The 144179-nt window shown below is 36.4% G+C and overlaps 1 protein-coding gene across 1 annotated transcript; it reads right to left on the bottom strand.

Annotated features, from left to right (window-relative positions):
* Window positions 1–34533: 34533 nt before the first annotated feature.
* On the bottom strand, window positions 34534–117932 carry LOC128653307 (uncharacterized). Its single transcript, XM_053706515.1, has 6 exons — window positions 117837–117932; window positions 92512–92826; window positions 67908–68711; window positions 49615–49931; window positions 42132–42260; window positions 34534–34963 (listed from the first exon to the last, which is right to left on the bottom strand). The coding sequence occupies exons 2-4, from the start codon at window positions 92819–92821 to the stop codon at window positions 49798–49800; spliced, it is 1248 nt and encodes a 415-aa protein (XP_053562490.1). The 5' UTR covers window positions 92822–92826; window positions 117837–117932; the 3' UTR covers window positions 34534–34963; window positions 42132–42260; window positions 49615–49797.
* Between the last annotated feature and the right edge of the window lie 26247 nt (window positions 117933–144179).

The following is a 144179-nucleotide window of genomic DNA, read 5'->3' as shown; positions in this document are numbered from 1 at the left end:
TAAGCCCCCTAACCTAACACCCCCTAAGTTAACCCCCATTACATAAAATAAAAAGACTATTAAACTATTAAATTTATTGAACTACCAAAAATTAAAAATCCTAATCTAAAATTTAAATAAAAAATAAAACCTAAGATTTAATTTAAATACAAAAGCTAAGATTACATAAAAAAAATAAACAAAATAATCCAAATTAAAATTTAAACCTAATCTAATACCCCTATAAAAACAATAAAGCCACCCAAAATAAAAAATTAAAAACCTAACACTAACCCCAAAAAATGTACTCACCATTCATGAAGTCCGGACATCCATCTTTATCCAGCCGGCGACAAGTCTTCATCCAGGTGGCGACATCTTCATTCTGAGCGGCTTCCCGGAGGTGCAGAGCGGTCTTCCAAAGCGCACAGCGGTCTTAGGCGGTAGCACGGTCATCTGGCATGAAGCCTCCTCTTCATACGATCGTCCGCCAAACACTGAAGCTTGAATGCAAGTTATCAGTTTTATATTGGGGTACCTTGCATTCCTATTGACTGAAATTTTCAAATCAGCCAATAGGATGAGAGCTGCTTAAATCCTATTAGCTGATTTGAACAGCCAATAGGATTTAAGCAGCTCTCACCCTGTTGGCTGATTTTAACATTTCAGCCAATAGGAATGCAAGGTACCCCAATATAAAACGGGTACCTTACATTCAACTTTCAGTATGCGGTGGATGATCGCATGAAGAGGAGGCTCCACATTAGATTGCCAGGAATCGGAAGACCTCTCCGTACCTCCAGGAAGAAGGTAGATGTCGTCCCCGCACTGGATGAAGATGTCGCTGCCTGGATGAAGACTTGTCGCCGCCTGGATAAAGATCGATGTCTGGACTTCAGGAACAGTGAGTACATTTTTTTATTTGGGGTGGGTTTTTTATTTTATTATTTGGGGTGAGGTTTTTTAGATTAGGGATTTAAATTTTTGAAAAGTCATAGAAATACAACATATTTTCCATTATTAGATAAGCATACACAAATGCAACATTCTGGGCACCAAGTGCATTATCTCGTTGGTCACTTTCCCTCTTTCAAGTCCAACAGCCATTTGTATGTATTGTGTCGTGAAACACTCTTTGAGGTATTCAGAGTCCAAATGCATAAGGGAAAAGAAACATAACAAAACAATACAACAACAATTACAATTGCGTTAGTGCCCAATCTTTCTGTCGGCTTTCAAATGTCGCCTCTTACCACTAGCCTTCCTCAGTTATAGTCGATGTGAACTAGTGTGTCTCTCCCCTTTCTCCTGTGGTTAAGTGTAATTAATACCTTACAGTAACTTGTTGGGGATATTTTCCCGATCCCTTCCTCAACTTACTAGGTCATGCTATCTCTCCACTTCATCAGCATATGTTTGTGTGTGTCTAGGGTGTCTTTCTGCATGTGGGGGACTGTTGGGGGGTTGTTTGTATTTTTTTTACAGGTAAAAGAGCTGATTTCTTAGGGGTAATACCCCACAAAAGGTTTAGTTTAGGCTAGGGTTTTTTTTATTGGGGGGGGGGCTTTTTTATTTTGATAGAGCTATTAGATTAGGTGTAATTAGTTTAAATATCTGATCATTTCTTTTTTTATTTTGTGTAATTTTGTGTTTTTTTTATAATTTAGGTAATTGTATTTAATTTAGGTAATTAATTAATTTAATTGTAGTGTAAGGTTAGGTGTTAGTGTAACTCAGGTTAGGTTTTATTTTACAGGTAAATTTGTATTTATTTTAGCTAGGTAGTTAGTAAATAGTTAATAACTATTTAGTAACTATTCTACCTAGTTAAAATAAATACAAACTTGCCTGTAAAATAAAAATAAACCCTTAGCTAGATACAATGTAACTATTAGTTACTGACTTTCAGTTTACGGTATTGATCTTGGCGGTATAGGGTGTACCGCTCACTTTATGGCCTCCCAGGCAGACTCGTAATACTGGCGCTATGGAAGTCCCATTGAAAAAGGACTTTACGCAAATTGCGTAAGTTAATTTGCGTTATGGCCAAAATAGTGTGCTTTGGCCCTAAACCTGCAAGACTAAACCAGCGGTAGTTATGAGCCTTAATGCTGCTTTTTCACCCATACCGCAAAACTCGTAATCTAGCCGTTAGTTAATTTACATTTAAATTTTGTGTTGATTTTTTTTTTAGTAATTTTCTTTTCTGTGACAGATAAAATAAATAATGTCACAGAGAATTTATACTGCTAAGGTATGCCATCCTTATGGATGTTGCAGGATTTAGCCCCCAACAGTTTATGGAGGTGTTTCTGGGCGATGATGTATTGGGGAACATTGTCGCTCAAACTAATTTTTATGCCCATCAGTTCCGTACTGCAATGCCTGACTCGTATTTGGCAAAGCAGTAAAGGGCCCCCATCGATGTGCCAGAATTTAAAAAATTCTGGGCATTGACTATACTGACGGGCATCATAAAGAAACCATCCATTCGCTCCTACTGGAGCAGTAGCCCCATCTGCTCTACCCCCATTTTCTCCCAGTGTATGTTAAGGAAGAGGTATGACATGATTTTACATTTCATGCACTTCAGTGACAACAGCCTGTGCCCCCCTAGGGAGCATCCCCAATTTGAAAGGCTGTAAAAAATCCGCCCCCTGATTACCCACTTTGCTGCCAGATTTGCAGAGGCTTATACACCTGAAAGGAATATATGCGTAAGATGAATCCCTGATGAAGTATTAGGGAAGGCTGGGATTCAAGCAGTATATTCCTTCCAAGCGCTCTGGGTATGGGGTAAAGGTGTATAAGCTCTGTGAGAGCGAGACTGGGTATACTCAGGCCTTCCGGGTGTATGAGGGAAAGGATATTCACCTTTACCCTCCAGGTTGCCCAGAACATATGGGAACCAGTGGCAAGATTGTCTGGGACCTGATATTACCCCTGATGAACAAAGGGTACCATTTGTATTTAGATAATTTCTATACAAGTGTCCTTTTGTTCAAGCTACTGTATTGCTTTGATACAGTAGCTTGAGGTACAATTAGAAAGAACCGCCCAGGTTTCCCAGGACAACTTGAAAGCAACTGGCTACGAAGGGGGGGGGGTGACCTTAGCTCTGCGCCAAGAGGAGCTGTTTTCAGTTAAGTACACAGACAAGAAGGATGTATACCTTCTTACCACCATCCACACAGAGAGGACTGTGGAGTGCTTATAACTGGCATACGGGTGGGGTTGACCTGGCATCCCTACCTAATTATGCAGAAGACAAGGGCCTGGTACAAAAAGGTTGCAATTTACTTAATGCAGATTGCAACCCACAACGCCTTTTAAGATAATTTTGGGGATTTTATACCAAGATGCACCTGCTCCCCGGGCAGTAATGGGAGAGAGCAGCATTGAGTCTGCACCAAGAGGGGGCAGAGAAAGGACACCCTATATTACTGTCCTGATTGCCCTGGACAGCCTGGACTCTGCATTGGGGACTGCTTCAAAAAAAATAAAAACATTTTTGGTTATGTTCACTGTTAGTTTTTTTTTTTTTTTTTACTTTTACTGTGCCAGATTTTTACATTTCACTATTTGCATTTCACTACTATTTTACATTTCACTATTTTTTTATAAGTTCTAAAATTGGTGCTGTATTTTACCAAAACCCCTGTCAAGCCTATGCATGGGGGGCATGGGTGTACTCAGGGGCCTTGCAGAAAACAACCTGGAGTGTTTTTTTGCAATAACTTACAACAGTCTCTCCTAAATCATAGTCAAAAATGAATGTGTGTGTAAAAATGAAAATTAAAAAATTACCACCATACATTTTCTCCAATTATTTTGGCTAAAACGGTTACATCAAAGGCATCAAAGCACACCATATACAATACCTTGTGGTGTCAACCTTTCAAATATATACACTTTCATGACAATAAATAAAACTGGGGTATGCGATTGGCCCCAAACTAAAGATAGGCCTATCAGAAGAAATACTCTCACTTTTAACTAAAATTACAAGTCATAAAATTGTAAGAGAACCTTCCCCAAATCCTGGCAAACCTATGCATGGGGGGCATAGGTGTACTCAGGAGGTCTTGCATAAAACATTATTTTTGCAATAACTTACAACAGGCTCTCCTAATTCATAGCCAAAAAGCAATGTGTGTGTAAAAATAAAAAAATACCACCACACACTTTCTCCATTTTTTTTGGCTAAAAAAGTTGCATCAAAACACCCCATATACAATACCTTGGGGTCTCAAGTTCTGAAATATATGCACGTTAATGAAAATAAATTAGCGTATGTAAAAAAAAAACCAAAAGAAGATATATTAAATTTGACAAAATCACAAACACATGTCAGAAATTTGGCATTGCAAACCCCAAACAACCCAACAAACCTATGCATAGGTGGTACCACTGTACTCATGAGATCTTGCTGAACATATATTGGGGTGTTCTTTGGCAGTAACACATAACAGGAACTGAGAATCCATGCCTAAAGTACAATGTGTGTGAAAAATAACACAAAAAAATGACTACCCAAACGTTTGACAAAGACTGGTGGTTGCATTAGTGTTAAAATACCAGCATTTCAAATACACTAGGGTGTCTACCTTTCAAAAATATATGGCTTGATGGGGTTAAATTACATTGGCCAGCTTCAGAAATGTCCCAAATAGGACATGGGTGCTTGATGACAGATGTGAAAATTCCATGTTGGAAAACTGGAATGCGCCCCCTAAAAATAAGGCCTTTTAGCCCCCTGAGAACCCAACAAACCTATTCGTGGGTGGTATCACTGAACTGCGACATAGACTATAACAGCTATAGGCCACGCCCCCATCTGGTGATGTCACACTCCCACTCTCATCACACTAAGATTACGGAAAATAAAATAAAAATCTAAAATCACAAAAAATAAAAAAATCTAAGATTACATAAAAAAATAAACGAAATTATCCAAAATAATAAAATTTAAACCTAATTTAATACCACTATAAAAACAAAAAAGCCACCCCCCCAAAAAAATACCCCCTAATCTAATACTAAACTACCAATAGCCCTTAAAAGAGCCTTTTTTTTATGCAAAAGAGCGATCAGCTCTTTTGCATAAAAAAATACAAAGTACCCCTAACAGTAAAAACCCCCACCCAACCAACTGCACAACATAAAAAAAACTAAGTCTAAAAAAACCTAAACTACCCATTTCCTCTGAATAAGCTCTTTTGGTGCCCATTAAAAAAATCCAGAGGCGGAGCCTAGCTGCCCTGGAAGATGGTAGCGTAGTCACACAGCTCCCAGGCCCAAGTTCCCCAAACCTAGCCAAAATACAGGCATAACGATCATAAAACCTACCAACCAGACCCCAACATTACCCTGAGGGTGCAGTGGACCTGAGGAAATACCCAAAGAGCAAGCTTAATAACTGAAACTCTGAGAACACTTGCGCTATATCAACAGCCGCCATCACAGTGCGGCGGGAGACCCGGGAGCCGACTGAGCTAAGGAAGTGAGCTGCGACACATCCCTCGTAACAGCAGGAACTGCTGGATCAAGTGACCCGATACTGGAGATCAGCAGAGGAGAAAACGACACTCATGGAACAGAGAACTGCGCACCACGCCGGAGGAAGCCAAAAGCTAAACAGGCCTGCTTTACCGGAGCTCAATATCCTCCTGCGCCATACTGTCAGCCATAGTTATAGCACACTGAGGGACCCAGGAGATAGCGGTTCAAGGAGGGAGGGCCGGAACACACCCTCCACAACCCACAGGCACAAAAGACCCGGCACCAGAGGTCAGTGGGGGAGGAGGCCTTATCCATGGCCCAGAGAGCAGCTTTGCACACTCAGTAAATTGAAAGGCTGAGACCGGCATCTTTAAACTTACATGGTAAGTCCCCATTGCATGTGGACGTGAAAGTTCTAGCTGAAAGCCCCTTAAACACAGTACCCCAATACACTGAACCACAGGGGCAACCCAAATGAAATCAAATAAAAACACACAGTAATCTAACTTAAGATCAGCGCATATAACAAGAATAAAAGTGTGACCGTGACAAACAGGATAGAGCCCCCTGAACATAACTCAGATTAGGCCGCAATAAAGTTGAATAGTCACACATAGAGGTGCAGCGGTCAGACTATCTGCAGACGCCCTCCAGGACTGTCGCAGACAGTAATCAGGCATAAAGGAAAGTAAAGCCCATCAGGAAATAATAAATATAAGCCCTTGGCAGGCAAGAAAGAAACATTACAAACCCCACACAAATCAGGGCTTATACAATTAAAGGCAGAGACAGTAACCATCACTCTGCTGCTGACTACCAGAAGTATTTATTTACTACACACCGCAGGACAAATTAAAACTGCGCATTAAGGGAACAAACAAGCATCTAACTGCAGACAGGCACCTAGCTTTTGAGCCTCACCTCTACCTGAGATGGACACTAACATGCCTGGCAGAAAATTAAACAAGCCAGAAAATACACCACGCATCAAGCCGCTGCAATATCTAAAACCCTTAGAACCACAGCAGAACACCACCCCTGAGATGTCCACCACAGACCCCCCGAGTGACAGCCAGGAAGAACAATCTTCACTAATACAAAGCACCATAGACCTCACTAAAAGAAGACCTCCTGCCATTATGCACCAAAAATGACTTGAAAGAAATGGTAAACAAAGTCAAAAACTGGTATGGAGACCTAAAGAGGGACCTAACCCGTGTCACGCAAAAAGTCACTAATCTAGAATAAAGCCATAACATAATGGACACAGACATCCAGCATATTTCACGATTGGCATACGATCAGGAGGAAACTATACACCACCTCCTAGAAAAAGTTGAAGACCTGGACAACAGGGGTAGGAGAAACAACCTACGGATACGGGGAATACCGGAATCCATACTACCAGCGGCTCTGGAGGGGTGCTTGCAGGCATTATTTAGGACTGTCAAAGGGAATAATAGTGCACCGAAAATAATTCTGGAAAGGGCACATCATGCTTTAAGAGCAAAGCCGCCCCCTAAAGCCCCTCCAAGAGATGTGATCATCAAAAAAATACTACACTTTAAGGACAAGGAGGAGATCTTGAGATGTGCAAAGCAAAAACAAGACATCACTCACGCAGGGAACCGCATACAAATATTCCAAGATCTTAGTCCAACCACACTGCAAAAGCGGAGGGACCTCCATTACATTACAGAAATACTGAGAGAACAAAAGATAGTCTACAGATGGGGCTTTCCGGTCAGCATTATTGCCACAAAAGGAAACATAACTGCAGTATTCAAATGTGAAGAAGATCTACCACAATTCTGTGAAGCGCTTCAGCTCACCATCCTGCCACCCGAAGGAGCCCCACCGACAACGCACGCATCTAAGGGGAACAGCAAAAGCAGCATCAGGAACACCACCACTAAGAGATGAATCAGCGCAACATGGTGAAGATCTTGAGCCTAGAAGGGACTGCTAACTCATGGCTTGGACAATAAGGGACTCTGGAAACACAAGGTTGCCTACAGGTCGTATGTTTATAATGTTGAACTCTTTCTTTACAGGTTAGGTTTGGGGACAGGGATACTGCCTCCATTGTATTGTATTACATTCTATTGTTTTGTAAAACCTTTGTTATTGTGTATTACTCTTGCTTGTACTGCTCATTTAAAATCACAAATTGCCTTTACCTGAAATAGCCTTATTTTACAACCTGGACATAGGCTTTAGACCTCGGTAGTTGCCCAGGATAATTATCGATCTCTAACAGTAGCATAACCTCCCTATACTACACCGTGCCCCTCTCTCCCACTAACAACCACACCTTAAGATACTGGTAGGGTAACACACAATACGGTACCCAGCTGATTATTTAAATTCTAGACTAGAAAAGAAGAAGAGACAGAGAACCCAGACTCTAGAGACTGTACATCAGTAAGACAGTAGACTCCCCCACACAAGGAACTAACACCATACCGCTGACATCATGCCCCCAAGATCACTGAAGATTATAACCATTAATGCAAGGGGACTAAACAGCCCAGAAAAATGGTCAATAGCCTTCAATCAACTCTTTAGAGAGTTGGGGGACATAATATATATACAGGAAACCCACTTCAAAAAAGGCAGGGAACCTAAATATATGAGTATTAGATATAGGAATGCGTTCTTGGCCTAGGGCAGCTCGAAAAGAGGAGGAGTGGGTATATTTATTCAAAACACTATACATTTAAGCCCCATGAACGTCATCAAAGACCCAAATGGCTCTTACCTAGTAGTCACTGGCTTATTATATAACTCATACATTACACTAGTAAATGTCTACCTCCCAAACCAGGGCCAGCAGGTGGTGTTTAAACAGGTGACACAACACTTATTAGAACACTCAAAAGGTATCATTCTGCTTGGAGGGGACTTGAACCTGCCCTTGGACTCAGCCCAAGACACATCTCTAGGTAGAACGAGTACCCCACAGAAAGTTATTAGGGAAGTCAATTCCCAAATACAACAACTCAGACTCCACGATATATGGAGGACAAAGTACCCAAATGTAAGAGACTATACATTTTACTCTCACCCACACCAAGTGTATACCAGAATATATTACCTAATAGCAGATCAGATAGGGCTAGCACTGATAGAAGATTCCAACATACTGCTGACTACCTGGTCGGACCATGCACCAGTTGCATGTAAAATCAATTGGCCGAGTAGACCCGTCAAACCATTCATATGGATGTTGGACGAACACATGCTAGATAACCCACTGACCAAATTAAAAGGTTGACGCCACACTAGGCCATTATTTACAGGAAAACGCAGTGGGAACAATACCAGCGCACATAATATGGGAAGCACATAAATGTGTGTTAAGGGGGGAGTTTATCAGGCAAAAAGCCAAAGAAGCTAAGAATAATAGACAATTTATCAACTCAACCACTTCTCAGATCAAGTACTGGGAATCAGAGCCTAAAGGGTACCCTAAATCCATGGATATTCTAGAAAAACTAACCCAGGCTAGGAGGGAACTCCACAACCACTTAGTTAAGGAATACCAGAGAAAGGCGGTATCGCTGCAACAGAAGTACTTTGATATAAATTATAAAATTGGCCCCTCCCTGGCTAGAACCCTTAAGAGAAAGCAATTAGATACCCATTTACACTCATTGACAGATGAGGAGGGACAGACACATAGAGATAGCTTTCACATAGCTGAGACACTCAGATGATACTATGGGAAATTATACAACATACAGAGTGACCACACACAAGAAGACACTGACAGCTTTCTAGATGACCTACACTTAAGCTCCCTATCCCGAGTGGACTTGGAACAGCTCGATGTGCAAATAACAACTAATGAGGTCAAACTAGCCATCAAACAAATGCCCAATGGAAAGAGCCCATGCCTAGATGGCCAAATACTTCAAAACCTACCTACAACACTTGTTAGCTCCATTGACCACCCTATACAACTCCCTGTTAAAAGTAAAGGGTTTCTCTGACCAGATGTTGGAGGCACATATAACGGTGATGCCCAAGCAAGGGAAGGACCCAGAGCAGCCTGGAAACTATAGACCTATATTCCTTCTAAACCTAGATATTAAGATATTCGCAAAAATCCTAGCCACAAGGGTATATAAGATCTTACCTAGACTGATACACCCTGACCAAGTGGGATTTGTGCCGGGCTGTGAGGCTCGGGACAATACCCTAAGGACATTCCAACTGATTTCATACACCCAAACACAAAAGATACCAATGGCTCTCCCTCCACAGACGCTGAGAAGGCGTTTGATAGGGTACACTGGCATTTTCTCAGATCTGTATTAGTTAAGATGAACTTCAGTAACACTTTCATAAATTTAGTCTTCACCCTCTACCAGAAACCCACCGCCCGAGTTAAAGTGAATGGGATCCTTTCAGATAGTTTAGCTATAAGAAACGGCACAAGACAGGGCTGCCCACTTTCCCCCATCCTATTTGCTATAGTTATAGAGGCTCTTGCACAAAAAAATTAGAAACGACACCCAAGTAACAGGCATCATCACCACAATTGGAAATTACAAACTGGCCCTTTACGCTGATGATATCCTGCTCACCCTGACGAATATTGACACATCACTACCCCAAGCCCTAGAGATTTTCGAACATTTTGGAAAAGTATCAAACTTCAAACTGAACTTATTCAAATCAGAACTACTGAACATCACATACGACGTTACACAATTAGACCACATACTTCGAGACTGCCCCCTTAAAAGACAAGAAACGAAAATGAAATACTTAGGAATTTATCCCCACATCTACAAAGTTCTTGCACAAATTACAAGACACCATAGAACAGTACATATGGAGGGGAGTCAGACCTAGAATTAACAGGAAAACTCTATACCTTTCCAGAGACAGGGGCGGCCTTGGGATACCAAACCTCCTGATATACAAGCAAGCTATTACACTACACAGGCTATTAGACTGGTGTCACAATGACCAAAACAAACTGTGGGTACAACTGGATAGCACTATCCTGAACACTGGGAATGCAGAAGGCACTGCCTGGCTACCAAGGAAAAACAGACCCCCAGAAACCTTCAACTACCCGCTATTAAGAGATCGCTATGAACAATGGGACAGACTTATCAATACCTCAACAAACATATCTTCACACCCGCCCCCACTGATACCCATATATCAGAACCCGGCACTCCGATGGAACCATAAAGAGACACACTTTAAATATAGTATGCCCTATAATATGAGACCACTCTTAAGTATAACAGAAGGGAACAAACTGAAAACCCTCAAGAATATTAAAGATCAGATCCCTGACACTAATATGAATTGGCTAGCACACACACAGCTGAACCACTTCATGATGACCCATAAATATAAACACAACCTCACTCGACAGCCAACCCCATTTGAAGCCTTGTGCTAGCGCGAGACACCAGTGACCCATGTGATTTCCCTCTTATACCGCCTACTTCTAATAGAGGAAACTCAAACATTACCTTCCTACACTAAAGCATGGGAGAGAGAACTACACACAGACATTGAAATACAGGACTGGCTGACTGCTTTCCTGACCACAAAACGAGCCTCAGTATCTGTCAGGGTACAAGAATCTAGTTATAAATACTTATCCAGATGGTACCTAACACCAATTAGATTAAAACACATTTACAAATCAACATCAGGGAAGTGATGGAGAGAATGTGGAGGGGAGGGTTCACTTATACATATTTGGGGGCCTATCTATCAAGCTCCGGATAGAGCTTGAGGCCCCGTGTTTCTGGCGAGCCTGCCGGCTCGCCAGAAACACCAGTTATGAAGCAGCGGTCTAAAGACCACTGCTCCATAACCTGTCCGCCTGCTCTGAGCAGGCGGACAGACATCGCCGCAATTCAACCCAATTGAGTACGATCAGGTTGATTGACACCCCCCTGCTGACGGCCGATTGTCCCGCGATTCTGCAGGGGGTGGCTTTGCGCCAGCAGCTCTTGTGAGCTGCTGGTGCAATACTGAATACGGAGAGCGTATTGCTCTCCGTATTCAGCGAGGTCTGGCGAACCTGATCCGCGCTGTCGGATCAGGTCCGCCAGACTATGTTAAATAGGGGCCTTGGTGGGAATGCCCTGGACTCGACAGGTACTGGACAGAAATTATGAACTACATCAGAATCGCCACAGTAAAATCCTTGCAGCTTAGTCCAGAGACACTTCTGTTCCTCCAGCTTCCTAAACTTGAAAGCAAAGCGAGTGAAGCTTTAAGACTAGTAATGTTAAATGGAGCGAAAATGCTATTCCAGAAATACTGGGGAGAGATACTATTAAGCAAATAAGCACTAAATCACAAGATGGCTGCAAGATGGCTGCTCATTTTAACATATATTTATTAAGCTGCCAGAGAAGTTGGGAAGTGGACTGTGGAACATACCATAGCATAGCCAGCAACTTGCAAGTTTTGCTTAATAAATGTATTTTGTGTATGACCTGGTCAGTGTTGTAAGTACTTACAACACTGACCGGGTCATACACAAAATACATTTACTAAGCAAATAAACAGAGAAGAGGATCAGACTGAGCCACAACTTCCTTCCACCACGGTCACACAAACACTTCAAATTTAAGCAGAGGTGGGGGGGCACCCACTACCCGGTCCCGTATTAACTCACAACCCCAAGCCTCACAATAAAAAAAAATATATCATATAACAACAGCAGCAGTGCACGATCATTACACTATAACACGGCATGGCTTGTCATTCTGATGACTTACTTGTGTGACAGTGTGACGGACTGTGTGCTGACTTGGACGGCTCCTTCCTTCAGGTCACAGGTGAGTGACAGCAGGTCACGGTCAGGCAGGACCAGGGGGCAGCAGCTGCGATATGCGGTGCAATGTGCGAGTCCACTCTCTAGAATAGGCAGCCTCCTCCACTCCACTCTCGCTACTTGACTCAGGCTGACGTGACAGGCAGGAATGAGTGGCACTAGCTGTTGTTCCCGCAGCCGCGCTGCTCCTTCCTTGCGCATGTGCAGACAGTCAGTAGTCGTGCACTGTAAGCAGAGCCAGGGAGTCAACACCGCTGTTGATTGGATGAGCCGGTCTCCCAGGGAACAGTCGAGGCCTCATTAGAGATGCCTCATATAATAATTTTCTCAGCCGCGCTGCTCCTGCAAATCATCACCGGGTGATGCTGCAGAGCAGCTAGATATAAAAATACAGTTAAAATATTGCGCAATAGAGAAACAACAGAACCCAGTGCCTCTCTATTGCGCAATATTATAGTTTGACATGTAAAAAAAATTTAACTTTTTTTTTTTTTTAATAAAATTCTCTATTTGTTTTTCTTTTGCCCCAAATGGCAGGTGCGGCACTGCCTCACCTGCCTCCTATGAGTGCACGTCACTGCTTAATACATGTATTTTGTGTTTGACAAGGTCAGTATTGTAACTTACTAAATATATTTAAATAAGAAATATATTTTAATGAGCAGCCATTTTGTGATTTTGTGCTTATTTGCTTAATAAATGTAACTTACAACACTGACCAGGTCATACACAAAATACATTTATTAAGCAAAACTTGCAAGTTGCTATGCTATGGTATGTTTGTTGAAAATCAGATCTAAATATGCTCATTAGCTACTGAGCATATTTAGATATTTTTTCCATCAAAGGATATCTGATTTTCTTCATTCTTTTGATATCCTTTGTTGAAAAGCATAACTAAATACGCTCAGTAGCTACTAAGCATATTTAGATATGCTTTTCAACAAAGGATGTCAAAAGAATGAAGAAAATCAGATATCCTTTGTTGAAAATCATATCTAAATATGCTTAGTAGCTAATGAGCATATTTAGATCCGAGTTTCTTCATTCTTTTGATATCCTTTGTTGAAAAGCATATCTAAATATGCTCATAGCTACTGAGCATATTTATATATGATTTTCAACAATGGATATCTGATTTTCTTCATTTTTTATATCCTTTGTTGAAAAGCATATCTAAATATGCTCAGTAGCTACTAAGCATATTTAGATATGCTTTTCAACAAAGGATATCAAAAGAATGAAGAAAATCTGATATCCTTTGTTGAAAATCATATCTAAATATGCTCAGTAGATACTGATTGGTGGCTGCATATAGATACCTCATGCGATTGGCTCACCCATGTGCATTGCTATTTCTTCAACAAAGGATAGCTAAAGAATGAAGGCGTATCCGATTGCTAGCCACTGCCTCACCAGCCTCTGAAGTCACCGCACATCACTGAGTAAAACCCACCACCCACACAACCAACCCCCCAAATAAAATCCTAATCTAAAAAACCTAAGCTCCCCATTGCCCTGAAAAGGGCATTTGGATGGGCATTGCATGAGCCAATAGGATTTTTTTACCTTTAATTCCGATTGGCTGATAGAATTCTATCAACCAATCGGAATTCAAGGGACGCCATCTTGGATGACATCCCTTAAAGGAACCTTTATTCTTCAGTCGCCGTTGTAAGAAGAGGATGCTCCGTGCTGGATGTCTTGAAGATGGAGCTGCTCCGCGTCGGAAGGATGAAGATAGAAGATGCCGTCTGGATGAAGACTTCTGCCCGTCTGGAGGACCACTTCTGCCGGCTTGGATGAAGACTTCTCCCGGCTTCGTTGAGGACTTCTTGCCGCATGGATGAAGACTTCTCCCGGCTTCGTTGAGGATGGATGTCCGGTCTTCAAAACTGTAAGTGGATCTTCGGGGGTTAGTGTTAGGTTTTTTTAAGGGTTTATTGGGTGGGTTTTATTTTTAGATTAGGGGTTTGGGCTGAAAAAGAGCTAAATGCCCTTTTAAGGACAATGCCCATCCAAATGCCCTTTTCAGGGCAATGGGGAGCTTAGGTTTTTTAGATTAGGATTTTATTTGGGGGGTTGGTTGTGTGGGTGGTGGGTTTTACTGTTGGGGGGTTGTTTGTATTTTTTTTTTACAGGTAAAAGAGCTGATTTCTTTGGGGCAATACCCCGCAAAAGGCCCTTTTAAGGGCTATTGGTAGTTTAGTTTAGGCTAGGGTTTTTTTTTTTTATTTGGGGGGGCTTTTTTTTATAGGGCTATTAGATTAGGTGTAATTAGTTTAAATATCTGAGCATTTCTTTTTTTTATTTTGTGTAATTTAGTGTTTTGTTTGTTTTTGTAATTTAGGTAATTGTATTTAATTTAGGTTATTTATTTAATTGTAGTGTAAGGTTAGGTGTTAGTGTAAGACAGGTTAGGTTTTATTTTACAAGTAAATTTGTATTTATTTTAGCTAGGTAGCTAGTAAATAGTTAATAACTATTTAGTAACTATTCTACCTAGTTAAAATAAATACAAACTTGCCAGTAAAATAAAAATAAACCCTAAGCTAGCTACAATAACTATTAGTTATATTGTAGCTAGCTTAGGCTTTATTTTACAGGTAAGCATTTAGTTATAAATAGGAATTATTTAGGTAATGATAGTAAGTTTTATTTAGATTTATTTAAATTATATTTAAGTTAGGGGGTGTTAGGCTTAGGGTTAGACTTAGGTTTAGGGGTTAATAAATTTAGTATAGTGGCGGCAACGTTGGGGGCGGCAGATTAGGGGTTAATAAATGTAGGTAGGTGACGGCGATGTTAGGGGCGGCAGATTAGGGGTTAATAATATTTAACTAGTGTTTGTGATGCAGAAGTGCAGCGGTTTAGGGGTTAATATGTTTATTATAGTGGTGGCGATGTCCGGAGCGGCAGATTAGGGGTTAATAAGTATAATGTAGGTGTCGGCGATGTCGGGGCGGCAGATTAGGGGTTAATAAGTGTAAGATTAGGGGTGTTTAGACTCGGGGTACATGTTAGGGTGTTAGGTGCAAACATAAATTTAGTTACACCATAGGAATTAATGGGGCTGCGTTACGGAGCTTTACGCTTTTTTTTTGCAGGTGTTAGACTTTTCAGCCGTCTCTCCCCATTGATGTCTATGGGGAAATCGTGCACGAGCACGTAAAACCAGCTCACCGCAGCTTTCAGCAGCGCTGGTATTGGAGTGCGGTAAGGAGCTCAATTTTGCTCTACGCTCACTTCTTGCCTGATAACACCAGGTTTTTGTAAACCTGTAATACCAGCGCTGTAGGGAAGTGAGCGGTGACAATAACTTGCAAGTTAGCACCGCACCCCTCATAACGCAAAACTCGTAATCTAGCTGTAAATTAACTAAATAGCTCTGAAAAGAGCCTTTGGGTCTCACAAAAAAATTACTAAAAAAAAATGAACCCCTAAAAAAATGCACAGACAGCAAAAAGCAAAATTCACAGACAGCAAAATAGTGATCACTGGCAATGGCAAGCTAGGGGTTAATGGCTCTGAAAAGAACCTTTGGGTCTCACAATTTTTAACAAATATATTAGATAAATCTCTCTCTCCTAAACACAGATCTCGCTCTCTCTCTGCCACAAAAACGCAAGTAAGAAGAGGGAGGGAGATCCACACTGATCAGAGTCAATATTTACAAATATTGACATGATCAGACAAATGGGATATTTTATTACTAAAAAAAAACAATTATAGAGTAAGCTCAGATTGGATGACCCTAGCCTGCCCCTATGATGAGGCAGGCTAGGGACACCACCAGAAGCCCCCATGATGCACTGGGCATTGCCATCTTTGAAGCCTCATGGGGGTGGGGAATGGGGGGCTATATGGGGCTTATAATATTAAAAAAAAAAAAAAAAAAAAATTATATTATTTTAATACATACTGAGTGCCTCGACCCACCAAGGCACTCAGCACACAAGCAGAGCATCGGAAGCCAGTCCAATCGCTTCCAATGCTGTGCTAGACTGTCGGGCTCCACGTTGAGCGAAACCGGAAGTGATCACTCGTGGCGAGTGATCAATCCGGGGCCCGGTAGTCGGGAACAGTATTGCAGGATGCCTCGAGGCATCACTGCAATACTGTTAGAGCGGTTGGAAGCGATCTACGTTCTTGGTTGTTAAAGACCGTTTTTTGTAGGACGTACCCTGTACGTCCTCGGTTGTTAAGGGGTTAAGGAGATGCAGGTGGATAGTGACCAGGAGGCTCAAGAAGTGTCCTTTCTAGGGTCTGTTATCGAACAGTCTGGTTCAGACGAAGATTGGCGAATTACCCTTACTGGGATGGGAGCCAAGGTCGCCTTTAAAATTGACACAGGAGCAGACATCACTGTTATGTCCCTTGCAGCATTCATAAAACTGCCTTGACAGCCGCAGCTGGCGAAAGTTACAACAAAAGTTCATAATCCTAGAGGCCGCATTGATTGTGCAGGGAAATTTCTTGCTAGCTGTGAGTACAAAGAGAGGAAATTTACCATGTGGGTACATGTAATTAGAGGACAGTGTGTTAAAAACCTATTGAGCAGGAAAGCAGCCTGTGGTTTGGGCCTTGTCGCCAGAGTAAATGAGATTACGAAAGACATGTTTAGTGAATTGGGCCCATACAGTATTACTACTCCTCGTAGAATTCCATTCCCGCTCATGCCTCAAGTGGAGAAGGAACTTCTGCGCATGAAGAATATGGGAGTTATTGAAGAGGTTGTCGAAGCAACTGACTGGTGTGCCCCCATTGTGCCCATTGCGAAGAAAAACGGGAAGGTACGCATCTGTGTAGACTTGAAACAGCTGAATAAGGTGGTGGAAAGAGAGAGATACATGCTGCCGATGCTTAACAACATAGCTTCGAAATTGGCTGGGGCGCAGTTCTTCTCTACACTGGATGCTTCCAGCGGCTTCTGGCAGATACCTCTAGACCCTAAGTGCCGCAAACTGACTACCTTCATTACACCGGTAGGTCGTTTTTGCTTTAGCAGATTCCCCTTCAGGATATCCTCTGCTCCTGAAATCTTTCAAAGAGAGATAGGTTCCCTCCTAAGGGACCACAAGGGCACGGCAGTCATTATGGATGACAGCGACTGGGCTTTGTGCTACAGACCATTAGATTGTCCGTATTGAAATTAAATAAAGAAAAATGCCATTTTAGAAAATCTGAGTTATGTTATTTTGGACGTATCATCAATGGAGAGGGCATCAAGCCGGACCCTGATAATTGCATTCAACTTCAGTGGACGGCGGTGACTGTATGAAGAGGATGCTCCCCGCAGGATGTCATCGCCCTCCAGGATAGCTCTGCTCCGCACCGCCGGGATGAAGATAGAAGATGTCCCTGAGATTGATGAAGGTGTCGCCACCTGGATGAAGACTTCTTGCCGCCTGGATGAAAATGGATGTCCAGACTTCAGGAACCATGAGTAGATTTTCTGGGGTTAGTGTTAGTTTTTTTTTGGGTGGGGTTTTTTTTTAGATTAGGGCTTTGGGCACTTGTAAAAGAGCTGAATGCCCTTTTAAGGGCAGTAAAAGAGCTGAATGCCGTTTTAAGGGCAATGCCATTACAGATGCTCCTTTAGGGTGCAATGGGTAGTTTAGGATTTTTTAGAGTTAGGTTTTATTATTTTGGGGGGTTAGTTGGGTGGGGGGTTTACTTTTAGGGGAGACTTAGTAATTTTTTAAGGTAAAAGAGCTGTTTAACTTAGAGCAATGCCCTACAAAAGGCCCCTTTTAAGGGCTATTGGTAGTTTATTGTAGGTTAGGGGGTGTTTTTATTTTGGGGGGCTTTTTTATTTTTATAGGTTTATTAGATTAAGTGTAACTATTTTTGTTTTTGATCATTTTGTTTATTATTTTTTGTAATCTTAGAGTTTTTTATTTTTCGTAATTTAATGTTTATTATTTCTTGTAAGTTTAGATTTTTTTAATTTTTTTCGTAGTGTTAGGTTTTTTTAAATTTGTAATTTAGATTTTTTTTAATTGGTAGTTTTTTTATTTTATTAGAATAGTTATGTTAGGTTAATTTATAGTTTAAACTTATTTTTTATTTTATTTTACAGGTAAGTTATTATTTATTTTAAGATAATTATATTGTAATTTTAATTTAAAGTTAGGGGGGTGTTAGGTTTAGGGGTTAATAGTTTAATTTAGTGTTTTGCAATGTGGGGGTGGCGGTTTAGGGGTTAATAGGTTAAGTTTAGTAGTTACAATGTGGGGGGCTGGAGGTTTAGGGATTAATAGATTTAGTTTAGTAGTTACAATGTGGGGGGCTGGAGGTTTAGGGGTTAATAGGTTTAGTTTATTAGTTGCAATGTCTATGGGAAAAAGCGTGCACGAGCACGTCAAGTTAGCCCTTGGCTTTTGTGCAGTATAGAGCTTAACGCACCATAACGCACAGCACAAGGAGGCTTTTCAGTAACTCGTAATGGCAGCGCTATGGAGAGTTCCATAACGCAAATTATTTTTTTATTTCACAGGTAAGTTTTTATTTATTTTAAAATAGTTATATTGTAATTTTAATTTAAAGTTAGGGGGTGTTAGGTTTAGGGGTTAATAGTTTAATTTAGTGTTTTGCAATTTGGGGGGCCGGCGGTTTAGGGGTTAATAGGTTTAGTTTAGTAGTTACAATGTGTGGGGGCTGGAGGTTTAGGGGTTAATAGATTTAGTTTAGTAGTTACAATGTGGGGGCAGGAGGTTTAGGGGTTAATAAGTTTAGTTTATTAGTTGCAATGTGGGGAGCTGGAGGTTTAGGGGTTAATACTTTACTATAGTGTTTTGCGATGTGGGGGCGGTGGTTTAGGGGTTAATAGATTTATTTAGGTGTTGGCGATGTTGGGGACGGCGGGTTAGGGGTTAATAACTTTTATTAGTGTCGGGGAGCCGCGGAATAGGGGTTAATAATTATATTTAGTGTCAGCGATGTCGGGGAGCAGCAGATTAGGGGTTAATCCCTTTTATTATTGTCAGCGATGTCGGGGAGCAGCGGAATAGGGGTTAATAACTTTTATTAGTGTCGGCAATGTCGGGGAGCAGCGGAATAGGGGTTAATAATTATTTTTAGTGTCGGCCATGTCGGGGTGGCAAATTAGGGGTGTTTAGACTAGGGGTTTAGTTTAGGGTGTTAGGTTTAAACGTAACTTTCTTTTCCCCATAGACATCAATGGGGTTGCGTTACGGCTATCTCCATTCCGCGATTGCAGGTGTTATTTTTTTTTCTAACACTCTCTCCCCATTGATGTCTAGGGGGGAAAGCATTCACGAGCATGTCAAGTCAGCCCTTGTCCTTTGTGCGATATGGAGCTTAACGCACCATAACACACAGCACAAGGAGGCATTTCAGTAACTCGTAATGGCAGCGCTATGGAGAGTGTAATAACGCAATTTATTGGCGTTATTTTCGCACCCTGTTTAGCGCAAAACTCGTAATCTAGGTGATTGTTAGTTGCAATGTGGGGGGTTGGCAGTTTAGTGGTTAATACATTTATTATAAATTGCAATGTGGGGGGATAGCGGTTTATAGATCAATAACTTTTATTATAAGGTGCGATGTGGGGGGCATGGCGGATAGTGGGGTTTTGACGTGTCGGGTTTATTTTTGGGAGGCGGGTTATATTTCAATGGGAAATAGGTCTCAAAAAGCTCCTTTTTCCTATTTTACATCTTGTTGACCTGGGTGTAATGTTTATTAATGTATCGGCAGCCTCTGACAGTGTATAAACAGTTTGCGCGGTCATTGGACACCTGGTATTATTTATAGATTAGTGGCTTCTGATACTTTGTATTTGACACGAAAATGTCCAGTTGACGAAATTTAGTTATAACGGGCCGTTGTAAGCAGTCGGTGAACGATATTGCTTCCGACAGCATATTTATTGCGAGTGCATGCAAACCTGTAGTACTGTGTGTTGGTTTCATCTAATTGATCTAACCGCGTCTTTATTTAAAAGCTGGTCTATTTCATCATTTTTAGTTTAGTTGTTTTATTATTGCCCATTTTGGATTGTGTAGTGACTGGGTTCGCAAAAACTTCTGCTTTTAATTTTGTCAGTTTAGCTTCATTTAGTTTGTGCAATTTACTAAATTCTGCTATCAAGAGGCCCCGTGTGTATGCTTTTAACGCTCCCCATACATGAATAAGGTTAGATGTTGTGTCTTTGTTGATAGAGATGAACTCTATGATTTTATTACAAGGACAGAGACTTCATATTTTGCTTATAAATTTTCTTTACTGCTCAACAGCTTTTAAAAGTATAACATATAAACTGCCATAAATTAAAGAAAAAACAGAAATATAACATCCAATGAGAATAGGACAACATAGGTCAGTATTTGAATATCCAGTAAGACGGTTAATAGGTATAAATAGTCCAAATAAACAGTTAAACATCCTCTTTTCTTTTGCTGCTCTGCAGATAAGTATTGGTTTTATTGCTCTTATCATTATTTTATTGTTAATAAAATATTTTTCATATTTTTTCTTTGATATTATTTTACTTCTAGTATTCTAATGATTATTTTAACCCCTTAAGGACCAACGACGTACGTCCTACAAAAAAAGGTCCTTAACGACCAAGGACGTACCCTGTACGTCGTTGGTGTTTGAAAGCGGTGGAAGCGATCCTTATCACTTCCAGCCGCTTTCATGTTATTGCAGTGATGGCTCGATATTGAGGCATCCTGCAATAACATTTTCTAGCAGTCCGATGCAGAGAGAGCCACTCTGTGGCCCTCTCTGCATCGGCCATCGATGGCCATGATCTTTGGTGGGTGGGAGCTGATGCATGGAGGCACGTGGGCGGCCATCGGTGGAGGAGGGGGGGGCGGGATCGCTTGCGGGGGCGTGCACGGGGGCAGGCGCGGGTGGGAACCCTATACTATGGCACAATAAAGGTTACTAACAAGGTGGGAGAGAGGACTTTGGAGGGTGGGCATTTTCAGTTAAGGGATCTGGGAGAGGGTGGGGGGTTGGAAGTTGAGGTGGGGGCAGCTACACTACAGAAAATATAGAGTAATTTGTTAATATAATATAAAAAATATATATATATGCATATTTTATTTCAAACTGGGTACTGGCAGACAGCTCCCTACAAGCTCCCTAATTAACCCCTTCACTGCTGGGCATAATACATGTGTGATGCACAGCAGCATTTAGCGGCCTTCTAATTACCAAAAAGCAACACCAAAGTCATATATGTCTGCTATTTCTGAACAAAGGGGATCCCAGAGAAGCTTTTACAACCATTCGTGCCATAATTGCACAAGTTGTTTGTAAATAATTTCAGTGAGAAATCTAAAATTCTGAAAAATGTAACTTTTTTTTTTTTTTAATTTGATTGCATTTGGCGGTGAAATGGTGGCATGAAATATACCAAAATGGGCCTAGATCAATACTTTGGGTTGTCTACTACCTTACACTAAAGCTAAAATTAACCCTACAAGCTCTTTGTAAATAACCCTACAAATAATTTCAGTGAGAAACTTAAAGTTTGTGAAAACATTTGTGAAAAAGTGAAAACATTTTTTTAGTTGATCACATTTGGCGGTGAAATGGTGGTATGAAGTATACCAAAATGGGCCTAGATCAATACTTTGGGTTGTTTTCTAAAAAAAATATATATATACATGTCAAGGGATATTCAGGGATTCCTGATAGATATCAGTGTTCCAATGTAACTATCGCTAATCTTGTTCAGACAAAAGAGATTCTGCGCTACAAAAACAAGATGATAACTTGAATTCAGACTCTGATTCTGAAAATGTTTTTCCATTTCAAAATATTGTTGATCGAAGAAAACATGTAGACTTAGTTTCTACAACTGAGTCGGATGACTCATATGAATTTTCTAATGAGGAGTTTAATAATGAGGATAATGATGATGATAATTTTTCCACTATTCTTTCTGATTCCTCTTCATCTGAGGAAATTTCCAAAAAGAGAAAGAGGAAAATTTCTAGCTCTCCTAAAACTAAACTTTTTGATAACAAAGGAGATTTATTTACAGATCCTGATAAACTCCAACACCCTAGATCCTCCCAATGGAGACCATCTAAATGGGTTGCAAAGATTTTAGATTATTATATCAGGAAACCATTATCTAAGAAAACCAGATCTACCCTGAAAGCGGAATGTCCCAGGCCAGATCTTTCGCATAATACCAATTTAACTCCTGAAATAAATGTAAATTTACTCAAATTCATTGGGGCCTATTTATCAAGCCGTCAACTTACTTGCATTCGACGGCACCAATACGCTTGCCTAAGATTGCCTAACATCGCAGCCGCGGACCTGAATACGCTCTCCTTATTTAACAAAAAAGCTGTCAAAAAGCCGCGCACCAAGTACGAGGCGATGAACAGCGGACTGTTGTTAACTAACAGTCATCGATCTCGCTGCTCTTCGTCTTTTTCCCAGCTTTATTTGTATACTGTCACTAAACACCGCCACTATACTAGTTTAACCCCTATCCCGCCGCTCCCAGACTAAATAAACTTATTAACCCCTAAACCGCCACTCCCGGAGCCCACCGCCACTCTAATAAACTTATTAACCCCTATTCCTCTGCTCCCAGAGCCCCCGCCCCTACATTATACTTATTAACCCCTAATCTGCTGCCCCCTACACCGCTGCCACCTACATAAAGTTATTAACCCCTATCCTGCTGCTTCCAGAGCCCACTGCAACTAAATAAATGTATTAACCCCTAAACCGCCATCCACCCACATCGCCATAAACTAAATTAACCTATTAATCCCTAAACCTAACAACCCATTAACTTTATATTAAATATTAACTCATTCCTATCTTATAACAAATTTAAACTTTCCTTTAAAATTAAATTAAACTATATTAAACTATTAATTAACCTACCCTAACTATTATATTAAAATTACATTAAACTATATTAAATTACTAATTAATCTAACCTAACTATTATAATAAAATTACATTAAACTATATTAAACTATTAATTAACCTACCCTAACTGTTATAATAAAATTACATTAAACTATATTAAATTAATAATTAATCTACCCTAAATGTTATAATAAAATTACATTAAACTATATTAAATTAATAATTAATCTAACCTAACTACAAATTAAAATAACTATTTTATATACATTTAAACACCTAACCCTACTCAAATAATTTAATTCTACACTAAAAAATTACAAAGTTACAAAAAACTAACTAAGTTACAAAAAATAACATACACTAAGTTACACACAAAAATAAACACTAAGTTACAAAAAATAAAAAAATAAATTATCAAAGCTTTAAACTAATTGCACCTAATCTAAGGGCCCTATGAAAATAAAAAAGCCCCCAAAATAAAAAAAAAACATACCTTCCGTAAACTACAAATAGCCCTTAAAAGGGCTTTTTGCGGGGTCTTCATCCAAGCGGCCGAAGTCTTCATCCAAACCTGCAGAAGTCTTCACCCAGACGGCATCTTCTATCTTCATCCATCCGGAGCGGAGCAGCTCCATCTTCAAGACATTCGACGCAGAGCATCCTCTTCCTTCCGACGACTACCGACGAATGAAGGTTCCTTTAAATGATGTCATCCAAGATGGCGTCCCTTAGATTCCGATTGGCTGATAGAATTCTATCAGCCAATCAGAATTAAGGTTGAAAAAATCCTGTTGGCTGTTGCAATCAGCCAATAGGATTGAGCTTTCATCCTATTGGCTGATCCAATCAACCAATAGGATTGAGCTCACATTCTATTGGCTATTCCAATCACACATGTAACCCTCACACATTTACATTTTAAAGCACATATTTTCCTTTTTAAAGAGACAGTGTCCAATTTTTCTGATTCCCTTTTAGGGACTTCAGTTTTACATTTTGCAAATTATACTATATTTCTGTGCTGCTATTTACTTGTGGACATTTGTCTTTCCTTGCTATATTCTGTATATTATGGATCAAAATGGTGCAGTTGATGTCTCCAGACATTATGCTGACCCCTTGGAAGGGTGATCTACTGATAATTTACCCCTTCACAACAATGCTTGATATGTAATGTGTCTATGTCTAAATGCTAGACAGCATAGTGCTCAGAGTTATTCCCAGGGCAGCTCTACTGACCTGCCCCCTAATTTAAAACAATATATATTCACTCTGCAATTTCATACCTGATAACTGTCATACCTCCACCATTTAAGTGCAAATGCTTGCAAAGGGCATAAGAGAACCATTTGCAGGCCCTAGGCTCATCAGGAATATCCCTAAGAAACAACACGTTTAGGTATTCTGCACAATCCAGATTTCAGGTTGGAACACATAATTGCAAGAAGTTTTAATAGCCTTGGAGGTTGTGGATCCTCCAACCATGGACAAACAATTTTGTAAGATTAATAAATTCTTCATGGCAGCTCCTAAAAAGCCATTCACCTTCCCTGTACCTGATTGGGTTTCTGGCATAATCACAAAGGAATGGAACACACCAGGTGTTCCTTTTGTTCACTCTGTCAAACTCAAGAATATGTTTCCTTTTCAAACTGAACAATTGGAGGCATGGGAAAATTATTCTAAAGGTGGATGGTGCTATCTCCACACTGGCTAGGAGGACTATCATTCATTTAGAGGAAAGTACCTCTTTCAAGGATCCAATCAACAGAAATCTTAAAATCCTTCACAGATTAACCTTCTAGCTTGCAGTCTATATGTTTTGACCAGCTATCAGAGTAGCATGTGTTTCTGCAGTTACTTTAGTCTGGTGTGACAACATTTCTGACCTTATTTACAAAGAGGCTTCCCTTGAAGGAATTCAGGGTCATTCAAAGTTGCTCAAGACTGTAAACAGCTTAATTAGTGATGCTCAAGTCATGATACGGTATCAAAAAGCAGACTTCTTTCCATTCCTTTCCAGGGAAATATTTTGTTTGGACTGGATACTATTAATGCAACAGTTAATGGAGCTTTCATGTTGCAGGATAAAAAAATCTAAGGACAGTGTTAAGTCCGCTGGACATTTTCTTACCTTTTGTCATTCCAAGATGCAAGGATCCTCCTTCTAAGTGTCTTAAAAGTCAGACACCTCTAAGTCTATGTATTGCACCCAACCTAGATGTAGTTCTGGTGGGAGAAATATTGAGCCTTTTTCAAAAGGCTTGGGAAAATCCTTGGGTACTGAACATAAATTCCCAGGGGTGCCATACAGACTTTTGTTCTCATCCTCCTTGAGGGAGATTCCTCTTGTCTCATATTCCCAAGGATCCTTTTAAGGAAAGTCCTTTCTTGGCATGTGTTGGCAGAGTGATTACTCTGGTCCCATTAGAGCAACAAAATTAAAGGTTTTATTCCAACCTTTTCATTGTTTCAAAGAAAGAAGGGACTTTCAGGTCCATTTTGGGTCTAAAAACTCTAAACAAATTTCTGAAAGTTCTGACATACAAAATGGAGACAATTCACACTATACGACCTTTAGGGGGGTAGTTATCAAGCCGTCAACCTCAAATACGCTGGAATTCCGCAGTGTATTTGTGGCGAGGCTGATTCGCCTTAGTTATCAAAGGCTACAGACCGGCAAAAGTAGAATTTTGTGACGTAAACTTCGATCCGCCGGACTCAGTCCGACACAGATCGATTCTTACGTCACTCCAGATGTTCCGCACTCAAGTGCGGCACAATCTGACTACTTTTGCTAGTTATCAAAAAACTAGCAGGTACGCTCGGCACTTTTACGGCCCAGCGTACATGGTTTTCAATCCGCCACCCTGGAGGCGGCGGATCCCATAGGAATCAATGGGAGTCTGACCATAGCGAAAGTACAAGTTCGCTGCTGCCAGACATCCCATTGATTCCTATGGGAATTGTCTGCACCTAACACCCTAACATGTACCCCGAGTCTAAACACCACTAATCTGTCCCCCCTACACCACCGCAACTAAATAAATGTATTACCCCCTAAACCGCCGCTCCCGGAGCCCACCGCAAGCTACTCTATACATATTAACCCCTAAACCGCTGCTCCCGGAGCCCACCGCAACTATAATATATGTATTAACCCCTAAACCGCCGCTCCCGGAGCCCACCGCCACCTGCATTATACCTAGTAACCCCTATCCTGCCCCCCCTACACCGTCGCCACCTATAATAAATTTATTAACCCCTATCCTGCCCCCCACTACACCGCCACCACTGTAATAAATTTATTAACTCCTAAACCTAAGTCTCACACTAACCCTAACACCCCCTAACTTAAATATTAATTAAATAAATCTAAATAATATTTCTATTATGAACTAAATTAATCCTATTTAAAACTAAATACTTACCTATAAAATAAACCCTAATATACCTACAATATAAATAATAATTATATTGTAGCTATCTTAGGATTTATTTTTATTTTATAGGTAACTTTCAATTTATTTTAACTAGGTATAATAGCTATTAAATAGTTATTAACTATTTAATAGCTTACCTAGCTAAAATAAAGAGAAATTTACCTGTAAAATAAAAATTAACCTAAGTTACAATTAAACCTAACACTACACTATACTTTAATAAATTATTCCTATTTAAAACTAAATACTTACCTGTAAAATAAACCCTAAGATAGCTACAATATAATTCATAATTACATTGTAGCTATTTTAGGATTTATATTTATCTTACAGGTAACTTTGTATTTATTTTAGCTAGTTAGAATAGTTATTAAATAGTTATTAACTATTTAATAACTACCTAGCTAAAAGAAATACAAAATTACCTGTAAAATAAATCCTAACCTAAGTTACAATTAAACCTAACACTACACTATCATTAAATTAATTAAATAAATTAAATACAAATAACTACAATTAAATACAATTACATAAACTAACTAAAGTACAAAAAATAAAAAAAGCTAAGTTACAAAAAATAAAAAACATAAGTTACAAACATTTAAAAAATATTACAACAATTTTAAGCTAATTACACCTAATCTAAGCCCCCTAATAAAATAACAAAGCCCCCCAAAATAAAAAAATGCCCTACCCTATTCTACATTAAAAAAGTTCAAAGCTCTTTTACCTTACCAGCCCTTAAAAGGGCCTTTTGTGGGGCATGCCCCAAAGAAAACTGCTCTTTTGCCTGTAAAAGAAAAATACAACCCCCCCCCAACATTAAAACCCACCACCCACATACCCCTAATCTAACCCAAACCCCCCTTAAAATAACCTAACACTAATCCCCTGAAGATAATCCTACCTTGAGTCGTCTTCACTCAGCCGAGCCACCGATGGAACTGAAGAGGAAATCCGGAGCGCCAGAAGTGATCCTCCAAGGGGCGCTGAAGAAATCTTCCATCCGATGAAGTGATCCTCCAAGCGGCGCTGAAGAAGTCTTCCATCCGGCCGATGTCATCTTCCAAGCGGCGCTGAAGATCATCTTCCATCCGGGCGATGTCATCTTCCAAGTGGGGTCTTCAATCTTCTTGCTTCAGGATCGATCTTCATCCCGCCGACGCGGAACATCCTTCTTCCCCGACGGACTAACGACGAATGAAGGCTCCGATCAGCCAATAGAATGCGATCTCAATCTGATTGGCTGATTCAATCAGCCAATCAGATTTTTCCTACCTTAATTCCGATTGGCTGATAGAATCCTATCAGCCAATCGGAATTGAAGGGACGCCATCTTGGATGACGTCCTTTAAAGGAGCCTTCATTCATCGTTAGTCCGTCGGGGAAGACGGATGTTCCACGTCGGCGGGATGAAGATCGATCCTGAAGCAAGAAGATTGAAGACCCGCGCTTGGAAGATGACATCGCCCAGATGGAAGATGATCTTCAGCGCCGCTTGGAAGATGACATCGGCCGGATGGAAGACTTCTTCAGCACCGCTTGGAGGATCACTTCATCGGATGGAAGATTTCTTCAACGCCCCTTGGAGGATCACTTCTGGCGCTCTGGATTTCCTCTTCAGTTCCATCGGTGGCTCGGCTGAGTGAAGACGACTCAAGGTAGGATGATCTTCAGGGGATTAGTGTTAGGTTATTTTAAGGGGGGTTTGGGTTAGATTAGGGGTATGTGGGTGGTGGGTTTTAATGTTGGGGGGGGTTGTATTTTTCTTTTACAGGCAAAAGAGCAGTTTTCTTTGGGGCATGCCCCACAAAAGGCCCTTTTAAGGGCTGGTAAGGTAAAAGAGCTTTGAACTTTTTTAATGTAGAATAGGGTAGGGCATTTTTTTATTTTGGGGGGCTTTGTTATTTTATTAGGGAGCTTAGATTAGGTGTAATTAGCTTAAAATTGTTGTAATATTTTTTAAATATTTGTAACTTATGTTTTTTATTTTTTGTAACTTAGCTTTTTTTAATTTTTGTACTTTAGTTAGTTTATGTAATTGTATTTAATTGTAGTTATTTGTATTTAATTTATTTAATTAATTTAATGATAGTGTAGTGTTAGGTTTAATTGTAACTTAGGTTAGGATTTATTTTACAGGTAATTTTGTATTTCTTTTAGCTAGGTAGTTATTAAATAGTTAATAACTATTTAATAACTATTCTAACTAGCTAAAATAAATACAAAGTTACCTGTAAAATAAATATAAATCCTAAAATAGCTACAATGTAATTATGAATTATATTGTAGCTATCTTAGGGTTTATTTTACAGGTAAGTATTTAGTTTTAAATAGGAATAATTTATTAAAGTATAGTGTAGTGTTAGGTTTAATTGTAACTTAGGTTAGTTTTTATTTTACAGGTAAATTTCTCTTTATTTTAGCTAGGTAAGCTATTAAATAGTTAATAACTATTTAATAGCTATTGTACCTAGTTAAAATAAATTGAAAGTTACCTATAAAATAAAAATAAATCCTAAGATAGCTACAATATAATTATTATTTATATTGTAAGTATATTAGGGTTTATTTTATAGGTAAGTATTTAGTTTTAAATAGGATTAATTTAGTTCATAATAGAAATATTATTTAGATTTATTTAATTAATATTTAAGTTAGGGGGTGTTAGGGTTAGTGTTAGACTTAGGTTTAGGGGTTAATAAATTTATTACAGTGGCGGTGCGGTGTAGTGGGGGGCAGGATAGGGGTTAATAAATTTATTATAGGTGGCGACGGTGTAGGGGGGCAGGATAGGGGTTAATAAATTTAAGATAGGTTGCGGCGGGTTCAGGGAGCGGCGGGTTCAGGGAGCGGCGGTTTAGGGGTTAATACATTTATCAGAGTTGCGGCAGGGTCTAGGAGCGGCGGTTTAGGGGTTAATACATTTATAAGAGTTGCGGGGGTGTCTAGGAGCGGCGGTTTAGGGGTTAGTAACTTTATTTAGTTGCGGGGGGCTCCGGGTTCGCCGGTATAGGGGGTAGAACAGTGCAGTTTAGTGTGAGTGCTTAGTGACAGGCTAGCAATAAAGCTGGGAAAAAGCCGAAGAGCAGCGAGATCGGATGAGTGATAACTCTCACAGTCCGCTGCTCATCGCCCCGCGGCTTTTTGACAGCTTTATTTGATAACTTAGGCGTATTTTTTCAGGTCCGCGGCGGCGAAGGTAGGCGAGCTTAGGCGGGCGTATTGGGCCGGCGAAGGCAGGAAAGTTGACACGATGATAACTACCCCCCTTAGTGTAGGAGTGTCAATTTATGTCCATCATTTACTAAAATGCCTACTTGCTAATCCCTATTCACAGGGGCCATACAAAATTACTCAGATTTGCCTTTCTAAACAGGCATTATCAATTTGTGGCACTTCCCTTTGGTCTGGCAATTACACAAAGTTTCTTCCCAAAGGTTCTCAAAGTTTTTTGTCGGTATTGATAGCTCAGGGGATTGGAGTAGCAGTAGCTCCTTGGTATTCACGTTTAGAAAATCTCTCTACCAAAGAGCTCTGTAATTACTCTAACCAGAGTTTCATGCCTTTGTTTCAAAATAAAATCAATGAGACTGTATCTCAAAAATCAACACAGACTCAAGCTGCAGAACTAACTTCTATTTCAACAGTCCTTCAATCTATGAAAGAAGTAGGTCTCATGGTAGTGGCTTCAGATGCTGTACCCTTTGCCAGATTCCATTTACGTCCTCTTCTCCTGACAATGTTGCAACAGTAGAATGTATATTACAAGGATCTGACTCAGAAGATCTTTTTAAACTTCAAGACAAGACACATCCTAACTTGGTGGCAAACTCACCAATCTCTTCTTCAGGGAGCCTCCTTTCTCCATCCAGCTTGGATAGTGATAACTACGGACACCTGCCTATTGTATTGGGGTGCAGGTAGTTTGGTCACCTTAGGAGGTGGTTACCTATCAACATCTTAGAACTCTGCACAATCTTTAGGGATCTCCAGAGATGACCCTTAATAGGACAGGAGTCATTTCTGAGGTTACAATCAGACACTGATTTGGCTTGCAACAATCATCCAGGTGGTACTTGTAGTGCCTTAGCATTAAAAGTGGTAGCTTGCATTCTGACTTGGGCATCATTGCATGATTCCAACAACCCACTTGTTGGGTGTGGTCCCTGAGGAGGTATTCAGCCATATTGTAAATTGTTGGGGCAGCTCAGACATAGACCTCATGACCTCATTCTTGAATCACAAGCTACTCCCCTATTGTGCAAGGTCTCGGCATCCACAGGCGACTCACATAGATAATCTAGTGATTCCATGGTCATTCAATCTGATTTACAGCTTCCCTCCTTTTGCCTTAATATGCAGAGTAATAGCTAAGATAAAACAAGACACGGCCCCTATATTTCTGATTGCTCCAACATGGCCTTGCAGGACTGGTATGTGGATCTTATAGAAATGTCCTCCAGCCAGCCTTGGCGTCTTCCTCTCTCTAAAGGTGCCTTCTTCATCAAGACCTCAAATCTCTAAATTGAACGCCTAATTTTGTCTCAAAGGGATTTCTCTAATCAAGTTGTAAACATTTTGATTCAAGTCAGAATGCCTGTTACCAGGTGCATTTATCACAAGTGTGGAAAGCTTTCCTTACCTAGTGTGAGGCTAAGCAATATTGTTGGAACGCTTTTAAAATTCCTATATATTACAGTTTTTACAGGATGGTCTAGAAAAAAAGTGTTTATCACCCAGTTCTCTTAAAGGAACAGTAAAGTCAAAACTAAACATTCATGATTTAGATAGAGCATGCAATATTAGGCAACTTTTTAAATTTACTTTTATAATAAAATTTGCTTTGTTCACTTGGCAACCTTTGTTATAGAGTAAACCTAGGTAGGTTGATAGGATTTTAGAAAAGGGCGCACGTGTCTTTAGCAGTCTATGGCAGCAGTATTTGAAACATTGTATAACACTCTAATAAACATTGTTGCAAACACTGCTGCCAGATGGCTAAAGAAATGTGCACACTCCTGAACTCACCTGACTACTCTTTAACAAAGGATACCATAAGAACTAAGAAAAATTGGTAAAAGAAGTAAATCGGAAAGGTTTTTTTTAAAATATCATACTCCATATCAATTCAATTTCTTTAATATTGACTTTACTGTTCATTTAAATGCCCAATTTTGTCCTTGTCGTTCTTGTATCACAAAAAAGATTTCTAGACTCCCTGATATTCAAGCCTATATCCAGGTTTTTTTCAGGATAAGACCAGTTATCAGACCATCTTCTCTACCCTAGAACCTTAACATGATTTTAAGAGTTCTTCATGCTCAGCCTTTTAAACTTATGCATGGGGCAGATTTATCAAAGTCTGACGGACATGATACGCTGTAACGTAACATGCCCGCCAGACATCGCTGAATGCCGACAGCATACTCTGTCGGCATTTAACATTGCGCAAGCAGTTCTAGTGAACTGCTTGTGCAATGCCGCCCCCTGCAGATTTGCGGTCACTAGATTGGCCGCTAGCAGGGGGTGTCAATTAACCTGATTGAATAGGATCGGCGGATTGATGTCCGCAGCCTTAGAGGCAGTGGACCAGTTAAGGAGCAAAATACTGTATAGAGAAAAACAAAAGAAGGGCGACTCCTAGTGCAGACCATAGAGATATTCAGGACCCTATATCAGTACTCCAAGGTATAAGGGTATCAGCGCACCTAATGGTGCAAATCACACAGACTGGACTATAAGACCGTTGCTTCATAACTGCTGTTTCTGGTGAGCCCGAAGACTCGCGCGGAAACAGGGGCATCAGGGGCCATTCGGCCCTTGATAAATCGGCCCAATGGTCTTGACATTCAACTGTTATCTTGGAAAGTTCTTTTTCTCTTGACCATTTCTTCAGCCAGAAGAGTGTCTGAACTTTCTGCCCTCTCCCGTGATTCCCCTTATCTAATTTTACATCAGGGAAAGGAGGTTTTGAGAACCAACTATTCTTTTCTTCCTAAAGTGGTATTACATTAATCAGGAAATTGTGTTTGTATCTCTGTTCAGCTTCAAAGAATGCTAAAGATAGACAACTCACAACTTGGATGTGGATCTTTGAAGCCCCCGCAGGGGATAAAAATCTACAATAATTAGCTGAGCAGCTTGGCTTAAAGCTTTGATTTGCAAAACATTTTTGGTAGTGACGAAGTCTCCCCCAGAGAGAATAACAACTTCTAGAGCAGTTACCACCTTCCATTGAACAAATTTGTAAGGCAGCTACTTTGTCCTCTTTGCATACTTTTACCAAATTTTACCATTTTGACGTTTGCCTCTTCTGAGGCCGCTGTGCCTGTTTAGTGTCTTAAAAGGATACTAAACCCACATTTTTTTTCTTTCATGATTCAGATAGAGCATGCAATTTTAACCAACTTTCTAATTTACTCCTATTATGAATTTTTATTTGTTCTCTTGCTATCTTTTTTAAAAAGCAGGAATGTAAAGCTTAGGAGTCAGCCCATTTTTGGCTCAGTTTCAGAAACTGGGTTATGTTTGCTTTTTGGTGGCTAAATGTAATCACCAATAAGCAAGCACTATCCAGGGTGCTGAACCTAAAATTGACTGGCTCCTAAGCTTTACATTCCTGCTTTTTTAAATAAAGATAGCAAAAGAACAAAGAAAAATTGATAATATGAGTAAATTAAAAAGTTGCTAAAAATTGCATGCTCTATCTGAATCATAAAAGAAAAAAATTGGGTTTAGTATCCCTTTAATTGTTATCCCACCCTATTTCATGGTGGTCTTGTGGATTCTTGCCATTTTATGTAGGAAAACTAAATGTATGCTTACCTGATAAAATATTTTTTTTCATGATGGTGAGCCCACAAGACCTGCCCTTGTTTCTTCAGAACAGTTTGTACTTCACTTTATCCATTCTACTTTTTTAAAATTCTCTTGGCCATATGTATGATTGAGGGATCATGGGAAAGTGGGAAGAATAAAAAGCTATCATGTTGGGTGTTTTGCCTTCTCCTAGAGGACTGGACTTAAAATCCACCTGTGATGACTCATGGACTCTCATCTTCATGAAAAAAATGAATTTATCAAGTAAGGATACATTTTGGTTTTTTTTACTGCAAGAGGTTTTTAATGTCCCTTTTGTCGGAAACATTATTTAAAGGGACATTTAACAATAAACATAAACAATAATCCCATACTTTTGTTGTTTATGCAGATCAATGCTTAAAAGTATATATTTGTTTTCTTTTTTAAAGGGACAGTCTAGTCAAAATTAAACTTTCAGGATTCAGATAGGGCATGCAATTTTAAAAAAACCTTTCCAATTTACTTTTATCATCAAATTTGCTTTGTTCCCTTGGTATTCATAGTTGAAAGCTAAACCTAGGTAGGCGTATATGCTAATGTCTAAGCTCTTGAAGGACACCTCTTATCTGAATGCATTTTCCACACCTAGAGGGCGTTAATTCATGTGTGACGAATAGATAACATGCTCACGTCAGTCGAGTTACTTATGAGAAGGCACTGATTGGCTAAAATGCACGTCTGTCAAAAGAACTGAAATAAGGGGGCAGCCTACAAAGTTTTAGACACAAGTTAATCACAGAGGTAAAAAGTATATTAATATAACCTTGTTGGTTATGCAAAACTGGGGAATGGGTAATAAAGGGATTATCTATCTTTTTAAACAATAACAATTCTGGAGTAGACTGTCCCTTTAAAGATAAAAAATACACAGAGGTCGTGTCTATACCTAAGTATCCATCTATTTTTTTAGCCAATGTATATAATAACTGTTAATCATGTATTAGTTTAGGAGATGTATTTTCACTTACAGTAAGTGTGCTTAAATGTTTTCCATTCCCAATAGTAGTTGTTTTCCAATAATGATTCTATTTCACGCTTCTTGAATTTGCTTGCATATATATTTATTATATTTTCTTTGTACAGAACAACAGCCATTATTATTTTTTATAAATAGTATACACATAAATCATTTGAATTAAAAATCCCAAAAGTCTCTTGACATTTTATAAAAGAAAAATGTATTCCAGTTTATTATAAAAAATATTCTGTCCATATTGGCCAGGACCAAAGTGACTTTTTGGATTATGATCCTTATGAAATCTCAAAGTTTATTTATTTATTTTTATTTTTCGTCAGATTCCTTTTTTTCTGACGATTTTGACAGTCTTCTGAAGGGAGTGTTTATGATGAATAGTTCGTCTGCGCTGCCATTGGCGAATAGAGTTCTGCGCTTCAGTACTCAGCTGCCTTGACACCATGTTGAAGCTACTGATGTGATATAATGCACCAAACATAGTAGTTAGATAGTACCCACCTAAGGAAAAGAAATATATATATATAATTTCAGAAAGTTTTTTTTTACTATTTTAATAATAAATAGAGGTTTGTATGATCAGAAAGGTAAATTATTTGTATATTGGTAAAGAATAAAAATATTTTAATTATAAAGCCCGATTTTTGTTGATCAGATTTAAGGTTAGGAGGAATAGCAGTAAGTGTTAACTTAAAGTGATGGTAAATCCTAGGGTTTCAAAAATGTTAGGATTTACCAGTGCTATAAATAAAGTTGACTTTCTCACATGATGTATAAAAATGCATACAGAGAGTACCTTTGTTTGGCTGCGGGCTCCTTCCTAAATTGAGCGCTTTTGAACGCCCACGTCACAATTCATTTTTTTTCAATGAGTTGATGTTTCCATATGGCGCTGTGCCATATGGCTAGCATGACTATTTGCTAAGAGATGGAAATGTCACCTCATTAATAAATAAATAAAAAACTTTTTCTGTGGGCCGCCGGAATCACTCAGTTTAGGCAGAAGCTTGTGGCCAAATAAAGGTACTTTCTGTATGCATTTTCTATACTTCATGACTGAAAGTCACCTCTATTTATAGCACTGGTAAATCCTAGCGTTTTTGAAACTCTAGGATTTACCATCACTTTAAGAAAAAAAAAAACTTTTTCATCTAATCCTTGTGTTTTTTACATTGTTCTTCAAACTTCACTTGTAAAACTGCATGTGTGCATACCTCTCAATAGTAAAGTAAAAACAAGTTTTACTAGATAGTTTTAAAACCTGAATTAAGGAATTATAACAGTCAAGCTCTTGCATAAAAATCTTAAAATCAAACTACATTATTTCATACTCATAAACTAAAGTAATATTATTATGTAAAATGTGAATGCTCTATATTGTAAAAAAAAAAAACATATAATATTGCTATTAATTAATTAAACATGCTATGGGGCCAGCAACTGCAATTTAAGAACCTCTCTATCATTTCAGAGGTGGTAAATTAAAATCCATCAGTGATCTGTGATCTGGTTAAAAACTTCTGTCCACCAGGATCCAGCAACACGTGTGGCAAACCTGGTAATTTGAATCTATAACCACATTTGCCATATGTTGCTATCCATTATAGTATACACTATCTATACACACACGCATGCACACAAACAAACACACACATATATATACATATATATATTTATACACACAAACAAATATGTCACATTTAAAGGGACTTTAAAGTCAAGAATAAACTTTCACGATTCAGAAAGAGAATGAAATTTTAATCAACTTTCCTATGCATCTAATTTGCTGTGCTTTCTTTGCATCTTTTGTTGAAAAGCATCTTAGGTAGGCTCAGGAGCCGCAACGCACTACTGGGAGCTAGCTGCAGATTGGTGACTGCATATATGTGCCTCTTGTCATTGGTTCACCCAATGTATTCAGATAGAAAGGTCTGGTAGGCTAGGTTTTCTATCTTCTTTTTCTCTTGTAAGGTGTATCCAGTCCACGGATCATCCATTACTTGTGGGATATTCTCCTTCCCAACAGGAAGCTGCAAGAGGATCACCCACAGCAGAGCTGTCTATATAGCTCCTCCTCTAACTGCCACCTACTAGTCATTCTCTTGCAGCTCTCGACAAGATAGGAAGTAGCTAGAGAGATGTGGTGAATTTATGTAGTTTATCTTCAATCAAAAGTTTATTATTTTCAAATGGTACCGGAGTTGTATTGTTTTAGCCTAAGGCAGAAAGTTGAAGAAGAGTCTGCCTGTGGTTTTTGATGATCTTAGCAGGTTGTAACTAAGATCCATTGCTGTTCTCACACATAACTGAAGAGATGAGGTAACTTCAGCTGGAAGAATGGCATGGAGGGTCTCCTGCTATGAGGTATGTGCAGTTAAAATTTTTCTAGAGAAATGAATATGCTAGAAAATGCTGTTAATACTGCATTTATTTAAGGTAAGCCTGATTATAGTGATTTAATAACGACTAGTATCATGCTTGCTGTAAAAGGTAATATTCTTATTACTTCCTCACATTACTGAAAATAAGATAACGTTTGCTGGAAGTGTTTAAACGTTTTTTTTCTACATATTGGTGATAAAACTTTATTGGGGCCCAGTTTTTTCCACATGGCTGGCTAGATTTTGCCTAGGGATAGTTTTTTATGGCCCGCTCACTGTGAGTACAGGTTGGGAGGGGCCTAATTTCAGGCCTAAATCGTGCAGTAGTTTTTGCAGCTTGAGACTTCCAGCTTCCCTGAAGGAGTCCCCTGAACACTTAGGACCTCTACAAAGGGTTTTTGTGCCTTCAAAAGTCGTTGTATGGGCAGGTAGGGCCACAGCAGATCTGTGGCAGTTTGTTGTGACTGTTAAAAAACGTTTATATTGTTTTTTTATCTGGTTTTGAAACTAAGGGGTTATTCATCCATTTGCAAGTGGGTGCAATGCTCTGTTAGTCTATTATACACAGTGTAAAAATTTCGTAAGATTTACTGCTTTTTATCACTGTTTTTCAATTTCTGACAAAATTTGTTTCTCTTAAAGGCACAGTGCCGTTTTTATTTTTGGCTTGTTTACATTTATCAAAGTGTTTTCCAAGCTTGCTGGTCTCATTGCTAGTCTGTTTAAACATGTCTGACATAGAGGAAACTCCTTGTTCATTATGTTTAGAAGCCATTGTGGAACCCCCTCTAAGAATGTGTACCAAATGTACTGATTTTACTTTAAGTTATAAAGATCATGTTCTGTCTTTAAAAGATTTATCACCAGAGGAAATTGACAAGGGGGAAGTTATGCCGACTAACTCGCCCCACGTGTCAGAACCTTTTTGATTCCCGCTCAAGTGGCGCCAAGTACATCTAGCGCGCCCATGGCGTTTACTTTACAAGACATGGCGGCAGTTATGGATCATACCCTTAAAGCGGTATTGTCCAAACTACCAGGGTTACAAGGAAAGCGAGACAGCTCTGGGACTAGAAAAAATACAGAGCTCTCTGATGCTTTAGTAGCTATGTCTGATATCCCCTCACAATATGCAGAAGCTGAGGCAGGAGAGCTTCTTTCTGTGGGTGATTTTTCAGACTCAGGGAAGATGCTTCAACCTGATTCTGATATGTCTACATTAAAATTTAATTTTGAACACCTCCGCGTGTTGCTCAGGGAGGTTTTAGCTACTCTGGATGACTGTGACACCATTACAGTGCCAGAGAAATTGTGTAGATTGGATAAATACTATGCAGTGCCTGTTTACACTGATGTTTTTCCAATACCGAAAAGGTTTTCAGAAATTATTACTAAGGAATGGGATAGACCAGGTGTACCATTCTCTCCCCCTCCTATTTTTAAGAAAATGTTTCCAATAGATGCCGCTACACGGGACTTATGGCAAACAGTCCCTAAGGTGGAGGGAGCAGTTTCTACCCTAACTAAGTGTACAACTATTCCCGTCGAGGACAGTTGTGCTTTCCTAGATCCAATGGATAAAAAGTTAGAGGGTTACCTTAAGAAAATGTTTATTCAACAAGGTTTTATTCTCCAGCCTCTTGCATGCATTGCCCCGGTCACTGCTGCTGCAGCCTTCTGGTTTGAGTCTCTGGAAGAGGCCTTACAGGTAGAAACTCCATTGGATGATATACTTGACAAGCTTAAAGCGCTTAAGCTAGCCAATTCATTTGTTTCTGATGCCGTTGTTCATTTAACCAAACTAACGGCTAAGAACTCAGGTTTTGCTATACAGGCGCGTAGGGTGCTATGGCTTAAATCCTGGTCAGCTGACGTTACTTCAAAGTCTAAGCTTCTCAACATTTCCTTCAAGGGGCAGACCCTATTCGGGCCTGGACTGAAGGAGATCATTTCTGATATTACTGGAGGAAAAGGTCATGCCCTTCCTCAGGATAGGTCTAATAAATTATGGACCAAACAAACTAATTTCCGTGCCTTTCGAAACTTTAAGATGAGCGCGGCATCAACTCCCTTTAATGCAAAACAAGAGGGAAATTTTGCCCAGTCCAAGCCGGTCTGGAGACCTAACCAGGCCTGGAACAAAGGTAAGCAGGCCAAGAAGCCTGCTGCTGCCTCTAAGACAGCATGAAAGATCAGCCCCCGATCCGGTAACGGATCTAGTAGGGGGCAGACTTTCTCTCTTCGTCCAGGCTTGGGCAAGAGATGTCCAGGATCCCTGGGCGTTGGAAATTGTGTCCCAGGGATATCTTCTGGACTTCAAAGCTTCTTCCCCAAAAGGAAGATTTCACCTCTCACAATTATCTGCAGACCAGATAAAGAGAGAGGCATTCTTACATTGTGTTCAAGACCTCCTAGTTATGGGAGTGATCCACCCAGTTCCAAAGGAGGAACAGGGGAAAGGCTTCTATTCAAATCTCTTTGTGGTTCCCAAGAAAGAGGGAACCTTCAGACCAATCTTAGATCTCAAGATCCTAAACAAATTTCTCAGGGTCCCATCTTTCAAGATGGAGACTATTCGAACCATCCTACCTATGATCCAGGAGGGTCAATACATGACTACCGTGGACTTAAAGGATGCTTATCTTCACATTCCGATACACAGGAAAATCTATCATAAGATATGGTGTAAATATTTTCATTGGTGTGAATCCAAGGGTTACTCATGGAGTAAGGTCAGGATTCCTAGGATATTATCTTTTCTCCAAGAAGGATTGGAGAAGGGTTTGTCAGCTAGTTCCTTAAAAGGACAGATTTCTGCTCTGTCTATTCTTTTGCACAAACGTCTGGCTGAGGTTCCAGACGTGCAGGCGTTTTGTCAGGCTTTAGTCAGAATCAAGCCTGTGTTTAAACCTGTTGCTCCGCCTTGGAGTTTAAATTTAGTTCTTAAAGTTCTTCAAGGGGTTCCGTTTGAACCTTTGCATTCCATAGATATTAAGCTCTTATCTTGGTTCTGTTTTTAGTAGCTATCTCCTCGGCTCGAAGAGTTTCAGAGTTATCTGCTTTACAATGTGATTCCCCTTATCTCATTTTCCATGCAGATAAGGTAGTGTTACGTACCAAACCTGGTTTTCTGCCTAAGGTGGTATCTAATAAAAATATAAATCAGGAGATTGTTGTTCCGTCACTGTGTCCTAATCCTTCTTCAAAGAAGGAACATCTATTACACAATCTTGACGTGGTTCGCGCTTTAAAGTTTTATTTACAAGCTACTAAAGATTTTCGTTGAACATCTGCATTGTTTGTTGTCTACTCTGGACATAGGAGAGGCCAAAAGGCTTCGGCAACTTCTCTATCTTTTTGGCTAAGGAGTATAATCCGCTTAGCTTATGAGACTGCTGGCCAGCAGCCTCCTGAAAGAATTACAGCTCATTCTACTAGAGCGGTAGCTTCCACATGGGCTTTTAAGAATGAGGCTTCTGTTGAACAGATTTGTAAGGCGGCGACTTGGTCTTCGCTTCATACTTTTTCTAAATTCTATAAATTTGATACTTTTGCTTCTTCGGAGGCTATTTTTGGGAGAAAGGCGTTACAGGCAGTGGTGCCTTCCGTTTAAGCGCCTGCCTTGTCCCTCCCTTCATCCGTGTCCTATAGCTTTGGTATTGGTATCCCACAAGTAATGGATGATCTGTGGACTGGATACACCTTACAAGAGAAAACGAAATTTATGCTTACCTGATAAATTTATTTCTCTTGTGGTGTATCCAGTCCACGGCCCGCCCTGTCATTTTAAGGCAGGTGTTTTTTATTTTTAAACTACAGTCACCACTGCACCCTATAGTTTCTCCTTTCTCTTGCTTGTCTTCGGTTGAATGACTGGTAGGTGGCAGTTAGGGGAGGAGCTATATAGACAGCTCTGCTGTGGGTGAGCCTCTTGCAGCTTCCTGTTGGGAAGGAGAATATCCCACAAGTAATGGATGATCCGTGGACTGGATACACCACAAGAGAAATACATTTATCAGGTAAGCATAAATTTTGTTTTTATATGTGCATGTTTTGTTTCAGTTTGTGCACAATAAAGATAAAATGAAGATATTTATTCTGAGAAATGTAATGGTATTTTAGTTTTCTGTTAAATTTAGATCTACCCCGATGACTACCCCGGGGTAGATCTAAATTTAGATCTACCCCGATCTACCCCGAGGGCCAGATGACATCAATTTCTTCAGCATGGTGAGGAATATCACACAAACCCTTACTTGACCAGACCTCATAAAATGATCTAGGGGACTGAACTTGGAATTCCCTGCGAGTTACAATCTTACCACCATAATGAAACTCGCTAGAATGCAGAATCTTGCGGGGGGGGGGGGGGGGTGATACTCATTTCACAATAGAAATATAAGAGCTTTCATTTTGTTTCTTGTTTACAATTTAGTAAAACACTGTGGGCTAGATTACAAGAGGAGCGCAAAATATTGGTTTTGCAAAAGCAATATTTGCGCCCCACTTAGTAATAGCAGCCCACACAATCTAATGACAATTTGTATGGCATAATGTAAATTTGCATGATGCAAGTTTTTAAAACCTATTATACAAGTTTTTATGCATAATACAAATTCAAATTTTTACAGAGTAAATGTAATGAGCTTTTGAAATGCTTATTTTATTAAAGTGATTCTAAACCCAATTTTTTTCTTTCATGATTCAGATAGAGCATGCAATTTTAAGCAACTTTCTAATTTACTCCTATTATCATTTTTTTTCATTCTCTTGCTATCTTTATTTGAAAAAGAAGGCATCTAAGCTATGGAGCCAGCTAATTTTAAGTTCAGCACCCTGGGCAACACTTGCTTAATGGTGGGTACATTTAGCCACCAATCAGCAAGCACAACCCAAGTTGTGAACCAAAAATGGGCCGGCTGCTAAACTTACATTCTTGCTTTTCAAATAAAGATAGCAAGAGAATAAAGAAAAATGATGATAGGAGTAAATTAGAAAGTTGCTTAAAATTGCCTGCTCTATCTAAATCATGAAAGAAAAAAATGTGGGTTCATTGTCCCTTTTAGCACTATCCTGTATGTAATTATCTCGCCATCACATACAGAGATGTAGGTCAGCGAGACACACAGTGTTACTTTTAGATAATCCCGTCATGAACATTGTCGCACTGATGGATTGTTTAAGATCATCTCAGCTGAGCAAGAGCTTTAGATCAGCAGCCTCTAAGTAAGGACTATGGACAGTAATGTCACATTTTCATGGTTATTCCAGAGTCAACCTTTTCTTACCTTCTCCCTGAAGCAGGGAAGGATCCCCAAGTTCCATCATATACTCCACATCAAGCTGCAAGGATGTGAGGTCACAGCCCATCAGAACTTGAATCAGGACTGGCAAGAAGTCATCTGCACCAAACGCTTCTAGAAAGAAAAAGAAAAAAGAATAAAGAATAAGAATAGTTAACTATTTTTTAATACATAATAGGTGAAGTCAATAGTCTTCTTACTAATAATCTGTTTAAGTAAACTGATTAATGTAAGACCCAACTAAGTCAATAATTTATATCTAAAAGAATATTATAATCAATTCATCAAATCAAATAACTTGAGTTAAAGGGACAGTCTACTCCAGAATTATTATTCTTAAAAAAGATAGATAATCCCTTTATTACTCATTCCCCAGTTTTGCATAATCAACACTTTTATATTAATATACATTTTACCTTTGTGATTACCTTGTATCTAAGCCTCTGCAGACTGCCCCCTTATCTCAGTTCTTTTGACAGATTTGCATTTTATCCAATCAGTGCTGTCTCATAAATAACACCATCGGAGAGAGCACAATGTTTATCCAAATGGCACACATGAATTAGTGCTGTCTAGCTGTGAAAATTTGTCAAAATGCACTGAGATAAGAGGCGGCCTTCAAGTGTTTAGAAATTAGCATATGTGCCTACCTAGGTTTAGCTTACAACAAAGAATACCAAGAGAACAAAGCAAATGTGATGATAAAAGTAAATTGGAAAGTTGCTTAAAATTGCATGTCCTATCTGAATTATGAAAGTTTAATTTTGACTAGACTGTCCCTTTAAGCATTTGAAATATATAATGCATCAAATTAATTAATTTATGTCAGGAATTTAAACATGCATCTCTGCTCAACAAACCTTAATTACATTATGTCTTTGATCAATATTGGTGCCTTATTTGAATAGTAAGTCAAGTAGGTATGTAGATGTTGGCCCTACCTACCACCTAAGAAATAAACTCTCTCTTGTGAAAATGTATTATTAAAGGGACATTAAATATGTATTCATGAATAAATAGAACATATTCTTATATGTGCAAAATATTGGAATGTGAAATATTCATATTTTCATGTCAGGTTTGTGCGCAAGTTGGGTGTTTTTTCCCATTTGTTTGCTTCATTGACTTCTATGGGGGAATACGTTATCATGCGCGCGATATTCTAAGTTCGGCTTTTTGTGCGTGTTGGGTTAGCCCAAGAGTAATAACTTTTTACTTTCAATTTGTAATAGGAGCACAACCCGCGGCACGCAAAAAGTTTACTTCTAGCGCAATTAACGCTCAAGTGCTACATTTGTAATCTGGCCCAATATTGGAATGTGATTTTGGGGAGGACATGGTGGGATTATATTAAATTAATCAGTATTATTGGGACAGGAAACACCAAAATGTACTTCCATGATTTGGATAAAATATACAATTTTAAACAACTTTCCAATTTACTTCTATTATCAAATTTGCTTCATTCTCTTGTTATCCTTTGCTGAAGGAACAGCATTGCACTACTGGCAGCCAGATGAACACATCTAGTTAGCCAATCACAAGAAACAAATGTGTGCAGGCACCAATCAGCAGCTAGCTCCAACTAGTGTAGGATATGTGAGTATTCTTTTTCAACAAGGGATACCAAAAGATTGAAGCAAATTTGAAAACAGAAGTGAATTTAAAAGTGTCTTAAAATTACATGCTCTTTCTATATGATGCAAATTTAGTTTTTACTTTCCTATCCCTCTGCTTTTATTATATTAGTGGCCATTTTAAAATAAAACATTAGAGTGCAGCTTTCAATGTCACATCAGTTTGATATGCTTACTTCTGTCTTGTTGATGGTCTAAATTCTAAACAAATATTTTAAAGACTGTATGCTCATTTCTAAATGTATTTCTGTTGATGTGATATAGTACTAATTATGATTTATTAGTATTTAGTTCATTTAATAGTGTGTCTTGTGTTTTTTAATCACTATGGACAATATAAAGTAATTATTAGTCTTGGAAAAGTATCAGTGTCATTTTATGATGTGACACAATAGTAACCTAAAAAATAGTAACAAAAAAGGAGAATTAGTACATGTAGTGGCAATTAAAGTCACTAAGGTCTGACAAAAATGCTATCAAATGTATATATTGTACATAGATCTTTTAAATGCAGTGCTTAATTTCTGATTCATTCTATGCAAATATAAATACTTTAAAGGTGTATAAGAACCCATACTCTGCACTTTTGATAAATGGCGATCTTTCTGAAAAAAATTTCTTGGGCCGTGGTACACGTCAAGGGTGCCCTTTATCGCCTCTATTGTTTAATATCGCCATTGAATCACTAGCAATCAGACTTCGCACAGAATCACATGGGATTAGAATAGGTACGCAAGCAGTTAAAATTTCACTTTATGCTGATGACCTGTTAATTTTCGTAGAGAATTCTAGAGAGTCCATTCCAAAAATTATTTCTATATTATCTAACTTTAGTTCTTTTTCAGGATATTGGATTAATACCCAAAAAAGTGAACTGTTATGGCTACAAAAACATAAGGGAAGCTATAATGATCATCCATTTAAAGAAGCTGATTACATTGAGTATTTAGGTATTATTCTTCACAAAAATCCAAAGCAGTGGTTTAACCTAAATTTTACACCGGTATTTGAAAAAGTGATTCTAGGTTTGAGGAACTGGGCCTCATTTCCTCTGTCATTATTGGCCCGAGTTAACTTAGTCAAGACAATTATTTTTCCTCGAATCCTTTACTTATTGCAGAATCTTCCATTATTCATACCTATACAGGAAACCCGTAAGCTTTATGCAGCATGCTCTCAATTTTTATGGAAAGGTCGTAAGGCACGTATATCAATAGCAAAACTATGTCAAAGTAGGAGGAATGGCGGACTGGCCTTACCTGATATTAGGCTGTATAACCTATCCGCTTTAGCTAAGATAGCTATGGGTTGGTTGAGTGGGTCAAATAAACTCTCTTCTATTGAGTTAGAAAGTATACTTATTTCTCCCTTCTCGTTAAAAGCTGCTTTGCATTGCCCAGCTAAAAAACTTCCGTCAAACATCTCCAATCTCTTATCATTTAAGAATATTATTATTGCATGGCAAAAAATCTGTGGTATTTTAGAAATAGACCATAGAGTCTCCGCTTTCTTGCCAATTCAAGGTAACCCTGAGTTTATTCCAGGAATCCAAGACCCAGTATATTCGGTTTGGGCTAAAAAAGGCCTTAAATATATCTATCAATTTATGTCTACTTCGGGACACATTCTTTCATTTACTGATATATTGAACACGTTTGAAATCCCCAGACATAGTCTATTTGCCTATTTACAAACACGACATTATATTAACTCACAAGACTGGTCTGGTCATACTGATTTTCGATGGTCTGAGATATATGATTGTATCAGGAAAACGACTTTGGGCAAATTTACAATTTCTCTTTTATATAATGTTATGTTAGCTAAACAGGGACAAACTTTTTCTCAAAACTTAGTTTCCTTCTGGTCTCGGTATTTTTCTTGGTTTCAACTAACTAATATTTTACAGACTTTCTCTGCATTAGGAAAACTAAATATCTCAATTATTTGGGAAGAATCGCATACGAAATTACTACATAATACATACTTAACCCCACTTAAACTGTCAAAATTTTCCCCCTTAATACAACAGTGCTGCCCAAAATGCAACTTATTAAATGCAGATATTCTACATATGGTTTTTGTCTGCCCAAAAATTAACCAACTTTGGAGCAAAGTCAGTCATTGGTATAATAGACTGTTTCATGATAGTTTCAAAATCCAACCTTATTCTGTAGTTTTTTTGATACACCCGAACTCAGTCGAGGTAGAACCTAAAAATATCAAGATATTAAATACACTAATTATGACAGTTAGGATCTTGATATTTAAAAAATGGAAAGATAAATCTGCACCTAGATTTTCTCACTTTCGTAATATGTTTCTTCAACAACTAGTGTTTGAGTCACATAATACAATATTTCAATTCCAAGATAGAGCCGAGGAATTTATCTCAAATTGGAAACCTATAATCAATTTATACTCACCTACTATACAGAAGCAAATACTGGCTCCCCTAGAGATGACAGCAGCTTATAGGAACTTTTTTGGATTTTAAATACAAAGCTATCTACCTCAGAGTTTAACTATGGTCATTTTGAAATGGAGGGGAGGGAGGGAGATGGAGATGGTGAGGTTTCTTCTTCTTTTTTTTTTTCTTTTCTTTCCATTCTGTTTTGTTATTGTCTTTGTTCTTTTTATTGTTAAGTGTTTGTTATCTTTAAAAAATATTCAAAAATGTGCATTAGGCGGTAGGCCTAATTGTTAAGTTAATTACATATACAGATGAAATATGTGATATGGTTTATTTGGCATTTGAACTATGTTTGGTATATTATATTCTATTTAACAATAAGGAAATGGTTAGCTCAATGGTAAAATAGTCCTTATGACAATGATTTATGTTATTTATGATGATAACTATAAACGATTATCCGTATCCTGTGGAATTGCAAAGGCCCTTTTGTAGGTAGTATTTGGGCAAAAAAAAAGCAGGAGAAGAAATTTTATATTATGTTGTATTGTATTGTTTCTCCACCCTGCGAGGTGGTTATGCTGTAATAAATTACAATTAACAAATTATATATATTGCACATTATTGGTTAATAAATAAAAGATTTAAAAAAAAATAAAATAAATAAATACTTTAAAGGTACAGCAGACCCCAAATTTGTATTACATAATTTGGATAGAACATCCAATTTTTAACAACTTTAGAATTTACTTTTATTATCAAATTTGCTTTATTCTTTTTTATGCTTTTCTGAAGGAACAACATTGCACTACCGGCAGTTAGTTGAATACATCTAGTTAGCCAATCACAAGAGACAAATATATGCAGGCACCAATCACCAGCTAGCTCCCACTAGTGTACAATATGTGCGTATTCATTTTCAACAATGGATACCAAGAAAACAAAGCCCATTTGAAATATTACTTAACATACTTAACATATAATAAATAATTCTAAATCAGTCTTGACCATAAACAATTCCAACAATTCAACCCAGTCTTCCATGAGTTGTAAGTGTGGCATATTAAAGGGACACGAAACCCAAAATGTTTCTTTTATGATTCAGATAGAGCAAATAATTTTAAACAACTTCCAGTTTGTATCAACTATCAAATGTGCTTTATTTTCTTGGTTTCCTTTGTTAAACGAGCAGCAATAAACTACTGGGAGCTAGCTAAGCACATCGACAAGAGACATGTGTGCAGCCACCAATGAGCAGCTTGCTCCCAGTAGTGCATTGCTGCTTTTAGGCCTACCTAGGTATGCTTTTCAACAAAGGTTACAAAGATACCAAAGCAAATTAGATTAAAGAACTAATTTGGAAAGTTGTTTAAATTTGCACGCTCTATCTGAATCATGTAGAAACATGTTAGGTTTCTTGTCCCTTTAAGTTGTTTATCTGGTTAGAGTAAGGCGGCACTTTTTAGCAAAAGATCAAAGATGTCTTTTGGAAGATGTTTTGGAGCTTTCTCAAAGATGATATATATTCATTAAGAAAGTGCCAAAACTGGCAAGAAAAGATTCAGAGAAGCTTGTTAGAATGTTTGTCACATAATTGTTTATGTGTTTTTAAAGTGTACTCAATAAAGTATTTGGTTTTAGCCTTGTGATCACCAATATACCAATAAGAGGTATGTAAAGTGTGGTACAGGGGCATTGAGTGACATGATACAATAATAAGGGGACAGGGACCTATACATTTCAGGATTTTTTTCCACATTGTCTGAGCAATGAACAATGGAGTTCACATGAATCAATCTTTGTTCAAAGCTTTTAGAATTGTACTATAGGTAGTAAATCCTTTATCCAAACTGATTGTGCCTGGAAAAAGTTTTAGATTTCAGAATAGTTCAGATTTTGAATATTTCCATCTTTAAAATGGTACAGTCTGGAGAGGGGATGGAACCAAGTGTAAACAACAATATGTTACATCATTTAGGCAATATTTACATGTCATAATACAGTTTATACATGTAAGCTAGGGGTGATCAACCTTGACCCTCCAGAGGTTTTGTACATTTCCCATGATGCTCAGCCAGCTTAAAGTGTCTGAGCATCATGGGAAATGTAGTTTCAAAACCTCTGTTGGGCCAAGGTTGATCATTCCTGATGTAAGCTACAGGTAGGTTTTATATAATTTTTAATACTTTTGTTAACATAGTACCCTTAAGAATATAGTACAGTAGTGTATTTAGAAAGGTAATGTTTATTTGTTTTAAATTAATATAGACTTTTATTTGCATTTTAGGAACACACACACAAAAAACACAGTCAGAGATTTTTTATTTTTTTTTTAAAATATTAATTAAATAGTGTGGATTTTAAAATTTGGATTTGGGGATTTGTACTTGTATATAAAACATATTTAATATACCAACTTGCATGATTCAGATAGGGCATGCAATTTTAAACAACTTTCTAATGTACTTTTAGCATTCAAATTTGCTGTATTCTCTTGATATTCTTTGGTGAAAGTTAAACCCAGGTAGGCTCAAACTGATTCTAAACCGTTTGAAGGCCACCTCTTCTCGTCTCAGTGCATTTTGACAGTTTTTTACAGTTAGACAGTGCTAGTTCCTGTGTGTCATATTGATAACATTGTGCTTACTCCCGTAGAGTTATTTATGAGCCAGCACTGATTCGCTAAAATGCAAGTCTGTCAAAAGAACTGAAATAAGCCAGTGTGCATCAAGGCTTATAACCAGCATATGGGTGGGGTTGATCTGGCAGATCAGCTGCTGCAGCCCTACCTAATTATGCAGAAGGCAAGGGCCTGGAACAAAAAGGTTGCAATTTACTTAAAGGGACAGTCTAGTCAAAATTAAATTTTCATTATTCAGATAAGACTTGTAATTTTAATCAACTTTCCAATTTACTTTTATTATCAAATTAGTTTTGTTTTCTTGTTATTCTTAGTTGAAACTAAACCTAGGTAGGCTCATATGCTAATTTCTAAGCCCTTGATGGCTGCCTCTTATCACATGTTTTTCAAATTGCTTTTCACAACAAGAGACTGTGGGCCATATAGATAACACTGTGTTCAGGCACAGGGAGTTATTTAAGAGTTAGCACAATACAATGCTAAATGCAAGTCAATAGCTTTTATATAGTCACAGTCATGTGATCAGGGGGCTGTCAGAAAAGGCTTTAGATACAAGGTAATCACAGAGATAAAAAGTATATTAATAAAACAGTGTTGGTTATGCAAAACTGGGGAATGGTTAATAAATAAAGGGATTATCTATCTTTTTAAACAATAAAAATGGTCAAGTAGACTGTCGCTTTAAGTGAGCTATGATAGTTCCCTATAAAACAAATTAACATTGTTGTGAACTACTTTTTTTTTAGTTGATACATTTTGATTAAACACAAAAAGTACCTTTCTTTATGCTAGCTGCCTCCATTGACTCATATATAAGTTTGCAGACTTTAAGCAAGAAGATGATCATCTTTTCGGGGGAGTAAGCCATATGCATAAGTAAAAGCTTTTGCTGAATCTTCTCCATGACGCCAACTCCTGGTAACCCAGCAACTGACTCTTTACTAAACAAACTCCGAACCTTCATTCTCTTTTTTGGTTGCTTAGTAGCCTGGTGAGGGATCCATCTCTGTTGTAAATGTCTATGAGCTGTGAGTAAATTTTACCCCTCAGAGGTTTCAGCAAACATTTATGCAGAGAAGTCTCGATTATTGATGCTAAAAGAAATTGCAAGAAAATAGTTTTTTTTCAAGATATTTATTTTTATTATTAAAGAGACATTTTCGTTGAGCATAAAATTTGAAATGAAACATATCTGACAAATAAACACTGAGTATGCTCTACTCTTATATGTGCTATAACAAAGAATGCTTGATGCGATCGTACATTTGAATCAAATTATCTTTTTAAACAGTTGGCGAGTCTGAAAAACATTCTCAGAAAAGAAAAAAGGTTAGTAAAACATTTGTGCCTATGTTGCAGACATGTCAACTCAAAGATGTCTCAAAATATGGGCCTGTTAATGGGACAGTAAATATAACAACAAAAGGAGACGCTTGCTTTGGTGGTATAATAAAAGTCCAAAATGTATTGAAAGAGAAGATTAAAAATGCATATGGGTACACAGCATCACACAGAGTGCAGTGGGTGTGTGAGAAAAACGGCTTACCGTGTTTCGGCTGATAGCCTTAGTCATAGCCTACTAGATCTCACCACCCAATCATTAATAAAGCCATTGTAACATTTCTATTGGCTAGTATAAAAACAAAGATACACCCCCTCTGTCGTGTTAAAGCAACAGCATTAGTGGTAATAATCAGTTATATACATAATTAACCTATATTGGTAAATAAACATTTAAAACTTGTCTTTAAACACCAATATTACATTCTATCTGGTTATGGCAACAGCATTAGTGTTAGTGAGGACTCTAGTTATATATTAATCTATATAAGTAAACAAACATTCAAAAATCATCTTTACATACCAATGTTAAATTAGATTCTGTTAAAGCAACAGCATAGTATTAGTAAGGACTGTCAGTTATATACATACTTGACCTATATTGGTAAATAAACATTCAAAACTCATCATTAAACATCAAAAAAGCATTTTGGATATGTAGAAGCTAATACATATAATTAAATCTACTCCCAATAATTTATTAGGTCATAGTCTGAATTTAGACCATGGGGAACCCTGGTTTTCAATTTAAAAATCCAGTACATTATAAAACCCATCTTTTTATTTCATAATTCAGATAGAGCATGCAATTTTAAGAGCAACTTTCTATTTTACTCCTATTATCATTTTTTTTTTGTTCTCTTGGTACCTTTATTTAAAAAAGCAGGAATGTAAGCATAGAAGCCGGCTCATTTTTGGTTCAGCACCTGGGTAGTGCCTGCTGATTGGTGTTTAAATGTAGCCATCAAACAGTAAGCTCTACCGAGGTGCTGAACCAAAAATGGCCTGATTTTTTAAATAAAGATAACAAGAGAACGAAGAAAAATTTATAATAGGAGTAAATTAGAAAGTTGCTTAAAATTGCATGCTCTGTCTGAATCGTGAAAGAAAAAAAAATGGGTTTTTGTCCCTTTAATATCCCTGATTTTCATAATTCTGCACTTGCATTTAGGATTACATTGCTCAATTATGAGGACATCATTGTTATGGGCAATCTTATTTAAGCACATTGAAACTCATATAATATAATCACCATTTCAACCTGATATTGGTAGCATTATTGTGAAAGCAAGTTTCCAAGTATTGGTAAATTAAGTAATTAATTACTTTAGGCCTAGATTTGGAGTTTGGCGGTAAAAGGGCTGTTAACGCTCCGCGGGCTTTTTTCTGGCCGCACCATAAATTTAACTCTGGTATTGAGAGTTCAAACAAATGCTGCGTTAGGCTCCAAAAAAGGAGCGTAGAGCATTTTATACCCGCAAATGCAACTCTCGATACCAGAGTTGCTTACGGACGCGGCCAGCCTCAAAAACATGCTCGTGCATGATTCTCCCATAGGAAACAATGGGACTGTTTGAGCTGAAAAAAAACCTAACACCTGCAAAAAAGCAGCGTTCAGCTCCTAACGCAGCCCCATTGTTTCCTATGGGGAAAACACTTCCTACGTCTGCACCTAACACTCCTAACATGTACCCCGAGGTCTAAACACCTCTACCCTTTCACTTATTTACCCCTAATCTGCCGCCCCCGCTATCGCTGACCCCTGCATATTTTTTTTAACCCCTAATTCTGCCGCTCCGTAAACCGCCGCAACCTACGTTATCCCTATGTACCCCTAATCTGCTGCCCTAACCCCGCCGACCCCTGTATTACATTTATTAACCCCTAACCTGCCCCCCACAACGTCCGCCGCCAGCTACTTAAAATAATTAACCCCTAATCTTCCGACCGCAAAGCGCCGCCACCGACGTTATCCCTATGTACCCCTAATCTGCTACCCCTAACACCGCCGACCCCCTTATTATATTTATTAACCCCTAATCTGCCCCCCTCAACGTCGCCGACACCTGCCTACACTTATTAACCCCTAATCTGCCGAGCGGACCTGAGCGCTACTATAATAAAGTTTATAACCCCTAACCCCGCCTCACTAACCCTATAATAAATAGTATTAACCCCCCTAATCTGCCCTCCCTAACATCGCCGACACCTAACTTCAATTATTAACACCCTAATCTGACGACCGGGAAGCTCACCGCTATTCTAATAAATGTATTAACCCCTAAAGCTAAGTCTAACCCTAACAACTAACACCCCCCTAACTTAAATATAATTTACATCTAACGAAATAAATTAACTCTTATTAAATAAATGATTCCTATTTAAAAGCTAAATACTTACCTGTAAAATAAATCCTAATATAGCTACAATATAAATTTATAATTATATTATAGCTATTTTTAGGATTAATATTTATTTTACAGGCAACTTGGTATTTATTTTAACTAGGTTACAATAGCTATAATAGTTAAGAACTATTTAATAGTTACCTAGTTATAAATAATAACAAATTTTACCTGTAAAATAAATCCTAACCTAAGATATAATTAAACCTAACACTACCCTATCAATAAAATAATTAAATAAACTACCTACAATTACCTACAATTAACCTAACACTACAACTATCAATAAATTAATTAAACACAATTCCTACAAATAAATACAATTAAATAAACTAGCTTAAAGTACAAAAAATAAAAAAGAACTGTTACAAAAAAATAAAAAAATATTTACAAACATAAGAAAAATATTACAACAATTTTAAACTAATTACACCTACTCTAAGCCCCCTAATAAAATAACAAAGCCCCCCAAAATAAAAAATTCCCTACCCTATTCTAAATTAAAAAAGTTACAAGCTCTTTTACCTTACCAGCCCTGAAACAGGGCCCTTTGCGGGGCATGCCCCAAGAATTTCAGCTCTTTTGCCTGTAAAAGAATAAATACAATACCCCCCCCCAACATTACAACCCACCACCCACATAACCCCTAATCTAACCCAAACCCCCCTTAAATAAACCTAACACTAAGCCCCTGAAGATCTTCCTACCTTGTCTTCACCATCCAGGTATCACCGATCCGTCCTGGCTCCAAGATCTTCATCCAACCCAAGCGGGGGTTGGCGATCCATCATCCGGTGCTGAAGAGGTCCAGAAGAGGCTCCAAAGTCTTCCTCCTATCCGGCAAGAAGAGGACATCCGGACCGGCAAACATCTTCTCCAAGCGGCATCTTCGATCTTCTTCCATCCGGTGCGGAGCGGGTCCATCTTGAAGCAGGCGACGCGGATCCATCCTCCTTCTTCCGTTGTCTCCCGACTAATGACGGTTCCTTTAAGGGACGTCATCCAAGATGGCGTCCCTCGAATTCCGATTGGCTGATAGGATTCTATCAGCCAATCGGAATTAAGGTAGGAATTTTTCTGATTGGCTGATGGAATCAGCCAATCAGAATCAAGTTCAATCCGATTGGCTGATCCAATCAGCCAATCAGATTGAGCTCGCATTCTATTGGCTGATCGGAACAGCCAATAGAATGCGAGCTCAATCTGATTGGCTGAGTTGGATCAGCCAATCGGATTGAACTTGATTCTGATTGGCTGATTCCATCAGCCAATCAGAAAATTCCTACCTTAATTCTGATTGGCTGATAGAATCCTATCAGCCAATCGGAATTCGAGGGATGCCATCTTGGATGACGTCCCTTAAAGGAACCGTCATTAGTCGGGGAGACAACGGAAGAAGAGGATGGATCCGCGTCGCCTGCTTCAAGATGGACCCGCTCCGCACCGGATGGAAGAAGATCGAAGATGCCGCTTGGAGAAGATGTTTGCCAGTCCGGATGTCCTCTTCTTGCCGGATAGGAGGAAGACTTTTGGAGCCTCTTCTGACCTCTTCAGCACCGGATGATGGATCGCCAACCCCCGCTTGGGTTGGATGAAGATTGTTGGAGCCAGGACGGATCGGTGATACCTGGATGGTGAAGACAAGGTAGGAAGATCTTCAGGGGCTTAGTGTTAGGTTTATTTTAAGGGGGGTTGGGGTTAGATTAGGGGGTATGTGGGTGGTGGGTTGTAATGTTGGGGGGGGGGGTATTGTATTTATTTTTTACAGGCAAAAGAGCTGAAAATTCTTGGGGCATGCCCGCAAAGGGCCCTGTTCAGGGCTGGTAAGGTAAAAGAGCTTGTAACTTTTTTAATTTAGAATAGGGTAGGGAATTTTTTATTTTGGGGGGGCTTTGTTATTTTATTAGGGGGGCTTAGAGGTAGGTGTAATTAGTTTAAATTGTGTAATATTTTTCTTATGTTTGTAAATATTTTTTTATTTTTTGTAACTTAGTTCTTTTTTATTTTTTGTACTTTAGCTAGTTTATTTAATTGTATTTATTTGTTGGAATTGTGTTTAATTAATTTATTGATAGTGTAGTGTTAGGTTAATTGTAGGTAATTGTAGGTAGTTTATTTAATTATTTTATTGATAGGGTAGTGTTAGGTTTAATTATATCTTAGGTTATGGATTTATTTTACAGGTAAATTTGTTATTATTTTAACTAGGTAACTATTAAATAGTTCTTAACTATTTAATAGCTATTGTACCTGGTTAAAATAATTACAAAGTTGCCTGTAAAATAAATATTAATCCTAAAATAGCTATAATATAATTATAATTTATATTGTAGCTATATTAGGATTTATTTTACAGGTAAATTTGTTATTATTTTAACTAGGTAACTATTAAATAGTTCTTAACTATTTAATAGCTATTGTACCTGGTTAAAATAATTACAAAGTTGCCTGTAAAATAAAATAAATCCTAATATAGCTACAATATAAATTATAATTATATTATAGCTATTTTAGGATTAATATTTATTTTACAGGCAACTTTGTTATTATTTTAACTAGGTAACTATTAAATAGTTCTTAACTATTTAATAGCTATTGTACCTGGTTAAAATAATTACAAAGTTGCCTGTAAAATAAATATTAATCCTAAAATAGCTATAATATAATTATAATTTATATTGTAGCTATTTAGGATTTATTTTTACAGGTAAGTATTTAGCTTTAAATAGGAATCATTTATTTAATAAGAGTTAATTTATTTCGTTAGATGTAAATTATATTTAAGTTAGGGGGGTGTTAGTGTTAGGGTTAGGACTTAGCTTTAGGGGTTAATACATTTATTAGAATAGCGGTGAGCTCCGGTCGTCAGATTAGGGGTTAATAATTGAAGTTAGGTGTCGGCGATGTTAGGGAGGGCAGATTAGGGGGTTAATACTATTTATTAGTAGGGTTAGTGAGGCGGGGTTAGGGGTTAATAACTTTATTATAGTAGCGCTCAGGGTCCGCTCGGCAGATTAGGGGTTAATAAGTGTAGGCAGGTGTCGGCGACGTTGAGGGGGCAGATTAGGGGGTTAATAAATATAATATAGGGGTCGGCGTGTTTGGGGCAGCAGATTAGGGGTACATAGGGATAACGTAGGTGGCGGCGCTTTGCGGTCGGAAGATTAGGGGTTAATTATTTTATGTAGCTGGCGGCGACGTTGTGGGGGGCAGGTTAGGGGTTAATAAATGTAATACAGGGGTCGGCGGGGTTTAGGGGGCAGCAGATTAGGGGTACATAAGTATAAACGTAAGGTGGCGGTCGGCAGATTAGAAGGTAAAAAATTTTAGGGGGTACATAGGTAGTTTATGGGTGTTAGTGTACTTTAGGGTACAGTAGTTAAGAGCTTTATGAACCGGCGTTAGCCAGAAAGCTCTTAACTCCTGCTATTTTCAGGCGGCTGGAGTTTTGTCCGTTAGAGCTCTAACGCTCACTTCAGAAACAACTCTAAATACCGGCGTTAGGAAGATCCCATTGAAAAAGATAGGATACGCAAATGGCGTAGGGGGGATCTGCGGTATGGAAAAGTCGCGGCTGAAAAGTGAGCGTTAGACCCCTTTAATCACTGGACTTCCAAATACCAGCGGGCGGCCAAAACCAGCGTTAGGAGCCTCTAACGCTGGTTTTGGACGGCTACCGCCGAACGTCCAAATCTAGGCCTTAATTAGCAGATTGATGGATTAATTATTAGACGTGCATTTTGGCATTCCTTGATATAACCAGATGCTGAATATGGCAGTGGGTAACAGCATTCAGCTCTTTTTGGAGACGGATTTATTTATTTAATAACAACACACAAAGATGTGGATCTCTGTGTGCTGCAATATTATACAAATAAAATTTGGCACTGAAAAGAGTCAAATGCATCTACCTGTGGCCATATGTGGCATTTGTTTATTCAAACGAATGTCAAATGCAAATGTCTATTAATTATGTCATGTGGTTAGATTTTTACATACTAAATGAAGGATAAGAAATATACATAATTGGTCATAAATAAAAGTCATAAATAAAAGTCATATATAAAAAAGAAACAAATCATTTTATATCTCTAAGATGACCCTTAGCTTCTATATTGTTTGTCAAAATTGCAGTGACAATCCTAATTTCTAATGTCATCACCAATTATCATATACTTAGATCTTCAGACTATGATGGTGTTTACAAATAATAATAATTATAATAACAAGTTCAGGGGCCCAACACTAGAGATCAACTCATGTCAATCTGGGATGATGCTATTTTACAGAATTATATTTTCTATTTTTGAATAATGCAAACTTCCCTTTGTAGATTGTTACATACATGAGCAGGGTTTCTTTTAAAAGGTAAATCCACAATTCTTTAAAACATTTACAAATATATATGCCTGTATTGTGTGTTTAATGATTAAAGGGGTATTGAACAGTGCTCCATTAGTAAAAACAAATATGTTATATCAAAGTAAACATAAAAAGAAACAGATGATGAAAAAAGACAGCAAACAGCTAACTTGTTCTCTTGCAAAATTAGCACTTAGAAAAGTGTAACCCTTGCCCTCGGAGAAATAAAAGAGCTGACATGTTGGCAACTTAGGTTGCATTCTGCCTCTTGTGAGCATGGGCAAATCTGACTCCCTGTTTATTTAGTCTATTCACTTAAAGTGAAGGTCCATTTTGATGAATTAGTGCCCGGTTTTTAATAAACCTTTTAAAAACAAGGGCACTTTTATCCATCAAAATTGACATTTCACTGTTTTCTTCAAAAACTTATCTTTTTAATCCTGGCAGCCGCTCAGCACTTCCTCCGTCCGTTCGCAAGCCATCTTCGCGGGTCCAAATGACGAATCCGGCTTCCTCAATCACAGCGTTGCATCAGGCCAAGATTCCCCCGGGGGGAAGCTGTGATTGGAGTAAGCCTGATTCGTCATTTCTGACGTCTGCAGAGTCTTCCGACGGCCGGGGGGAATCGCTGGAGCGGCATTCAGGATTAAAAGTACATTTTTGGAAGAAAACAGTGAAATGTCAATTTTGATGAATTAAAGTGCCCTTGTTTTTAATCGGTTTATTAAAAACCGGGCACTAATTCATCAAAATGGACCTTCACTTTAATATTAAAGCAACTCATGTTACTCTAGAAGTTTTATGACATCAAGCTATAAATGCCTTCATGTAGAGAACCCAGCCTCCTTGTCACGCTGTGATAGGAAGTAATGGACTCTGCACAAATTAAGTTTAAATAAAGATATAAAATGTATAATCCATTTAAAATGATGAATAATACCTATTGCAATGATTTAAGTATAATCCATTGCTTAGTGAATTTTGATTACAACAATGAAACAGACTCATATCTCTTTAACAACCAGTAATGTATGTTTTCTGTTTCACCACAATTCAATTTTGCTCTGTAAAATTGTGCAACCAAAATAAACCGACACAACACAGAAACACAGCATGAGGCGGAAACCTCAGTATGTGCAGTAAAACCACAGCTATATCTTCATTCTGGGAACACGCATCTCTTCTAAATATATTATATAGCGAGTCCAACCAGCTCAAACACCCAATGTGTTACAGTTTATACACTGTGGGAATGATCTAACCTTGTACATAAATGTGAGGTTATCCAAGGGTAACCATCATAAAAAGCAAGTCTACAAATCTATTAATCTAATTGTCTGAAATAAACTAAACTAAAACAGTCTAAAGCATTTTAGCAATTACATTTCTAAAGAGGTGAATCAAATTAGCAGAGATTAAAAAAATATAGATAGGCAAGGTCATTCAGTATAAAAAAAACAATTACATTTTCTTCATCTTGTTTTTTTTTTGTTCTTGAAGGAACAGCAATGCTGAACATATCAGGTGAGCCAATAACAAGAGGCATATGTGTGCAGTAACCAATCAGCAGCTAGCTCCCAGTAGTGCATTGCTGCTCCTGAGCCTACCTAGCTATGCTTTTCAACAAAAGATACCAAGACAACAAACCAAATTTGATAACAGAAATAAATTGAAAAGTTACTTTAAATTGTATGTTCTATCTGAATCATAAATAAAGGCTCACTGTGAAGGATACCAGCATTATAAAAACCTGTATTATGTGTTTCTGGCAGCTTGGGGTGGGGCTTAAAATACTGCTATGTGTGTTGCTTGTAGCCACATGACCAAAATTCCTGCTCAGTTGTGAAATACATATATGGTGGGTTCAAGGAGAGGGGATGTTGTTTGATCTTAGCTACCACACAAGTAAAATACAGGTTGTCCAGTATTTTTGTGAAGGACATCTAGCAACCCTAGTGTCCAATTACTTTTTATACCAGTTAAAGAGTATTACATTTTTGGGAAATAAAACTTTTAAGCTTATTTTTGTCTATGAAATAGCTGTTATTGCACAAAATGAACTGACCTTGCAGGGAGAACAGATCTCGTTATCCTATCACTCTATTTAAACACAAATGCTTCCTTATCGTAGCATTGAGATAACAACTAAAAAATTATTTTTTCCCAGAACTTATTTTTTCCCACTCCTACTGGGAGTGTGATTTCTAATGCTGGAGTCTGGACATGTTTACATAGCTTTTCTATAACCACCACTACAGTATTGAAAGTTTCAACAAGCAAATGCCGCTATTTCAAATGACAAAAAAGTGTAAAGGAGCTATTTGTAAACAATTAAATGCAATGCATTCCAGCAGGTTGAATGGATCATTTGGAACACATTAAAGTGATATTCCAGTCAAAATTTAAATGCACATAGATGAATTACATCTCTAATTAGAAACATACTGTATATTAGCAAAAATGCTTCTAGTAAAGGTTATCACTGTTTTAATGTTAACATTTTTCTCTGCATGTGAATGTGAAGCATAGCTAGATATTCTCAGTGCACAAGCATTTTAAATACTGCAGCTACTCAGAGAGCCAGTGGGGCTTGTATCATGTCAGCAATAAACAAGAGTAATTTCCAGATGGTACAAGCACTTTAGGCTTTCTGAGCAAGTGTTATGTTTAAAATGCTGGTGCACGGTGCATACAGTTAAAGGGCCATAATACCCAAATGTTTAAACACTTGAAAGTGATGCAGTATAGCTGTAAAAAGCTGATTAGAAAATATCACCTGAACATCTCTATGTAAAAAGAAAGATATTTTACCTCAAAAGTTCCTCAGTAGCCACCTCCCATTGTAAAGGATTTCTAAGCAGCATTTTAGTGTGTCTGTCCTGGGACATCTGAAGGGACTAGCATCGTGCACTCTCATATTATTTCACCAATCAGGTAAAGGAAGCTTACTATGAAATCTCATGAGAGTTAAGTCAAATCTCATGAGATCACAGTAAAAGTTCATGACCTCAGCACTGCTGATGCTGATTGGCTGCTGTTTATTTCTTCATTTTTTTAAATTTTTTTACCTGCAGCTGGGAGCAGCTGAGTATAACTTTTTACACAGAACTTACTCTGCTGAGCTGAGGAAATTGTGAGGTAAAATATCTTCCTTTTTTACATAGAGATGCTCAGGTGATATTTTCCCGTCAGCTTTCTACAGTTATACTGCATCAGTTTCAAGTGATTTAGCATATGAGTATTATGTCCCTTTAACAGTAAAATTAAAAAGATAGCTAACACCTTTACTACCCATTCCCCAGCTTTGCGCAACCAACATTATTATATTAATATAACATTTAAACCTCTACATTTCTGCCTGTTTCTAAGCCACTACAGACAGTCTCCTATCACATGCATTTGTATTAGCTTTTCACAACAAGAGACTGCTTGTTCATGTAGGCAACATAGATAACATTGTGCTCTCTCCCTTGGAGTTGTGCAAGACACTTCACTAATTGGCTAAAATGCAAGTCAATAGATAATAAATTAATAGCCATGTGATCAGGGAGCTTTAAAGGAGGTTTAGATACAAAGTAAGCACAGAGGTTAAAAGTATATTAATATAACCATGTTGGCTGGATAATAAAGAGATTATCTTTTTAAACAATAAAAATGTTGGAGCAGACTGTCCCTTTAAATACACTTTTGAAACAGCTATATCTGTTATTAGAAGCATTTATGCTAATACATGTATGTTACAAAAATTATTCTATTCAAAACTGAAATGCATCCATGTGGATTCAAATTTTGTCTGAAAGTCCCTTTAAATGCTTGAAAATCTTACAGTACTCTGGCCCTTTAAGTAATTTAGTATAGCTATACATGGCAAATAGAGGAACGTTAGAATAAGATGTAATGCTATAAAGTTAGAGGGTGCACATTCATAAGTAATTTAGACAAGTGACTTTCTTCCTCAAAATAATTATTAATATGTGGAATAAACCTCCAGCGAAAGTGGAAGTGACAAATTACATAAAATAAATCAGTAATGCCTGGTAATTGTGTAAGTCGGTCCTGTGAAAAAATGAAGCCTATATTTTGCAGATAATATGGACAGACTAGATAGGCCTTGTGGTCTTGTCTGCCATCAAAGTCTGCATTACTATCATTCCGTACAACTAATTATTCCCTAGCAGACCCTTACTCAGCAACAGCACTCTTGCACCTTGATCATTTGATACTGCTGTAAAGCAGACTGCTAGCTACATTATAACAATGCTGCAAACACCACAGCGGTTAAAGGCATAGTGATCACCTTGTAATTACAACATTTTTCTGCAGTCTTCAAATAAATTAACATATCAGCAGAGTCTGCACATTATTAGAATAGGTTAATACCTTGTTTGCTGCCACTGTATTTTCAATGGTCAAACTCTGCTCACCACTTTACTTATTTGGAGGAGCCAATCCAGACATGAGCCTGGAGAAGAAAGGGCTTGCCACTGCCATTGTGTTAACAACATCTCCATTGGTTGGCTTCAGCAGAAATTAGGAAACTGGAAATTAGGAAGAGATGTGGCAAGGTTAGGCTTGTGACACCTGCCATAATGTGCTCTTTTGGTTTTCATAACTGGAAAATCCAAATTTTCAGACTTAAATCACAGGAAAAGGGAATAAAATAAATAAAGTCTATTCCAATATTTTTTACTATTCATAATTATTTTATATTGCAATCTCACAGTGTTTACTGTACCTTAAAATGATGAATTCACAAATTTTCTTACCAATGAAACTCAACTCCAGAGAATTGTATCATATATATATATATAGCAATAACATTTATCCTTTTAGGAATAAAACGCTGCACTCACCGGTCTTCATGAATATTCAATTTAATCTCATCAAATTAGCATTTTAAAAGTACAAATATTTGTACTTTTGAGATGCTAAATTGATGAGATTAAATTGAATATTTTCATGAAGACCGGTGAGTGCAGCGTTTTATTCCTAAAAGGATAAATGTTATTGATGTATTCAGTACACGCAGCACCCTGGCTGTTGTCAGTTTGTAACAGTGAGTGCACTTGAAATTGGACTATATATATATATATATATATATATATATATATATATTTGTACTAGGGTGACCAGATGTCCCGTTTTTAATGGGATTGTCCCTTTTTTAACAAGAGTATCCCATTTTTTAACTCTCTGTCCCATAATTTTGACACTTTTTTAATCATGACTGTTTACTTATTTCATTTGTATTATACATGCATTATGCTGGCACTGGTATTATTTTTATGTCCATCGGCTAGCAGCACTACAATATACAATATCTGAAGCTGTTAGCAGCTTTGCAGCCAGGAAACTACAGTTCCCAGCATGCTGCGGTGGTGGATACGAGTAAAAGAAGGCGAGAGAAGTCTGCACTACATTTTGGTTATTGGGAGTGGGGGCGGGTGGATTGTGAGTAAAGAGAGTGTTGAGCAGTAGAGATCGAGCTGATCTGCAGAGAGAGAGAGAGCAATTTAACATCAGCAAGCAGTTGAACATTGGTGAAAGAATTGAAAAGCAGAGACAGGACTGAACAGCAGAGATAGAAAGAGTTGAACAGCAAAGAGATTACTCTGTGAGTTTATGGTGAATAACTACTAATGTATTTTCTTGTGAAGTGACATCTGCTGTGAATATTATATTTATATTACCAAATGGGTTAGGGTGTGTAATGAGCGGTAGAAGAAACACAGTAAAACACAGTAAAATAAAAATGGCCATGAATAGATGTAGTGTTCTACCTAACCAACTTAAAAATTCACCAGTTACAACTGGTAGGAATTACAGTTGATTATCATTATACCTTATATATATTTATATCTGTATGTTTTCAGCAATTTTGCATGTGAAGTTGTTAATAGCTACAGGGGTCAAGTCCAGCGGGAACACATGGGAATCGAGTTCCTGCGCTATTTTTGCAGGTGGAACTAAGTTTCCCCTGCAAAGAGAATAGAAATGCTTCAGAAAACACTGCTCCTGATGGTGGGAGTAGCTGGACCATAGTCTGGTTAGAGAGATAGTGAGATCCTCTAGTAATGGACAGTAACACTTTCTACAATACACTAAATGCTAGCTTATCAGCGGTCCTGCTGTGTGATCAGGACAGTTGTCACTTTTGCTGTTTTTGCCAACCTATTATCAACTTCAACCTACCCTAAGGAGTTCATACTGTGAACAGAGGGAGGTATTGTTCTCATACTGATATTTGGGATTGGCCTGTAAGCTATTGGAAGATCTGCAAGATTACAAGTTACCATACTTGTATTTTAAAGTCTACAAGTTTAGATTTGACATCTACAGCACAAAATTGTTGCACTCCTTTGCGAGTATTTGACCTGTGACCTCACATGATGTTCTGACTAGTCACGTGCATCACTCTCCGCTCGGAACTGTTGGAAACACACAATCCCTCCAGATGTGGGGATACTCGCTGTGGGAAATCCTACACAAGGGATATCCAGGCACCAAGGAGTCAGCATTGAATGAGATTAATCCTCCAAAACACGAATAACTCGCCAAGGGGATTAAACACTTATAGGTGATCTGGTGGAACTAAGGTAAACTACTTCAACTAACTATTATCTCAGCCGCACTTTTGAAGGATTGCACCTGCACTTTTAGGTACATGACTTATTTTTTACTTCATTTATTTGGAACTTGGACACTATTTCCTTTTTTAATGCACATTACCTTTTAAAATAGTGGTTTTCAAGGGAGACGTCCAAGTGGATTAGAGTGGTAGCAGTATGCTTGTTGTTTTATCAGTAAATAAAATACTTTTAACATTTCCTTCCATTACATTGATTCAATTAAGTGTTAAGGATCAACTGTTACATGTATCTATTAATTTAAGGTTTGATATGTCCCATATATTTTACTTATATCCGTGCTTCTATAGCGCTGCTTCTATCTTTTTATTTTAAGGCTATGTAAATGTTATATCATGATCTTGATAAGGTTTGTGTGTGCACTCACTCTGTAGTAAAAAAAACAATGGTAATGGGATGCAAATTAAAATTATGGTTACAAGGTGTCTAAGTGCCGTTTTATTTTAACATTAACACGCATATCAAGTAAATGTGAGGCAAGCAACACTGGGAGAAGAAGCAGGAGGCATGAGGGCACAGTAACATTGAAAGCAACAACAGGTCACCTTTCACTTTGGGATGAAACTGGTACGGTTTAATCTGCAGTAAATACATTATCTTGCATAGACATAAATTGATAGACATTCAGACACCAACTTAGATAAACAGACTGCACATACTATTGGTGTATAAAATAAAGTAATTGGGCTTATCCTACTTCAAGATGTTTCACGAACACCTCTAATTGCAAGGACTATTTTCCTTTGTGTTTATACATGTATTTCCCTTGCATACCTCATCCCAGCTATCTTTGGAAGAACTAAAAGTAATTCCAATCAGAGAGAAAGCAGGAAGCTGGAAGGACATGACTCTTTCTTGCTTAATGAGCACATTTTTTTCTTTGGTGAAACACTGAACTTTTTTAAAAACAACTTTAAAGTAACTAAACTAGAAACACACGAACGCCTGTTTAATGTCAAGATCCAGGGTGTCCATACTTTTCTTTTAACTCACATGCTGCATAGCCAACTTAGCTTCAGTTCCTCACACCCTCCTTCCTGCCCTCTCCTTACTTTCTGGGGCAAGCTGAGACCTCTGTGTCTGACAGCATCTCCAGACTCCTCCTCTGTCACAGGGTCTCACTCACTTAAGTTGCAATAGTCGTATTTCTGCTGAGGGGAGTTAAATAACACCAGAGCAAGCCACACAGAAATGTAAGCACCATGTATTCTACACAGTGCGGGGTGATTACACAGCAAGAACGCTGACAAGCTTGCATTTAGTGTATTGTTGGAAGTGTTACTACCCATTACAAGAGGATCTGACTATCTCTCTAACCTGACTGTGCTCCAGCTCCTCCCACCAAGTTTCTCCTGCAAGAATAGTGCAGGAATTCCGCTCCCATGCGTTCCCACTGGACTTGACCACTGGATGTATGGATTTCCCCTGACATTAAATGGATAATTTACATCTATTATCTAATTTGCATTGTTCTCTAGGTGGGCTGATTGGCAGCTGCAAATATATGCCTCTTGTAATTGGCTCTCCCTATGTGCTTAACTAGCTCTAAGTAGTGCATTGCTGCTTCTTCAACATAGGATACCAAGAGAATAAAGCAAATTTGAAAACAGAAGTTAATTGGAAAGTTTTTTTAAAATTGTATGTTCGGTCTGAATCGTGAATTCTGTTCCTCTTCCCCCTGTCCTTAAACTACCAGTTTCAACAAAAAGTCATTGCTCTTACATTTCCTATTACTTCATTAAGCCACTGCTTGGAGTCTCTCCTGTTACCTCATATGACCACTTCCTAGTCCAAGTTAAATAAATATATAGGGCTAGATTGCAATGGTGCTCTATTGTTAGTGTGAGTTGCGATAACAATATCATGACCACGCTAACTTTAACACAGTATTACAATTAGAGATAAAATGCGACCGCTCAAGCGCAAACTAAAGCTACACTCATCTGGTTAGCGCGACTTAAGATCTTAAAAAAAATGTGTACCAAACACAACATAACTACATACACTATCTAATAAAAATTATTGATATAAATGTTAATAAAACATTTATTTTTATAAGGGTTCAAAGCTATATGGTATTTCACAAGGTGTTTGAATGGAAAGGCCTATAATGGATACATATATATATATATATATATACGTGTATAATATGTGTATTTACCTGTGTATTTCTGTGATCATATATTCATATACATACATATATATATACACATGTGTATATGTACATATGTATATAGTAGATAGAAGACAGCACTCACTGGTCTTAAATAATGCAAAAAAATGCTTTTAAGTAGGTGACGTTTTTTGGGAACACTCCCCTTCATCAATCTGATAAGGGGAGTGTTCCCAAACACGTCACCTAATTTAAAGCGTTCCCCCGAAACATGACTAAATTAAAAGCATTTTTTGCATTATTTAAGACCAATGAGTGCTGTCTTCTATCTACTATATTCTAACCTACATTCAGCATCCTGGCATTTGGAACCAGTTTGTGAGAGTGTACCTTCCTCTGCATCTATATATATATACTGTATATGCACACATAATTTGCAGCACTTTCCACTCAAATACCCTAAAACTGCAAAAAGCATTTTATAACATTTTTATATTTAATAATGTGTTTTTGGGTTTCATGTCTCTTTAATATATAAATTTCACATTCCAATTAGTGTACTCCTGTCAGGTTTTGTGCACATACAAAATAAAGGAGTAAACTAATTCTTCATGTGCACTAAGCCGCCATGAGTTATATTAAGGTGTGCTATGTATTTATTAAATATAAATATTGAAAAATATTAATAATTTATGTAAATAATTATTATAGATGTTCTTAAAAATTCTAAAAAAAATCATTAGAATATATATATTACAGTAACTGTAATATTTTTTTATAATTCTCATTATGTTTTCAATATTTTATATTTAATATTTCCATAATGCTCCTTAAGATAACTAATTCTTCATATCTGCAAACCCGACACAGCGTTAGACCTACAGTGTGATACCCGAAGCCCATTACACATATTTTACATTCCAATGTTCTTCACATAGAAGAAAATGTTCTTTTTATTTTAAAATATATGTTTCTTTATATATCTGATGATGTTAATGTAAAATATATACCTATATATCTATATGAATATATTTTTGTGCGCGTGTTCATGTATTCCTCCATAGAAGTCAATGAAGCAAAAAAGTTGAAAAAAACAACCTACTCTCCCACAAACACGATCGCATATTCTCAAGTAAGCTAACCAGAAATGAAAATATGAATATTTTACATTCCAATGTTCTTCACATACAAGAATATTTTCTATTGTCCATTAATACATATTTCTACATATACTGTATCTGATGGTATTTTGGTACAATATATATCTATACCTATATATATATACATACATGATTTTTTACAGGTATAGATATACAGACATATATAGGAATATCTATTTAAACATACTTAGAATTCCTATGTGAAGAACATTGGAATGTGAAATATTTACAGTAAATACACAGTATAACACTTTATTAAATATGAATACTGCATAAATATGCTTTTACATGTTTTCATCTTTTTACTGCAAAAGGCTCCAATGCACATATATATATATATATATATATATATATATATATATATATATATATATATATATATATATATATATATATATGTGTGTGTGTGTATACATATGTATTTATGTGTTTATATGTGTATATATGTCTGTAAATACATATAAACACATTTAAATACATAAAAACATATTTAAATATGTATATGTATGTATCTCAATTATAAAGCCCTTTGCAGTCCTTTTTCTTTCTAGGACCTAAGACATCATATCTTTGAGTCTTTATAACTTTTGTGTGCAATATTTTTTGTTTAAATAACTTGTACTAGATTGTGTTATTATGAGTGTAACTGTACTATGTAATGTATTTTGTTGTGTTTTGTGACACTTTTTTGTTTTGCAAAACAGTTAACCAGAGCTCTGCGGACCCGGTATTCATTCTAGCGTAAATTGTGATTGCACTTAACTGATCCTGATTACTTTCAACTTGTAATACGACACGATCAAACACCCACGATAAACCTCTTATCGCTCGCGTGTAACTTTTAGCGCTCCACTCATAATCTGGCCCATTGTGTATTGGTGAGAAGCGTATTTCCTATAGAAATTATTTTGTATTACAATATGCAACCATTCCCCAATAGTACTTCTTTAAATAACTTACAATAAAGTTTACTATTAGGATTAAGGATGGGGTACATATCCTGCACATTGTTAGATTTATGGTCAGGTTCTATTTTTAATACCTATTTTGGAATCCTCTATCCCATGATGCTCCACAATTTCCCATATATCATTGCTCTCAAGCAGGTTGTTCTTGAGGTCTGTGAGCTCTTGACGTATTTCCTGCAGCATCTCGGTGCTAGACTGGTGTTGACTAAACTCTTTGAACTGCCCAATAAAAGTCTGAACTTTGCATCCAAGATAAGAGGATGGGTCTTCTGCAATTTGTTGGATCCTGTTCCCAAGATGTTTCTCAGGGGATACAAAACCTGTTAGAACTGTGCTGACAGCCAGAAAACTGTGTCTGACAATGTCTCCAAGCCCATGAGGGTGCTTTCTCCTGCGGGGTGAAGAGTGGCAATCTTTTTCATCCTCAACACTACTTATAGAGGCAGAGTCCAGCTCAGATAAGGGAGGAAGTAGGAAGCTATCAGAGGAGATGAGAGAAGTTTCAGAGTTTGATTTTTTTAAGGACACTTCTGCTACATGTTCAGCTTCAATCCAAGAGACTCTGTGAGGAAAATGTAGCTTTTTTTCTTCAGTTTTATTATCAACCTTGTGAGCTTCTTCCAACTTTGTTGTGTCCTTTCGGAAACCTGTACATTCCACCTTAGTTTGATCTTTAGATTCACTCCCTGGTGTCACTGCAAATGTCCTTACAATATTTGTGTCCTCTTGGTGTGTGTCCGATGGTTCATTTACATTGTGGACATTTTTTGATTCCTCCTCCTGTTGCTGTGGAAACTCTCTATATGCATCATCCATTCCCAGTTTTTTAAATATGTCTAAATGCCATTCTGTTTCATCCTGATTGTTTTCTTCTTTGTCTATGGAAGTGATAAAATTACAGAAGAGGTTAATATCATAATATGTTAATGATTTCATATACAAAACTATATAATAATGGCATATTTAAGAGGTAATGGAAGTCAAAATTAAACTTTCAAGATTCAGATAGTGTACATTTAACAAAAAAAAAACCCTCTCCAATTTACTTCTGATATCAAATTGACTTATTTATTGGGTCTCCTTTGTTGAAAAAACTTAGCTCCCTTCAGTGAGCATACTGAGGTAGGCTTAGGTAGGCTTAGGAGCATCGGTGACTTAAGATGAAAGTGAAATTATCTTTTGTTTTCAAATGTGCTTTGTTCTCTTGTTATCCCTTGTTGAAAAAAGAATATGCACATATCATACACTAGTGGGAGCTAGCTGCTGATTGGTGTCTGCACACATTTGTCTCTTGTGATTGTCTAACTATATGTGTTCAGCTAGCTGCCAGTAGAGCAATGTTATTCCTTCAGGAAAGGATAACAAGAGAATTAAGCAAATTTGATAATAGAAGTAAACTGGAATATTGTTTAAAATGGTATGTTCTATCCAAATCAAGAAATAAAATGTTGGGGTTTTCTATCCCTTTAACATCAAAATATGCTAATTATCTTATAGTCAATAATATTTTTTGATTTCTTGCAAAATCTTCCACTTTTACCTATATTAGCTTCAACATACAACTTGAGACCATCATATGAAATATATTTCTCCTGAACTATAGAATTAGAGGTATGGACGTTGTTAGAGTGGTCATTAGGAACTGAAACTCTAAGTCATCTCAGTATAGCCATGAGTCTTTTCATGGTTTACTGGTGCAAAGCATAATTATGGTGGTCTACTAGTGGCTATGCAAATATAAAAGTGTTAATGTGTAAGTGTGACTGTAATATAAGTCCTTGTATAAGTGGTAATATGTAAACACTAATACCAAGATTGATCAATTTGCGAGCGGACAGGATTCACAACCTGTCCACACTTGATCGCAAATTGTGGGGTGGATATGTTCCCCATATTTATCATTGCACAAAGGAACACTCCTGCAATGCTTCCCCCTACCCTCACACAACTAACTGCATGAGAGAAGGGCTTGTCAATCACCCCCAACTTAAGTTTGGCAGAGAGAGTTTATGAAGCAGAGGTTTAAACTGCTGCCTCATAAATATCAGTTGCAGACTCAAATGAGCGCGCTTACAACCAACTGAGGCATTCGTCTTGTCATAAATCTTGCCCTATGTATGATTACCTAGGGGGGTGCTGTATAGAAAATAACCAAGAATAATCCAAGAAAGGCAAAGTCCAGTTAGGGGTCACTGAGTTTAGTTTTGGGTTCTATGCCCACTTATTTAGCCAAGTAAAATCCCTTGCAAATGGGCAACAACATATGGAGGTCTGTAAAAGGAAATAGAAATAAGAATGGAAATTGTTGTTTCCCTGGATGAACATCTATCACCTATACAGGAAAATCATACAAAACTATCAAAATAAACCTTGAACTGCCTCATTTCACTGGAGAAGCTACAATTTACATGACAAGCTACGTCACACCTTGTGTCTCCTCACACTCCTCGACTTGTAGGCTCTATGGGACAAGGCCCTCCTCCTTTTGTGTTGATTTGTTTTACTCTGACAGTAGTAAAATAATTCTTCATCGGCTAGATTACGAGTTTTGCGTTATGAGTAAAAAAGCAGCGTTAAGGCTCATAATGCTGCTTTTTTACTACCGCTGCTATTACGAGTCTTGTAGGTACAGCTGTCCCGCACACTTTTTTGGCCTTACCGCAAATCAACTTACTTTTTTCAATGGGACTTCAATAGCGCCGGTATTACAAGCTTTTTTTTTTTAGGCCAAAAAGTGAGCGGTACAGCCTATCCCGCAAGATTCGTAACGCATTCTAAAGTCAGTAGTTATGAGTTTTACACTAAAAAGCTGTAGCATAAAACTCATAACTAGAGTGCTACAAAGTACACTAACACCAATAAACTACCTATTAACCCCTAAACTGAGGCCCTCCCGCATCCCAAACACTAAAATAAAATTATTAACCCCTAATCTGCAGCTCACAACATTGCCGCCACTATAATAAACATATTAACCCTTAAACCGTTGCACTCCCGCATCGTAAACACTAGTTAATATTATTAACCCCTAATCTGCTGTCCATAACATTGCCGCCACCTACATTAAATTTATTAACCCCTAATCTGCCGCCCCCAATGTCGCCGACACTATACGATATTTATTAACCCCTAAACCTAAGTCTAACCCTAACCCTAACACCCCCTAACTTAAATATAATTAAAATAAAGCTAAATAAAACCTACTATCATTACCTAAATAATTCCTATTTAAAACTAAATACTTACCTATAAAATAAACCCTAAGCTAGCTACAATATAACTAATAGTTACATTGTATCTAGCTTAGGGTTTATTTTTATTTTACAGGCAAGTTTGTATTTATTTTAACTAGGTAGAATAGTTACTAAATACTTATTAACTATTTACTAACTACCTAGCTAAAATAAATACAAATTTACCTGTAAAATAAAACCTAACCTAAGTTACACTAACACCTATCACTACACTACAATTAAATAAATTACCTAAATTAAATACAATTAACTAAATTAAATACAAATACCTAAATTACAAAAACAAAGAAACACTAAATTACACAAAATAAAAAACAAATTACAAGATATTTAAACTAATTACACCTAATCTAATAGACCTATCAAAATAAAAAAGCCCCCCCAAAATAAAAAAAAAACCCTAGCCTGAACTAAACTTAACTACCAATAGACCTTATAAGGGCCTTTTGCGGGGCATTGCCCCAAATAAATCAGCTCTTTTACCTGTAAAAAAAAAATACAAACAACCCCCAACAGTAAAACCCACCACCAACAAAACCAACCCCCCAAATAAAACCCTAACTAAAAAAACCTAAGCTCCCCATTGCCCTGAAAAGGGCATTTGGATGGGCAATGCCCTTAAAAGGACATTTAGCTCTATTGCAGCCCAAAGCCCTAACCTAAACATAAAACCCACCCAATAAACCCTTAAAAAAAACCTAACACTAACCCCTGAAGATCCACTTACAGTTTTGAAGAGCCGACATCCATCATCAACGAAGCCGGGAGAAATCCTCAGCGAAGCGGCAAGAAGTCCTCAACAAAGCCAGGATAAGTCTTCATCCAAGCCGGGAGAAGTGGTCCTCCAGACAGGCAGAAGTCTTCATCCAGACGGCATCTTCTATCTTCATCCATCCGGCGCAGAGCAAGTCCATCTACAAGACATCCGGTGCGGAGCATCCTCTTCTGCCGACGACTACCCGACGAATGAAGGTTCCTTTAAGTTCTACGCTCACTTCTTGCCTTTTAACGCTGGGTTTATAAAAACCTGTAATACCAGCGCTGTAGGTAAGTGAGCGGTGACAATAACGTGCAAGTTAGTAATGCACCCCTCATAATACAAAACTCGTAATCTAGCCGCATGTGCGCTAAATCCACATTAAAACACATTACAAATAAATCAAAATGATATTGTATGTGACTGGAAAGGTTTAAAAGTGTATATATCTGACTGTCTATATAAGTGTATACATGTGTACTTATGTGTTTATATGTGCAAATATGTGTTTTGTGCAACTTTTTTTAACCCTAAGGAGACGATTTATCAAGGGCCGAATTTTGAGGCATCTTGCAATACTGTTGCCGAGTGCCGGGACCTGGATTGATCACTCCCCATGAGTGATCACTTCCAGTATCGCTCCACATGAAGCCCGGCAGTCTAGCAGAGCATCGGAAGCGATCGAACAGGCTTCCGATGCTCTGCTTGTGTGCTGAGTGCCTCTGTGGGTCGAGGCACTTAGTAAGTAGTAAAATAATAAAAAAAAATTATATATATATATATTTTTTTTTTTTTTAAATAAAAGCCCCATATAGCCCCTACCCCCATGTGGCTTCAAAGATGGCAATGCCCAGTGCATCATGGGGCTTCTGGGGATGTCCCTAGCCTGCCTCATCATAGGGGCAGGCTAGGGTCATCCAATCTGAGCTTGCCTCTATAATTTAATTTTTATTTTTATTTTTTTTATTTTAATTTTTTTATTGAGAAAAGTTTTGTTACAAAACAATTGGTGCAGTGGTACTTTACTGTATTACATCAAGCATTAAATAACCTGTTAACAACATTTTTTTTTTTTTCCCCTCTTACATCCATAAATGGTAAAGGGATGTTTAGCATCCGCACAATACATCCAATATATACTTTATACATTCTTTCATCCAGCTTACTACCTCTGCAGAGTGAACCACTATACTCTTGTTAACATAAGTTAATTCAGTAGTATTCTCATTTTTTGATTATATTAATCTTGGTTATTTCTCTAAATGGGTTACTAAAAAAAAGAAAAATCTTAATAGCACATCCTTTCTCTTGATGTGTTTGGCTATTAGATATCTCATAAACTATAACATAATAAAAAAAAAAAAAAATAGGTTAGTCTTACAACTCCCCCTCTCCATCCCTCTCCCTTCCTACGCCCTCCAGCTCCCCCTGAGTTGTTCCTCTTGAATATATATAGAGTTTTCGAATGGTTTAATAATAATTTGTTGTATTGCAGGATCTAATGATTTTATATATAACTCCCATTTAGTCATAAATTTTGCTATTTGTTTTTCCGACTGACTATCTGTATCAAATTGCTCGTAAATCATTTGCTGTTGTATTCGCCTCAAGAGAATCTTTATACTCAAGTTCTTTTTGGAATTCCATTCACATAATATCATATTCCTAACAATTAAAATTATAGTATTTAATAAATGAGTACATGACCCGTATACTACCCCTTTTGCTAGGAAGAGAACTTCCTTCGGAGTGATGTCCACGTTAATTTTACATTTTTTTATCAACCAATAAGTTATTTTTAGCCAAAAAGTGTTAATTTTGGGGCATGAATACATACAATGTACTATATCTGCTCTTTCATATCTACATCTCTTACAAAAACTATTTTGGGGATTACCCCACTTAGCTAACACATAAGGGGTTAGGTAAACATGATGCAGTATTTTAACTTGTGACTCTCTCCAGCTAGATAGTAAAGTGGCTTTTTTTGTTCTATTTATACTTCCTCTTAAATCCTCCTTAGTTATTTCAAGCTCTGGTAGAATTCTCAGCCATTTATTGATTGATTCATATATGTATTTTATCCTAATTTGATTGTTAAGTTTATTGTATAATGCTGAGCAACTAGTGTTCCCTTGTGAGAATATATTCAATATGGGAGTCAAATTGTGCCAGTTGTTCTTCATGTAAATAACCCTTCCTAATGAATTACAGTAGTGTCTCAATTGAAGATATATGTAGAATTGTGAATTCTCCCAGCCATACATAGCTTTTAAGTAGTTGAAGTCCCAAATACATTTCTTCTGGTTATCAATTATCTGGTATAAATAGGTAAAACCTCTTTCCTGCCAGCGTTGACATACTTCAATATTAATCATTACCTCAGGATTCCCTATTAACGGTAAAAAATTTGAAAAATGGAAATCTATTTTAAGAATCTTGCATATTTTTTGCCAAGCTATTATAAGATTTTTTATGTTATCCAATTTTTTCACCCTATCTGGCAACCTATTATAATCTATATGTATTAAAGAGTTTAGACTATAAGGTTTTACTATATTTTCTTCTAATTCTAAGTCTACGATCTTGTTATTGTTAGAGATCCAAGCTAGTACTATTTTAACCAAGAACACCTGGTTATATAAATTTAGGTCAGGTAGCCCCATTCCACCTCAATCATTTGCGATGGACAATTTTGAGTATGATATTTTAGCTTTTTTATCTTTCCAACATAGTTGGATTACTGCCTTCTTGATGCAAGCTAGATCCTTATTTTTAATTTTTAGTGGTAAGTTTTGCATTAAATATAAAATTTTAGGTGTTGTAATCATCTTAAACATATTAATTTTCCCTGCAAGGGTTATAGGTAAGTGTGACCATCTCTTAACTTCCTCTATAATTTTAGCAAATAAAGGATCATAGTTTAACTTGTACCAGTCGCCTGGTGTTATAGATAGAGAAATTTATTCCCAAATACTTTATAGATGTATCTGCTACTGTAAACTTTGGGTTTATAACCGAGCCCTTCTGTTTTAATAACCAGAGAATCTCTGATTTTGGTATATTAACTCTGTACCCCGAGAATGACCCAAATGTTTCTATCATTTCCGTTATTAATGAGATCTGTGTTTTAGAATTTCTTACAAATAATAACATATCATCCGCATATGCTGCTACTTTTATTTGAATGTCCCCAATCCTTATACCTTGAATTGTTCCTCTAATTTGTGTCATTAATGGTTCAAGAGCCAAGTCAAATAATATTGGTGAGAGGGGACACCCCTGTCGGGTACCTCTAAACATTTCTATGTATTCTGATTGTTGGCCATTTATACAAAAAGCAGTTTTTGGGGAGGAATATAAGTTCTTGATGCATTCCAAAATATTGCCTTTAAACCCAAACATTCCCAATGTATAGAAAAGATGATCCCATTCTACCGAGTCAAAGGCTTTATGTGCATCCAAAGTTAATAACAATAAATCCTCTCCTTTTTAAATAAGTTTATCCTTGTTAGCCCATACGTATGAGATAACATTTGTAACTCTTCTAATATTATAGAAAGATGATCTACCATTAATTAATCCTGATTGATCTGAGTGTATTAAAGTCGAGATCACTTTTTGTAGCCTGTCAGCTAAAATGCTTGTCAGTATCTTTAAATCCGAGTTTAATAGTGAAATTGGTCTGTAAGAGGCCATATCTTGATAATCTTTCCCTGGTTTAGGTAAAAATATAGTAGTAGAGTCCATAAACCTGTCTATTTTTGATTCCTGAAGGGGAGAAAATACATAGTTATAAACCCTTTGCAAAATTGGTGCTATTTCTATATTCATTAATCTATAGAACTCGTTTGGGAGATCATCCGGACCACTAGCTTTATTTACCGATAGAAATTTGATCTTCCCAACTATTTCCTCCAACTTTATCGGGCGATTCAACCCTTCTAATTGGTCTATAGAAACTTGAGGTACTCTGACTTTCTCCCAAAACTTCCTTTTATTTTCCAAATTTATTCCCTGTGTTCTATATATATCTGAATAATATTCTTTAAAAGCTTTTAAAATTCCTTCTTGGGAAGATATATTAATATCATCTTTTTTAATATTAGCTATAACAGTTTTTTTCTTGTTTATTTTATTTAGACCAGCCAGATATCTGCCAGACTTGTTACCAAATCTTTGGAATCTACTTTTACCCCTAATGTCCTCTTGCGTAGACCTTTGCATTAAAAATAGGTTCCGTTGCTTATTTGCCAGTATATATTTATTCCAATTCTCTATGGAGGCATCTCTTAGATATTGATTGTATGCGTTATTTAAGGTATTTAATAGCTGTAAATCACGTTTGCCTAACTTCTTTTTCTTATAGGCCATAAATGTGATCATTTCTGATTTTAAGACTGCTTTTGCAGTTTCCCAGTATAATAATGGTTCCCCTATATGTTGGCTATTAGTGTTCTCAAATTTCTTTAACTTATTCTTTAAAAAGTTAAGAAATTCTGTATTTTCTGCCAGATATTTGGGAAAGAAAAAATTATTCCTTTTCTTAATTCGGGATCCATATACTAGGCCTATCGGAGCATGATCTGAGAGAGTTATAGGGTATATAGTTGTATCTGTAATTGTTGGTATTAAATTTTTTGAGACCAATAGTAGGTCTATCCTTGAGTATGACTTATGGGTTTTTGAGATACACGTATATTCCCGGACTCCCGGGTTCCTATATCTCCATAGATCACACACTCCTATATTGGCAAATATATCTTTAAAAATCTTAGTCTCTCTTCGAGAATTTCTACCTACCTTCTTATTATTCCCAGACTGAAATCTATCTACTGGCATTCTAGGAACCATATTAAAATCCCCTCCCAAGATTATTTTTGTGTCTAAGTATTTCATTAATTTACACTGAAGTTCATCCCAAAATTTTTTATTGTACTCATTGGGCCCATAAACATTACAGATTGTGAAGATTTCAAAATTAATTTCTATTTTGATAATAACTATATGTTCGTTGTCTTCTATATTTTTTTCCAAAATTCTATAGTTTAAATTTTTATTAATGAGTATAGCTACCCCTTTCTTCCTTGCTTTGCAGTCAGTTGCTATAATTTCACCTATCCAATTACACTTTAATTTCATATTTTCCGTCTCCTTTAAATGGGTCTCCTGAATTAAGGCAATATCTGTACCTACTGTTTTCAAATATTTTATTATAGCCTTCCTCTTGATAGGGGATGTTATCCCACCAACGTTCCATGAAATTATTTTAATTTTTTCCATTACTTTGCTGTGTGGCTGTTAAGTGTATATTCATGTAGTATTGGAGTACAAGTATATTTTAAGTCATCCAACTAACCATAAGTAGGGGAGCTAGGAGGGAGCACAAGGCGGGAGGAGGGAGAAGAAGAAAAAAAAAAAAAAAAAAACCCTAACCGATAAATAAACAAATTTGCATTCAACACTTGTTTCCCTTTAAATTTAAAATTTATACTCATATTTAAACTCATACAGTATATAACCAAGATTTTCAAAACCCCTAGATTCTTATATTTATTCCAACTCATCACTTTATCTTTAAACCATTTTAAAAAAATGCTTAACTTCTTCTGGGTCTTCAAAGACCTTTACACCTTTTTCACCTATATATTTCAATTTTGCTGGGTATATAACCACTGCTTTATGCCCTGCTGCTATTAGGCTTGTACACAAGGGGGTCATTTTTTTTCTCTTATTCAGTGTTTCCATAGAGTAATCACTAAACATTAACAACTTTTTACCCTCAAATTCCAAGCTACCTTTCTTCCTGTATAAGTTCATCATTTTAACTTTATCTTGAAAGTCTAGGAATTTAGCAATTACTGATCTAGGTTTTTGCTCGGTGGGGTTCTGTCTTATTGCTCCTATTCTGTGAACTCTTTCTATCCTTAATGGTAATTCTTTCTCTTCAACCCCTAGTATCCTGGGTAGCTGTATTGACATAAATTCCTGTAGACTCTTATCAATTCCCCCTTCTTGTAGGCCTATGATTCTTACGTTGTTTCTACGTGCTCTATTTTCTAGATCTTCAATTTTTGCGCATAACTCCAAAATCTGACTACTATTCTTATTCTGTATCTGTTCTAATCACTTTGTGGTCCATAATCCAGAAGTCTCTTCCCAGCCTGTGGGTCCGACTTGATCTTTTGTTCCAGCTTCCACTCCGAGTGTTAAGCTGTTATCTCCTCCGTTAGGCTTCTACTGGGCCGACTTGCTCCCCTAGTTGTACCCATTTCTCCACGCTGTGGTGTTTGTTGCGTTGCGGTTACTTGTTTGCTGTATACGCCGCTGTAGATTTACACCAGCTGATGCATCGCACGTGTTCCTAACGGCTAGTAGTGATGTGCCGTATAGTAGAAAAGGGGGTGTCTGGGCAAATAGACACTATAGCCTGATATATAGAGATCCAACTGCTTAATACTGCTCTCCCTTTCCCGGGTGCAGTTTTTCAGGCCCGCTAAACTTGTGGCCAAGAATCTAGCAGTTTACTGGGATCTTCCAGGACGCTCATGCTGAGCGATGCACCAGCACATCCATTAGCTGGCTCCTCCTACCGGAATTCCGTCACCATAATTTAATTTTTAATAATAAAATATCCCATTGTTTTACTCTGACCAGGGTGGATCTCCCTCCCTCTCCTCACTTGCATTTTTGTGGGAGAGAGAGAGAGAGATCTGTGTTTAGGAAAGACAGATTTAGCTAATATATTTGTTAAAAATTGTGAGACCCAAAGGTTCTTTTCAGAGCCATTAACCCCTAGCTTGCCAGTGGTCATTATAAATCACTGGCAGTAGCACAGCTGAACTTTTTTGCTCTATGTGCATTTTTTTAGGGGTTAATTTTTTTATAGTAATTGTTTTGTGAGACCCAAAGGCTCTTTTCAGAGTCATTTAGTTAATTTAAATTTAAATTTTGTGTTGATTTTTTTTTAGTATTTTTTTTCTGTGGCAGATAAAAATAAATAATGTCCCAGAGAATATATAGTGCTGAGGAGGCGTATGCCATTCTTGCATCAGAGTCAGATGCCTCTATGTCTGACTCCGACCCCAATTTTGACCCTGCCATATGCTCAGATACATCATTAGATTCAGTCTCAACTGATAGTGATGTATCAGTGGCTGATAGCCCCCCTGCCTGAAAGAGACGTGTTGCTCCAGCTGGCATTGCTGCTGAGGAGTGGGTAGTGCCTCATCACCAGAGGCCAGAAATCCCACCCTCCACTGCAAATCCTAGCATCAATATGGATGTCACAGAATTTAGCCCCCAACAGTTTATGGAGGTGTTTCTCTGCGATGATGTATTAGGGAACATTGACGCCCAAGCTAATTTATATGCCAATCAGTTCTGTGCTGCAAAGCCTGACTCATATTTGGCAAAGCAACAATGGGCCCCCACCGATGTGCCAGAATTTAAAAAATTCTGGGCATTGACTATGCTGATAGCCATCATAAAGAAACCCTCCCTTCACTCCTACTGGAGCAGTAGCCCCATCTGCTCTACCCCCATTTTCTCCCAGTGTATGTCGAGGAAGAGGTATGAAATAATTCTACATTTCATGCACTTCAGCGACAACAGCCTGTGCCCCCCTAGGGAGCATTCCCAATTTAAGAGGCTGTATAAAATCCACCCGCTGATTACCCACTTTGCTGCCAGTTATGCAGAGGCTTATACACCTGGAAGGAATATATGCGTGAATGAATCCCTGATGAAGTATAAGGGAAGGCTGGGATTCAAGCAGTATATTCCTTCCAAGCGCTCCAAGTATGGGGTAAAGGTGTATAAGCTCTGTGAGAGTGAGACTGGGTATACTCAGGCCTTCTGGGTGTACGAGGGAAAGGATATCCACCTTGACCCTCCAGGTTGCCCAGAACATATGGAAACCAGTGGCAAGATTGTCTGGGACCTGATATATTACCCCTGATGAACAAAGGGTACTACTTGTATTTAGATCATTTCTATAAAGTTTCCTTTTGTTCAAGCTTGCGGTACAATTAGAAAGAACCGTGCAGGTTACCTAGGACAACTTGCATCTAACCGGCTACGAAGGGGGGAGACCTCAGCTCTGCGCCAAAAGGAGCTGTTGGCAGTTAAGTACAGAGACAAGAAGGATGTATACCTTCTTACCACCATCCACACAGAGTGGACTGTGGAGGTCTCTGTACGTGGCAGATCTGAAAGCACAATGATAACCAGCATATGGGTGGGGTTGATCTGGCAGATTAGCTGCTGCAGCCCTACCTAATTATGCGGAAGACAAGGGCCTGGTACAAAAAGGTTGCAATTTACTTAAAGGGACAGTCTAGGGACAGTCTAGTCAAAATTAAATTTTCATTATTCAAATAGGACTTGTAATTTTAATCAACTTTCCAATTTACTTTTATTATCAAATTAGCTTTGTTTTCTTATTATTCTTAGTTGAAACTAAACCTGGGTAGGCTCATATGCTAATTTCTAAGCCGTTGATGGCTGCCTCTTATCACATGTTTTTTCAATTTCTTTTCACAACAAGAGAATGTGGGCCATATAGATAACACTGTGTTCAGGCACAGGGAGTTATTTAAGAGTTAGCACAACACAATGCTAAATGCAAGTCAATAGATTTTATATAGTCACAGTCATGTGATCAGGGGGCTGTCAGAAAAGGCTTAGATACAAGGTAATCACAGAGGTAAAAAGTATATTAATATAACTGTGTTGGTTATGCAAAACTGGGGGATGGGTAATAAAAGGATTATATATCTTTATAAACAATAAAAATTATATTGTAGACTGTCCCTTTAATGCAACCCACAACACTATTTTGTTGTTCAAAAAAGCAAACCCCGGAATTAAACTGACTTTTTTAGTTTCAGCTCCAGATCTTTTGGGGGATTTTGTACCAAGATGCACCTGACCCCTGGGCGGTGATGGGAGAGAGCAGAGTTGGGGGCTACCCATTTTATTTTTTGCAGCAAAGCAGAAACCTTAATAAAAATGCAGAGTCTGTACCAAGAGGGGGCAGAGAAAGGACACCATATATTACTGTCCTGATTACCCTGGACAGCCTGGACTCTGCATTGGGTACTGCTTCAAGCGGTATCATAAAATGGTCCAATTTAAAAAAAAAAAAATTTGCGGTTCAGTTTTTTTGTTTTTGTTTTGGTTATGTTCACTGTTAGAGTTTTTGTTTTTTGTTTTACTTTTACTGTGCCAGATATTTACATTTCACTACTCTATTTTTTATAAGTTCTAAAATTGGTGCTGTATTTTACCAAAACCCCTGTCAAACCTATGCATGGGGGGCATGGGTGTACTCAGGGGGCCTTGCAGAAAACAACCTGGAGTGTTTTTTTGCAATAACTTACAACAGTCTGTCCTAAATTATAGTCAAAAAGCAATGTGTGTGTAAAAAAGCACTCCATATACAATACCTTGGGGTGTCAACATTTCAAATATATACACTTTCATGGCAATGAATAAAACTGGAGTATGCCATAGGCCCCAAACTAAAGATAGGCCTATCAGAAGAAATACTCTCACTTTTAACTCAAATTACAAGTCATAAAATTGTAACAGAACCTGTCCAAAATCCTGGAAAACCTATGCATGGGGGGCATAGGTGTACTCAGGAGGTCTTGCAAAACACAACCTGAAGTGGTTTTTTTTTGCAATAACTTAGAACAGGCTCTCCTAAATCACAGCCAAGAAGTGTATGTGTAAAAATAAAAATAAAAATTTCTCCATTTTTTCCTCCATTTTTTTTTGTTAAAACAGTTGCATCAAAGGCATCAAAACACCCAATATACAATACATTGGGGAGTCAACCTATGAAATATATGCACGTTCATGGCAAGCAAATAAATTGGTGTATGTAAAAAGGCCCAGCAAAAGAAGATAGGCAAAGAAGGTATGTTAAATTTGACAAACTCACAAACACATGTCAGAAGTTTGGCAATGCAAACCCCAAACAACCCAACAAACCTATGCATAGGTGGTGTCACTGTACTCAGGAGATGTCACTGAACAAATATTGGGGTATTCTTTGGCAGTAGCACATAACAGGAACTGATAATCCATGCCTAAAGTTCAATGTGTGTGAAAAATAACACAAAACAATGACTACCCAAAAGTTTGACAAAGACTGGTGGTTGAATTAGTGCATGGAAAATGTTAAAATACCAGCATTTCAACTACCCTAGAGTGTCTACTTTTCAAAAAGATATGGTTTGATGGGGGCAAATTTGGAAAAAGTATACAAAGAAGACCAAGTTGCAGCCTTGCAAATCTGTTCCACAGAAGCTTCATTCTTGAAAGCCCAACAAGAGGAGACAGCCCTCGTGGAATGAGCTGTAATTACCTCAGGGGGCTGCTGACCAGCAGTCTCATAAGCAAAATTAATCATACTTCTCAACCAGAAGGAAAGAGAAGTAACAGAAGCCTTCTGACCCATGAGCTTACCAGAAAAACAAACAAACAAGGCAGAAGATTAGCAAAAATCCTTAGTCGCCTGTAGATAGAATTTTAGAGCACGCACAACATCCAAATTGTGCAACAAACGTTCCTTATGAGAAGAAGGATTAGGACAAAGAGAAGGAACAATAATCTCCTGATTAATATTCCGAACCAAAACCACCTTAGGGAGAAAACCCAATTTAGTACGAAGAACCGCCTTATCCGCATGAAAAATAAGGTAAGGTGAATCACACTGCAAAGCCGAGAGTTCAGAAACTCTCTGAGCAGAAGAGATAGCAACAAAACCTTCCAAGATAACAACTTAATATCTATGGAATGCATTGGCTCAAACGGAGCCTGCTGCAAAACCTTAAGAACAAGGTTAAGGCTCCAAGGAGGAGCAACAGGTTTAAACACAGGCCTGATTCTGACCAAGGCCTGAGAAAAAGAACGAACATCTGGCACATCAGCCAGATGCTTATGAAGCAGAATAGATAAAGTAGAAATCTGACCCTTCAGAGAACTGACTGACAAACCTTTCTCTAGACAATCCTGGAGAAAAGACAAAATTCTAGGAATCCTGACCCTACTCCAAGAGAAACCCTTTGAATCACACCAATGAAGGTATTTACTCCATACCTTATAGTAAATCTTATGAGTTACAGGCTTGCGAGCCTGCAACATGGTCTCAATGACCGACTCAGAAAACCCACGCTTAGAGGCCTATTTATCAAAGGTCTATCGGACCTGATCCGACAGTGCGGATCAGGTCCAACAGACATCGCTTAATGCGGAGAGCAATACGCACTCCGTATTCAGCATTGCACCAGCAGCTCTTGTGGCCGCCAGCAGGGGGGTGTCAATTGGGTTGAATTGTGGTGATGTCTGCCCGCCTCAGCAGAGCAGGCGGACAGGTTATGGAGCAGCGGTCTTTAGACAGCTGCTCCATAACTTGCGTTTCTGGCGAGTCTTCAGACTCGCCAGAAACACGGGCCCTCAAGCTCCATTCGGAGCTTGATAAATTGGCCTCTTAGCCAGAACTAAGCATTCAATCTCCAAGCAGTCAACTTCAGAGAAGCAAGATTTGGATGAAGGAAAGGACCCCGATCTAGAAGGTCCTTCCTCAGAGGTAACCCCCAAGGTGGCAGATATGACATTTTCACTAGGTCTGCATACCAGGCCACGCAGGAGCTATTAGAATAACCAATGCTCTCTCCTGTTTGATACGAGCAATGACTCATGGAAGGAGCGCAAACGGAGGAAAAAGATTTGCTAGACTGAAAACCCAAAGGAACCTCCAGAGCATCTATCAGAGCGGCCTGCGGATCTCTTGACCTTGAACCATACCTTGGAAGTTTAGCATTCTAACATCTGAGGGTTAACCTGGAGAACACCTCTCCGGGATGAAATGTCTGTCTGCTCAGAAAAACTGCCTCCCAATTGTCCACTCCTGGAATGTGGATAGCAGATAGGCAACAATTGTGAACTTCCTTCCACTGAATAATCAAAGCTACCACCTTCATGGCTAAGGAACTCCAGGGTCCTTCCCTGGTGGTTGATGTAAGCCACTGAGGTGATTTTGTCAGACTGGAATCTGATAATCCGGGCTAAAGACAACTGAGGCCAAGCCATCAGAGCATTGAAAATCGCTCTCAACTCCAAGATATTTATGGGGAGAGCAGACTCCTCCTGAGTCCATAGACCCTGCGCCTTTAACGAGTCCCAGACTGCTCCCCAGCCTAGCAGACTGGCATCCGTGGACACAATCACCCACGAAGGTCTCTGAAAGCATGTGCCTTGAGACCGATGCTCCTGAGAGAACCACCATGGGAGAGAGTCTCTTGTCGACTGATCTAGAACTATCCTCTGAGACAGATACGAAAGATGTCCATTCCATTGTCTGAGCATGCATAACTGCAGAGCTCTCAGATGGAATTGAGCAAAGAGAATGATGTCCATGGAAGCGACCATCAGACCAATAACCTCCATACATTGAGCTACTGATGGCAGAACAGTAGAATGAAGAGAGAGGCAAGAGGAATGAATTTTGGATTTTCTGACCTTTGTCAGAAAAATATTCATAGATAGGGAATCTATAATGGTCCCTAAGAAAACCACCCTTGTAGCTGGAATAAGGTAACTCTTTTCCAGATTCACTTTCCAACCATGGGAACGTAGAAAAGACAACAAGATCTCTGTATGAGAGTTTGCTTGTTGAAAAGATGGCGCCTGAACCAAAATGTTGTCCAGGTAGGGCGCTACAGCAATTCCCTGAGACCTGATCACTGCTAAAAGAGCCCCCAGAACCTTTGAGAAAATTTTGGGAGCTGTGGCAAGGCCAAATGGAAGAGCAACAAACTAAAAGGCAAATCTCAGGAATTTGTGATGATCCCTGTGGATGGGAACATGAAGATACGCATCCTTCAAATCTATGGTCATCATGAACTGACCCTCTTGTACCAGAGGAAGAATGGAATGAATAGTTTCCATTTTGAAAGATGGTACCCTGAGAAACTTGTTGAGACACTTTAGATCTAAAATGGGTTGAAAAGTTCTCACTTTTTTGGGAACCACGAACAGGTTTGAATAAAATCCTAGACACTGTTCCCTTATTGGAACTGGAACAATCACTCACACCCAGGTAAAAAAAGGTCCTGAACACAGTTCAAGAATGCCTCACTATCTACAGATAGTCTTGAAAGGTGGAACATGCCCTAGGGAAGAAAGGATTTTAATTCTATTTTGTAACCTTGAGATACTATGTCCACAGCCCAAGGATCTAGGACATCTCATATCCAGGCTTGACAAAACAGGGAAAGTCTGCCCCCCACCGGATCCGATCCCGGACCAGGGGAAAAGCCTTCATGCTGACTTAGAATCAGCTGTGGGCTTCTTAGACTGCTTCTCTTTGTTCCAAGACTGGTTGGATTTCCAAGAATTGCAATGATAGGAGAATAGTCTGGCACTGTGAAAGTAGTGGTACAGGAAAAAGGAATATAGTAATTCCTGGTGCTAACCCTTATATTAGATACATAAAGAGGGGTAGGGTGAGGGCTGGCTAAGAAGGGGTTAATTAAGCACTCATTCCTGTATTACGTATTGTGTATGTTGATACATTCAACTATGACTAAATAATTACTAATTAAAACTTATAATTTATTTAAACCACTTAAAATAAAAAACCATAGACACAAGAACCCACACAGGGGTTTTTAACTAAGTAACTCCACACACACACTAGTATTAAACCTACTGCAATATACCCAGACCATGCGCACAGAGTCCACCACCCCCCTGTATTCCTGGCCAGTAACTGGATACGCTGGCTTCAGGTGACAGGGATGGTTTCTCTACTGTGCGCACACGTCCCTTGCAGAAGGTTAACTATGGCAGGAGTAGCCAAATACAAATTAAAAAGCAGCTATATGTAATAGTCTACTATTAGTGCACAAACGCGTTTCGGCCGAGTAGCGGCCTTTCTCAATGTGCCGATTGTAAGAAATGACAAGCCGAGTGTCTCATCACTCGTAACTTATATATCCACCTCTACCGCGATTTGCCCAATCAAAGCGTGCCTGTAATACACGCCCTCCCTTAGACGAATCACGCTCGATATGTTACTATCTGCTGTGAAGTAAGACGGAGTTACCGATTGGTTGTTGCAACTTCCGTGCACATCCAATCACTTTTAGCCATTTACGTCCGAACTGTAAAGCTATAATCAACATGTAAATGGATATATGGATATCGGTAAATGAGATCACTTACATAGTCGTTTCTATGTGCACCCAAAATGTTAATTCAAATGCTGATTATGTCTTTAAATCTTTATTTAGCATGGCGGTATAACGTTAGTCTATACACTCCATGTCTAACACTTCCTGATCTCAAAGACACATAGCGGTTCAAAGTTAGAGTATACCTATTGATACTAAAATAGTTAATGTAAAAAGCATTGGAAGAACTAGTCTTTGTTTCATTTAAGATGAGTCAATAGTGTGTAGATGTTATTATCTCCTTATTATTAGTTGATCTACACTTTATTTGTCACCGATAGGTGTAGTCGTGAGTTTCACCATGCAAACTAATGAATGGTACACCGCTTGGTATTTACCTAAATACAGTCCCCAAACATTGCCAGATAATTACCTCAAAACTATTCCCTAAGGGAGAAAAAATTGAGCACAATGAAAGTCATCCTATACATAATATATCCTCTGTCATTGATATTATCATATATGCATAACATGTTTGGGCGACTACATGCCCTTAATTATGCGTTGTGTATAATGAGACTAGAGGGAGGTATAGGTCGATGTGAACAATAAGGTTTAATATTTTACAGATATCATTGTGAGCGAAAATCTTATAATTGACTCATTAAAAAAACACAAAAGAACAAAAAGCACACACACAATTACATTAATTGTATCTAGGAAGCCTCTAATGAAATTTAAATTTCTGGGTGCACATGAGAAAGCGACTTATTGATGGTTATCCTGATGTGTCATATTTATACAAAGAATAAAAGGGTTGGAAATACATAAAGTAGTGTAAATTAAAATATATGTTCAGCAAACTTTTAGCATCAGAGAAAGGCCCAAAAATTGTTATTCTCATTCATGCCATTAGGCATGACAGCATTTAGATTAAATATCCATCTTGCTTCTTTTTTAAGAAGTATTTTTTCCATATCTTTCCCACGTATACCTGGACGTATTGTTTCTAGTCCCCAGCATTGAAATGTGTTAGTTTTGCCTTTGTGATGATGTAAAAAGTGCCTCGCAACACTGGTGATTTGTTTGCCTTTTTCTACATCCTTTGCTGCATTTCTTATATTGCTAAGATGTTCAGTAATTCTAAGGGAGGAAACTTTAGTTTTTCATAATAATCTCGTACAGTTTACCAAATACATCACCCACTGGTCCAGGTATATAGATGATATCTTTTTTGTATGGGAGGGCTCTATAGAACTACTCCATGAATTTATCTCTACCCTCAATGATAACCCTTTTGGACTATATCTGACTATGACACATGATGTTAAGAAAGTAGAATTCCTAGATTTAACGATCAACAAGGGTGATTATAATCTAGAGACGGAAACCTTTAGAAAACCTACGGCTACTAACAATATTCTGAATGCAAATAGCTTTCACCACCCCAACACTATCAGGAGTTTACCTTATGGGGAATATCTAAGGATCCGCAGAAATTCAACCTCATTAGACTCTTTCAAAAGGGCTGCAAATGAACTAAGGGAGAGATTACTATTGAGGGGTTATTCAAGAAAATCTCTTAAGAGGGCCTATCAGAAAGCATTAAAAAAAGACAGAGAGGAGCTTCTTAAACCAAAAAAGAAAGAGGAAAATTCCAACCCAGTTAGATTCATCTCTACATATTGTAGTCAAAGCCAACAGGTGTCTAACATATTATCAAAACATTGGCATATTCTACAATTAGATGAACAACTAAACTCTACTATCCCACAGAAACCATTATGTACCTATAGACGTGCCAACAATTTAAGTGATCAACTAACTTGCAGCCACTTTGATAGAAATGCCAAAAAAGCCCCATTATATAAAGGTTCCATAGCATGCGGTAACTGTAAAAACTGCATATATATGGTTAAAAAGAAATATATGATGGATAGGTTCAATAAAAAATGGACAATTCAGAATCACATTACTTGTAAAACCTCAAATGTGATTTACTGTTTATCCTGCAGCTGTAATGGTTGTTTTTATGTAGGCATGACTACAAGGCAAATGGGTGTTAGAATTACTGAACATCTTAGCAATATAAGAAATGCAGCAAAGGATGTAGAAAAAGGCAAACAAATCACCAGTGTTGCGAGGCACTTTTTACATCATCACAAAGGCAAAACTAACACATTTCAATGCTGGGGACTAGAAACAATACGTCCAGGTATACGTGGGAAAGATATGGAAAAAATACTTCTTAAAAAAGAAGCAAGATGGATATTTAATCTAAATGCTGTCATGCCTAATGGCATGAATGAGAATAACAATTTTTGGGCCTTTCTCTGATGCTATAAGTTTGCTGAACATATAGTTTAATTTACACTACTTTATGTATTTCCAACCCTTTTATTCTTTGTATAAATATGACACATCAGGATAACCATCAATAAGTCGCTTTCACATGTGCACCCAGAAATTTAAATTTCATTAGAGGCTTCCTAGATACAATTAATGTAATTGTGTGTGTGCTTTTTGTTCTTTTGTGTTTTTTTAATGAGTCAATTATAAGATTTTCGCTCACAATGATATCTGTAAAATATTAAACCTTATTGTTCACATCGACCTATACCTCCCTCTAGTCTCATTATACACAACGCATAATTAAGGGCATGTAGTCGCCCAAACATGTTATGCATATATGATAATATCAATGACAGAGGATATATTATGTATAGGATGACTTTCATTGTGCTCAATTTTTTCTCCCTTAGGGAATAGTTTTGAGGTAATTATCTGGCAATGTTTGGGGACTGTATTTAGGTAAATACCAAGCGGTGTACCATTCATTAGTTTGCATGGTGAAACTCACGACTACACCTATCGGTGACAAATAAAGTGTAGATCAACTAATAATAAGGAGATAATAACATCTACACACTATTGACTCATCTTAAATGAAACAAAGACTAGTTCTTCCAATGCTTTTTACATTAACTATTTTAGTATCAATAGGTATACTCTAACTTTGAACCGCTATGTGTCTTTGAGATCAGGAAGTGTTAGACATGGAGTGTATAGACTAACGTTATACCGCCATGCTAAATAAAGATTTAAAGACATAATCAGCATTTGAATTAACATTTTGGGTGCACATAGAAACGACTATGTAAGTGATCTCATTTACCGATATCCATATATCCATTTACATGTTGATTATAGCTTTACAGTTCGGACGTAAATGGCTAAAAGTGATTGGATGTGCACGGAAGTTGCAACAACCAATCGGTAACTCCGTCTTACTTCACAGCAGATAGTAACATATCGAGCGTGATTCGTCTAAGGGAGGGCGTGTATTACAGGCACGCTTTGATTGGGCAAATCGCGGTAGAGGTGGATATATAAGTTACGAGTGATGAGACACTCGGCTTGTCATTTCTTACAATCGGCACATTGAGAAAGGCCGCTACTCGGCCGAAACGCGTTTGTGCACTAATAGTAGACTATTACATATAGCTGCTTTTTAATTTGTATTTGGCTACTCCTGCCATAGTTAACCTTCTGCAAGGGACGTGTGCGCACAGTAGAGAAACCATCCCTGTCACCTGAAGCCAGCGTATCCAGTTACTGGCCAGGAATACAGGGGGGTGGTGGACTCTGTGCGCATGGTCTGGGTATATTGCAGTAGGTTTAATACTAGTGTGTGTGTGGAGTTACTTAGTTAAAAAACCCCTGTGTGGGTTCTTGTGTCTATGGTTTTTTATTTTAAGTGGTTTAAATAAATTATAAGTTTTAATTAGTAATTATTTAGTCATAGTTGAATGTATCAACATACACAATACGTAATACAGGAATGAGTGCTTAATTAACCCCTTCTTAGCCAGCCCTCACCCTACCCCTCTTTATGGATTTCCAAGAAGGCATGAAATTTTCCTGCTTGGAAGAGGAAGACTTCTGACCTCTGAAGTTACGAAAGGAACGTAAATTACTTTGGTGTCCCTTAGGTCTATTCTTCTTATCTTGAGGAAGAAAAGACCCCTTTCCACCCGTAATTTCAGAAATAGTTTCTGCCACACCAGGTCCAAACAAGGTCTCACCCTTATAAGGAAGCACCAAAATCTTAGGCTTGGAGCTAACATCAGCCGACCAAGATTTAAGCCTCAAAGCCCTGCGGGCTAAGACAGTGAAACCAGACATCTTGGCTCCTAGTCTGATAACTTGCATGTTAGCATCAGAAATAAAGGAATTGGATAATTTGAGAGTCTTAATCCTATCCTGGATTTCCTCTAACACAGACTCTTCTAAAATAGAGTCAGACAAGGCATTGCATCAATAAGATGCTGCACTTGCTACAGTGGTAATACAAACTGCAGGTTGCCATTGAAGACCCTGATGTACATACATTTTTTTTTAAATAAAAACTCAAATTTCTTGTCCATGGGATCCTTAAAAGAACAACTATCCTCTATAGGGATCGTAGTTCTCTTAGCCAGAGTAGAAATAGCTCCTTCACTTTAGGCACTGTGCGCCATGAATCCTTAATAGAATCAGCAACAGGAAACATCTTTTTAAAAATAGAAGAAGGGGAAAAAAGGAGTCCCTGGCTTCTCCCATTCCTCTGAAATAATCTCTGTCACATGGTCAGGAACAGGAAACACTTCCACGGAGGAAGGAACATCATAGTATTTATTAAGTTTACTAGATTTCTTAGGGTTGACAACAACAGAAGAATCAGAGTCATCCAAAGTAGCCAATACCTCCTTCAACAGGAGAAAAGGTGTTCAAGCTTAAATCTGAAGTTAACTTCTTCAGTATCAGGCAAAGGAGTTACACTGTCTGAATCTGAGATCTCACCCTCAGAAGTTACCGAGGTATCCTCCCCTTTAGACTTATGAGGAAGGACAACCTGCGTATTAGCAGCTGAAACAGACACCTTAGCATCTGATAAATGCTTAGTCTTCCTCTTGCGTTTCCCTGAAACAGGAAAAGATAATGCCGCAGATACTGCAGAAGATATCTGAGTAGCAAAATCTGCAGGCAAATAAACTCCTCCAGGAGGCTGAGAGGAACTGCAGGGCATTGTATGTGAAACCAATTAAGCTTGGGACGTTTGAGGAGAAAGCTGTGGCATTGCCTGAACAACATCATCCTGAGAGACTTTATTGGGCTCAGAGAGCAACAACTTATAAATTCAAGAGTTCTAGCTAAGCATGCAGCACAGAATTGCATAGGCAAAAAAAATGTTACTGTCACTTTAAGAAACATAGAGCAAGAAAATAAGCAAACAGAGCCAGCTGTGACCCTCATGCTTAAAAAACTTTCAGCTAGAAAAATAACTGATACAGGACTTCTGCACCTCAGCCAAACTGAGGTGTCTTACCTGACCTCGCAACAAACTCTGTCTCATTATACAGTGCCTGCCCTCTGCCAGAAAATGCCCTAAATAAAGGATATTTATGTCCCATAAAAAGATGCAGCTAAAATTACCTAAGTGCCAATCTCCAATACCTAGAGACAAAAAGGCACTTACCTGCAATCCAGCTGTCTGACAGGGAGACAGCTCATCAGGTGTGAAAGGACAGAAACTCCTTACAGAGACCTGAGGAAAAAAGAAAGAGCAGAGTAACCTAACTCTGGCTTTCTATACCAAGGGCAGCAATATGTTAGGAAACAAAGTAAGCACAACCTTACAACTTCCTAACTGCTTAAAAGCCACCACTACTCTACTGAAGAGATTAACGTGGACTACCGCTAAACCCCAAATCTTGCTTGAAGCGAAAAGAAATCCAATTTTTCTTCAGACACCAAAACTTCACCTACTCCATTGACAGAGGCAAAGAGAATGACTGGGGATTATGGGTAGGGGAGTTACATTTAACAGCTTTGCTATGGTGCTTTTTGCCTCCTCCTGCTGGCCAGGAGTGATATTCCCACTATTAATTGAATGATGTTGTGGACTCTTCATATCTTAGGAAAGAAAGTGTGTTTTTTCATTTGTTGGTGAGAAAAACGGTATATAATATGTGTGGGTACAGTAAAAGAGGAAAATTACAGCTAAACACAAACACTGCAGAAATGTAAAAACAGCTCTGATCCCTAACAGTAAGAAAAAAAATTTGAAAAATTGTCTGGTCACTAAGGGGTTAAATGATTTTCAAACATTTTTTCTGCAATGGTGTGCTTATTGCTGGTATATGCTATGAGATGAATGTTCCTTTAATTAGAATTTTGTAATATTTGGTTTTACAGGTCTAACTTAAAGGGATATTAAACCCACATTTTTTCTTTCTAATTTACTCCCATTATCAATTTTTCTTCATTCTCTTGCTATCTTTATTTGAAAAGCAGGAATCTAAGCTTAGGAGCCAACCTATTTTGGTAAAAAAAAAATGTTTTTGCAAATTTCAGGTTTTCTTTACAGCAAAAGTGTCTGTCAGTAAAAACATTTAGCTGAACATTTATTCTAGACGAGATAAACAAAAATAAACTTCACCCTCAGCTTCATCGCTTATTTTATCCGGAGTGTCTTCCTTCACTAATGGCGTCCTCATGGTTTTTATTTTGACACTTTGCTGACAGCACCATGGCACACTCCTCCGCTTTTCTTTTGTCTGACTCTGTGAAATGTTGGTAAGCCACCTATCTCCGTGTTCGTGAATAAAGAGAGGGTTAATAATACAAAGAGCTCCATTTTCTGAAGTCACTTGTATAGAGCAGAAATGCTGGGACAGCTTATTGCCGGGTGACAAATCTGCTTTCATAGTTTGTAAGGCAAATTCTTTAGAAACGTGATCCACCGTCATGCAATCTGAAATGTAAAAATATTATAAAATGTTAACCTGTGATTCATTGTGATATATAAAACAGGTTATTGTTTATGTAGTAGACATAAAAAAAATATATACAACAGTATACAAAACGTGCAAACAAGGCAAGAAATAGCTACTCCCCTTCAGATGCAACCGCAACCTGCTCCAGAGTCCAGTGTCTCCTTGACCGTGTAGTAAAATGTCTTATGACTGTGCAGGTTAATTTGGTTCCTTCATTAATGATGCAAAGGTATTTTATCAAATAGGATCTAGTTAGTATGGACAACCATTATATTTTCTAATAAATTAACAATCAGCTAGATTACGAGTTTTGAGCGCTATAGGGATTTTAACGACTGCCACAAAAGCGACATTATTTCACTTTCCTATAGCGCTGGTATTACGAGTTCTAAAAAAGCAGGCTTGTGCAGGCAAAATGGTTGTGTTGAGCTCTACACCGCATCGAAAACAAGCGCTGCTTTGACGTCAATGGGGAGAGCCGGCAAAAAAAAGTCTAACACCTGCGAATGAAAAGCTCCGTAACGCAGCCCCATTGATGTCTATGGGGAAAAAAAACTAATGTTTAAACCTAACACCCTAACATAAACCCTGAGTCTAAACACTCCTAATCTGCTGCCGCCGACATCGCCGCCACCTACATACAGTTATTGATCCCTAATCTGCCGCCCCCAACATAGCCGCCACCTACATACAGTTATTAACCCCTAATCTGCTGCCCCCAACATCGCCGCCACCTACATAAAACTATTAACCCTAATCTGTCGCTACCGATGTTGCCACCACTATACTAAAGTTATTAACCCCTAAACCTCTGGCTTCCCACATCACTACCACTAAATAAATCCATTAACCCCTAAACCTAACCCTAACGTAACCCTAACCCTAACGTAACTCTAAGCCTAACACCCCCTAAGTTTAACAAAAATACAGCTAAACTAAAGTTACAATTATTAACTAAATAATACCTATTTAAAACTAAATACATACTTACTTGTGAAATAAAACCTAAGCTAGCTACAATATAACTAATAGTTATATTGTAGCTAGCGTAGGTTTTATTTTTATTTCACAGGTAAGTTTGTATTTATTTTAACTAGGTAGACTAGTTAGTAAATAGTTATTAACTATTTACTAACTACATAGTTAAAATAAATACAAACTTACCTGTGAAATAAAACCTAGCCTGCCTTACACTAAAACCTAACATTACAAAAAAAATAAACACTAAAATTACTAAAAATAAAAATTACTAAATTACATAAAAAAACAAACACTGAATTACAAAAAATAAGAAACAAATTATCAAAAATAAATAAGAATTACATCTAATCTAATAGCCCTATCAAAATAAAAAAGCCCACCCAAAATAAAAATAAACCCTAGCCTACAATAAATTACCAATGACCCGTAAAAGGGCTTTTTGTGGGGCATTGCCCCAAAGATAACAGCTCTTTTACCTGTAAAAAAAATACAAAACACCCCCAACAGTAAAACCCACAACCAACCCATCCAAATAAAATTACTATCTAAAAAAAACCTAAGCTCCTCATTGCCCTGAAAATGGCATTTGTATGGGCATTGCCCTTAAAAGGACATTTAGCTCTTTTACATGCCCAGACCCTAAACTAAAAATAAAACCCACCCAAAAAACCCTTAAAAAACCTAACACTAACCCCCGACGATCCACTTACAGTTCTTAAAGTCCCGCTTGAAGGATCCATCCAGCCGGCGAAGTAATCATCCAAGCTGCAAGAAGTCTTCATCCAGGCGGCCCCTTCTAACTTCATCCATCCGGTGAAGTCCTCATCCAGGCGGCAAGAAGTCTTCATCCAGATGGCATCTTCTATCTTCATCCATTCAGCGCAGAGCGGGTTCATCCTGAAGACATCTGGCACGGAGCAGCCTCTTCATAAGGTCTTGGCCATACACTGGAACTTCAATGCAAGTGACGTCATCCAAGATGGCGTCCCTTGCATTCCTATTGGCTGAACGATTTCAATCAACCAATAGGATTAGAGCGCTAAAATCCTATTGGCTGTTCCAATCAGCCAATAGGATTGAGCTCTCATTTTAGTATATTTCGTTGTGGGGGCTTTCGGTTTAGGGGTTAATAGTTTATTTTAGTATATCTCATAGTGGCGGGCTTGCGGTTTAGGGATTAATTGGTTTATTATGGCGGACGGCAGATTAGGGGTAAATAATATTTTAATAGAGTTTTTGATGTGGGAGGGTGGCGGTTTAGAGGTTGATAACTTTATTATAGTGGCGACAATGTCGGGGAGCGGCGGAATAGGAGTTAATACATTTTAATAGTGGCGGCAATGTCGGGAGCGGCAGATTAGGGGTTAATAAATTTATTATAGTGTTTGCGATGTGGGAGGGCCTCAGTTTAGGGGTTAATAGGTAGTTTATGGGTGTTAGTGTACTTTGTAACACTTTAGTTATGAGTTTTTAGATGGTGGTACGGATCTTGTGGTTATAGAGTGTACCGCTCACTTTTTGGCCTCCCAGGCAAACTCGTAATACCAGCGCTATGGGAGTCCCATTGAAAAAGGACTTTTTTAAAAGTGTGGTACTGACGTTGAGTGACAGGCTAAAAGGTGTGCGGTACACCTATACTGACAAGACTCGTAATAGCAGCGTTAGGGAAAATAAAGCATTATGGACCATAACGCTGCTTTTTCACTCATAACTCCAAACTCATAATCTAGCTGATAGTTAATAGTTAAAGTGCCATAAAACATGTTGAGATCTGTGCATATTCTAAAAGGGCTAATTAAGTAAAAAATAGTTTGCATAAAAAAAATTGTTTAAAAATTGCTGGCAAGTATTTTAAAATAATTTTCAAAAATAAGCAAAATGACTTACATAGCTGTGCTTTCTGGAGTAGACTGATCCACCCCCCTTATCAGTGTTTAACATCAGAAACACAGGCATTGTATTTTAACTGAGTTCACAACAGCTTATTTGCTTCTAGCATCTAGCAAATACAAGAGAGGCGCCTCATGTGTGTATCAGTCACCAAATAGACAAATTAGATAGAAAATGTCAAACACAGGGTACTCACATTTCCATAGAGCACCCATATGTGCTAGTAGACACAGGCTGGCAGTATAAAGGTGTGTCAGCTCGCTTCCTCCCGACAGCTGCATGTAGCCCAGGGACAGCTCAAACACACAGTGATGAACCAAACAGTAGGCTCAACACATGTGTGCACCTGGCAATTAGGGCTTGTAAACACTGTTGTAGTTTAAAGGACCAGTCAACACATTAGATTTGCATAATCAACAAATGCAAGATAAAAAGACAATGCAATAGCACTTAGTCTGAACTTCAAATGATTAGTAGATTTTATTATAGCAAATTTCAAAGTTATGTATATTTCCACTCCCCTTGTACCATGTGATAGCAATCAGCCATCACAAATGCATATACGTATAGTCTGTGATTTCTTGCACATGCTCAGTAGGATCTGGTGACTCAAAAATTGTAAATATAAAAGACTGCACATTTTTTTTAATGGAAGTAAATTGGAAAGTTGTTTAAAATTACATGCTGTAACTGAATCATCAAAATGTAATTTAACCTGAGTGTCCCTTTAAATACTGATTTATTATAACCATATAAAATTCAAACAATACAGTGTTAAAAGCTGCTTTACTAACACATAATTAAGGGTGCTCTATGGAAATGTGAGTACCCTGTGTTTGACATTTTCTATCTGATTTGTCTATTTGGTGACTGATACACACATGAGTCACCTCTCTTGTATTTGCTAGATGCTGTTGTTTTATGCCATTACATTCGTGTGAAGAGGAGTGCAGCCACTGTGATCCTGAAATTGCTACAGGAAATTTAACCCCTGATGAACTGACAATACATGGGAGTTCAGGAGCTTTAACCTCTGATGAACTGACAATATATGGGAGTTCAGTATATCCTGTGACTAGGGTTATTGTTGTGTATCATTATCTGTATATACTTTATTTCACCTTGTATGTTTTATATATTCTATCGTTAAGCGCCCCCTATAGAGCCATTTTTATAGTTCTTGTTGAATTATTTGCTTTTATGCATGCTCCAGCAGATAATGGCTGTTAAAGTCTTGTATTCTACCATATCAATGGTGGATATATATGCAGTCATAAAAGGAATTATGTGGGGGGAGTTAGAGTTGTACAATTCGGACACTTAAAAGAAAGGGTTAATGGCGAGGCACTGCAGTATAAATTTGCAGGTAAAGTAATTAAAGTGCATATTATTATATTTTGTCTCTATCCCAACTTGTTTTATGTCCCTTTAATGTTAATGTTTCCCCTAATTATATTAGACATAAAGGGACATGATGCCCTTTACAACTAGAATTACTCAATTTGAAACATTTTTAAAACATGTAAAACTTGCACATTTTCAATAAACTTGTATAAATATTTAAGTATGATGCTGATTCTAATATCTTAAACATAAAAGGTACCTATAAATATGAATATAAAATAAGTTGAATCTTAAAATATTATATATTAAAGTAATAAAAAACCTGACAGGAGTTATTCATATTTTACCTTCTAATGTTCTTCACATACAGAAATGTTTTATTTTTATTGTAAATATATATTACTATATATATCTGTATATGCCTATACCTATATATCTATTCCTAAAGATATATAGGTATAGATCTCTATTTTACATTAACTTCAGATATACATAGAAATATATGTTCAATAATAAAAATTATTTTTTTTCTATCTGAAGAACATAGGAATGTAAAATAAGCGTAATGTGTTTTGGGCTTTACGCTTTAAGTCTAATGTGATGTTGGGTTAGCACACATGAAGAATTAATCATCTTGAAATATTAAATAGAAAATATTAAAACAATATTATTAATAATTATTAAAAATTATTAAACATACTGTAATATATATATATATATATATATATATATATGTATATTCTATTGATTTTTTTTTTTTTACAGTATTTATAATAATTTATATATGATATGTATATATATATATACTATATAGCTCTTTGCAGTCAAAAACCTTATACCATATACCTTTGAGCCCTTATAACTTGTTTTTATATTTATATGAATAATTTTTATCAGATAGCGTTTATATGAGTGCAACTGTAATTTTAAAAGTATTTATTTTGTGTTTAGTGCAACTTTTTTAACGCACTACCCATTACACAAAGTCTTTAGTCACGCTAACCCTATGAGCGTAAAATGCTATTTAATTCTTGCAATCACGTTTACTTTCAACTTGTAATACGAGCACTATTTCCGTTACATGAAAAAAGCCGATATCGCTCGTGTGCAACAGTTAGTGCGCCACTTGTAATATAGCCCACATTCAGAAATTAACATCTTAAATTTAATTCTAAAAACTACCAAGTTTCTAAACTTTAAAAAAATTGGGGTAGGGTTTACATTTAACACCTAACAGATTTTTTTGTTTAAAATGGAATGATGGTATCTGTAAACCTACATCAAACAGAATCCGAAAGTTTGCCATTTAAACTTTGCACAAACTTTGTAAATATTTATTATGTTACCTAGTAATGATGGAGTCACGTTTTAAATGTTGTTTTATTGGAGGGTTATAAAAAATATATGTCATTTCCTGTTGCAGTTACTTTAAAGGCTCTTCTAAAAAAAATCGTTTTATTCCTGACTGAAGTACAGATATTTTTAAAAAGAATCTTGGGCGTATCAGGGGCGCGATCCGATATAGATCGCAGTTTGCGGCGCAAGCGAGGGAACCGGCGTCGCCCGCAGTTTCAGCTCGCAACTCGAGCCATCCCATATAAGTCGTCGTCAGATGCTAACGTGCCGTAAGTCTCACAAACCAGCGATGTCCAGAAATCTGCGCAAGTACAAATTTCTGGCATCGCCAGTGACTTGCGGCACGTTAGAAACTGCCGGCGCCTATAAAACCTGACTAAAGTTTAAAACACCCGCACTGTCTAACACGCCTCCCTAACATAGCCCGCACTGTCTAACACGCCTCCCTAACATAGCCCGCACTGTCTAACACGCCTCCCTAACATAGCCCGCACTGTCTAACCCTCTATCCGCTATCCCCCCTCACTAGCCTAACAATAAAAAAGCTATTAACCCCTAAACCGCCGCTCCTTTACCCCGCCGCAACCTAATAAAGTTATTAACCCCTAAACCGCCTCTCCCGTACCCCGCCGCCAGCTATATTATATCTATAACCCCCTAAAGTGAGCCCCTAACACCGCCGCCATCTATATTAAAATTATTAACCCCTAATGTAAGCCCCTTACACCGCCGCCATCTCTATTAAAATGATTAACCCCTAATTTAATCTACCTACCCCGCCGCCAGCTATATTATCTATATTAACCCTAAGTATATTATAGTTAATATAGGTATTACATTATATATATTAACTATATTAACCCTAATTATATTAGGGTTAATATAGTTAATATAGTTACTATAGTATTTATATTAACTATATTAACTCTATCTAACCCTAACTAAATTTATATTAAATTAATCTAATTCATTTATAAACTAAAATATACCTATTTAAATCTAAATACTTACCTATAAAATAAACCCTAAGATAGCTACAATATAATTAATAATTACATTGTAGCTATGTGAGGGTTAATATTTATTTTACAGGTAAATAGTTAATTATTTTAACTAGGTATAATAGATATTAAATATTTATTAACTATTTAATATCTACCTAGTTAAAATAATTACCCAATTACCTGTAAAATAAATCCTAACCTAAGTTACAAATACACCTACACTATCAATAAATTTAATAAACTACAAACATCTATCTAAAAATACAATTAAATTAACTAAACTAAATTACAAAAAAAAACAAACACTAAATTACAAAAAATAAAAAAAAGATTACAAGATTTTTAAGCTAATTACACCTATTCTAAGCCCCCTAATAAAATAATAAACCCCCAAAATAAAAAAAATTCCCTGCCCTATTCTAAATTAAACAAATTTCAAAGCTCTTTACCTTACCAGCCCTTAAAAGGGCCTTTTGTGGGGCATGCCCCAAAGAATTCAGCTCTTTTGCATTCAACAAATACAATCCCCCCCCCATTACAACCCACCACCCACATACCCCTATTCTAAACCCACCCAAACCCCCCTTAAAAAAGCCTAACACTACCCCCCTGAAGATCTCCCTACCTTGTCTTCACCACACCGGGCCGAACTCCTGATCCGGTCCGGGCGATGTCTTCCTCCAAGCGGCAAAGAAGAATTCTTCCTCCGGCGATGTCATCCTCCAAGCGGCAAAGAAGAATTCTTCCTCCGGCGACGTCTTCCTCCAAGCGGCAGCAAAGTCTTCATTCTTCCGGCGGCATCTTCAATCTTCTTTCTTCGCTCCGCCGCCGCGGAGCATCCATCCCGGCCGACTGCTGAACTTGGAATGAGGTACCTTTAAATGACGTCATCCAAGATGGCGTCCGCCGAATTCCGATTGGCTGATAGGATTCTATCAGCCAATCGGAATTAAGTTAAAAAAATCTGATTGGCTTATTGAATCAGCCAATCAGATTCAAGTTCAATCCGATTGGCTGATCCAATCAGCCAATCAGATTGAGCTCGCATTCTATTGGCTGTTCCGATCAGCCAATAGAATGCGAGCTCAATCTGATTGGCTGATTGGATCAGCCAATCGGATTGAACTTGAATCTGATTGGCTGATTCAATAAGCCAATCAGATTTTTTTAACTTAATTCCGATTGGCTGATATAATCCTATCAGCCAATCGGAATTCGGCGGACGCCATCTTGGATGACGTCATTTAAAGGTACCTCATTCCAAGTTCAGCAGTCGTTCGGGATGGATGCTCCGCGGCGGCGGAGCGAAGAAAGAAGATTGAAGATGCCGCCGGAAGAATGAAGACTTTGCTGCCGCTTGGAGGAAGACGTCGCCGGAGGAAGAATTCTTCTTTGCCGCTTGGAGGATGACATCGCCGGAGGAAGAATTCTTCTTTGCCGCTTGGAGGAAGACATCGCCCGGATCGGATCAGGAGTTCGGCCCGGTGTGGTGAAGACAAGGTAGGGAGATCTTCAGGGGGGTAGTGTTAGGCTTTTTTAAGGGGGGTTTGGGTGGGTTTAGAATAGGGGTATGTGGGTGGTGGGTTGTAATGGGGGGCGGGGGGATTGTATTTGTTGAATGCAAAAGAGCTGAATTCTTTGGGGCATGCCCCACAAAAGGCCCTTTTAAGGGCTGGTAAGGTAAAGAGCTTTGAAATTTGTTTAATTTAGAATAGGGCAGGGATTTTTTTTTATTTTGGGGGTTTATTATTTTATTAGGGGGCTTAGAATAGGTGTAATTAGCTTAAATATCTTGTAATCTTTTTTTTATTTTTTGTAATTTAGTGTTTGTTTTTTTGTAATTTAGTTAATTTAATTGTATTTTTAGATAGATGTTTGTAGTTTATTAAATTTATTGATAGTGTAGGTGTATTTGTAACTTAGGTTAGGATTTATTTTACAGGTAATTGGGTAATTATTTTAACTAGGTAGATATTAAATAGTTAATAACTATTTAATATCTATTATACCTAGTTAAAATAATTAACAATTTACCTGTAAAATAAATATTAACCCTAACATAGCTACAATGTAATTATTAATTATATTGTAGCTATCTTAGGGTTTATTTTATAGGTAAGTATTTAGATTTAAATAGGAATATTTTAGTTTATAAATGAATTAGATTAATTTAATATAAATTTAGTTAGGGGTGTTAGGGTTAGATAGAGTTAATATAGTTAATATAAATACTATAGTAACTATATTAACTATATTAACCCTAATATAATTAGGGTTAATATAGTTAATATATATAATGTAATAACTATATTAACTATAATATACTTAGGGTTAATATAGATAATATAGCTGGCGGCGGGGTAGGTAGATTAAATTAGGGGTTAATCATTTTAATAGAGATGGCGGCGGTGTAAGGGGCTTACATTAGGGGTTAATAATATTAATATAGCTGGCGGCGGTATAGGGGGATTAGATTAGGGGTTAATAATTTTTATATAGGTGGCGGCGGTGTAAGGGGTCAGATTAGGGGATAGATAAGGTAGATGGCGGCGGTTTTAGAGGCTCACAGTAGGGGGTTAGTTTATGTAGATGGCGGCGGGGTCCGGGAGCGGCGGTTTAGGGGGTAATAACTTTATTAGGGATTTCGGGGGGGGGGATCGCGGTTGACAGGGAGATAGACATTGCGCATGCGTTAGGTGTTAGGTTTATTTTAGCAGATCGCGGTTGACAGGGAGATAGACATTGCGCATGCGTTAGGTGTTAGGTTTATTTTCTAGTTAGTTTAGGGAGTTACGGGGCTCCAATAGTCAGCGTAAGGCTTCTTACGGCTGCTTTTTGTGGCGAGGTGAAAATGGAGTAAGTTTTCTCCATTTTCGCCACGTAAGTCCTTACGCTGCATATTGGATACCAAACTGCGCTGGTTTGGTATACCTGCCTATGGCCCAAAAAACTACGGGCGACGGCAGAAATATACGCGCGTAACTTCTAGGTTACGCCGTATATAGGATACCAAATCAGCGTAAATATTGGCGTCGCCGGCTTTTGCGGGCGACGCTTTATATCGGATCGACCCCCAGGTGTAGGCAGATTTAGGATGTCCAGTCAACACATTATGATCATCCATGATACCAGTTACTTCAATGTATCGCTGTCTAGGTACAGCAGCTGACTTTTGTACTCTGTCTGGCTTTAGAGGACAGTCCCTTCTGTACACAAGAATTTCAAAAGCTACGAGATAAAAGTTCTCTAGAGATTAGATCACAAGTTTTGTAATAGATAAATAGAACTTTTGTAATGATTAAATCCTGTTCTTTATTTATTTACATGATAGAAAGACTTGTCTTGTTTAGTCATTTCCTGATAAAAAAATTATGACAGATAACACATAATATCTGGGTTAGACAAAAGATAATTTTATAAAGAAATAGAGGAGGTATCCTGATATCTGTAAACTATTACAGATAAAAAGTGCTAACCGAACAATATTGTTCATGAAAAATAACTACAAAGTATTGTGCAATGTTTCTTTTAAATGTTGAACTCAGATAGCTTTGAAGTTTAACATAACACAATTAACAAATTATCAGCTAGGACCATTTGTATATTGAGGCAGAACACTATTTTTTCCAAGCTTGAAAATGGCAGCTCCTTCATGTTCTATTGACCTGGTGTTTTGGAAGAACTAAGGGGGAAAAAGTCAAAACTCATGGGGAGCTTCTTATAGCACCCACATATATTGTCCTCTTGATCCTGCAGTGATGCCAGGAGCTTGGGGAGAGCAAACAGAACAGAGGGCACTAGTGCAAAAAATCTGTTTGGGCCCCCCAAAGGTAACTTAGTAGCAAAGAATCGTAATAATACACATACTACTCTGTATGATGATGAGGATAGACATACAGGTAGCTAGATAGCTAGATAGATAGATAGATAGATAGATAGATAGATAGATAGATAGATAAATATGATATAGATAGATAGATAGATAGATAGAAAGAAAGATAGATAGATGAATATGATAGATATAGATAGATAGAAAGATAGATAGATAGATAGATAGATAGATACATATGATATAGATAGATAGATAGATAGATAGATAGATAGATAGATAGATATGATAGCTAGATAGATAGAAAAAAGATTAGATAGATAGATAAATATGATTGATAGATAGATAGATAGATAGATAGATAGATAGATAGATAATAGATAGATAATAGATGGATAGATAATAGATAAATAGATATATAATAGATATATAGATAGATGATTGATTGATTGACAGATAGATAATAGATAAATAATAGATAGATAGATAGATAGATAGATAGATAGATAGATAGATAGATAAATAGATGATAATGATAGATAGATAGATCGATAGATAGATAATAGATAGAGAGATGATAATAGATAGAAAGATAGATAGATATGATAGATATGATAGCTAGGCAGATAGAAAAAAAAAGATTAGATAGATAAATATGATAGATAGATAGATAATAGATAGATAATAGATGGATAGATAATAGATAAATAGACAGATAATAAATATATAGATAGATGATTAATAAATAGATAATAGAGAAAAAATAGATATATAGATGATAGATAGATAGATAAATATGATAGATAGATAGATAGATAATTGATAGATAGATAGATAGATATGATAGATAGATAGATAGATAGATAGATAGATAGATAGATAGATAGATAGATAGATAGATAGATAGATAGAAAAAAAGATTAGCTAGATAGCTAGATAGATAAATATGATTGATAGATAGATAGATAGATAGATAGATAGATAGATAGATAGATAGATAGATAGATAGATAATAGATTGATAGATAATAGATAATAGATATATAGATAGATGATTGAATGATAGATAGATAGATAATAGATACATAATAGATATATAGATGATAGATAGATATGATATCTAGATAGATAGATAGAAAAAAGATTAGATATATAGATAGATAATAGATAGATAATAGATGGATAGATAATAGATAAATAGATAGCTAATAGATATATATATATATATATATATAGATGATTGATAGATAGATAGATAGATAGATAGATAGATAGATAGATTACAAACACATTTTTAAACTAACATATTGTTACCACTTCAACTAACCAGCTTATCAATTAATTACTTGAGAGGAAACATTGTGGATTAATAATTAATATAGTAAGTTAGAAAAAAACATTACAGAGATTGGTTAAACTAAAGGATCAATATGAAAAACTGTAAAAAGGACTAGAAAATCACAGCAAATTGAAGGAACTTAAGCTGCAACAACTATAAAAAAGTTTTTTTTAAATGTATGGTCTGTCTATATAAATAACATAAATGTATGGTCTGTCTATATAAATAACATACATGTATGGTCTGTCTATATAAATAACATAAATGTATGGTCTGTCTATATAAATAACATACATGTATGGTCTGTCTATATAAATAACATAAATGTATGGTCTGTCTATATAAATAACATAAATATATGGTCTGTCTATATAAATAACATAAATGTATGGTCTGTCTATATAAATAACATACATGTATGGTCTGTCTATATAAATAACATACATGTATGGTCTGTCTATATAAATAACATAAATGTATGGTCTGTCTATATAAATAACATAAATGTATGGTCTGTCTATATAAATAACATAAATGTATGGTCTGTCTATATAAATAACATAAATATATGGTCTGTCTATATAAATAACATACATGTATGGTCTGTCTATATAAATAACATACATGTATGGTCTGTCTATATAAATAACATACATGTATGGTCTGTCTATATAAATAACATAAATGTATGGTCTGTCTATATAAATAACATACATGTATGGTCTGTCTATATAAATAACATACATGTATGGTCTGTCTATATAAATAACATACATGTATGGTCTGTCTATATAAATAACATACATGTATGGTCTGTCTATATAAATAACATACATGTATGGTCTGTCTATATAAATAACATAAATGTATGGTCTGTCTATATAAATAACATACATGTATGGTCTGTCTATATAAATAACATACATGTATGGTCTGTGTATATAAATAACATAAATGTATGGTCTGTCTATATAAATTACAGGGCATAGGGGGGACAACACACAACAATCAAGAGAGGTACCCAGTACGGGGCAACCGCACGCAGACCAAATACAAATAAACAGTGTGGTTAACTTATCTTCAGTTACACTGACTAATGATCAAATAGATGTATTATCCCTAGGCCTAGGTTTTGCACCTACTACAAACTTCAACATCTTTCAGACACTAATAGATATTAATAAGTTTGTGAGGAACATCACATTAAAGAAACACTTTGCAGATGCCCCACATGAAAACGTTAACCTTGAACCGGATAGAGTTCACACTGCATCCAACATAGGTATAAACACCTTTTCAGAAATTTGTGACCTCATATCCCTCCAAAAACTTGCCACAGAGGACAACAGTGTCCCTGGAACACTCAATAGGGCGTTATCATTCAAAAATAAATCTACCTTCTACCCGATACAAAATAGAGGGCCAATAATAGAGACATTTCATTCACGAGTAGAATCAGATCTGCAGAAATTAAAAGAAACCACAGATAGAACAACTAACAACTTAACCAATAGACAATCTGAAGCACTAAGGTCATTACAACAACAACCAGATTTGGTAATTCGTCCATCAGATAAGGGGGGCACTATTGTAGTCCTAGATAGGAAAGACTATATATCAGAGGCTCTTAGACAGCTAAGTAATCCTTCAGATTACTCGCTCCTACTAAGGAATCCAACTAATGAGTACAAGAAATTGTTGTTTGATATTTTGGATGATGGCGTTGAACACGGTTTTATAGATGAAAATACAGCTGACTATCTTTATGTCAAATATCCTAAGATTCCAGTGTTTCATATGTTCCCTAAGGTCCACAAATCTCTCACTAACGTAAAGGGTCGTCCAATAGTTAGTGGTATAGATTCTATATTTGAAAGATTGTCCCAGTGGCTTGATGCCATCCTACAACCATTGGTCAACCAATTACCTGCATATACTAGAGATTCAAAACACGTACTCAATCTTCTAACTGACATCAATTGGCAAAGCAATTACCACTGGCTTTCAGTAGATGTGGTCTCTCTATATTCAAGAATACCACACCACAGGGGCATAGAGGCAGTTAGATATTTTCTCACTACACATACTGAATTTACATCGGATTTTCAAAAATATGTTCTAAGAATTTTAGAGTTTCTATTGACTCATAATTTCTTTACCTTTGAAGGGCAATACTATGTGCAAAAATGCGGTACGGCCATGGGGGCGAAATACGCCCCCTCCTATGCAAATCTATTTCTTGGCAAATGGGAGCTAGACAACATCTTTGACCATAGCAACCCATACAGATCATATATTTGTTTTTTTAAACGCTATATTGATGATCTCCTTTTTATTTGGTCAGGTTCACCTGCAGACATTATAAGTTTCATTGAGATGATTAATAATAACAATCTGAACTTAAGTTTCACCTACACTACAGATTCTATATGCATCAACTATTTAGACTTAAGCCTCACTGGGGAAAGCAGTGGTAAAATCACCTCTAAAGTATACCGTAAGCCCATTTCAGGCAACACACTTCTGCATGCCTCCAGTTGCCACCCTAAGAACACATCTTATGCTGTTGCTAAAGGCCAGTTTACTAGGCTTAAGAGGAATTGTAGCAACACTGCAGACTATGTACATGAGGCTGAGTGTCTAGAAAAGAGACTTAAAGATAGAAAATATGCCCGTAGACATATCAAACAAGCTAGACTAGCTGTTGATAAGCTGGATAGGGACCAACTTCTGGTAGACAAACCCAAAACCACACATAATGACTTTAAAGGTGTACACTTTGTGACAACCTTTAGCACACAGTATCCCCAGATCTGTAATATAGTTAGGAAACATTTTCCTCTACTGGCAGCTGATGATAAGCTGGTAGAAACCGTAAAACAAGGGGTTAGGTGCTCTTATAAAAAAAGTCCTACATTGGCATCTATTCTGTCCCCAACAGAACTAAAACAGACACCACGACACAATAGTTCCTGGTTACAACACTCAGGTATGTTTAAATGTGGGCACAGAAAGTGCAAACCCTGTGACTTTGTCTGGGTTACAAAAGAATTTACCTCTACAACAACAGGTCAGACATACCCCATTAAATCTTGCCTTAATTGTCAAAGCACTGATGTCATATATGTCATCGTATGCACTATGTGCAGGGTCCAATATGTAGGGTTAACCTCTAGGGATATAAATTCCCGTATTAGAGAACACTTCTCAACTATCACCAAAGGTACATCCAGTACACCTCTGGTTCAACATTTTGCTACCAAACATAGTTGTAGCTTGAACTCTCTCAGATGGGTGGCAATTGAACAAGCCAAGGTGCCCAAGAGAGGAGGCAACCTTGAAACTATCCTTGCGAAAAGAGAAGTGTATTGGATCTACACTTTGAGAACAAGGTTACCTTTAGGATTAAATTCGAGATACGATTTAATCAATTTTTGGGAATAGCATTGGTGTCTCTCCTGATACTATACTTGCCACATATACCTTTATTCAGCTATAATTGACATGCGACACGTTTCATTTATTATGATGACATGTTGAATATAAGTATAATACATACAGTGAACTTATCTACATATCTCATATTTCACCATACTTTTACATACTCAACTTATACATTTAGCTCAGTGCTTTTTGTATTTGGTATTTTGATCTTCTATATCTGAGTTTGTTTTCTTTTTATTCCTTTTTATTTATTTTTATTTATTTATTTTTCTCCTATCTTCGATTTCCCTTATACTATATTTAATATATGGGATCTATACATTTCTACATTTCTGTGGTTCTATACAGATTATAGCAGAGATATGTTACACACATAAGCATAAATGCTAGAATATTTATTCAGCAATAACACAGGGTAGATTAAAGTTCCTCTCTTCCTGAAAGTGCTCATCTGTTTGTAACATTTCTGTGGTATAATAATATCTCCCCAACAGGGAATATTAATAAAGTCATAAATATATAAATTAAATTGAATTCATTTGATTGAATATCACCTATATTATTTTGTTATATATAGCTTATAGGTATTAAATTTAGTAGTGGTCTTTAGAAATTTTAGAACTAACGTTTTTATGTACAGAATATTCATTACATAATTTGTTTTATATGTTTGCTTACCAGACCACTCTATTTTGAGTACTATAATTTTTCACTAACATAATAACTCTCTAATGTGTACCAAATAGCAAGTGTACTACTGTTGTTAGGTCTAGGGAACAAAGAGTTAATAATTCTTCAAATTTGTGGAGTGTGGGCGTGCTTTGTATATACCTTTTGTCCAATTGTATTGTATCACTGATTTTTTAAGAATGCATTCACCTGCATGACACCTATGGCTATGATTACGGCTGCGTGCCGAAACATGTAAGCTTTGGTGTCACGCTCACACACACCTACTTTGTATGCTGTCTTCTAGCCTATTTGGCGTTTTAACTGAGCCCAATAAAAGTTGGATTTTATTTTGAACAAAAGCTGGATCCTGCCTTTCTTTGTGACTTTTTCTGTCTATATAAATAACATAAATGTATGGTCTGTCTATATAAATAACATAAATATATGGTCTGTCTATATAAAAACATACATGTATGGTCTGTCTATATAAATAACATACATGTATGGTCTGTCTATATAAATAACATAAATATATGGTCTGTCTATATAAAAACATACATGTATGGTCTGTCTATATAAATAACATACATGTATGGTCTGTCTATATAAATAACATACATGTATGGTCTGTCTATATAAATAACATACATGTATGGTCTGTCTATATAAATAACATACATGTATGGTCTGTCTATATAAATAACATACATGTATGGTCTGTCTATATAAATAACATAAATGTATGGTCTGTCTATATAAATAACATACATGTATGGTCTGTCTATATAAATAACATACATGTATGGTCTGTCTATATAAATAACATACATGTATGGTCTGTCTATATAAATAACATAAATGTATGGTCTGTCTATATAAATAACATACATGTATGGTCTGTCTATATAAATAACATACATGTATGGTCTGTCTATATAAATAACATAAATGTATGGTCTGTCTATATAAATAACATAAATGTATGGTCTGTCTATATAAATAACATACATGTATGGTCTGTCTATATAAATAACATACATGTATGGTCTGTCTATATAAATAACATAAATGTATGGTCTGTCTATATAAATAACATAAATGTATGGTCTGTCTATATAAATAACATAAATGTATGGTCTGTCTATATAAATAACATACATGTATGGTCTGTCTATATAAATAACATAAATGTATGGTCTGTCTATATAAATAACATACATGTATGGTCTGTCTATATAAATAACATAAATGTATGGTCTGTCTATATAAATAACATACATGTATGGTCTGTCTATATAAATAACATACATGTATGGTCTGTCTATATAAATAACATACATGTATGGTCTGTCTATATAAATAACATAAATGTATGGTCTGTCTATATAAATAACATACATGTATGGTCTGTCTATATAAATAACATAAATGTATGGTCTGTCTATATAAATAACATACATGTATGGTCTGTCTATATAAATAACATAAATGTATGGTCTGTCTATATAAATAACATACATGTATGGTCTGTCTATATAAATAACATACATGTATGGTCTGTCTATATAAATAACATAAATGTATGGTCTGTCTATATAAATAACATAAATGTATGGTCTGTCTATATAAATAACATAAATGTATGGTCTGTCTATATAAATAACATACATGTATGGTCTGTTTATATAAATAACATACATGTATGGTCTGTCTATATAAATAACATAAATGTATGGTCTGTCTATATAAATAACATAAATGTATGGTCTGTCTATATAAATAACATACATGTATGGTCTGTCTATATAAATAACATACATGTATGGTCTGTCTATATAAATAACATACATGTATGGTCTGTCTATATAAATAACATAAATGTATGGTCTGTCTATATAAATAACATAAATGTATGGTCTGTCTATATAAATAACATACATGTATGGTCTGTCTATATAAATAACATAAATGTATGGTCTGTCTATATAAATAACATACATGTATGGTCTGTCTATATAAATAACATACATGTATGGTCTGTCTATATAAATAACATAAATGTATGGTCTGTCTATATAAATAACATAAATGTATGGTCTGTCTATATAAATAACATACATGTATGGTCTGTCTATATAAATAACATAAATGTATGGTCTGTCTATATAAATAACATAAATGTATGGTCGTCTGTCTATATAAATAACATAAATGTATGGTCTGTCTATATAAATAACATACATGTATGGTCTGTCTATATAAATAACATAAATGTATGGTCTGTCTATATAAATAACATAAATGTATGGTCGTCTGTCTATATAAATAACATAAATGTATGGTCTGTCTATATAAATAACATACATGTATGGTCTGTCTATATAAATAACATAAATGTATGGTCTGTCTATATAAATAAAATAAATGTATGGTCTGTCTATATAAATAACATACATGTATGGTCTGTCTATATAAATAACATAAATGTATGGTCTGTCTATATAAATAACATAAATGTATGGTCTGACTATATAAATAACATACATGTATGGTCTGTCTATATAAATAACATACATGTATGGTCTGTCTATATAAATAACATACATGTATGGTCTGTCTATATAAATAACATACATGTATGGTCTGTCTATATAAATAACATAAATGTATGGTCTGTCTATATAAATAACATACATGTATGGTCTGTCTATATAAATAACATAAATGTATGGTCTGTCTATATAAATAACATACATGTATGGTCTGTCTATATAAATAACATACATGTATGGTCTGTCTATATAAATAACATAAATGTATGGTCTGTCTATATAAATAACATACATGTATGGTCTGTCTATATAAATAACATAAATGTATGGTCTGTCTATATAAATAACATACATGTATGGTCTGTCTATATAAATAACATACATGTATGGTCTGTCTATATAAATAACATAAATGTATGGTCTGTCTATATAAATAACATACATGTATGGTCTGTCTATATAAATAACATAAATGTATGGTCTGTCTATATAAATAACATAAATGTATGGTCTGTCTATATAAATAACATACATGTATGGTCTGTCTATATAAATAACATACATGTATGGTCTGTCTATATAAATAACATACATGTATGGTCTGTCTATATAAATAACATAAATGTATGGTCTGTCTATATAAATAACATACATGTATGGTCTGTCTATATAAATAACATACATGTATGGTCTGTCTATATAAATAACATACATGTATGGTCTGTCTATATAAATAACATAAATGTATGGTCTGTCTATATAAATAACATAAATGTATGGTCTGTCTATATAAATAACATAAATGTATGGTCTGTCTATATAAATAACATACATGTATGGTCTGTCTATATAAATAACATACATGTATGGTCTGTCTATATAAATAACATAAATATATGGTCTGTCTATATAAATAACATAAATGTATGGTCTGTCTATATAAATAACATAAATGTATGGTCTGTCTATATAAATAACATAAATGTATGGTCTGTCTATATAAATAACATACATGTATGGTCTGTCTATATAAATAACATAAATGTATGGTCTGTCTATATAAATAACATACATGTATGGTCTGTCTATATAAATAACATACATGTATGGTCTGTCTATATAAATAACATAAATATATGGTCTGTCTATATAAATAACATAAATGTATGGTCTGTCTATATAAATAACATAAATATATGGTCTGTCTATATAAATAACATACATGTATGGTCTGTCTATATAAATAACATAAATGTATGGTCTGTCTATATAAATAACATAAATGTATGGTCTGTCTATATAAATAACATAAATGTATGGTCTGTCTATATAAATAACATAAATGTATGGTCTGTCTATATAAATAACATAAATGTATGGTCTGTCTATATAAATAACATACATGTATGGTCTGTCTATATAAATAACATAAATGTATGGTCTGTCTATATAAATAACATACATGTATGGTCTGTCTATATAAATAACATAAATGTATGGTCTGTCTATATAAATAACATACATGTATGGTCTGTCTATATAAATAACATACATGTATGGTCTGTCTATATAAATAACATAAATGTATGGTCTGTCTATATAAATAACATAAATGTATGGTCTGTCTATATAAATAACATACATGTATGGTCTGTCTATATAAATAACATAAATGTATGGTCTGTCTATATAAATAACATACATGTATGGTCTGTCTATATAAATAACATAAATGTATGGTCTGTCTATATAAATAACATAAATGTATGGTCTGTCTATATAAATAACATAAATGTATGGTCTGTCTATATAAATAACATACATGTATGGTCTGTCTATATAAATAACATACATGTATGGTCTGTCTATATAAATAACATGCATGTATGGTCTGTCTATATAAATAACATACATGTATGGTCTGTCTATATAAATAACATAAATGTATGGTCTGTCTATATAAATAACATACATGTATGGTCTGTCTATATAAATAACATACATGTATGGTCTGTTCTATATAAATAACATACATGTATGGTCTGTCTATATAAATAACATAAATGTATGGTCTGTCTATATAAATAACATGAATGTATGGTCTGTCTATATAAATAACATACATGTATGGTCTGTCTATATAAATAACATAAATGTATGGTCTGTCTATATAAATAACATACATGTATGGTCTGTCTATATAAATAACATACATGTATGGTCTGTCTATATAAATAACATACATGTATGGTCTGTCTATATAAATAACATAAATGTATGGTCTGTCTATATAAATAACATAAATGTATGGTCTGTCTATATAAATAACATACATGTATGGTCTGTCTATATAAATAACATAAATGTATGGTCTGTCTATATAAATAACATGCATGTATGGTCTGTCTATATAAATAACATAAATGTATGGTCTGTCTATATAAAAACATAAATGTATGGTCGTCTGTCTATATAAATAACATAAATGTATGGTCTGTCTATATAAAAACATAAATGTATGGTCTGTCCAGGGCCGGATTGGCCTACCAGGATACCAGGAAATTTCCTGGTGGGCTGCAGCAGCTGGGGCTGGAAAGTTTCAATTTAAAGGGGTGCTTAATGGATGCAATTGGGTTGTAGGGTGCCTATATAACATCAATTTGGCATTTTTATTTAATGCAAAGTAATATAATGTAATTCTGAAGAAAATTTGGAGGAAGGAGTATCCCAGTAATACCCTTTGAGAAAAATGGAGCATATGCAATCTACTGACTCATTGAAAAATAAGGCTGGTCTTCATATATTTCCAGGGCTGGTTTTTATTCCCAGTCCGGCCCTGGGTCTGTCTATATAAATAACATAAATGTATGGTCTGTCTATATAAATAACATACATGTATGGTCTGTCTATATAAATAACATAAATGTATGGTCTGTCTATATAAATAACATAAATGTATGGTCTGTCTATATAAATAACATACATGTATGGTCTGTCTATATAAATAACATACATGTATGGTCTGTCTATATAAATAACATACATGTATGGTCTGTCTATATAAATAACATAAATGTATGGTCTGTCTATATAAATAACATACATGTATGGTCTGTCTATATAAATAACATACATGTATGGTCTGTCTATATAAATAACATACATGTATGGTCTGTCTATATAAATAACATAAATGTATGGTCTGTCTATATAAATAACATACATGTATGGTCTGTCTATATAAATAACATACATGTATGGTCTGTCTATATAAATAACATAAATGTATGGTCTGTCTATATAAATAACATACATGTATGGTCTGACTATATAAATAACATATATGTATGGTCTGTCTATATAAATAACATACATGTATGGTCTGTCTATATAAATAACATACATGTATGGTCTGTCTATATAAATAACATACATGTATGGTCTGTCTATATAAATAACATACATGTATGGTCTGTCTATATAAATAACATAAATGTATGGTCTGTCTATATAAATAACATACATGTATGGTCTGTCTATATAAATAACATAAATGTATGGTCTGTCTATATAAAAACATAAATGTATGGTCGTCTGTCTATATAAATAACATAAATGTATGGTCTGTCTATATAAATAACATACATGTATGGTCTGTCTATATAAATAACATAAATGTATGGTCTGTCTATATAAATAACATAAATGTATGGTCTGTCTATATAAATAACATACATGTATGGTCTGTCTATATAAATAACATACATGTATGGTCTGTCTATATAAATAACATAAATGTATGGTCTGACTATATAAATAACATACATGTATGGTCTGTCTATATAAATAACATACATGTATGGTCTGTCTATATAAATAACATACATGTATGGTCTGTCTATATAAATAACATACATGTATGGTCTGTCTATATAAATAACATACATGTATGGTCTGTCTATATAAATAACATAAATGTATGGTCTGACTATATCATAGTTGCCAACAGTCCCTGATTTCCAGGGACAGTCCCTGGATTTTGTTGTATGTCCCTGGATTTTTTTTGTCCCTGGAAATGTCCCTGAAAATCTCTTTTGCACAACATTTGTTGTTTGCATATATATATATATATATATATATATATATATATATATATATATATATATATATATATATATATACACATACATATATACAGATAGATAGATGATAAATAGATATAGTGTATTATTTAAATATAATTCATTCCTAATGGAATATTATTATTATTGAATGGGTTCACATATTATTTGTCTTTCTAATTTTTATGCTGTGTTGTAAAAATAACCATATGCCCAGAATGTGTTCCAGAGACTGAGTAGGTGTAAGAGCTTGGTGCTGTAATCTGTATAATAACCTATGGATAAGTCTAAATTATACTATTACTTTCAAATGGGTGTGTTTTGATTGCAGAACTGAGTGGGCGGAGCAGTTAAACAGTAGGTCGTCAATACTCCAGTAACCCGCTTGCTTGCTCTGCTGCAAAGTGTCCCTGGATTTTTTTTTTAAATGTTGGCAACTATGCTATATAAATAACATACATGTATGGTCTATCTATATAAATAACATACATGTATGGTCTGTCTATATAAATAACATACATGTATGGTCTGTCTATATAAATAACATACATGTATGGTCTGTCTATATAAATAACATACATGTATGGTCTGTCTATATAAATAACATACATGTATGGTCTGTCTATATAAATAACATAAATGTATGGTCTGTCTATATAAATAACATAAATGTATGGTCTGTCTATATAAATAACATAAATGTATGGTCTGTCTATATAAATAACATACATGTATGGTCTGTCTATATAAATAACATAAATGTATGGTCTGTCTATATAAATAACATAAATGTATGGTCTGTCTATATAAATAACATACATGTATGGTCTGTCTATATAAATAACATAAATATATGGTCTGTCTATATAAATAACATAAATGTATGGTCTGTCTATATAAATAACATAAATGTATGGTCTGTCTATATAAATAACATAAATGTATGGTCTGTCTATATAAATAACATAAATGTATGGTCTGTCTATATAAATAACATACATGTATGGTCTGTCTATATAAATAACATAAATGTATGGTCTGTCTATATAAATAACATAAATGTATGGTCTGTCTATATAAATAACATACATGTATGGTCTGTCTATATAAATAACATAAATATATGGTCTGTCTATATAAATAACATAAATGTATGGTCTGTCTATATAAATAACATAAATATATGGTCTGTCTATATAAATAACATAAATGTATGGTCTGTCTATATAAATAACATAAATGTATGGTCTGTCTATATAAATAACACAAATGTATGGTCTGTCTATATAAATAACATACATGTATGGTCTGTCTATATAAATAACATAAATATATGGTCTGTCTATATAAATAACATAAATGTATGGTCTGTCTATATAAATAACATAAATATATGGTCTGTCTATATAAATAACATAAATGTATGGTCTGTCTATATAAATAACATAAATATATGGTCTGTCTATATAAAAACATAAATGTATGGTCTGTCTATATAAAAACATAAATATATGGTCTGTCTATATAAAAACATAAATGTATGGTCTGTCTATATAAATAACATAAATGTATGGTCTGTCTATATAAATAACATAAATGTATGGTCTGTCTATATAAATAACATAAATGTATGGTCTGTCTATATAAAAACATAAATGTATGGTCTGTCTATATAAATAACATAAATGTATGGTCTGTCTATATAAATAACATACATGTATGGTCTGTCTATATAAATAACATACATGTCATTTTGAATTACATCTCTTTTTATTAGAAGCACATTTAGCTGAAGTCACACTGTACATTTAAGAAAAGCTTATCTAGCTGTAGAAAGATTGAGGGTTTTACTATTTATTACATTACATTCTCATTAAAAATCTTTTCATGGAATATATCTGTAAAAAAAATAAATCCATTTCAACATTAATTTTGCACACAAAAAAAATGCCTTTTGGGTTTTAGGTTGCAGTATATATTTTTTTTATTATCTACGAAGATTTTTTTTTTATCAATGTCAGATAGGTATATCCTGACACTACTATCAATTGTTTCTTCTACCTAAAATATGACATTCCAGTATTTATTACAGACTTCTTTTGCTGAATAAATCTACTTTTTTATGTCTGAAATTTGCAGCTTGTCACTGTCCACTCACACATCTGTGAGAGACAACCCCACCAGCTAGTAGCAAATTCTGATGTATAAAACATAAAATTTCCTTCTTGTTTCAAATTAAAATTAAACAGCTATTACTTTGAATATTTTATCTTACCTGATAGACAATAAACAAATTATTATGTCTTCCACTCACAATCCATTCACTAGTAAATATCTAACTCTATAAACAATGCAAAAATGCAGCATATAATGTATTAGATAAACCTTCTGTCTTTTTAAGGAACGTTTCTGTCCTTTACCAAACACAAATATTAAGATAAACAGGTTTAAACTTACAACTTCTCTTGCCTGCACAAGTCCGGAATCTGATAAATATTACCCTGAAGTAGTAAAAAAGGCTTAAAAGCAGAACATTGTGTGTAGATAATATAACGAAACTTCCTAAAATCTTTCACAGGAAGGGGCAAGCAAGCATGTTAAATTCCCTCCCCTTCTTTCATTTTCTCCACAAAAACCTCACAACCTTGATGCATTTTTTGTCCAGGACAGTGCTGGGTTCAAATTTGTGACTTTCAGTATCTTGTAAATCAGGTATTGCCCCATCTCAAATCTTTAATATTACTTGAATGAAAAGCAGAAGTTTTTATGAGACATAATTACATTTCAGGTTCAAAGGCATACACATATTTTATACAGTGGTTTATACACACACACACACACACACATATATATATATATATATATATATATATATATATATATATATATATATATATATATACAGTATATATATATATACCTCATTTTATTGCGCTATTTCAAAGTAAAGGTTTGTGGCAACCCTGTGTCAAGCAATTCTATTGGTGCATTTTTTTCAGCATATATTAACACATATAAAAACATAAATACACATGAATACACATATATACACGTATATATACACACAACCAGCAAAACGATTATGACTCACTGAAGGCTCAGATTATCGTTAGCATTGTTTAGCAATAAAGTATTTTTTTAAGTAATGTATGTACATTGTTGTTTTTTAGACATAATGCTATTGCACACTTAAAAGACTACAGTATAGTGTAAATATAACTTTTTTATGCACTGGGAAACAAAAAAAAAAGTGTGTGTATGTGTATGTGTGTGTGTGTGTGTGTGTGTGTGTGTGTGTGTGTGTGTGTGTGTGTGTGTGTGTATGTGTGTGTGTGTGTGTGTGTGTGTGTGTGTGTGTGTGTGTGTGTGTGTGTGTGTGTGTGTGTGTGTGTGTGTGTGTGTGTATATTTTTTTTTCTTCCTCTCTACTAAAAAATATAAGCTAAGTAACCTTGTATTTAAAGGATCACTAAAAAGTCTTTCTCAGTTCCACTGTTTATATAAAGTAATGGGGTCTTCTGTAGATAGTTATTTTAGCAATCCTATATCCCACACAGCATTGATGCATGCTCTGTTTTATTGCCTGTTTTATATCTGTTTCTAATTGTCCTCAGCAGAAGAAATAGCTGAAGGGAAACCCTAGATTTCAACATGGCAGCATCCATTACTTTATAGAAACTAAACTAAGCTGTTACACTTATATATTCAATAATTAAACAGCTAATATAATTTTCACATTTACATTTTACATTTTGTTCTCAGGCTAATCTTTGGTTTGAATACATCATTTATATCTAATTCCCCTATAATACCTGTTATTTTGAATAAGGAAAATGTTTAAAAAATGTATAATACAACGGCAACATTGTATATAAGAATATAAATGGGAGTATGGTAGCAAAGGTTTTACACTTTAACAAAAAACTCCTAGATATAATTAGTGCTTTGTGAAATAGTTTGAGCTCCTCATAGATGATAAGATCAGATAAGACCAGAACTAAGTAAGGTTTCAGATTTGAATATATATATAACACACACTCACACAAGCTCACACACACACATATACACACCCTCACACATAAACACATAAACACATGAACCCACTCACGCATACACACACACAAAAACACTCACACATATGCACACAACCACACACACACAAACATATACACAAACACGCACACATAAACACACATACATATATACACACACACTCACACATATACACACATACGCACACACATATACACAAGCTCACACATACACACCCACTAACACACATACAAACACACACATATACCGACGCTCACACATACACACATATATATACACACACTCACACACACAAATATACACACACGCTGACACATATATACACACACATATACAGACGCTCACACATACACACACACACAAATATACACACACGCTCACACATATATACACACACACTCACACACATTCACACATGCACACACACAAATATACACACACGCTCACACATATATACACACACACTCACACACATTCACACATGCACACACACAAATATACACACACGCTCACACATATATACACACACAATAAACCATTTACATTAGTATACCTAAAAATCACATGCTACATTGATTCTGTACTACAATCCAGGATAAATTCAGCCACCTAGTTCCAGAAAAAATAATATTATCATTAGTGATTTGGTTGTTCTATGACCTTATGCTAATTGCTTGCAAAAAATCATTCCATTCTTACCTTATAAGGTGAGAGGAGAGATGTCAGGAGTGGATGATATACTAAGAGATGTTCTGAATAAGTCTTCTGCGGGAATTTACAAATGCTGTCACACCTCATTTCCTATGTCACATTCTGATGGGTTGAACTGTGGTTTATATGCATCACAGTTTAGTTTTCAATAGAATTTATATATACAGACTGGTGTATGTGTGCCTAAAATGCAATTATAATAGTGTTTTATGTATGTTTGTATGTATATATATATATATATATATATATATATATATATATATATATATATATATATATATATATATATATATATATATATATATACACACAAACACCCATGAAGTTAAATGGATATTCTAGTCAAAATTAAGCTTTCATTATTCAGATGGGACTTGTAATTTTAAGTCAACTTTTCAATTTATTTTTATCACCAAATTTGCTTTGTTCTCTTGGTATTCTTAGTTGAAACTAAACCTAGGTAGGCTCATATGCTAATTTCTAAGCTCTTGAAGGCCACCTCTTATCACATGCTTTTTTAATTGCTTTTCACAACAAGAGACTGTTAGTTCATGTGGGTCATATACACTGTGTTCAGGCACAGGGAGTTATTTAAGGGTTTGCACAACACAATACTAAATGCAAGTCAATAGATCATAAATACAAAAGTCATGTGATCAGGGGGCTGTCAGAAGATGCCTACAGAGGTAAAAATTATATTAATATAACTGTGTTGGCTGTGCAAAACTGGGGAATAGGTAATAAAGGATTATGTATCTTTTAAAACAATAAAAAATCTATTGTAGACTGTCCCTTTAAAGGTACACTCATCAAAATTAAACTTTCGTGAATTAGATACAGCTCACAGTTTTAAACAACTTTCCAATTCACTTCCATTATCAAATGTACACAATCTTTATATATACATACTTTTTGAGGCATCAGATACTGAACATGTGCAAGATTCACAGAATATATGTATATTAATTGTGTGATTGGCTGATGGCTGTCACATGATGCAGTGGGCTTGAAAATAGAACTAACTTTAAAATTTGTCAGAAAGAAATCTACTACTCAATGGAAATTCAAACAAAGTGCTTTTGCATTGTCTTTTTATTATGCATTTCCTGATTATGTGATTCTACTGTTTAGTGTATCCCACCACTCAGAGTCTCCATTAGCTCTCGAATAACCATTTTTACACCACAACCCCCTAAACTCTTGGTAACTATTTCACTGTTAATGTATGATTCCCACTGCAATCAATCATTACCACTCTTTCCCTCTTCAATTAACCCCTACTCCCAAAACACTTAACCCCTACTCTCCTGGACAACACATCCTTAACCATTGCCATACTTCCAGCACATTGCACATTTCTGTTACCACAAGCACAGTTGAATATGTACGTTCCAGCCTTAATTCTCATTCCAGAGAGAATGAACTGATTCTTCATTCTTAATTTATACCACAATTTAAATGCCTTGTTTCTCAGCTTCATGATATTTGTCGTTAGGGGGTCCATTGAGAGTGACAAAGTAAAAAAAAACGTTGAAGGCAATTATCTTTTGGATGGTTAATAACTGTTTAAATATTAAACTAGTGAGTGAAGAAACATGTGACTGAATTAAAATATGAAATCTTGTACTATTTAATTCTTACATATCTTGATTTAATCTTGATGCCAATTATGCCTCTAGACGTGGTCAAGTGAAAAATACTTTGAGATTTTTTGTGTAGTGAAACTTTGCAATATATTTCTATTATTTATTGTTCCCTCCTTTCCTTTAGTGTAAGAGTCTGCAAATATACGGCTAGATTATGAGTTGTGCGTTAGGCTTAAAAAGCAGCACTGGCCGGTCCTAAAGCTGCTTTTTAATGCCCGCTGGTATTACGAGTCTTGAAGTTACAGGCTCACCGCTCACTTTTTTGGCCAGACTTGGAAATACCGCAAATCCACTTACGTAAATTGCGTATCCTCTTTTTTCAATGGGACTTGTATAGCGCCGGTATTACGAGTCTGCCAAAAAGTGAGCGGTAGACCCTCTCCTGTCAAGACTGGTACCGCATTTTAAAGTCAGTAGTTAAGAGTTTTACACTACAACGCCATAGCATAAAACTCTTAACTAAAGTGCTAAAAAGTACACTAACACCCATAAACTACCTATTAACCCCTAAACCGAGGCCCTCCTGCATCGCAAACACTAAAAAACATTTTTTAACCCCTAATCTGCCGAACCGGACATCGCCGCCACTATAATAAATATATTAACCCCTAAACCGCCGGCCCTGACATCGCCGCCACCTACCTACCTTTAATTAACCCCTAATCTGCCGCCCCCAACGTCGCCGCCACTATATTAAAATTATTAACCCCTAAACCTAAGTCTAACCCTAAACCTAACACCCCCTAACTTAAATATAATTAAAAGAAATCGAAATAAATATTCCTATCATTAACTAAATTATTCCTATTTAAAACTAAATACTTACCTATAAAATAAACCCTAAGCTAGCTACAATATAACTAATAGTTACATTGTAGCTAGCTTAGGGTTTATTTTTATTTTACAGGCAAGTTTGTATATATTCTAACTAGGTAGAATAGTTAGTAAATAGTTATTAACTATTTAATAACTACCTAGCTAAAATAAATACAAAAGTACCTGTAAAATAAAACCTAACCTAAGTTAAAATTACAACTAACACTACACTATAATTAAATTAATTCCCTAAATTAAATACAATTAAATACAATTAAATAAAATTAGCTAAAGTACAAAAAAAAACCCACTAAATTACAGAAAATAATAAACAAATTACAAGATTTTTAAACTAATTACACCTAATCTAATCCCCCTAACAAAATAAAAAAGCCCCCCCAAAATTAAAAAAAACCCTACTCTACACTAAATTACAAATAGCCCTTAAAAGGGCCTTTTGCGGGGCATTGCCCCAAAGTAATCAGCTCTTTTACCTGTAAAAAAAATTAAAACCCACCACCCACACAACAAACCCTACTCTAAAACCCACCCAATACCCCCTTTAAAAAACCTAAGACTAACCCCTTGAAGATCACCTTACTGGGAGAAGTCTTCATCCAACCGGGCCGAAGTCCTCAACGAAGCCGGGAGAAGTCTTCATCCAAGCCGGCAGAAGAGGTCCTCCAGACGGGCAGAAGTCTTCATCCAGACGGCATCTTCTATCTTCATCCATCAGGCGCGGAGCGGGTCCATCTTCAAGACATCAGACAAGGAGCATCCTCTTCATCCGACAGCTAACACTGAATGAAGGTTCCTTTAAATGACGTCATCCAAGATGGCGTCCCTTCAATTCCGATTGGCTGATAGAATTCTATCAGCCAATCGGAATTAAGGTAGAAAAAAATCATATTGGCTGATGCAATCAGCCAATAGGATTGAACTTCAATCCTATTGGCTGATCCAATCAGCCAATAGGATTGAGCTGGCATCGTGCAATACCCTTTTTTAAGCAAAGCGTGGGAGGGTTATGAGGGAGGTGGGTGGGTGGGCGGCCCATCACTGGAGAGGAGTTCTGGATCCAGGAGTGAATGGCAGAGGGTGCGCGGGCGTGCGTCTGCTCCCGTTACACATTAAACAGTATGTTGATGGAGGAAGAGAGAAGAAGGGAGAGGGAGGGAGGAATAAGTGTTTGGGAAAGGGATCTGGGAGGGGGAGGAGGGGAGGGTATTGAGGGGGCAGCTACACTACAGAAAAATTGGGGTTTTATTATATTTATATATAAAAAAGCATTTTGTAGCAAACTGGGTTCTGGCAGACAGCTGTCAGTACCCAAGATGGCAGCAAATAGGTAGAAGGGGAGGTTTAGAGAGCTCTTTGGGGGGATCAGGGAGGTTGAGAGCTTTGGGGGAGCCTACACTGCAGAAAATATATTTAAAAAAAAAATCTTTTATTTTAGTACTGGGCGGTGACAATTGTGGGGTAGGGGAGGGAAGGGAGCTGTTTGAGGGGGGTCAGGGAGGGATCAGGGGGCGGGATGTGTCAGGTGGGAGGCTAATCTCTACACTAAAGCTAAAATTAACCCTACAAGCTACCTAATTAACCCCTTAACTTCTGGGCATAATACAAGTGTGGTGCGCCGCGACATTTAGCGGCCTTCTAATTACCAAAAAGCAATGCCAAAGCCATATATGTCTGCTATTTCTGAACAAAGTGGATCCCAGAGAAGCATTTGTGCCATAATTGCACAAGCTGTTTGTAAATAATTTCAGTGAGTTACCTAAAGTTTTTGAAAAAGTGAACATTTTTTTTTAATTTGATCGCATTTGGTGGTGAAATGGTGGCATGAAATATACAAAATGGGCCTAGATCAATACTTTGGGTTGTCTACTACACTACACTAAAGCTAAAATTAACCCTACAAGTTACAAGCTACCTAATTAACCCCTTCACTGTTGGGCATAATACAAGTGTGGTGCGCAGCGGCATTTAGCGGCCTTCTAATTACCAAAAAGTAATGCCAAAGCAATAAATGTCTGCTATTTCTAAACAAAGGGGATCCCAGAAAATAATTTACAACCATTTGTGCCATATTTGCACAAGCTGTTTGTAAATAATTTCAGTGAGAAACCTAAAGTTTGTGAAAAAGTTATTTTTTTTTATTTGCTCGCATTTGGCGGTGAAATGGTGGCATGAAATATCCCAAAATGGGCCTAGATCAATACTTTGGGTTGTCTACTAAATAAAAATGTATATAGATGTGAAAGGTTATTCAGGGATTCCTGACAGATATCAGTGTTACAATGTAACTATCGCTAATTTAAAAAAAAAAATGGTTTGGAAATAGCAAAGTGCTACTTGTACTTATCGCCCTATACCTTGCAAAAAAAGCAAAGAACATGTAAACATTTGGTATTTCTAAACTCTTTAGAAACCATTTAGCATGGGTGTTTTTTGGTGGTTGTAGATGTGCAACAGATTTTGGGGGTCAAAGTTAGAAAAAGTGTGTTTTTTTTCAATTTTTTCATCATATTTTATACATTTTTTATAGTAAATGATATGATGAAAATAATTGTATCTTTAAAAAGTCCATTTAAACGGTATATAATATGTCTGGTTACAGTAAATGAGTAAGAGGAAAATTACAGCTAAACACAAACACCCCAGAAATGTAAAAATAGCCCTGGTCCTTAACGGTAAGAAAATTGATAAGTGCTGTGGTCACTAAGAGGTTACGATCAGAATTGAGAGACCTCCCACTTTTTTTATTGGCTAAACACTGATATCTATATTGTGTATGTACCAGTATCAACTCAGTGCAGCAGATACATTACTTTTAAAGGGGCATTAAACACTAAATGGGTGCTGTAATTTTGGAACCTTGGTTATACTGCAGGAACAACCTCAATACTTTGCTTATAAAATGTATTTAGTGTGTAATGTCCCTTTAAATGTAATGTAGTCTTTAATGTCCCTTTTAAATGTAATTTGACACTGGTACCTATACAATATAGTTATCAGTATTTAACTTTTAATTAATCTGTTTTCAGGTTATTATTATTTTTTAAAGACTTTACATCAGGTCAAAGCTGGTGTAAAGATAAGTGGTCTGCATAGTTTCAGTTACAAAAACAAAATGTTATGCTGCAACAAAATGGCTTTGTACTTCCAATTTCCTTGTGATCTGCTCCACTTTGGAAGTTTAATTATTTTGCACCAGGATGTTGTTTGTTCTGGTAGCAATAGGGCAGCCAGTAGTTACATATTAAATGGACTGAATCCTGGACAAGATTGCACTACACTGAAAGTAGAATCTAATTTGTCCACAGCTTCTAAAATATCACAAAATTTATTGTAACAAAAAACAAAAACAAAAGAAGAACGGAAGAAAAGGAATTGAAAGTCCATATGACCAAATATTTTGGCTTTGCATATGTTAAAGGACAATTAAAGGGACACTGAACCCAATTTATTTCTTTCATGATTCAGATAGAGCATGCAATTTTAAGCAACTTTCTAATTTACTCCTATTATCAATTTTTCTTCGTTCTCTTGCTATCTTTTTTTGAAATAGAAGGAATTAAGCTATTTGTTTGGTTCAGACCTTGGAAAGCACTTGTTCATTGGTCAATGAATTTATCCACCAATCAGCAAAAACAACCCAGGTATTTCACCAAAAATGGGCTGGCATCTAAACTTACATTCTTGCATTTCAAATAAAGATACCAAGAGAATGAAGAAAATTTGATAATAGGAGTACATTAGAAAGTTGCTTAAAATTGCATGCTCTATCTGAATCACAAAAGAAACAATTTGAGTTCAGTGTCCCTTTAAATATAGTAGAATTGCATACTCAACAAATGCATAATAAAAAGATACTGCAAAAGCACATAGGGGTAGATTTACCAATGTGCGGGCGGACATGATCTGCTGTGGCGGAATGCAAGTGAAATGCTTGTGCAATGCCGCCCCTGCACATTTGCGGCCAATCAGCCGCTAGCAGGGGGTGTCAATCAACCCAATCGTATCCGATCGGGATGATTACTGTCCGCAGCCTAAGAGGTGGTGGACAAGTTAAAGGGACACTGAACCCAAATTTTTTCTTTTGTAATTCAGAAAGAGCATGCAACTTTAAGCAACTTTCTAATTTACTCCTATTATCAATTTTTCTTCGTTCTCTTGTTATCATTATTTGAAAAAGAAGGCATCTAAGCTTTTTTTGGTTTCAGTACTCTGGACAGCACTTTTTTATTGGTGGATGAATTTATCCACCAATCAGCTAGGACAACCCAGGTTGTTCACCAAAAATGGGCCGGCATCTAAACTTACATTCATTTCAAATAAAGATACCAAGAGAATGAAGAAAATTTGATAATAGGAGTAAATAAGAAAGTTGCTTAAAATTTCATGCTCAATCTGAATCACAAAAGAATTTTTTTGGGTACAGTGTCCCTTTAAGGAGCAGCGTTCTTATGACCGCTGCTTCTTAACTTACATTTCCGGCGAGACAGCAGAAAGTACGGGGGTAGATAGCAGCATCCGCTGCTTGGTAAATCTACCCCTTAGTGTGAATTTCAAATGAGTAGATTTTTTTCTCTCACAAATATCAAAATGAGTTCCATTTTCTTTTCCCCTGAATCATGTGACAGACATCAGCTAATCACAAAATGCATATATATGTATATTGTGAATTCTTGCACATGCTCAGAAGAAGCTGTTGCCTCAGAGAGTGTGCATATAAAAAGATATAAGGCCAGATTACAAGTGGAGCACTAAATATCGCTTGCATGCAAGCTATATTAGCGCTCCACTTTGTAATACCAGCGCACGATAATGTGCGCTGGTATTACAAGTTAATCGCAATGTGAACAAGAGCTTGCATTCGGATTGCTAGGAAGCATTGCGTTCATGAAAGCTCACTTCCATAGGCTCCTATGGGAGCCTCGTTCTGATGCCATCAGAGACAGCATCAGAACCTTGTGCAGCGAAGAAGGTATGTAGCACAGCGATATACACATATTAACACATAAATATATTCATATATATTTATATTGCAGTGCGTTTTTTTCTAACACCCCACTCCCACCAACTTTAAAGCCCCAAAAATGGATAGTGCACTTTGTTTTATTTTAAAAAAAAAGCTACATTTTTTAAAATAAAAAAACTACAATGCCCTCAATTTTGAGGGCATTTGGGGCACTTTTAGAAAATTAACCAGAGATATAATCTCTGGTTAATTTTTGGAGCGCTAATTTCTACAGCGAGGTCACGGTAGCAATAACCAACCACTTGTAATGGCTGATTAATTATAGTACTTCCGCAAACAGGCAATAATTTAGCGCTCCGCTTGTAATCCAGCCTATATTTTGATAATCTGTAGAGTGGAAAAAGTAAAGAGGGCGCTCCAATGGTGAAATACATTCTCATAAACAACCATTCCAGAGAACCAACAACAGTAATATACTCACAAACGGGAAGCAATGGATGTGGGCTGAAACATCAGAGCTGTCCAGCTAGCCTGATAAAACAGTCCTATGACTGAGAAACGCGTTGTGAAGTCTTGTTTTAAAGTTATATATGTGTATATTAAACGCACTGTTTTTATATTGGCACCTGAGTTCTTTCTGGGGTGGAAATATTTCCTCTCTCTCTAAGCTTTTTTGGTATTTTGGCTTAGCTGTGTTCTAAGAGACCCCTGACCTCAGATTTATACACTGTTTGTTATGAGAGGTGTGTACCTACATCGTGACTCGTAGAGACTGCTGGAGGCCTGAGTGTGAGCTAGCTGGACAGCTCTGATGTTTCAGCCTGCATCTATTGCACGACTGAGTGCTTCTCGTTTGTGAGTATATCACTATTGTTGGTTCTCTGGATTGCTTGTTTATGAGAACGTATTCACATAGCTTATTACGGTTTTTATCCTTTTGTTTGAAGGTTGTCATATTTTGATAATGGCATATCTGGAAAGGTGTTTAAAATCGCCTACTCTATCTGACTCATAAAAAGTTTAAGGTTGACTTTAGTGTTCCTTTAAAGGGACATGAAACTAAAAAAAAAGGTTTGTTCAATCCCTTTAAACTAAAAGTAAATTTTTCTTATTGCTATCATATTGATAAATCAATTTATATATTTTCTTTATGACAACTTTTGCAAAGTTTTATAAGACTTTAAATGTTTCCCACACAGACACATCTGAATGGTATCCTTTGATGACTATAAGCCTCCATTTTCCATAATGGCCAGGCTGGGGTAAATGTAGAGCTGTTAGCAATTTAGTGCTTATTTCAGAGTGGGAAGGCTCTGATATAACAGTCTGTAGGGTGGGTGCCAAATGAGGGGGCTGTCGGCAGTGCACCTGAGTGAGATGTGAACAAGTAAAAATAAGGATGGTTTTATAAAATTAGAGAGCAAGCACTTACAATTATTGGTACAATGCTTGATTAAAAATGTGAAGTTTACTGTTCCATTTACTGATCATCTTTACTTTTTACTGATCATCTTTACTTTTTACCGATCATCTTTACTTTTTACCGATCATCTTTACTTTTTACCAATCATCTTTACTTTTACTGATCATCTTTACTTTTTACCAATCATCTTTACTTTTACTAATCATCTTTACTTTTTACTGATCATCTTTACTTTTACTGATCATCTTTACTTTTTACTGATCATCTTTACTTTTACTGATCATCTTTACTTTTTACCGATCATCTTTACTTTTTACTGATCTTTACTTTTTACCGATCATCTTTACTTTTTACCGATCATCTTTACTTTTTACCGATCATCTTTACTTTTTACCAATCATCTTTACTTTTACTGATCATATTTACTTTTTACTGATCATCTTTACTTTTTACCGATCATCTTTACTTTTTACCGATCATCTTTACTTTTTACTGATCATCTTTACTTTTACTGATCATCTTTACTTTTTACTGATCATCTTTACTTTTTACCGATCATCTTTACTTTTTACCGATCATCTTTACTTTTTACTGATCATCTTTACTTTTACTGATCATCTTTACTTTTTTCCGATCATCTTTACTTTTTACTGATCATCTTTACTTTTACTGATCATCTTTACTTTTTACCGATCATCTTTACTTTTTACCGATCATCTTTACTTTTTACTGATCATCTTTACTTTTACTGATCATCTTTACTTTTTACCGATCATCTTTACTTTTTACCGATCATCTTTACTTTTTACCGATCATCTTTACTTTTTACTGATCATCTTTACTTTTACTGATCATCTTTACTTTTTACCGATCATCTTTACTTTTACTGATCATCTTTACTTTTTACTGATCATCTTTACTTTTTACCGATCATCTTTACTTTTTACCGATCATCTTTACTTTTTACTGATCATCTTTACTTTTACTGATCATCTTTACTTTTTACCGATCATCTTTACTTTTACTGATCATCTTTACTTTTTACTGATCATCTTTACTTTTTACCGATCATCTTTACTTTTTACCGATCATCTTTACTTTTTACCGATCATCTTTACTTTTTACCGATCATCTTTACTTTTTACCGATCATCTTTACTTTTACCGATCATCTTTACTTTTACTGATCATCTTTACTTTTTACTGATAATCTTTACTTTTTACTGATCATCTTTACTTTTTACTGATCATCTTTACTTTTTACCGATCATCTTTACTTTTTACTGATCATCTTTACTTTTACTGATCATCTTTACTTTTTACCGATCATCTTTACTTTTTACCGATCATCTTTACTTTTTACTGATCATCTTTACTTTTTACCGATCATCTTTACTTTTTACTGATCATCTTTACTTTTACTGATCATCTTTACTTTTTACCGATCATCTTTACTTTTTACCGATCATCTTTACTTTTTACCGATCATCTTAACTTTTTACTGATCATCTTTACTTTTTACCGATCATCTTTACTTTTTACCGATCATCTTTACTTTTTACCGATCATCTTTACTTTTTACTGATCATCTTTACTTTTACTGATCATCTTTACTTTTTACTGATCATCTTTACTTTTACTGATCATCTTTACTTTTTACTGATCATCTTTACTTTTTACTGATCATCTTTACTTTTACTGATCATCTTTACTTTTTACTGATCATCTTTACTTTTACTGATCATCTTTACTTTTACTGATCATCTTTACTTTTTTTTTTTTTTTTTTTCAAAGAAGCTTTATTCATATCAAACAAAAGTAAACGTCATAAAATGTATGTACATATCACACATCAGAAATGTTATAATACAATATGTCATTGAGTCATTGAATAACTGAATTAATCCCCTATCTTGATTGCTAGAAAACATGGGGCTAATAATGCATAATGTTGTCAGTCTGCAGTATATACTTAAAGATGGGGACCGGTATTTGAAAGCACGTTTTCTGATTCAGTGTACTTCTTTCTAATCCCCAGATTTAGAGTTTCAGACCTCTCTTGGGTCTTAAGCAAAGTCTCTTATAAACAGTTTTAGGGATATGCGGAGATAGGATTTAACATAACAAACAGAGAAAACAAAACAACACATAAGACAAACTCAAATAACCAGAAAATATATCATTCTTATATTTGGTAATACCCACAACTATTATATTCAGGTGGAGAAGGTAATACTTAGGTAAATAGGCGTTATAAACGGCCTTAAATGCATTTGTATAGGCCTCACCGCAATTTTATTCAGACCATCTGTAAGAAAATATGCCCCTATTAGGAAAAAGAAAAAAAAGAAAAATTGCATTCCAAGAGTATGTAGAAAGGTGATTGTGTCCTGTAATGTCAGAGCCCTGTAGCATCTAAAGTGGGTTTGTATCAGTAGGTTATAGGAGGCATCGCTCAGTGGACTAATAAAATAGGAAGGGTGCTGCAAGCAAGGGAAGATTCAGTGTTGGGGCTGTCAGGAGTGTTTAATGACAAATAAGTGACGGCACCCCATCTATATGATATATACACATCCCCCACCCGCTACTGCGGCCACCAGCCGAGAGTGAGGCAACAAAGAGTGTATTTATTCTGCGCGCCATTAGCATGGTTGATAATACCATATATAACCTGAGAGTTATGAACTAGAAAAATGGTTGTCTTCCTCTGCCTCCAAACATCCTTATATGTCAGGGGCCTCTAAAGGATGGTAATAAAATTAATAGTGTAATATAAATGGCCTCCCCTACGCTGCAATTACAACAACTACGTGGTGAACTAGTTAAATAGACATACTTTGAGTAAATATTCAAATCCATAAAACAGCAACACAAACAGTCACTGCAAAACCAAACACAGCAAACCTTTCCTTTGAGTCATCAAAGTTGTCCCATATAGAGTCTATTAGTAAATGTGCAGTGAAGGGGTACTATCAACCCCCAGAACATATCGGTATGCCCAATAGAGGATTAGCACCCGCATAAAAGGTAGCTGGGCAGGATTGGGCTTCTCCCTTCGTTAGCTTTGAATGACTGGCCATGATAGTGTAGGGGGATATTATGGGGTAGTTCATAGTCCCTAGAGGGTGATACCAGAAATCAAGTTCCTCCACATACCACGTACAGTGAAGTTTACCATCTGGAATCGTGATTGAAGTAGATGAGTGTAAAGTCTCCAAGTTTGCGTCCTCCCTCTGGCTCCCCCAAAGCCCACGTGGCATCCACGGCAACTCTGAGTCTTGTCTTACCCAAAGATATGGTCTTACTGAGCCGGTGGGATCTTTGATCATAAGAGCATTAGGAGGATTTTTCTGCTTGCTGTCATTGGCAATCATATATGTTAAGCCTAATTTCTCCTTCTGAGGATGGTTCATTGTTGCTCCGGGCGCCATCTTAGAGTAAGTTGCGTTATGTCTCCTGTTTGGCAGTTCCGATTTTGGGAAGAGGCATATAGCATGCATGTTGTGCCGATTCACTGTTTCCACTGCTCTACATTTATTGTCTGCAGTTGTTGGTGAGTGTGTTATATTAGAACGTCTGCCTGGCTGTATAAGTGCTCTGTTCCTCAGCATGGTAGTTCGCCTAACTTCCCCGGGCTTCACACTGAGATCGGTCTTATTCATCACGGGTTGCTTTCCATGAGCGATAGCATGTCTTGCTCTGAGGGAGCTTTATCAATCATTGTTTGCAGCAGGGCTTCTATTCTAGCTAGTCGGAGGTCCATAGCAGTTGAAGAGTCACTGACCCACATGGTAGCTAATTGATATCAGCGTCTGCACTCACTGTGTGGCTGCGTTGCCTAATGGTTTATGCCTGTTTTTAATAAGTAAGGCCGTTAATAATCTGCGGTATTGCTGTGGGTATTTGAGATTACCAGATCTGGTTAGGCACCCCTGGGATCCAGGGGGGGGGAACGTTGCCTGAAAGTTTGCCGCCGCTACAGGCCTTGATCGTCCTATTCCGCCTCCGGGATCATAAATACAGCAACTAAAGTTGTAACTTTGGTTGTGAACGTGATGCAGCTCGTAATAGTGGTAGAAGCTGTAGGGTTAAAGCAATACCTGGCAGATTACTGACTTATCTCCCGGAGCTACAGAAGAGTGCAACTGCACAGAGCCGCTGCCTGGACACGCCCCCCGATCATCTTTACTTTTTACCGATCATCTTTACTTTTTACTGATCATCTTTACTTTTACTGATCATCTTTACTTTTTACCGATCATCTTTACTTTTTACCGATCATCTTTACTTTTTACCGATCATCTTTACTTTTTACTGATCATCTTTACTTTTTACCGATCATCTTTACTTTTACTGATCATCTTTACTTTTTACCGATCATCTTTACTTTTACTGATCATCTTTACTTTTTACTGATCATCTTTACTTTTACTGATCATCTTTACTTTTTACTGATCATCTTTACTTTTACTGATCATCTTTACTTTTTACTGATCATTCATCTTTAATTTTTACTGATCATCTTTACTTTTACTGATCATCTTTACTTTTTACTGATCATCTTTACTTTTTACTGATCATCTTTACTTTTTACTGATCATCTTTACTTTTACTGATCATCTTTACTTTTTACTGATCATTCATCTTTACTTTTACTGATCATCTTTACTTTTTACTGATCATCTTTACTTTTTACCGATCATCTTTACTTTTTACCGATCATCTTTACTTTTTACCGATCATCTTTACTTTTTACCGATCATCTTTACTTTTTACTGATCATCTTTACTTTTTACTGATCATCTTTACTTTTTACTGATCATCTTTACTTTTACTGATCATCTTTACTTTTTACTATCATCTTTACTTTTTACTGATCATCTTTACTTTTTACTGATCATCTTTTGAATTAATGCAAAACAAGGGGAAAGGGAGAAGTAGGGCAGAGACGGGGGCTTGGTGCTCACTTTCCTAAACCACAAAATATTTATAAAACAAATAAGGAACATGAAACCCAATTTTTTTCTTTCATGATTCAGATAGGGCATACACTTTTAAACAACTTCACAAATTATTCTATAGTCAATGTTGCTTCATTTTTCTGGTATCCTTTATTGAAGGAGTAGCAATGGACTACTGGGAGCTAGCTGAACACATTAGTAAGCAAATTATAAGAGGTATATATGTGCAGCCACCAATTAGCAGCTAGCTCCCAGCTCCTGAGCCTACCTAGGTATTCTTTTGAACAAGATATCATAAGAACGAAGCAAATAAGATAACTATGCTCTATCAGAATCATCAAGAAAATTTTGGATTGCTTTAAAACTTAACTTTTATTACAAGATAAATCAAATCGGCTGTTACACAAGTCTGCAGTAAATTTTATTTATCTCATAATAAAAAGTATGTTTTAACTTATAGTTTTTATAAATATTTTGCAGTTTACAAAACTGTGCCCCAAACCCCATCTCTCCTTCTCCCTTCTTTTCGATTGGTACTAGTTTGTAGCTGTAGTTGGTAGCACCAGAAATAGAATCTGATTTCCCACCTTATACTTTTTACACAGTTACAGTTTTTCTATTTCTACTTAAAGGGACATTATACACTAGATTATTCTTTGCATAAATGTTTTGTAGATGATCCATTTATATAGCAATGGATGAGGGCTGAAACATCAGAGCTGTCCAGCTAGCTCACACTCAGGCCTGATAAAACAGTCCTATGACTGAGAAACGCGTTGTGAAGTCTTGTTTTTAAGTTTTAAATGCACTGTTTTTATATTGGCACCTGAATTCTTTCTGGGGGTGGAAATATTTCCTCTCTCGCTAAGCGTTTTTGGTATTTTGGCTTAGCTGTGTTCTAAGAGACCCCTAACCTCAGATTTATACACTGTTTGTTACGAGAGGTATGTTACTTACCTTTGGACCTGTACCTACATCGTGGCTCGCAGAGACTGCTGGAGGCCTGAGTGTGAGCTAGCTGGACAGCTCTGATGTTTCAGCTTGCATCCATTGCACGACTGAGTGCTTCTCGTTTGTGAGTATATCACTATTGTTGGTTCTCTGGATTGCTTGTTTATGAGAACGTATTTCACGCCCTCTTTTCTTTTTCCACTCTACAGATGACACTTCTTTCCCAGCACGGGATTTTTTGATTGAAGAGGAAGCGGCACCTATCCTATTTTGGACTTGCACCATTATTATATATGTATATTTCTTATAGTATTCATCATATATAGTTTAACACTGTTTTTATCACTTATTGGGATTATGATCCCTTGTTTCTATTTTCATTATATTCTAATTTGCTGGACCATATTCTGGCGCACGTAGCTTATTAGGGTTTTTGTCCTTTTGTTTGAAGGTTGTCATATTTTGATAATGGCAGTAACTGGAAAGGTGTTTAAAATCGCCTACTCTATCTGACTCATAAAAAGTTTAAGTTTGACGTTAGTGTTACTTTAAAGGGACATGAAACTGTAAAAAAAAAAAATACCTTTATGATAAATAACATTTACTTATTACTTACTGTTAAATGCTTTCTATAATATTGTTATAATTCGCGTTATAAAATGTTGAGTTTTCCAAACCTTCCCCCCCCCTGTGGTACTCATTATACGAGTCCTATCACAGGGGTCTACCTGGGTAGGTGTATGGTGTTTGTTTTAGCAGATGTGCATGTGTATCAAAGACAATACCTGCGAGTGTTGAACAGCTGATATCCTTTTCCAATAGCACATGATCAAATCCAGTAGAAATTTAGGGTTGGATCTTCTTCAAAGAGACAAATTTGCATGCGAAAAAGATTAAACCATACCGCGCATTTGATGGGGAGCGAACACGGCAGGTAATTAGATGCAAAATAGAATACAATGATTGGATGAATATTTTTTCATGTAGAACAGGCCCTTTTCTTGGGCTGTCGTTGGTGACATTAAAGTGAAATAAAGCCAAGTTTTGTTTTAAAGGGACACTAAACCCAACTTTTTTCTTTAATGATTTAGATAGAGTATGCCATTTTAAGCAACTTTCTCATTTACTCCTACTATCCATTTTTATTTGTTCTCTTGCTATCTTTATTTAAAAATCAGGAATTTAAAGTTTAAGAGCCGGCCTTTTTAGGTTCAGAACCCTGGATAGCACTTGCTTATTGGTGGCTACATTTAGCAAACCAATAAGCAAGCATACACATACACAATGTCCTTGCACTCAATGAAGCAGTAGTAGACGGACTTTATAGAAAAACATCCTCTTTATTGGTATACTTCCATAAAAACACTACTTCAAGTAACTTCAAAGCCAAACACAGTTCGTTAGTTACAACACAACTTTTTCAATGGCCTCTTGGTCAGCAGTACCTGCACAGGTGATTTATGGAGGAATAGGTAATTATAATCCCTCCTCCACATTCTTTTAACTCCCTAGTGCCTGGATACTGGTGATCAAATGGTGCCCTGAGTTTATGTATTATACATATATATATTATGTTATTAATTCACTAATCCATTAATACTAAAGCCTATTAGCTATTTATTTATATAAAGGCAGTGGAGAAACAAAAAAATAAATAACATTTTAACACCCTTTGAAACACCTTTATTGAGACCTTTTTTTAAACCAAAAAAAAACAAAAACTAGGAATATTTGAATATGCCAATATATGTCCCTCATAATCCTAAAAGTAATTCATTTGATTTAATTTCATTTGGTTTAACAATTGAGTTTGTTAAGAATAGTAAACCAAAGGCACAATACATATTAAAGTAGTGAATTAAATTAAATGTAAATCCTAATATGATGTCCCTAATCACTTTTCTTCAACAAACATTTTTACATCCCATTCTGAGTTTAATCCTAAAGGGATTCTTGTTCCTAGATGGAAAATCCAGAAAACCTCTTGTTTTCTGAGGGTTTTAACTCTTTCCCCTCCTCTAGGGTGTCTCTTACTGTGTTCTATACCTTTAACTTTTAACAATGAACTATCTGAGTTGTGGTATCTATGAAAGTGTGTGGCAATGGGAGTTGTAGAATCTGGATCATCTATTGCTCTTAGATGTTCAAGAAAACGATCCTTTAAGGGCCTTGTCGTTAACCCTACATACGTTTTTCCACATCCCTCACACGTTAATAGATAAACAACATATTTTGTATTGCAATTAATATATTGTGCAAGTAAGTGAATTGGCACTAGGATAAAGGAGTAATTTAGGAAATAGTGAGTATTAGAACTCACGGTGCTATCCCTTTAAATGTAACAAAGATGTCTGCAGATACATTGACCAAGTACATTATTAGTGTAACCACAATGTGACCCTAATCTTATATTAATGATATATCCGAGTACTGGGATATATCATTAATATAAGATTAGGATCACATTGTGGTTACACTAATAATGTACTTGGTCAATGTATCTGCAGACACCATTTTTAGTTTTGATTAAATTCATTTTACTATATTGCTTTAAAATGTGAACCTATTAACTGTGTTGTATATGAGTATACACACAATATTGGACTATGTATAGGCTTACTAGGAATGAATCATAACTAACTCATTAATAAGTGCACATAAATTTCATTCATAAACACTGCTCACGATCTTATTCTTTGTTCCTCCCTTTGATGTTTCCTAACCAATGCAGTATTATAACAGTACACACAGGCTTTTCCATACAATGGTAATTACTTCGTAACTATAATATAAGATTTTGTCATATGAATATTTAAGATGTATCAAGTTAGAAGATCATGTTATACGATATAATGATCACACACCGTCATCCCAGATTCATCACTGACATAATAAACCATGATTGGAAGATCAGAAGGCGTGTACTGTGAACCGCTTATGATTGGTGGAACAAGTTTACCTATAGGGTTTAAAAAGGAGCAGAATGAGATATTCGTCTTGTCAAACATTACCCAAATTGTCACATTGATAAAGGCTCTGAATTGAGAGCCGAAACGCGTTTGTGTATATAACACCTTTCTTTTTGGAGTTTTTACTTTTATTCTGACTTCAATTAAATTTTAATTTAGTTCGCTGTTCTGAGCTGCTCCTGGCACCTGATGCCGACGATTCCCGATATCGGCCAGGAATACAGGGGAGCAGCTTCCAGCATTCTAGCTTTTATTGTTTGGTAGTTTTGTAATTTGGTGTAATTCACAGGGGGTACTTGGTGGTGAGTTTATTTCGCCTTAACTTTTTTATATTAGACCATTAAAGGTTATATTTTAACTTTAGGTACACTTAGCTGTTTATGCACACAGCTATATTACAATTTCTCTCTTAGCTGGCTTGTCCAGCATATTTACCAGTTAACACTGATTGCTTAGTTGCATATTAGCAGCTTTTTGATAACTATGTGTTAGGTAAGAGTGCTACTTAACCCCTTCTTTATCCCCCTCTCTTCCCCTCCCGTTATTAAAATTAATATATTGCCTAATACTGTATGTTTTCTGTTCATCCTGAGAGGTGAACTTGTCACCCAGTTTAAGGTAAGAACATGTTTTACAGCGAGTACTCCCGCATTTGTAAAACCCACATTTGCTAGACAGCCAATGCCTTTTTTCTTTTTCAAGCAACATAGATGGAGATAGCAAATTACACAAAGTTTTTGCCCTTCTACTGGAAAAATTGAACCCTTTTTCCACTATTTTGGACATTTGTATATCTGCCTTTAATATAGGTAATGCATTCCTAATGATTCCACAAACAGCATTGTACTCTCTGCTATACGTGGTTACAAAATACGGTTTAGAATCAATTGATCCAGTAGCTAGTTTTTTCTTTGACTTTAATAGATCAGCTCTATTCATTTTATCAACTGTGCCTTTTTGCTTTAGATAATAAAGCTTTACCATAACCTCTATCCAAAAATCTATTTGTTGTTTCTTCCGCCTGTTGTTCATATTCTATATTATTTGTGCAGTTCCTCTTGACACGCATATATTGTCCCTTTGGGATCACTTTAATGATATGCCTAGGGTGGCACGATTTTGCATTTAACAGCGTGTTACCCGCTGTAGCCTTCCTATAAAGACTAACCTCAATTTTCCTTTTTTGACTATCTGTTTTTAAATTTACATCTAGATATGATACAGAGTCACTGGAGAAATCCATTGTAAAGTCCAGATTCATTTTGTTATTCTGCAACATTGCAAGAAATCTAAATATATCTGATTGTTCACCTTTACATTTGAACAACAAATCGTCAATATAACGACCATAAAAAATTATGTTTTCCCTAAATACATTATCACCTCCAAAGACGCGGAGCAGCTCCCACCAACCTAAATATAGGTTGGCATATGTGGGGGCAAACTTTGCCCCCATAGCTGTTCCACGCCTCTGTAGGTAATAATTACCACCAAACACAAAAAAATTATGAGTCAACAGATACTCCTGTGATCTCAATATAAATTCCTTTGTCTCAGCATCATATCCAGAATAAGTGTCTAGAAAAAATTCAATGGCCTTAATGCCTTGTACATGGGGAATAGAAGTGTACAAAGACACCTACATCAATTGTTACAAAATTATATTCTCTACTCCATTCTATCTTTTTGATTTGTCTTATCAAATCTGTTGTGTCCTGCACATAGCTTCTAAGAATTTTTACTAGAGGCTGTAGGTATGCATCAATTATCTCTCCCAAAGATTCATTTAAAGACCCAATACCGGCAATAATAGGTCTGCCCGGAGGGTTATCCAAGCTTTTATGAATCTTGGGGAGATAATGAAAGATAGCTGTAATGGGATGATCATTTATTAGATACTCAGCATTTTTTTGACTAATGACTCCCTGACTGACTGCCCAATCCACAATAAATGTCAAACTGCACTTAAAGCTTTATAGTGGGATCATATGTTAGCAGTTCATATACTTCTGGGTCATTCAACTGTTGTAATGCTTCCTTTACATAATCGCTTTTATTTAAGACCACTACATTTCCCCCTTTGTCAGAATTACGGATTACTATAGTATCCTCCATTTTCAATTGTTCTATTGCTTCAATTTCTTTTTTACTTAAATTATCCCTTTTATGATCATTTCTATTGATACTCTCATTCAAACAACGTAATTCATTTTCCACCGTTTTTTGGAAAACCTCAATGGCATTGGATCTGGTGTTAACAGGATAAAATATTGATTTGTTTTTAAATCTTGACAACACTGTTTTTTCTACCATCTGATAGCTTTTACCCTCTAGTGTCTCATTTTGTAGTGACATCAAATCTAATTCAGCACATATATCTGTAAATATAAAATCATCTGCATTATTATTTGAAGATGACTCACTATACTCAGTTGCTGATTCATGTTGTTCGATAGCATAGAAATGTTTCTTTAATACTAGAGACCTAACAAATTTATTCGCCTATTATTGTATTAAAAAGATCAAAGTGACAAGATGGAGAGAAGTTGAGACCCAGGGACAATACCTTAATCTATCAGTTAATTTATATAATGATAAATTAACAACATTATTATTTGTTAAATGTACTTTCCTGATTTTTCCTCTGTCTCTGTGGATACCTCGGTTGATGCTCCTGTTGCTGGCTGTGTATTTTCCTTATTCCTTTTTCTGCCCCCTCTACGTATTTTCTTTCCTTTTCCTTTCACCTTGCCTATACTATCCCCGTTTTTTGAGACCTCAGTATTTGTTATATCTTTACCTCCCGGTGTTTGGAGTACAAAAGAATTGGAGGCAGAAGAACTAATTCTCTCCTCAACCTTTTCCTCCCCTGCACTGTTAAAATCAGAAGAATTGTAATCGTAATCTGTATCATTAAAAGATACTTTCTTTGTATTTTTCTTGCCCTGTGTCTTCTTATAATTAGGTCTCATATTTCCCCCTGTGTGTTACCATCTATACACATTTCCATTTTCATAATCTTGTTTATCCCTTAATATTTTATTTTTCTTAAAATGCCACATCTGTTCCTTTAACTCAGAAATTACCTTCCTAATCTTATCATCATATTTAGGAAACTCCTCATTGGCTATTAAGGGACAAATACATTCCTGAATATATAGGAAGCCTACAGTGGGTACCACGCTGTTAAATGCAAAATCGTGCCACCCTAGGCATATCATTAAAGCGATCCCAAAGGGACAATATATGCGTGTCAAGAGGAACTGCACAAATAATATAGAATATGAACAACAGGCGGAAGAAGCAATAAATAGATTTTTGGATAGAGGTTATGGTAAAGCTTTATTATCTAAAGCAAAAGGCACAGTTGATGAAATGAATAGAGCTGATCTATTAAAGTCAAAGAAAAAAATAGCTACTGGATCAATTGATTCTAAACCGTATTTTGTAACCACGTATAGCAGAGAGTACAATGCTGTTTGTGGAATTATTAGGAATGCATTACCTATATTAAAGACAGATATACAAATGTCCAAAATAGTGGAAAGAGGGTTCAATTTTTCCAGTAGAAGGGCAAAAACTTTGGGTAATTTGCTATCTCCATCTATGTTGCTTGAAAAAGAAAAAAGGCATTGGCTGTCTAGCAAATGTGGGTTTTACAAATGCGGGAGTACTCGCTGTAAAACATGTTCTTACCTTAAACTGGGTGACAAGTTCATCTCTCAGGATGAACAGAAAACATACAGTATTAGGCAATATATTAATTGCAATACAAAATATGTTGTTTATCTATTAACGTGTGAGGGATGTGGAAAAAAGTATGTAGGGTTAACGACAAGGCCCTTAAAGGACCGTTTTCTGGAACATCTAAGAGAAATAGATGATCCAGGTTTTACAACTCCCATTGCCACACACTTTCATAGATACCACAACTCAGATAGTTCATTGTTAAAAGTTCAAGGTATAGAACACATTAAGAGACACCCTCAGAAAACAAGAGGTTTTCTGGATTTTCCATCTAGGAACAAGAATCCCTTTAGGATTAAACTCAGAATGGGATGTAAAAATGTTTGTTGAATAAAAGTGATTAGGGACATCATATTAGGATTTACATTTAATTTAATTCACTACTTTAATATGTATTGTGCCTTTGGTTTACTATTCTTAACAAGCTCAATTATTAAACCAAATGAAATGAAATCAAATTAATTACTTTTAGGATTATTAGGGACATATTAGCATATTCAAATATCCCTAGTTTTTTTTTTGTTTTAAAAAAAAAAGGTCTCAATAAAGGTGTTTCAAAGAGTGTTAAAAAGTTTTTATACAAATGTTTGACTGTAATCAATAAGTATTATACAATTTATTTATTTTTTGTTTCTCCACTGCCTTTATATAAATAAATAGCTAATAGGCTTTAGTATAAATGGATTAGTGAATTAATAACATGTATAATACATAAACTCAGGGCACCATTTGATCACCAGTATCCAGGCACTAGGGAGTTAAAAGAATGTGGAGGAGGGATTATAATTACCTATTCCTCCATAAATCACCTGTGCAGGTACTGCTGACCAAGAGGCCATTGAAAAAGTTGAAGTTACTTGAAGTAGTGTTTTTATGGAAGTATACCAATAAAGAGGATGTTTTTCTATAAAGTCCGTCTACTACTGCTTCGTTGAGTGCAAGGACATTGTGTATGTGTATTTGTTTTTTCTGGAGATGGTGATGAGGCCTCCGGTTTGTCTTAGGCACCCTTGAAGCAATGCAGTAATGCAGCGGTTCCTGTGATCATTGTAGTTTCCGTGGGGAACTACCTTCCCAGCACACAACCTTACAGAGCGCACAGCATGAAGAGTGCAAAGAGTGTGAAGAACGTGACAGGCTAAGTGTGGATGGATGGGACAGAGAGAAGTTCTGGAGCGCTTACAAGTGGATTTCCAATAAGCAAGCATAACCCAGGTTCTGAACCAAAAATGGGCCGGCTCTTAAGCTTTACATCCCTGCTTTTTAAATAAAGATAGCATGGAAAAATGATAATAGGAGTAAATTAGAAAGTTGCTTAAAATTGAATGCTCTATCTGAATCATTAAAGACAAATTGGGTTTAGTTTCCCTTTAAACTAAAAGTACATTTTTTTTATTGCTATCATATTGCTAAATCAATTTATATATTTTGTTTTTGACAACTTTTGCAAAGCTCTATAAGACTTTAAATGTTTCCCACACAGACACATCTGAATGGTATCCTTTGATGACTATAAGCCTCCATTTTCCATAATGGCCAGGCTGGGGTAAATGTAGAGCTGTTAGCAATTTAGTTCTTATTTCAGAGTGGGAAGGCTCTGATATAACAGTCTGTGGGGTGGGTGCCAAATGAGGGGGCTGTCGGCAGTGCAAGTTAACAAGCACCTGAGTGAGATGTGAACAAGTAAAAATAAGGATGGTTTAATAAAATTAGAGAGAAAGCACTTACAATTATTGGTACAATGCTTGATTAAAAATATGAAGTTTACTGTCCCTTTACCGATCATCTTTTGAATGAATGCAAAACAAGGGAAAAGGGAGAAGTAGGGCAGAGACGGGGGCTTGGTGCTCACTTTCCTAAACCACAAAATATTTATAAAACAAATAAGGAACATGAAACCCAATTTTTTTCTTTCATGATTCAGATAGGGCATACACTTTTAAACAACTTCCCAAATTATTCTATAGTCAATGTTGCTTCATTTTTCTGGTATCCTTTATTGAAGGAGTAGCAATGGACTACTGGGAGCTAGCTGAACACATTAGTAAACAAATTATAAGAGGTATATACAGGGAGTGCAGAATTATTAGGCAAATGAGTATTTTGACCACATCATCCTCTTTATGCATGTTGTCTTACTCCAAGCTGTATAGGCTCGAAAGCCTACTACCAATTAAGCATATTAGGTGATGTGCATCTCTGGAATGAGAAGGGGTGTGGTCTAATGACATCAACACCCTATATCAGGTGTGCATAATTATTAGGCAACTTCCTTTCCTTTGGCAAAATGGGTCAAAAGAAGGACTTGACAGGCTCAGAAAAGTCAAAAATAGTGAGATATCTTGTAGAGGGATGCAGCACTCTTAAAATTGCAAAGCTTCTGAAGCGTGATCATCGAACAATCAAGCGTTTCATTCAAAATAGTCAACAGATTCGAAAGAAGTGTGTGGAAAAACCAAGGCGCAAAATAACTGCCTATGAACTGAGAAAAGTCAAGCGTGCAGCTGCCAAGATGCCACTTGCCACCAGTTTGGCCATATT

This window comes from Bombina bombina, chromosome 3, assembly GCF_027579735.1.
Source record: "Bombina bombina isolate aBomBom1 chromosome 3, aBomBom1.pri, whole genome shotgun sequence".
Classification (NCBI taxonomy): domain Eukaryota; kingdom Metazoa; phylum Chordata; class Amphibia; order Anura; family Bombinatoridae; genus Bombina; species Bombina bombina.
The sequence above is the reverse complement of the archived record's forward strand: the minus strand, read 5'-3'. Positions and strand labels throughout refer to the sequence as shown.

Coding starts and splice junctions, on each gene's coding strand:
- LOC128653307 (XM_053706515.1), bottom strand. CDS start 92,821: ATGACGGTGGATCACGTTTCTAAAGAATTTGCCTTACAAACTATGAAA. Junction 68,712..92,511: donor AATAAGCGATGAAGCTGAGG/GTGAAGTTTATT, acceptor TCACTTCCATAG/ACAAAGAAGAAAACAATCAG. Junction 49,932..67,907: donor GATAGAGGATTCCAAAATAG/GTATTAAAAATA, acceptor AATTTCTTTTAG/CATCAATAATCGAGACTTCT.